The 119,046-nt window shown below is 39.5% G+C and overlaps 6 protein-coding genes across 9 annotated transcripts; 3 read left to right on the forward strand and 3 right to left on the reverse strand.

Annotated features, from left to right (window-relative positions):
• The first annotated feature begins 731 nt into the window (after window positions 1–731).
• LOC121726690 lies at window positions 732–1,734 on the forward strand. The gene is made up of 3 exons (XM_042114169.1): window positions 732–802; window positions 963–1,136; window positions 1,594–1,734. Exons 2-3 carry the CDS (start codon window positions 974–976, stop codon window positions 1,659–1,661), a joined length of 231 nt encoding a protein of 76 aa, XP_041970103.1. The 5' UTR covers window positions 732–802; window positions 963–973; the 3' UTR covers window positions 1,662–1,734.
• Window positions 1,735–4,883: 3,149 nt separating this feature from the next.
• On the reverse strand, window positions 4,884–19,695 carry LOC121726688 (bromodomain adjacent to zinc finger domain protein 1A). 2 transcript variants are annotated; one of them, XM_042114165.1, is made up of 25 exons: window positions 19,372–19,695; window positions 18,830–19,159; window positions 18,233–18,428; window positions 17,633–17,873; window positions 17,184–17,386; window positions 16,612–16,897; window positions 16,341–16,482; window positions 15,414–15,583; window positions 14,973–15,097; window positions 14,050–14,284; window positions 13,437–13,622; window positions 12,919–13,094; window positions 12,511–12,696; window positions 11,814–11,978; window positions 10,817–10,949; window positions 10,451–10,642; window positions 9,875–10,149; window positions 9,394–9,512; window positions 8,752–8,930; window positions 8,315–8,416; window positions 7,777–7,891; window positions 7,621–7,685; window positions 6,422–6,537; window positions 6,063–6,226; window positions 4,884–5,850 (listed from the first exon to the last, which is right to left on the reverse strand). In XM_042114165.1, the coding sequence occupies exons 1-25, from the start codon at window positions 19,482–19,484 to the stop codon at window positions 5,682–5,684; spliced, it is 4,383 nt and encodes a 1,460-aa protein (XP_041970099.1). In that variant the 5' UTR covers window positions 19,485–19,695; the 3' UTR covers window positions 4,884–5,681. The 2 variants fall into 2 exon arrangements, with proteins under 2 accessions (XP_041970099.1, XP_041970100.1); XM_042114166.1 differs by lacking the exon at window positions 8,315–8,416.
• Window positions 19,696–20,400: 705 nt separating this feature from the next.
• Window positions 20,401–39,719, forward strand: LOC121726689 (DNA-directed RNA polymerase III subunit RPC1). Its single transcript, XM_042114168.1, has 28 exons — window positions 20,401–20,539; window positions 20,747–20,882; window positions 21,111–21,260; window positions 21,362–21,703; window positions 21,782–21,936; window positions 22,161–22,338; window positions 22,701–22,865; window positions 23,386–23,556; window positions 24,495–24,619; window positions 24,843–24,954; window positions 30,620–30,852; window positions 31,232–31,332; window positions 31,550–31,685; window positions 32,052–32,165; window positions 32,563–32,682; window positions 32,893–32,972; window positions 33,175–33,288; window positions 33,532–33,689; window positions 34,775–34,947; window positions 35,041–35,145; window positions 35,387–35,576; window positions 36,539–36,757; window positions 37,094–37,212; window positions 37,364–37,588; window positions 37,745–37,838; window positions 38,156–38,356; window positions 39,009–39,225; window positions 39,519–39,719. Exons 1-27 carry the CDS (start codon window positions 20,496–20,498, stop codon window positions 39,222–39,224), a joined length of 4,176 nt encoding a protein of 1,391 aa, XP_041970102.1. The 5' UTR covers window positions 20,401–20,495; the 3' UTR covers window position 39,225; window positions 39,519–39,719.
• A 117-nt stretch (window positions 39,720–39,836) lies between these two features.
• On the reverse strand, window positions 39,837–54,598 carry LOC121726040 (retinol dehydrogenase 13-like). Of its 3 annotated transcripts, XM_042113257.1 has the most exons (9): window positions 48,803–48,991; window positions 48,472–48,547; window positions 44,780–44,906; window positions 43,787–43,923; window positions 43,311–43,467; window positions 41,691–41,850; window positions 40,799–41,003; window positions 40,211–40,427; window positions 39,837–40,146 (listed from the first exon to the last, which is right to left on the reverse strand). In XM_042113257.1, exons 1-8 carry the CDS (start codon window positions 48,807–48,809, stop codon window positions 40,247–40,249), a joined length of 1,050 nt encoding a protein of 349 aa, XP_041969191.1. In that variant the 5' UTR covers window positions 48,810–48,991; the 3' UTR covers window positions 39,837–40,146; window positions 40,211–40,246. The 3 variants fall into 3 exon arrangements, with proteins under 3 accessions (XP_041969191.1, XP_041969192.1, XP_041969189.1); XM_042113258.1 differs by lacking the exon at window positions 48,803–48,991 and adding an exon at window positions 54,513–54,598 and having other exon boundaries at window positions 39,837–40,427; XM_042113255.1 differs by having other exon boundaries at window positions 39,837–40,427; window positions 48,803–48,990.
• LOC121726039 (patj homolog) lies at window positions 51,968–54,498 on the reverse strand. The gene has a single exon (XM_042113254.1). The coding sequence runs from the start codon at window positions 54,335–54,337 to the stop codon at window positions 52,328–52,330; it is 2,010 nt and encodes a 669-aa protein (XP_041969188.1). The 5' UTR covers window positions 54,338–54,498; the 3' UTR covers window positions 51,968–52,327.
• Window positions 54,599–70,322: 15,724 nt separating the features above from the next.
• On the forward strand, window positions 70,323–116,298 carry LOC121726440 (homeobox protein Nkx-2.1-like). Its single transcript, XM_042113817.1, has 6 exons — window positions 70,323–70,586; window positions 81,002–81,195; window positions 93,667–93,815; window positions 99,481–99,576; window positions 111,939–112,025; window positions 113,543–116,298. The coding sequence occupies exons 1-6, from the start codon at window positions 70,360–70,362 to the stop codon at window positions 113,780–113,782; spliced, it is 993 nt and encodes a 330-aa protein (XP_041969751.1). The 5' UTR covers window positions 70,323–70,359; the 3' UTR covers window positions 113,783–116,298.
• The last annotated feature ends 2,748 nt before the right edge of the window (window positions 116,299–119,046 follow it).

Consider the following 119,046-nt stretch of genomic DNA (forward strand, 5'->3'; position numbering starts at 1 on the left):
GCCAGATACACTGTAATTACAGTAGATCTGCCGTATTTTCACGCCGTCTACTGGACACAGTATTTTTATATATACAGTGTATGGAGACACAGTATTTTTTTGGCAACAAAAAACAAAAGAACGCTTCCTATGAAAAATATGGTAAGTTTTGCTAATGCGCCCGCCACACACACAGCAAGGAGTAGGGCCATCGGCCTCTATGGTATAGAGTTAAGTATTTATCATCTAAATGTTATTGGATACGCAATAGTGTAGTTTAATGTTATTGATGTGTAGTTTAAATTGTTTAGTATTATGGTCAAAGTATTCCGTGTTAAATATTACGTTTTAGATTTATGTTATAACTTAAATTAAATTTTGAGTGTAAATCTTTAAAATATTTCTTGTGAAAAATGAAAGTGAGAGTGGACCATCATTTCCCAAAACAACGAAAAAACAACATTATAAACCAAAATTTATAATGTTGTTTTTTCTGAACTGTATGATAATGACAGTGATTAAAATTATTTGGTGGATAAAATTAAGATGTTTAGTTAGTTTGTGAGGATATTTTTTAAAAATAAATCTATATTTTACTTAATAAAATAATTATTTCCTTTTTTATATGGCATTTAATTGCACTGTAAAATACACTGTATTTTGTTCCATCAAACACTGTATTTTTCTCGTAAATACTGTATTTTAATGCAGGCAGCACGGTATTTTTGAAAATCTGATCTGGCAACACTGCCTGGCAGTCACAATTGTCAATTTGTCAGTGTCAAAATCTTTGCGTTTTCGGATTTTGGTGCACTTGATTAAGGTTAGTTTCGATAATTTAGGATGAAATAAAACAAAAATTTTATATTCATTGCCATACTACAATGCCAAATGATCATTAAAAATTATCATAATAAAACTTTATAGGTTACGTTCCAACTTCTAAGCTCTTGAAATCGACATTACATAATAAGGTTTTCCAGGTCCTGTCACAATGTCGGAGACTCCAGGGCGCCCTATGAAATTCCCTTACACATTTACCGCTAAAATAGCGCAATTTCCCTTGAAATACTACCTTCAAAACCAATGGATTTGGCGCTACTGGTTCATTGGAATCGCTGTTGCCTCCCCTGTGTTCTACAAGATTCACAAGATGGGTATGATTTTTTAAATTATATTTTACTATAAGTACTATCAATAATTAGTACATTTAGTTTTTATTTGCAGTTTATTGTTCTTTAAACACTTTGTAATTCATCTCATTTATAAATTATATTGTGTAAATGTCATTTCAAAAATGTACTTACCTACCAAAATGGACTATGGTTTAATCCTTATGGTTTTTTTATGAATAGTGTTAGTGTTCCTAGACACTAAGAGTTTGCTTCGATTATTTGACCAAATTTGATTTGCTACTGAGACGTCTAGTCCCACTGGCAAGTGTTATACTATTAAATATTTATCTGTTTATAATCCTGTGAACTATTAACACTGTGATGTAATGTTATATTATTCTCAATTATTAAAAATATTAGTCCCACATTGCTCATATATTTTGAAAAAGATTATTATTATTAATAACCTAGAAAACTTATTTATTTTCTTTTATTTCAGCTAACTCTCCCGAAAATGTTGCCAAGTGGGCTGAAATGAAGAGGAAGGAAGCTGCTGAACATCATTAAAACAAGACATTTTGTACATTAACGTCTTCAATTCTTACTTTATTTAAGGGATAATTAAATCTTGTGCTAGTTAGTACTTGTATTTATTTCTCACCCATCTATGTAACAATATCTCACTCTTTTACCATAAATACTTAACCCAAATTGGTGCCCAAACCAAAAAAAAATATTTCCATAACAACTACCTGCTACGGTACAGATAAGACACACTAGATCAGTCTTTCCCAAAGTGGGCGATAACGCCCCCTTGTGGGCGCTGAAGGTCTAAAGGTCTAAAGTGGTGTGTTCCCAAAAAATAATGGGGGTCTTGTGTAGAGGCTTGAGGGGGTGATTTCTTTTGTCTGGATGTATTTTAAATTGAAACAAGGGGGGCGCTAAACTATAATTTATTCTCAAAGGCGGTAGACAAAATAAATTTGGGATCCCCTGCACTCGATACTAACATTGTAAAGGCGAAGCTCGGAAGTTTGTAGGTAGGTTTCGAACTACTGCATATGCAGATTTTGATGAAATTTAGACTAAAAATTTCTACTCAAGGTAGTTACACTTTGGTGAATAATAAAACAATATATTATGTAACTAGTAATTTTATTTGCTACAATATAAATTAATATAAAACTTAAAAATTACGGTAAATAAATAATAATAATTACAAAAAAGACTGCATGAAGGTTATGTAGGCTATTTATGCAACTTGTAGTTGATAATAATTCTAAAGGAATGCTTTTTTTATCAAGTATTGGCTATTGTTAATATTGAAAGAATTATTGTCACATAAAATACAGACAAAAAAGTTAAAATTTTGTAAACAAAACATTTGCAAACATTACAACAAATATTGAAATCTAAAAATAATTCTAAAAACTTACAATAATACAAACTAGCAATAATAATAATCACACATCATCGATTCAAGTTCCAGATACATAATATTATCAGTTACAATTTTATTCTGAATACTAAATAATCAAAAATAGCCCTGATGAGTTTTAAAATCAGACACCGAGTAAAAACTAAATGGTTCCTAAAGTAGCAGCTTCTTCAGTAAATTATTTGAAATCCTAAGGTAATACTGGTACACAGTAAGGTTGTTCAGCAACACCATGCAATTATTATCATTAAACAATAAATCAAAGTAGCTTCTAGACACAACTTGCAAACATACATCACTTAATAAAAATTTATAAATTTTAATAGTAATATGTATCCAACAATTTTGTTTTTTATTGTATTTAACTGACTACAGCAAAGCCAAAAGGAAGGGTGATGTAGTAACATAATTTGCTTTAAGCATGCATACATTAACTTTTTTGCAAAAGGTACTTCATGAGCATCAATCAAACTTGGATCAAGCGGACCAGCCACAAAACATATAAATAAACATAATAATCTGCACACGATCTATTTGGTAATACAAAAATATTGTGGTCGCAACAAACGCGATCATCCATACTTCACTAAAAGCTAGCAATATCGAAGGCTACAAGTGTTCCAATTTTAAAGGCAGCATGTTACAATAATTTGCAAATACAGTAGATATGTCGCAGGCGAATTGTATAATCCGGCTTTACAAATTGTATTACATTACGGCTAGCTGTTTTAAAAAACCGGGCCGTTTTGTAATGCGGCGGTTTAACGATTAGCCGGATTCATTGCGATACGTTCATCAATAAGGCGGCCTACGTTTAGCCGCACTTTCGTCGTACCGATACTTTCTTTACTGTTTTACATCGAGAATAATAGAAATTCTTTAATTGCAAAATTGTTCTGAAATTTACTATTTTCTTTATTTAATTCACTCAAAACTTCGCAATTTTGCATAATAGCAACGTACATACGGTATCCAACGCCATTGTTGTTGTTATGTCACAGGCAGCGCCACGAGTATCAAGAATCGGAACTAAAAACTGTCAAAGAAGCGACTTATCTTTCGCTTTATTACATTCCGGCGATTTATCATTCAGCCGCATTCAATCTGGCTAATCGATAAATCGCCGCATTACAAAACGGCCCTGTTTTTTAAAACAGCTAGCCGTAATGTAAATCGGCGGATTATACAATCCGCCTGCGACATCTTAATATATATATTTCTTGTGTGCGTGTGTATGTGACTGAACTCCTCCTAAACGACTGGACCAATTTTGATGAAATTTTTTGTGTGTGTTCGTGGAGATTCGAGAATGGTTTAGATTTACAGTTTGGTCTACTGGAAAATGTTTTTTCAATTAATTTCTTATTTATAAGGAGTTGTTGATTTTGGAATGTTTTACATTAGATCCGGCGGACGGCGCTATCATCGCATTCAATATTATTCTATTTCAATTTTAGTTTGTCCTGACAGATGGTGCTACGATTAATTTGAAAAAAATTTTGTTATTCAATTCATGTGCTGATTAAAATATTAAATAAATAACACATAGGCTACAATTTTAACCGACTTTCAAAATGGGGGAGGTGTTATGTTCGTTTTCTTATATTCAACGATTACTCCGCCGTTTGTTAACCGATTTTCAAAATTTTTCTTTTGGTATATAGGGTATCATCCTAATTTGGTATTATATTCAGAAAAGTGGTGATCTGATGAAGGATCCATAAGTAATCGAGGGAACTCCTCAAAACTTATAGGGAAACATATGGTGACTTCGGTTTCGTGAGAAGTATTCTAAGCATATGCTACCAACAAGTAAGATTTTGCACCGAGATATACCTGGTATACCGTGGTTCGGAAGGTGCTGAGAGAATTCCTGATTCTTTATAGATACAAGTTTGGGAGTTTCGGCGTTGTTTTAAGAACAGAAAGCATATGCTACTATGCAAATTACATTCTTCATCATCATCATCATCATCATCACTACCATATTATACCATTTCATAGTCTTTTAGATCGAGACTCGAGTTTGTCAAGCGATAATTAAAAAAAATCTATATCTACCTAATATTATAAACCTGAAGAGTATGTTTGCTTGAACGCGTCAATCTCAGAAACTACAGGTCCGATTTAAAAACTTATCTCAGTGTTAGATAGATCATTTATCGAGTAAGACTCATCATTTATCGAGAAGGTTATATTATATTATTACTCTAAGACTAATATGACAGAAGAAACTCAGGAAAATGTGGGAAAAACGGGGGAAATATTTTTTATGGGAAAATGTACCTACGGATTCTGTAAAATTTCTAATTTACGCGGGCGAAGCCGCGCGGGACATCTAGTACATATATATAAGTTTAAGTAGTAACAAAATGTCGTATAAAATGCGAAAAAAAATCATTAAATGCAACAATATCAAAGTAGATTACCACTAATTTACAATTGAAGTAAACTATAAATATTAATTTAGGGCACACAGTATAAGAATGATTCTATTGAACAGAATATATTTAGTTTGTAAGTACATACATACCATCCGAAATTTTGGATGCAATTCATCAATGATTTTTATTGAGCCAAACAAAAATTTGCACTGAATCTTATGTCGTAAAAGGCACAAGCCATATCTTATCAGTTATCAGTAACTAAGCTAGCAAATTTACAATCCACATTGAGAAGTATAATATATAATACAGGACATTTCAAATATTTAAGTTATATTCAAATAAGAACAAAATTTTTTACAGCAATAATATTACACTCCACATGCAAGGTCCTAGGGATCACAGCCAGCAGAACAACATTATTTTTTCCACTGCTGCTGAGGGTGAGTGTGCAGTAGACACTTCATAAATATTATGTTTCTTCCATTATTATGTAGCTGATTCTTTGTATATTAGGGTATAATATTTTTTATCCCGTGCGGTGGGGGCTACATTTGACTATGGCAAACTACCCCACACTCACAACATTGTGATTCCTGGAGCTCGCGCGGAGTACACGTAAACAAATGTCTTTTGGCGTCACGAGTGACGTTAACCTACCTTATCACAACGCTAGAACTAGCTACGGTGAATGTTAAAGCACTAACTCACAGTCCAGTCTCCTCAGTAGAGGACGTAGTCGGTCAGGTGCGGCGGGGCCGTGCATCAGTTGTGCCTGGACCTCTTGATCAGTGGAGCATCATCATCATCGTCGTCGTCTTCGAGAGGTCTCTTAGTGCCGGTCTCCTCCTCCTCTAGAATAGTCTCCGGCATGGGCGGCAGCTTCAGCTCGGCGCAGCGTTTGATTATATACTTTTCGAGACGACATCCAGCCCTAGAAATGAACAATTGTGATTGTTTTCGATTGATAATCAAAAGAAGTAGTCTTCGAACTAGGGATATTCACATTCATTGGAAGACTAAGTTACACAATTCTTTCTCAGGTTTTCATCATCATCATTTCACCAAATTTGATAATGAAAGTCTTAATTAATAAGAGCTTTTGATTGCAACAAATTATGACTTCTCTATAAACAGTGAACTCACTTAGCAACAGGATGCGTGTCCTTGTTATACGTGTAGCAGTTGTTGAAGATGAGCGCGATGTCGGCCAGCGCCTCCTCGTCCGTGCCGTACTCGCGCGCCGCCAGCTTGCTGCGCACCGTGCTGAAGTCCATCGGCTTCTCGATCACATCCAAGTAGTCAGGTACCTGACAGCAAATTACGTTTTACTTGAGGTTTAACATTGACTTTTTAAGCAAGTAATTCTACGACACACACTGTTTAACCACTTGTATGACGTGGTTTACGACACTGTTTAAAGTGGTTCCACTTAGAGCTAATGAAGTGGCTTTGAGATAATGCTCTACTTCGGTCTCCATGCCTGATTATAGTATCGCACTCACATCTTCGACGGAGACGGGTTCACAGAAGGGCCAGCTGTCGCGATGTTTCTCAGCGTCTTGCAGCAGCTGCTGCAGCGATTCCACGTGTAACGGCTCCTCCGTGCGACGTCGCCGCTCTGTAATACAGTGTAAAATATACGCTGTTATTATGACGATACTATGATACCCAAATAATAGAAACATATTATCAAAGGAAAATAATTAAAAATGCTAGTTTATACAATAACCTAATAAAATTATTACACGCAAATAACTTACATAAGGTTGCAACTTGCAGTCTGTCTGTCAACTTACACAAGTTGATTATTATAGTGCCTCTACAAGATGGGCCAGCGTAGTGGCCCATCACGATGGCCCAGCGTGGGGAGGACGTAGTGAAACTTTATAATAATATAGCTTATACATCAGACTAACACATAGGCTACAATTATTTTACCCAACATTCAAAATAAAGGAGGTGTTATGCTAGTTTTTTTGTTTTCAACGATTACTCCGCCGTTTGTTAACCAATTTTCAAAAATTTTCTTTAGCTATATAGGGTATTTTGATACCATGTTCATAAAAATGGTGACCTGATGAAGGAATCCATAAGTAATAGAGGGAACTCCTCAACATTTATATGGAAACATGTGGTGACGTCGATGTCGTGGGAAGTATTCTAAGCATAATATTATGCTAACAACGAGTAAGTTTGTGCACCGAGGTGTGTCTGGTATACCATGGTTCGGAAGGTGCTGAGAGAATTCCTGACACTTTAAAGATACAAGTTTGGGAGTTTCGCCGTTGTTTTAAGAACTGAAAGCATATGCTATTATTACATTCATCATTATCATCATCCTCACTAGTCTCTACCATAAACCATTATTTTAATTTTAGTCTCGAAATAATTATTCGTAGAACTCAAGGGAAGGTTCACATTAGGATAGGTAGGTGATACGAAGTTCACCGGGTCATCTGGTGAAGTCATAAATTATTATAAAATGTACGTTTTGCATTGCCGCAATAGCTAATGCTTACACATCCATCTTGAACGACGTTTAAATCACAACTGAACACGGCCATCATGTAGAGGCGTTGCGACCATTGCATAACCATCGCATGCGCCATTCGATGGGCCAGCGCTGGCCACTCTTGTAAAGGCGCTATTACAAACAAGGACAAGCAGTTTGTATAAGTTATCTATTGACATTTTCACTTACCAGATGTTCCATTTGTTAGTGATTTCGATTTTCTTGTTGAGTGACCATTAATTTCTGCTTTGGGTCTAAAAGTAAAAAGTAATAAAATCATTAATGTCTATTTAGAACATCGCGAACCTCTACATAAATCTATTTAAAATAATACTTAGCACTTACTTGCGTCCCCTTTTTGTTGCACTTCCATTTGTCATTGGTGAAGATTCCTTGCTGTTTCTTGACTTTCTGCCTTTCATCTTTTGTAAAGGTGTATTCGACTCTGAATCACTTGAATCTGAAATTAAGTAGACTTGTTCTAAAAACGTTATCACAATATGAACATACGGATAGTTTAGTGATTAGTCGCCATTAAGATTTGTTGGATATTATATAAACAAAATTAAATGAATTTAAACTTTAAAAAGTTTTAAAACTTTTATTATGTCTAAACCACACACCTAAAGCATTTAGATGATACACTAAAACATTACGAAACAACAACCAACTTATTATTACAATGATGGTGTCACGGTACTCAATCGTAAAAAGTGTTAGAATGAATAAGAAAGCTGTTAGACAACCAGCAGGAGAAATGCATGACGAGAAGAACCATATTGATGTGAGGCACATAAGCTATGGACGACCACGAAGACGAAGCGATGAGGGGTTAGTGGCGGCGAGGGTTACGTGCGGGGTGCGGGGGGGGGAGAGGACAGACCGCTGTCGGTGTCGCGTCGCCGGTACGGGCGCGGCAGGAGCGCGCGCGCGTACTGCTGGATGTGCGTCGCCGCAGCTGTCGCGCAGCGCCGCCGCCCGCCCTCTGTACCACACACGTTCTAACTCATATACACATACCGGAACGATTACTGAATTCGTAGCCTGAATGTTTCACTAATCATGAGGCGTTCTCCCCTCTTTACCATACACTGTTTTTTCTTCTTTAAGTGCAATGAAAATTCGTCGCATCTCATGAAATAAGACGTCCTTGGCTCCAACAGCATACACTTATATACATTAGATTGATTATAATAACGCAGCAATTTCATCACAGATTCAGTCTTTGACACGTTTGGAAGTGTCACGACATTTTACCGAAGATATTTGCATTGTATACAAATATTTCTATCAGTTTTACAAAAAGAATTCTCTGATTACCTCTTGGCGGCGCTAGACAGGCGGCACACATCCACTTGCGTGCGGCGCGGGTGAGGCGCGGCTCGCAGCACTCGGCGTGGTATCGCGCCCCGCAGCCGCCGCACTCGCCCGCCAGACGCCCGCCACTGCCGCACGCGCCGCACACCGACACGTCGTCCGTGCTGAACGATTCAGGCTCACTAAAAAAAAACGGTCCTTGTAATTCCAACGCAGACGGCAGAACCGTCAGACGACGAAACATACTGCTAAATATAAATCATTATGGCATGTGTGGCCTGTGGGTAATGGGTATGCATTGACGGTACGACCGATGTCCATTCATCCAAAGGGCCCGGTCGATGCTTCAAAAACGTCTGTAATCTGTATGTTGTTATCGGTCACATTTCAATATTCAATATTCAATATCTTTATTTGCACAAAACATGATAAGAAGATGTTACAAGTTTGCGAAAACAGTACATGTTTTGCCGTTTTAATGGCATGCAAATATTACAATAAATAGGATCCTCTAAATTCACTAAATTAACAGCCAAAATTTGTGATTAGGCATTTCATTACGTTGGGAAGTTTTGTAAACTGCCGTTCTGTCAATTCCATAACAGTTTTTTTGACTATAACAAAGACGGTTTCATACAAACTCACCTCTCCTCCTCAGATTCCTCCTCCTCCTTCACCTCCGTGTACAGTTTCCTCCTTTGCCTCGGTGGGGTCTTCTCCTTGGGCTTACACGACTGACAGAACCAGTCGCCCTCTGGAACTTTCTGTAAAGGAAATGAGGTCAATAAGTAAACGCAAATGATTATTTATTTGCATATAGCTGTCTTTTAAAAGTAGGTTAATTAGTGTATTATATATTTACCCCTCTTACGATGGTCAACTGTTTGCATGTAAATAGAAAACGTAAGTTAGTTTACCGCTTATTAAATACAACAAAACATCCTTTTATTATCAATCGTGTAAATAAAATTTCTGCAGCATTACATGATATATTTCGGCCCATACATAATATGTGCGGCCGGTAGAGGTATAATAACTATGGAACTAACTACATACAAATATTGAATTTACTATCTACACATTTTTTAATATCTGGTTCGGTACTTCTTCTACAAGACATACTTACGTTGAGTTTGGGCTTGAGGCAGTACAGGTGATGTCCCTTGTTGCAGCCGTCACACAGCAGCATGTTGTCGGGGTCGGCCTTGCGGCGGCACACGCGGCAGCTGGCGTTGAGGATGCTGCTGGCCCAGGCGACGCTACCGTCCAGCGCCAGCAGGTGCAGTTGCAGCGCCGCCAGCCCGCGACACTCCATCAGCGACACCTCCCACCGCTCCATCGCTTCTAGCTCCATACCCTTGCCTTTCGCCTCGCGCTCCTTACGCTCTTTGTCGTCCAGACCTGGGTGATGGTTTTGAAGTCAATAACATGCTTAAACTAGATAGAAGTTCTAGCAATTTTTGCTTATAAACACTACAAATTAAGCGACACGCGTCTCCAAAAAAGACAGCAACATTACACAATGACACATCTTTATGATGGTCATATAAACTGGAAATGTTAACTCGCCATCTATGAAATAATTTAAAGTAACTACAACAGATATATTATGATCTTTGTGAAGAGTTTTCAGCAGTTGTCATTTATAATAAGTATACATTGTCAAACAATTTGTATAAAACATAATTAACTCTCTACACACCCAATGGTCTCTTGAGGTACTTGTGGTGTATGGCCTGCGCGACTTGCAGCAGCGCGCACGCCAGCCCGCGCACGACGCTCGCGGGCGGCCCCGCCTCCTGCGCCCCGCCCCCTTCCACCGCGCGCTCTAGGTACTGACCGGGGTCGCGGTACCTGTTCTCCGGGATGTCATCTACCTCCGACTCTGGTAAGTCTGTAGTAAAACGTAATATTCATAGAGTGTTTGTTACATGTCAAATACTTAATTCGCATAGCTCGATTTTCTTTCGCGAGCGAGACAGCCTTACAAAATCCATCCATCCATCCATCTATATCGGAGACCACATTTCTAACGGCGGCTACAGCTGCTCATATAGTGGGTGCATACCACTGGGCACGTTGAGGACTCCGTCGTGTAGGTGCACGTCGTCGCGGTACCGGCCGCCCGGGCCCCAGCTGAGGTACTCCGCTTGCTTGTCGTACCCGCGCACCATGATCGTGCCACGCCACGCCTCGCGGTCCTGTGAACAGATACATAAAACATATTTAAATTTTGATAGCGCGATTCAGGATTGTCTGTTCGGCTTACCGCAAATCATTTTATACAACACAAAATAAATGCAAGACTTTGTATTTTGTTTTTTACTTAAGCTACAAAGTGTTTATACATCTATATATTAATACGTGAGCCAAAAACTTTGTATCCCTTTTGACGAGAAATGGGGAAACGTAGGTGAATGAAATTTTGCACAGTTATAGTTTGTATGATGAAGGAGTGCATCAAGCTAATATTATTTTAAAAATATGCTTTTATCATACATTTTTTTACAAATAAAACATTACACATACTACAACACACACACTAGGAAAAATGACAGATTTTTGAGTGGCAAGCCTATGTAATAAGCCTACTAACATACGAATTATACTCTTATTTATGATTGAAGGCTGTTGACAACAAGGTGACAAATTGAAAATGGATTATAGTTTTTTTTATTGAATCTTAAATACTATTAGACAATGCTTACACGGCCAGTCTGAGATCAGCTGAGTCCCATAGAGAAGAGTTGAAAAAAATATGACAAAGTCAATATTTTTTTACAAAATTTAGGTAGTAGTCCTAATGTCGTTGAATCTAAGGTCGAATTTCGACCATTGGGCGATCTCTAGTATAAATAGATCGGCGACGCCCCGTAATGACGTTACTCGTCAGACATACAATATTAACTAACAACTTGTTCGATAAGCCTGTTATTCCTTATAAGGCTTATCGCATAAAATATTATAAGATGAAATACCTAAGATTCAGATTCTAGACCACAAGACGACGGCTGTACTATCCAATTACTTTCTTTGTAATTTTTTGTCATATAAAATCCTTGTACCTTGACTTTGATGGCTCCCAGGCATCCATGGAAGATCTTCTCCTCGAGCTCGAGTATGTGGTCTCGCAGCGTGAGCTCCAGCGTCTCGGCCAGCGTGGCGTCGCGCGGCACCGTCAGCGACGGCTGCCACCGCCTGCGGGTCGCGTGACTGTTCGCCGGCATAGGCTGTGACACGGCACATTATGTCATTTTATTACAGACATGCCCCGCATTCCATTTGATGTTAAAAACGATCAAAATACTAAAAATGCCTCCTATTTTGAGCGTTTTGATGGTTTTTAACATAAAATGGAACGAGGGGATGTTATCATTACCCTCAAAATGGCAGTGTATCTTGATCCATAAGGGATCAAGATTAGTAAGTAGATAGTAGTCACTAGTCGTGGTAATACCTTACAAACTTTATAAGGTGTTACAAATATAAGGTCATTTCTTAAAATTCGAAGCTTTATTATGATTACCAGCTTTGAAAAACAGTTTTTTTCTTAAGATTAACCTTCTTTGAAACCTCATGCTCTATAGACGGAGAATGAATAGAATTTGCCAACATCTTGTCTAAAACGATCCTGTCAAGCATTAAACGAAGTGATGTGAGATGGCATAAAAAATTTTAACAGTCCCTTGAACAATTTTTTAAGTAAATCGAGTGATGAAAAGCTTTTATTTGGTCCTATCAGGTCCTATTAAAGACACTCACCGCTGCCATACTGGGGTTGAGCACATGCAGCGGACACTTCTTGATGTAGTCGACGAGTTTGGCGCGGTCGAGCTCGAGCGTGTGTCGCAGGTCCGCCTCGCGCGCGCCGCGCTTGTTCAGCGCCGCTATCAGACCCTCCACCTGCTCCTCCGTGTGGTACACCCACCATTGCGGACGGTAGTCGCCCTGAGAAATGAGAGGTATATTAGAAGACCACAAAGTTATAGTCAGAGGTAACTTATTATTTATTTTTTAACTTAGGGAATTTAAATTTACACATCAGAATATGTTTAGTAAAAAGATTGCTATTATGAGGTCTGAGGATAATTTTTATTGTCATAATGTAGCGACTGGCCTTTGGTATTTTTGTAAGAGTAGGTTAAGCGTGAAATTGTAAGTATTACAAACCTTTCCATGCACATAGCAGGTATTGATATCGGCGGTACAAATGAGCAGGTCACGCATGTGCTGCAGCGAGGGCTCCACCCCGTTCACCTTGCTCAGCCCGTTCACACTCGACAGCGGCTTCTTCGGCGAGTTGCCGCGGGAGTTCGCCGCCGACTCGTTCTCTTTGTCGCTGCCCGCTGTTAATTATGCCGAATGAGAAGACATTATAAAATCAAATCATTTATTTGCAGAATAAGTAGCTAAAAAGATGTTACAGATTTATAATACACGAGGTGCAACTTATTCTAACCTGAGGCATGTTATAAAACATTTTACGCTAGTCTACAATAAACTTGATTGTAGATAAATTTTGAAAAACATTGTGTTAAAAGTCAATGTCATGAACCTAAAAGCCACTGCTTTGCACCCCACTAGTCCACAATTTAAATGATACTTATTTGTAGTGTTTTTGCTATGATTCCTTCCTAGCTACAAATACTTTATAATTTTTTATGATTAATTTGACACGGCTGACTTACCCGGCTCCTTATCAATGTCGGCGCGGTCAGCAAGATCGGCAATGTAGGACAGCAGGTCAGCGCGCGGCGCGGGCGGCGCGGGGAGGGGCTTGCGGCGGCACGGCCCGCGCGGCTCCGCCCCCGCCTCCACGAATAGTCCGGGCACGCGTCGCGACACCCAGTAGCGTTGAAACGCGCGGTCGGAGCCTGAGAAAATATTATAATGTCGGATGTCTATACAAATATATATTATATGTGTAAGTTTGTCTGATTGTTACCACTTCACACACGAGAAAATCGATTTAGAGAAACTTTTACTTCCGAGAAAGGAATACGATAGATGGCTAATGGTGCGCTCATACAGGCAACTAAAATTGCTCAACTCCAGTCGATTCTCATCAACTTTGACGTCACGACTACATCAAGCAATTTGAGGGCAACAACAGCAATATTGCGCAATATTGCGTGATGTGGCCATCGAATATTAGAGCGATATGACATTGAGTGATATGAAATAAATTGCTCCATATTGCTCCAGTAATTGCTCCAGATCGCTCCATTCGTTTCACTGAGCAATTATTGCCCGTGTAAGCGCTTCTTAACATGGCTCATATGTCACAACTTTTACACTTACCAACATAGTTTATATGATTGAATATCTGCGCTTGCAGTTCTTTGATCTTCTTTTCATTTTCCACTTTCTTAGCCTCGTTCTCCCGGTTGAGTTCCTCTAGAGCATCCTTGAGCTGAGCCTCTACGACTTTGAACTCCGCGTTACTGAGTTTCAACTCCTCTTTCTTCGCCATATGCGTCCGCTTCAACTCCATACGAGCGGTCGCCAGTTGAGGCTCACGTTTGCGTTCGTTTATCTGTAATCATAAATTGTTTAAATATTGTTATGTACTAGGGTTCGAAGGATTTGGAGAGAAAGATCTGCTGACTCTCTTGAAGACTTTATTCACTAACACTAGGTCACACAAAACACTAAGTCCAAACACTAAGCACAATCACTGTCCTAGGTCGTAGCCAAGTCGTAGGTTCCACTAGAATCACTTTTTGATCACTTGTTTCACACTTCGAAGTCACCTTGATGATAGCTCGTATCGAACAGAATTACGATCCCGTCTGCCTGTGACTATTTATACGGTCGAGACGAGTTCTGGACTGTACGTGAACATTCCTTTCCCGAATGTACTACAAAATTCGCGTAAACAAGTGTGGTATAATTCTAGAAGCCTAACGCCATCTAGTATCGTATAGCGGATTTACACTGTCTGCGTTTCTTCAATAAATTACGCTGGTTTGACGCTAGATGGCTCTACGTGTCCGTATCCGTAACAATATAATACTACAAATGATACATATAAGCTATGGATTTAATTGCAAAGTATGCCTATTTTCTTCTTTAGTAACAGTTTAAGTTATGTACAGGTGGTAAATAACTGTCTAAAATACATATTTACACAGCAAAAAAACTATTCAAGATCTGATTAAGATACCCATCATGGCTTATTGGAAAAGATACATACATGATACAAGCAAAAGTTTATAAGTCACCTGTAATGTTCTGAGTTGGTGTTTCAAGTTTTTATACTCCTCGAGTTTTTCTTCGACGAGGTCCCTGACGTTCGCGTAACTTAACACTTGGTTCATAAGGCACTGTAGTATCATGAATTTGTCATCTGGAAATAAATAATTAAGAAAATGAGTAGTTATAAATTAGTAGTAGTGGTGTAGTTAGTATTAATAGACTTGTAAGAAAGAAGTGCGAGTGGGGTATAGATAAAATAATGTAAGAGCGCTTACGGACGAATCGCACTTGTAGACTTTAAAAAATCTATGAAAAAAAATCCACCAACTGCCGTCAGCAAGTGCCGTTTTTCTGTAAGAACTAAGAAGCCCTAAAGGGCTTAGAAGAGAGTGTGAGAAACTATTAGGGCTTGAACTAACAGAAATGGAACTGAGTTTCGAGTTATAAGAATCGGGCCGTAGACTTACCCATATCTAGATCAGCGACGTGCGCTCTCCGCAGCCGAGCCAGCAGCTGCGGGTGCGTGAGTCGCAGCCGCGCGGCCGGGTCGTCGCCGCCGCCGTAACCGCCGCGCTGCTGCGCCCGCCACGCCGCCGCACGAGACCCGCCCGTGCCGCCAGACGCCAGGAGATGTAATCTGTCAGAATATAAGGATAAGAATTAGCACCCATACGTTGGGTAGTGTGCGCCAATAGCTGTGGATTTTGGCTCTGGATCAGCACTATAATAATGTAAATACTAATTACTAAACGTTCAGCTTCCGCGGTATATATGCAGGGTGCAATTAAACCTTCCTGCCAAATTTTGATATATTGATCCTTGTTAAAAATAAAAATAGACGGTATTTTTTTCTTTTACAATCAGTCAGTACTAAAATGTTGAGAAATAGCTTCCGAAAGTTATCCTAAAAAACACTACAATAAATGGACACGACGAGTCGCCCGCGCGTGATGTGACCCCACGCGCGCGCCTCCCCCCGCGTTACCCCCTCTCATTCCCCCGCGCCGCGAGTGACCGTTTTGCAACGATTTCAAATAGGATAAAACATGTCATTGAAAAAAAAAATAACACCCAATTTTTTTTGGTTAAATGGGCTCTCCTAGTGATAGCTAAGCCCTGGAAAAAATTTGGCAGGAAGGTTTAATTGCACCCTGTATGTATTAATATAAATACCTTTTAATAATTACTAAGAACACAAGTTACTCTAGAACAGCTTGACATAATATATGATAATATGTATTTTACAAACATGACACATATTTATTATGTAACATTTTTAACTTTTTTTCTTGATATTTCTTGATCAATGTAGCTTTGAATAAGTCAATAAATAGTGCAAATGGGCCACAATCTTCCAGCATATTATAAAGAGTCTGCAGAAAAATACTACTCACCTCAATACTTCTGTGACAGTTGTAGGGTCGAGAGGCAGCTTGCTGAGTGAACTACCGAGGTATGTGTGTGACCACTTGGACGCTTTGGTTGCTAGTTCTATTGACTTATATATAGTAATATTCTCGTCTATATCTTTGTCTTCTGCAGAGAAAATATTTGACATTTTTTAAACAATCTTACAAAGTGAATGAACTTATCAACATTTAGCAACTGAAATATTTGTAAAGAAGCTAAGTTGTTTTTATATTTGAAGGTTACAACAAAACATACCAACATATTCCTTTATATTTCCATGTTCATTGTACTCCTCTGCTTCATCCTCTTGCAGAGAGAATATAGCGGACAGGAACATCTGTATAAGCTCGCTGAACATCCACGCATACTCTTTAGATGTCAAAGATTTCTTAAGCGACTCCGCATCCAGGTCATTATGAAACACATCCTTTACTTTAAGGGTGTCAGAGAAATTGTAGACAAACTCCAACACAGAGAGGAAATCCCCAAAGTTTTGGTGCGGAATACCTTCAACTTGAATAGGTGTTCCCTTGGGTATTATCTGCAACAGTGTTTAGGGGTTATAAAAAATATTGCCTACTCAAGAATGTTTGAGTTGTATGTAATACAAATTCTAATAAATGTAAGGCAATGGCAGGTTATGAAGAGAAAATTAAATAAAAGTTGTATCAATTTTAATCTAGTATATGTAAAAAAAAAAATATTCTAGACTAAATTAATCTGCCCTTGTATATTATCATAATTTGAGAGATTTGTTTGCATTAGGATCAAAATAAACGAAAACAAGAGTACACAATTCCTATTCCTTTTTTAGAATGAAGCCTCACCTTATGGTCCTCTAGTTCCTGGTCATCCTTGACTTTTTGCCACTCTTTCATGAAGGCCATGAGTTGTGCGTTTTTCTCCTTTTTCTTTGCCTTCTCCTCCTCCTTACGTTGCCGCATTTGATCCTCTGCCCTTCTCATTTTGTTTGCTAGCTCCTGAGCTGACTTTCGCGCCTCTGGGTCCATTGGAGTTTTCATTTTGGAGACTTAAAAAAATTACATATTTTTTTTAAATTGTGACTTACTTCATCAGCAGATTGGATAAAAACAGATATATTCTATGCTAATATTATAAATTGGTGTATGTCTGTCATTCTGTCATATTATCTTCATGCTTAAACTGCTAAATGATTTATCAAATAAAAATTATATAAAACTGAAAAAGGTAAAAATATTACTTATTATTTATTAGATTAAAAAAATCAGAAGTTATAAGATAAAACTTCTCATACCTTCAGATTTGTCAGTCTTTTTAACAAACTTGTCCATGGACTGCTGTCCTTTCTTGTCTGGACTGGGTTTCTTAAATTTGTTGTTCTTTGTGGCCGAGTTGGGTTTGTTGGGCATCTTTGATGCATGAGGGGAGAGGCTGGGTTTTAGCAGTTTCTTTGATGATGGGAAGTCGGGTGGGTTTCCAGTAAATATTTGATCAAAATTCACTTTGGCAATGTTATACTTCTCTATTGCTGCTTGCTGTAAAGGTGATATTAAATATAAACCTTCACAATAATTATTATAAATATAATCTCTAAAAGGATTAGTCCTTGTCTATCAAACAGTTTTCAACATATAAGACAAAAACAAACATTGCATAGTGTATCCATTGTGGAAATATTTTTATTAGTAAGTGTTAAAGGAAGCCAAGAACCAATAAGGACACTATTAGGTAGACTTAGGGCCTGCTTCACCACTTCCTGATAAAGTGACAGATAAGCTATCCACAACTTATTTGACAGATTCCCCATACTCTGACAAGTAAAGTGGTATAGCCTATTCAGCACTTATCAGGAAGAGGTGAAACAGGCCCTAAATGTATCAAAAAATATTATTACCTTTATTCCTATAATGTTTGAAACTTGTGTCACGAATTGTTTAAGAAACAGCTTATTTTTTTCTCGTGAGTAAATTCCTTTGCGACGGCGTATTCTGTCAAATGGTGCAGTACCAATCTGTCCAGGTGTGGCAGGATCGGAGTCATCATACTGCTCCACCTCATAGCAGTATGCAGATGGTGGTAGCATGGATTGGCTAAAATAATTTTTTATTTTTGACAAAGAAAAATGATAATAATTAATAAACAATGCTTTTTTAACAATTTCAATAATTTGTAGGATACTTTTTACTTTAATGTTACATTCCGTTGACATTAGTATTTCAATATATTATGATGTAGTTGTTTGGCCTAAATGACTTATACACATATTCATATACAAATTGAGTTACAAAATTGTAAACAAAGATCTTTATGCCAAAGTCTTATTAGAAATAAACTTATGTTATAGAACATAGAAATATAAAATAGTTAATAAACTGAGTAATGAGGCTATTACTCAGTTTTATAATATTTTTATTGCAGTATATAGGATAGTTATAAGCATTGACATGAGCAATACACAGTGATAAGAAAAGATAGAAACAATGAGCTGTACTTGTCGGGGTGTTGTTTCTGTGCAGTAACGGACAGGATGTGGGCCTCCAGCCAGGTGTCCCCCTCCAGACAGGCCTCTACAGTCTCGCCCACGAAGTACCTCTCCCGCACATAATTAAAGATGTCCTCCGACATCTCGGCAAAAGAACTTCTTTTCGTCTTTGTCGCCAAGTACAATATTGGTATTCTCAACTCCATAGGAAAGTCTTTCAGAGACCTCCGAGCGGCCTTCTCGCTGTCGAGAGCTTCGGCGTACGTCAAATTGTTCTTGCCCGTCATCTCACATGTCCACACCATCGAATTGACGAGAATGATCCTCTCGCAGTACTCTCTGCGAAAAACGCACAAAAACACTCTTTAAACGTAGTTTTCTCCTCGAACATATCTGAGAAAAGGCGAGAGAACGTCGGTTTCGGGAACGCTGTGTCACGCTCGCGTAATTGCAAAGGAAACCGCGCGGATTTATTGTCAACGGCTACCTTTCCAGACAAAAGTTGTTCGAAACCCACAAAAAATGCGCGAAAATGTTTAAATACTACTCACTCATAGTCCTTGAATATCTCGTCGGTGATCTCGCAGTGGAAGACCTCGTCGTCGTCCCGCAAGTATTCCGACGCCGACGATTTTTCAAAAGCTTTTCTTTTCAACAGAGGCATGTTAAGAGTTGCGGCTCCGATTAGAGATTAGCAGAAACTGAGTACAAGGCGTATTAACACTGCACTGGTTTCGACACTAGAGTTCTTGAGAGGCATTGATATTCTCTATCTTTTAAGTGAACTTTATGCAATAATTGCTATTTAACAAAATTTTAAAGAAATTTGTTGCGTGGTTTCAATTGACAAGCCAAAAAACGGCGCGCGAGGCGCTTCTTTTTACGCCAGAAACATATGAACGGTGTGGCTGTCATGAAAATATAAATAAATACCTATGTACAGCTTCTGTATTTTGAAAATCAACAGACGTTGTATGACGTAAAATACCATAAAATAATAAAAATACTACAAAGTAAAACACAAATTATAAATAAGAAAATTTTATAATATTCAATTATTCATATTTCATAACAATAAATATCATGCGTGATGCGATTCATTATTGATATTTCTACAAACTTGAAAGATGAATAGTATTAAAATGATCGTACTTGTGAATAAAATGTGCTTGACGTTGGTATAATGGCTAGTGATTGGACAGCTCATTGGACAAAGCACAAAAACATTATATTTATTGAGGTTGCTTTAAAAACTGCCTGTTTTTAAAGTAATAGAATGTCTAATTTGAAAGAAAAACAGGTAGTTTTTAAAAGAACCTTAATAATATATAGGTATATTATATATTTAATTTGAATATTATATATTTTATTAAATAATTTATTTAATAGTGTTTTTGTGCTCTGTCCAATGACTAGTGTAACTGTCCAATCACTTGTCATGTTCACCCTAGGCTTTCGGGTCACCAATCTTGAGTATAAAACCGATGAAAGAAAAAAAAAACGTCAAAACTACGTCAAAATGACATCTCAATCATCAACTCATAAACTAAAGTAAAAAAATATTATAAACGTCGTTTTTCCTTCATGTTTTTAAGTAAGTTTTTGAGTAAATGATTGCTGCGGAAACAAGGAGACAAGTTAATTAATTAAAAGAGGTAGCCAAGTAAGCGGCAGGATGCCTAAAGAACAATACCGTGAATCTTATGTTGGAAGAAGAATGTAAGTGGGGTTATGTTTACATGTTTCTGGATTATTATTTTTGAAATTGTTAAGAAAACCTTATTTTATATCATTAGTAAATGTATATATAAATATTTTTTTCTTATATCTAACCATTTTATTTCAGAAGAACAATTACTTATTAGAAAATAGCACACCACAATTATGTGCTTATATAAATACAACAATATGTTTTGTATGTTTCAGTTCCCATGTGACGTTTAACGTAGACAGCCCGGCGGAGATCCAGCAGGCGGCACACATCCAGGTCATCACCAAGAACCTCTATGCACAGGATGGGCAGCGAGTGCCAGCCAGCTATGGTGTTTTGGATAGGAGAATGGTAATTAACATTTACTATTTAAATATGATGTTATTAAGTTACTTAATGGTTACTAAAAGAATATTACATGCATATTTTGGTTCATTATAATACAGCACATTTGTATAGTCTAGACACTGATTGTAAATTATATCAGATACTTGACTCTGCCTAAACAAAACTTTATTCATAATATATTATTAAACCTAATAAGACTTATAGTGATAGTTATATTTAATTTAATTTCAGGGTACAAATCAAAAAGATGCAAACTGTGAGACTTGTGGTCTGGGCCTGTCGGACTGTGTGGGTCACTATGGTTACATAGAGCTGGCCTTGCCTGTCTTCCATGTAGGCTACTTCCGCTCCATCATTACAATACTACAGACTATTTGCAAGGTAACGTATTGTAACTGTTAGGCTCCTTTATATTTATTAAAAGATTTAGTTTCACTTAGCATAAGTGTGGAAATATTTAAGATAATGTTTTGAAATTTCAGACCTGTGCAAAAGTAATGCTGCCAGATGTTATAAAAAGGTCATTTCGTCGTAGATTTTTGAACCCTGAATTAACATATTTACACAAAAAGAACCTCCGGGCTGCTGTGCTGAAAAAAGCCAAAACTTGCACCAAGTGTCCATCATGCGATGCCCTGAATGGTATTGTTAAGAAGAGTGCTGGAGGAATACTTAAAATAATTCATGACAAATACCGAGCAAAGAAACCAACTGACCCCATGGTGCAGAGGGTTCTGAGGGATTTCCACGAGGCCAAGGAGTCCAACAAGGAAATAGCCTCTATGATCAACAGTGGACTCATCATAGATTTAAATCCTCTTGAGGTATGTCTAGAGTCTAGATAATTGTTTCATCTCTGTTCTTGTGTAAATTACATAGTCTGTAATGTGTATTATGCCCAGGTACTCAACTTGTTCAGACGTATACCTGACGAGGATGTGCCACTGTTGGGCATGAATGTGGAACAGTCTAGACCTGAGGATCTGATACTGACGCGCCTGCCCGTGCCGCCGCTGTGTATCCGACCGAGTGTCGCGTCGGACATCAAAGCTGGAACGTAAGAAGCACATGAAATCAATTTTTTTTAAACTGGTCTGGTCTTTATGTAACTAACATCAAACAACACTTGAATTGTGTTTTCATTGGTGTACTACTAAATACCACTGAGCTACTTTATACAAGCAAAATTTTTATATGTTAATATTATAATTGACTGCCGATTATGTTGATAGTAATTAACCTTTAAACCTAAACTTTTCAATTTCAATTGCTTTTTATTAGTAACGAAGACGACCTGACAATGAAGCAGTCAGAGATCCTGCTGATCAATGATGTGATCGCACGGCACGCGGGCAGCGGCGGCAAGTGCGAGCTGGTGCAGGAGGACTGGGACTACCTGCAGCTGCACGCTGCGCTGTACATCAACTCCGAACTGTCTGGCATACCGCTGTCCATGCAGGTACACCACTATCACTTGTGCGCTTGAAATAACAATAATGTGAATTTATGCCGACTTCTCATGCCGCCGCAGGACAGGAATTTATCTAGTCAGTAGTGTCAGAGACCAGACATACATTACTCTGTGGTAGTGTCAATGAGTGGTTAAACTGTTTGATGAGAAAAGCATTTTTAAATACATTTTAAAACTCATTGGATATGACATACACACATACAACATCAACATAAGAATCTTCATCAACAAAATGTCACATATATGTGTATATGCTAATTTCAAATTAATAGTTTGGCGATCTTAGCTCTGGCTCACTAGTATACTTGTAACAGTGTGGACACTTACATACACTTTAACATCTTTTGCAGCCCAAGAAGCCCGGTCGCGGTCTCGTGCAGCGTCTGAAGGGCAAGCAGGGTCGGTTCCGCGGCAACCTGTCTGGCAAGCGCGTGGACTTCTCCAGCCGCACCGTCATCTCCCCGGACCCCAACCTCCAGATACAGGAGGTGGGCGTGCCCGTGCACGTCGCCAAGGTAAAGAATGACTATAATTGATTACGTTAATAAAATACAATGTTATATTGTTAATAAAATAATTTAAGCGTGCACACTAATTTTTGCATATTATATTTTTACAATCACACATTCCTATTTTCAGTCAGGTCTTCTGGAAGACATTCCATTTTGGAATAAGATGTACCTTTGTACAAACATATTTTTAGTTCTAAGCTGGTTTGTTAACTTCTATTTGTGTGTACATAAATTGTAAAATAAATAAAATAAAAATAAAATATATAATAAAATATAATATTAAAATTACACAGCTTTTAAAATCTAATACTGCTTCACGTTTATGTTATTAGATGGTATGCAGACGTACACGCAAAATACTTACTACACTCACAAATACACGAGCATACGATTTTTTACGCATACAAGATTAATTAATATAATTTGTATTACCATTACTGCAGGGAGATTGACTATAGACTCTGTGCAAAAATTATGTTTACTTTACCTGCAACTTCAAAGACTAATTTTTTTTATATCGTAGGTTCTAACATACCCCGAGCGCGCATTCCCCGCGAACCTGGCGTGGCTGCGCACGCTGGTGGTGAACGGGCCGGACGTGCACCCCGGCGCCAACTACGTGCAGCAGCGCGGCGCCGCCCACAAGCGTTACCTCAAGTACGGCAACCGGGAGAAAATCGCGCAGGAGCTCAAGGTATGTGCTAGCTCTTTTCTTTTGAATTAATGTTTATTTATCATCCATTTTCAATACAGTATCTTACTGTATAGAAAATGGAAAATTTAAAATCATCACAAAGTTACAGGCTATTTAATTATGTTTTGAAAGTAAAGTTATACGGGTGTATTTCTTAACAGTTTCGAATCTTGAATAGATGAAGAATATTCAGAGAAATGAGAATTGTATTGTGTGTATTTAAGGGCCATATTATTTAATCGGCGATCCCTAAGGGTCATACCACACATATCTACTCGGAAAGATATCGTCACCGTATCGCCTTTCGCCTCGCCGTCAACCGGCGTCAACCTAACGTATGCACGTAACCGAAGCGTATCAGTAGCGCCTGTACGTCAACTCGGCTACGGCTAGGCGACGCCTCGCTTACGGCTCGCCGACCGCTCGCCCCAGGTCAGTTTGAATCCAATCGTTAAGTGTAGCGCACGGTTATGTCACTGTTTACAATACGCGAGATGGCTATCATAGCCATAACACTTGATCAAGAGGAATAGGGGAAAGGGGCAAGGGTGGATGAAGGACGAAGGAACGTAAGCTTGAGTACGGACAGACGTAAGCATGGGGACGACGTGCCGTAAGCGCGGGGACGACGAGCCGTAAGCGGGGGGACGACGAGCCGTAAGCGCGGGGACTGCTAGTTGACCACGCGTCGCATCCCGGTTCGGAGCCTGTTCCGAAGCGAGGTGATTACGTTACGGTTCCGCTTAGTGTATGTTGCAGTAGGGAGTTTCCTACAAACAATAATTTTGAACAGCTCGAGGCGATACGGTGCCGATCCCTTTCCGAATTGATATATTGTGTGCTGTAACCTTAAGTCTACTTCGCCTTTTCATAGCCCTCCGGCTCCTATATCTCCTTAGAAAATAGACAAGATCGCCATACTTAGTGTTCCATTGCAGTGCGGCGACATAGTGGAGCGCCACCTGGTGGACGGCGACGTGGTGCTGTTCAACCGCCAGCCCTCCCTGCACAAGCTGTCCATCATGTGTCACCGCGCGCGAGTACAGCCGCAGCGCACATTCCGGTAACTAATCACGCACTCAACTTACTTGAACGCAAAGGTGTACGCATCTATGCGTGTACGTGAACGCCAAAGCGCGTATACATACACGGACACGTTATGTACATGTTATACTCGGTTTTATCAGCCTTATGTTCCCTCTTTGTCTTATTTTTAAATGTGTTTAGTGTTGATATAAATTTATATATATAGTGATAAATTGAAATTTCTGTAAAATATTGCGCAGTTTTAACGAGTGCGTGTGCACACCGTACAACGCGGACTTCGACGGCGACGAGATGAACATGCACCTGCCGCAGACCGAAGAGGCGCGTGCCGAGGCGCTCATACTTATGGGGGTATGGATTATAATAATAATTATTGATAGAATACAAGTTTTCACTAGCTAACGGCTACAGGCTACTTGACCTACTTTTTTTCTTCATGCTAATCGCTTCTTAATCATTCATTTTCACAAAAAAAAACTAATATTTTATTATTTTACACAGTAGAAACCCATAAAAATGTTGATTGAAAAATATGCCTTATAAATGGCACCGAAAACACTGTCCGCCATAGTGTGACGTCATACATTTTGTATTTTAAACTCTCTTTATTGAACATTTTTTATGCTAAATGTACGAGTCTAAAACTGCCCAAAAATTATAAAAGAATTAAATAAGAAATTAGAAATTATTTAAAATGTTGAAACTTTTGGAGAAAATTTTTGGCCATTTCATTTCCCGTCTATAATAAATGGAGATGATATATATATATATATATATATTTTACAAACCTTTCTAGGCTTATTCTTATTATTTATGTACAAATAAACTTACATATAACGAGCGCGATAAATAAAGGAATTACGAGTCTGATGACGTCACATCCAAATCGGAAGTATCGCAAAAGCGTTTTCGTCAGTACAAATTCTATTTTCATAAAATCCTATTTTTCGACTTTATTTATCAATCATAAGCTTTTTGCCCGTTGCAGACGATGCACAGTAGCTTGCGCGAGTACTTGCGCAGGTACTTGCGCCAGCGTTCAAACGTAAAAAGATCACGCGAAGTAGCTTTGTATAGTGCCAGTGCATAGTAGGCAACCATGGACAAGCGTATGGTTTTGAATAAACTTTTTAAGTGCCTAATTCAAGACCTAAATGGAGTGATAGCAGAGGAACTGATGCAGGAAATACAGAATTTAGAAAAAGGAAAACTGTATAGTTTTGTCTGAATTCCATTTATTCATTTTTAATTCTCAAACTTAAAACATTAAGACTCAATAAAACAAACAACTCCCCAACAATCTAGTGGTAGGTTTCTACATCTTTACCAAAACAACAAACAGACTGAACTGGCGCTAGTACTGGCGCTAGTACTGGTCAACGCATGTTCAAACGATGACCAGTGAAGTAGCGCGGGGGTGAAGTAGACGGAGCGGGGGCAAATGAGTCGCACTTGCGCGAGGACCAAAGCGAGTGCTACTAAGCAACTTGCACTTGCACTTTCACTAAGCAAAATGCGTTCACACGATGAAAGTATATGCTTAGTATTAGTACTTGCGCAAGCTACTGCGCATCGTCTGCAACGGGCATTTATTTGATGATAAGGATGAAATAAGGTTTCCTAGGCCAAGTTCTACTAGAAATATGCATTTGTTGAATTGAAATGAAATTGAATATATGTCAAGTAGCCTATTATTAACGATCAAACGAACTTACCTGTACGTGAAGTTGAAGAAGAAGTCGTAAGTTGGAAAAACAATATAAAGCGGGATCGCCATTATGGGCAACAAGATTCTTCTAGCTTCATTTACAGCTCTTCGCCTAGTTTTTCTGAGTCTACGATGGATGAATCACCAGTAGCATCGGATGGTATGCATTTATACGTAATAGCTAAGCATAACGTCCTTCGGGACATAAGTACATAATTTGGATATATTTTTACGAAACAACAGTTTTCTCGCGTCACAACAGTCGCTTGGCCTGTATAGACGTGGTGATTTATAACGGATTCTTGCAATGCAGCGCTTTTCAATCGCATGAAATTTAATGGAGCACGTAGTCGGTCTTCCCGACAGCAACAGCATGCAATAGCTTATACCTATAACCGGTTTCTCGCGTCAGAACAGTGGTTTTTCGCTGTATAGACGTGGTGTGTCCGTTTACGACGGTTTTCAGGTAATATTATGGCTATAACCGGTTGTCACGTCACAACAGTCGCTTGGACTAGTAAAGACGTGGTGTTTTTACCGTTTACGACGGTTTTAACTTATTTCAGATAATATGGCTTATGATCTTATCCAAAATGTGCTTCCTCAGACGTCTTACGCCTGCTTTAGCGCCTCAGTTAGAGGTGTAAATAAATGTCGATGCAAATTTGCTTCAGAGTAAAAAATTTACCTATACAGCCACGAAAGGGCTAGATATACGTGGGAGAGGCATGCTTCGGCACGAATGGGCCGGCTCGACCGGAGAAATACCACGTTCTCACAGAAAACCGGCGTGAGACAGTGTGCTGTGTTTCGCCGAGTGAGTGAGTTTACCGGAGGCCCAATTCCCTACCCTATTCCCTTTCCTACCCTCCCCATATTCCCTTCCCTTCCCATCCCTACCCTCCCCTATTACCCTATTCCCTCTTCAAAGGCCGGCAACGCACCTGCAGCTCTTCTGATGCTGCGAGTGTCCATGGGCGACGGAAGTTGCTTTCCATCAGGTGACCCGTTTGCTCGTTTGCCCCCTTATTTTATAAAAAAAAATAATAAATAAATATAAAAGCTCAAAAATGTAGTAGAAAAATTGCAAATCTATACTAATATTATAAATGCGAAAGTATCTCTGTCTGTCTGTCTGTCTGTCTGTCTGTCTGTCTGTCTGTCTCGCTTTCACGCCAAAACTACTGAACCGATTGCAATGAAATTTTGTACACAGTTATTCTAGAGTCTGAGAAAGGACATAGGCTACATTTTGATGTGGGAAAATATCTTATTTCCATGAAAATATCGATGAAAATTTATTCGCATTGCGCAGGCCAGCGCTCATCCCGGGGGTCCTGGGTTCGAGTCCCGCAGGCGGAACAAGTTTTCAATGTTCCTGGGTCTTGGATGTGTATTAAAATAATATTTCAAAAATCTTAAATATATTTTATGTATAATATTATAAAAAATCCAGAAATATATCGATGCAATTTAGTTCTAATACGATTCAACAGATGGCGTTTTATTTTTTACTTAAATATATTTTATGTATCTATACTTCTATACTAATCCATACTAATATTATAAATGCGAAAGTATCTCTGTCTGTCTGTCTGTCTCACTTTCACGCCAAAAACTAATATTATAAATGCGAAAGTATCTCTGTCTGTCTGTCTGTCTGTCTGTCTCGCTTTCACGCCAAAACTACTGAACCGATTGCAATGAAATTTTGTACACAGTTATTCTAGAGTCTGAGAAAGGACATAGGCTACATTTTGATGTGGGAAAATATCTTATTTCCATGAAAATATCGATGAAAATTACTTCGCATTGCGCGTGGCCAGCGCTCATCCCGGCGGTCCTGGGTTCGAGTCCCGCAGGCGGAACAAAAAGTTTTCAATGTTCCTGGGTCTTGGATGTGTATTAAAATAATATTTCAAAAATCTTAAATATATTTTATGTATAATATTATAAAAAATCCAGAAATATATCGACGCGATGCAATGAACATTTTAGTTCTAATACGATTCAACAGATGGCGCTTTTTTTTACTTCGTTGGAACATAGAACTAATCATACTTATTAGTTTTTGTTTATAGTTTTTAATACGTTAGAATATTATGTTTAATAATATTATCACTTGCTATAATAATAATCAATCTATCTTATCTTATAGAACTCCTACTGCATTTCTAAGGAGTTCGAGTGTGTTGTGTTGGCCTATATTCCATCCAGAAAATATATCAATGCAATCAACATTTTAATTCTAATATATGAAAACAGATGGCGCTTTATTTTTTACTTCATTATTATAACAGAACTAATCATACCTACTTTATTATATATTATTGTTTTTATTCATAACTAGCTGTTGCCCGCGACTTCGTCCGCGTGGACTTTAGTTTATAGCGCGCGGTGTCAACAAAATGTGTGTCAAATTTAAAAACTTTTTAAAACCCTGGTAAGTGGTACCCCTCTTACGTAGCGCGGCCCTTAATTAATCAAAATACCCAAAAACAGCTGTGCAGTGTGCACATAATCTGTACTAATATTATGAATGCGAAAGTATCTCTGTCTGTCTGTCTGTCTGTCAGTCTCGCTTTCACGCCAAACGCCAAAACTACCGAACCGATTGTAATGAAATTTTGTATACTGATAGTCTAAAGCCTGAGAAAGGACATAGGCTACTTTTTTACTGGAAAAAAGGGTTGTAAGGGTCGTAAATTTGTTCAAAAAATTCATAATAGATGGCGCCGTGCGTCTTCTACATCGCGCTGACGCTCGCTCAAAAGTCTTTCTATAAGAGGTGGTATCATCTTACATTTCAGTCTCGATTTTTTTCGATTGTTATATCTATTCTACGGTATTAAATAACTCAGTACTTTATCTGTGCAGGCAGTGACGTAACCTTAAGACCAAATTTCACCAACGACTGTTAAAGTTAATGCTCGAATTAGTATCACGTTAGCTGTTTTGTTTTTCATATGAATGAAAGAGAAGACAGGATATTTTAACAAGCTGTTAACACTAACAGACGTTGGTGAAATTGGGGCTAAACCTATCAATGATAAATAGTTTATGGGTAAAGTTGTGTAATTGGGGGGCTAAATAAGCTTTAAAATTTGGCATAATATATAAAGTTTAACATACAAAAATGAAGTACTTATTGTTTGCACACTGCACAGCTGTATTGATTTAAGGGGTACCAGGGTTTTTTTATAAAAGCTTTTGACACCAATTTTGTTGACATCGCGCGCTATAAACTGAAGTCCACGCGGACGAAGTCGCGGGCAACAGCTAGTGCCCAATAATAGCAAAATCATAGCCGCACAAAGCTCAAAGCTGAAGGTCATAATCGAAAGGGCAGTAAAATGTGACATGTCAATTAAATTTAGACAATGTGAAATAGCAACAGATATCTCATTGCTGGGGGCTATTATTTCAATTTTTTTTTTAAGAAATAAGGGGGCAACCGAGCAAACGGGTCACCTGATGGAAAGCAACTTCCATCGCCCATGGACACTCGCAGCATCAGAAGAGCTGCAAGTGCGTTGCCGACCTTTTAAGAGGGAATAGGGTAATACGGGAGGGTAGGGAAGGGAAGGGAATAGTTGAGGGTAGGGAAGGGAATAGGGTAGGGGTTAGGGGATTGGGCCTCCGGTAAACTCACTCACTCGGCGAAACACAGCACAAGCGCTGTTTCACGCCGGTTTTCTGTGAGAACGTGGTATTTCTCCGGTCGAGCCGGCCCATTCGTGCCGAAGCATGGCTCTCCCACGTATAAAATTCTAACAATAATGATAGCCTATACAAAGTTTATGATGGACCTGGGTCGGCTATTGTGTGATAATCAACCCAGCAGTTTATAATATTATGTAGAAGAAACCATAAAAACTGCAAACGCAGTGCCTTATTCAAGCTCCGATTTGAAACCAGAAGCATGGAGAGTTCCTTAAATTTGTTACAGCAAGTTTCTTATGAGGTAATTTTAAACTTCAAGGTGAGGCCCATTGCTCGTAAGCAGCATATTAGCAAAAAATGCCACGCCAACAACAGCCTGCTGAGGCCAGGCCAGACCCGTGCCAAAGGACTGGTCAACTATACTCGGGGACATCCAATCAGAACTGCATCCAACATTTAACATCTTAAACACTATTTGATTTGGCTTATTCATAAGTACACTCTACAAAATATAGCCACGTCACTCAATACTTTTTCCCAAACTGAGTTGTGTTAATAGAAAACATAAAATAAATTGTAATAATGTTATAAATAACACACATTGTCAAATGGTCGTCATTTCGCCGCAACGTATCCGTGTTGTAGAACAAATCGAACCTGGTAACGCCGCGCAATGGCGAGCTGCTGATCGCGGCGACGCAGGACTTCATCACGGGCGGCTACCTGCTGACTCAGCGCGACACGTTCCTCACGTGTGGCGAGGCGCAGCAGCTGGCCGCGTGCCTGCTCGCCGGACCCGACGCCGCCATGCGCGTCGACATGCCTCCGCCCGCTATACTCAAGCCGCGCATGTTGTGGACCGGCAAGCAGATATTCAGGTAAAATACTTGAATATCTTTTAGCGTTGCGGTTGTATACGCACACACGCATGTACGTAAATGCGACTGCGCACGCAGAGATCCTTAGGAGGGGCGTTGTATTGAAAATTTAACTAAAGCTTATTTGCGTGAATAGTGTGGTGGTACCCACAATTCGCCTAACATTACTGCATCGCGCTATCGAAGTTTTCTGAGCGCGTCAGTATATATACGACAGCTGAAATGTATCACGTGGGCTTCGGCCCGACCGAGCATAACACCTCGCTCGGTCGGTCTTCCTTTGTGGCCACCACGCAAATATCCCACAATAGTATAGTATGAACAAGTACGGATATTTCAATCTTCATACATTGTGAAAATAAATGCTATATTTTTGCAGTCTAATCATGAAGCCGAACAGCCGGTGTGAGGTGAAGGCGAATCTGGAGACCAAGGGCAAGAACTACACCGGCAACAAGGACATGTGCGTGCAGGACTCCTGTGAGTAACCCATTCACTTAATAAGGCAATAAAATATGTAGGTATGTTACTTAGCTATTTTTTAACAAAAAATGTGAAACAACTATTTAACTTAAAAGTACCGAAGGTAAGTTCACAATAAGAAAGTGAGCGATATTATATTATATCTGCTTGTGTCGTAACTACATAGTTGCAACCGGCATCCGGCATTATATTTGTCATTGTAATTTGTTCGCAGACGTAATAATCCGCAACTCGGAGCTGGTGTGCGGGTCGATGGACAAGAGCACGCTGGGCTCGGGCACCAAGACCAGCATCTTCTACATCCTGCTGCGGGACTGGAGCGAGGAGTACGCCGTGCGAGCTATGTGGAGGTATACTGTCTTGCCAATAAAAGTTGTGTTTATACTTCGAGTAAGTGACAAAACATGGCAATGTTGCTTGACCTCTCCTTTGCCATTGGTGCTTGACCAGGACGAAAAAAAGAGGGCGTAAAATTTTGGTTCCTTTAATAGTTTACATAATAGTATGTATTCATATTGTTCCAACATAGCACCTAAATTTCTGATACGAATTAACGTGTTGACCTGGCAATAGACTCGTAATGTGATTTGCGTAGTCGAGTTAGTAGTAGAAGTTTAGTAGTAAGTACGTTTCTTAATTAAAAGGGAGAGTGTTTAGTTAACAACTACTTACAGCACGAATGAGGATATAGAATGTGTGATTGTGCATAACGCCAGGTTGGCGCGCATGGCGTCGTACTACATGATGAACCGCGGGTTCAGCTTCGGCATCAGTGACGTCACGCCCGGCCGACGACTCATCGACGCCAAGAACAAGCTGCTCGACGCCGGGTAATCCTCACATCACATAAAATACTGCACAACAGGCCCGGATTTATATTTTTTTATGAGTATAGGCCAATTTAATTTTGCCGCCCCTATGTACGAACGTGACCATAGACCATGGCCTATACTGCCTATACAGATATCCAGAGCAGCAAAGCAGCTCACATATTATATCCCCGTGCAAATACGTACTCACATCAACCACGTCTGTAGTCGTGGTCTTTTTCTGTTGCGAAACGTCCTAGTGCAAATGAAAACTTGTATGAACTTTAGTCGAGTTAATTTTTCCAATATTGCACTATATAACACTTTTTATGTTTTCTATCCCGCTATTCCTTTTATAATAATTATCTTATTACCTATGGGTTTTTAAAGATCATGACATTTTAATGACAATACTCAGGTACTCGAAATGCGACGGCTACATCCTGGAGATGGAGAAGGGCACGCTGCAGTGCCAGCCCGGCTGCACCGTCGAGGAGACGCTCGAGGCCGTCATGCTCAGCGAGCTCAGCAGCATCAGGTAAAATGGCATGTGTCGACGGCACGCGCCGACAGCAGTCGACGGCTGCCGACTGCCGTTGACAAGTGCCGTTCATCTGTAAGAAGCTTTAGTTCACTGTTAACAACTGGGTGCTTTATTTTACTCAACTGTTACACGAATTTTAATGAATGCTTAATCTGTTTATGTGCGTAATCTAAAGACTGTGGTCTAAAGCGATATTTCTTACAGAGAGTTGGCGGCCAAGGCGTGCTTTAGGGAGCTACATCCTACCAACGCGCCGCTTATCATGGCGCAAAGCGGATCTAAAGGTAAAACCTCATGTCTATTTTAAATTTTCTAATAAGGGAGAGACTTTTTGTGCGATCGAGTCTGCGGCGTCCATACAATCGGCATGCCGATTGTATGGGCGCCGCAGACTCGATCGCACAAAAAGACTGTCGTCTGCGATCTTCCAATTTCATACGGTTTTAAAATTTAATCAATTTAAGTCTATAAAACATATTTTGGCAGGGTCGAACATCAATATATCTCAGATGATCGCGTGCGTGGGACAACAGGCGCTCAACGGCAAGCGCGTGCCCAACGGCTTCGAGGACCGCTCGCTGCCGCACTTCGAGCGCCACTGTGCGTATACGTACCTGTTACTTAAGTATATTCGCACGCCAGTGTTCGTAAACGTAAGCGTACTTATTTCTAGCGTACATCAATATGCGTATACTAGTAATAACGTTAACCTAAAAGTAATTATGTACAAAAATACTCTTCGTAACATAAAAAAAAAAAACTTCTGTCATGACACTATTATCGTAATGTGACATTGGAATTCCACTCTTAAGTGCTTACTAACGAAATTTTTCTTCAAAATAGCCAAAATCCCTGCTGCACGTGGTTTCGTAGAGAACAGCTTTTACACGGGTTTGACGCCCACGGAGTTCTTTTTCCACACGATGGGCGGGCGCGAGGGGCTCGTCGACACCGCCGTCAAGACTGCCGAGACCGGATACCTGCAGCGCCGACTTGTCAAGGTAAAGTTAGAGTTCGACAAGGCTGTTTATGAACGTGGCGAGAAAAGGAACTAACGCTTCTATCATACAAAAACGTCATTTTTGACAGTTCTCCTTTACCAGCAGCGCACATTCACTGACATTGACACATTCAATTAAAGCCTTGTCGAACTGTATATGCCTGCCTGTTTGTTTATACGTGTTCCATCAGAATATTTATTTATATAGCTAAATAGTTTCACAGACATATTTATTTAGCGCTGTAACAAGAAACACTAAACAGGGGTAAAGATATATCTATACTAATATTATAAAGCGGAAGAGTTTGTTAGGTTGTGTTAAGTACGGAAGCGGGCAATTAGGGGCACGTCTAATCAAACAAGTGGTCAATTTCGCACTGTCGTTTATTGCATTCCAAAACATAGACGCGCTGCAACGCGGAGGTGCGCGGGGGAGTGCACGCTTCCGGCGTATTAATACAGATTATAAGTACAATTATTAATCTGTGATCACATTAAAAATTTAACATACATAACAGGTTGTTTGTTTGTTTGTTTGTTTGTTTGAACGCGCTAATCTCAGGAACTACTGGTCCGATTTGAAAAATTCTTTCAATGTTAGAAAGCCCATTTATGGAGGAAAACTCTAAGCTATATTTTATCATCTTAAGACTAATAGGAGCGGATAAATAGAGGAAAATGTGCAAAAAAACGGGGCAAAATTATTTGAAAGGGCTTAATATCTCACGAATTACTGGAGCAATTTTTCTGTTATTTGGCACAGATAAGGAATAGACCACGTGAAGGATCATAGGCTATTTTTTGTTGACTTATTTGTCTGTGAAATATCGAATTTACGCGGGCAAAGCCGCGCGGAACGTCTTGTTTAGGGATAATACTCAAAACCCTCTAAGATGAAGGCGCGGACTTAACTCGCACTTAGCTGGTTTTATCTTACTTGGATTATTTGAATACATGTAGACCCTATCTTTTGCACCGACCGCCAGAAGAGTTTGTTTAATTCGAAGCCTTGAACCAAACAAACTCTTTTGGCAGACGACCAAAAACTAATTAAAGTAAATGTATGTACTTTTGTAAATCTCGCAGTCTCTGGAGGATCTGGTGCTCCACTACGACATGACGGTCCGCAACGCGACGGGCGACGTGGTGCAGTTCCGGTACGGCAGCGACGGGCTGGACCCCAGCTACATGGAGGGCCGCGACCGCCCCGTCGACCACGCCCGCGTGCTAGACGACGTGCGCGCCCGCTGCCCCGCCCGGTACGTATGCCCGTAACGTATAAGTTATATACAAGCATACTTTGGGGCGTTGCCCAAATAGCATTTTGTTAAATTTTGATATTGTTATTGCAGAGACGAGGAACCGCTAGATGGAGACGGAATCATAGTGGCCGCCGAGGAAACTCTGGCCCTGGATGACTTTAAGACCTGCACCGAAGAATTTAAAGCCGAGTTACTGTAAGATTATAATCTTTATGCACCTTTATATGTATAAAGTAAGTTGCATTATAACAAAATAGTTGGAGGTTGTGCGTGACCTGCGGCCTATTTTGTCGTCCAGAAGACAGATATTATTGTTACTCATCATTTGTCCCGCTTACAAATGAATGAAATACGTATCGTTTTCTTATTGTATCGTTAATATTTATTATACTGTAAACAGAACTACAGTGTTTATTTCATTACTCATCTTTTGCAGAATGTTCCTAAAGACAGTGGCGGCTCGCGTACGCACGGCGCGAGCGCGGTACGCAGGGTGCGGGCGCGTGGGGGCGGCGGTGGAGCGCGTGACGCTGTCGCAGTTGGTGCGGTTCGTCCGCGCGACGCACGACAAGTTCCAGCGCGCCGTCATCGAGCCCGGCACCGCTGTGGGCGCGCTCGCTGCACAGGTTAGCTTTTTTATTATTTTAGGTAACAAACAGTCATTAAATATGAATATGTTTATATTACAGTCCCTTACGCCTCTAGTACACCGACGCTGTGAAACTGTAATAAGCGAGATGCAATATAAGCCATTGTCGTGTGGCGGGTGAGATAGTAAATCGGTTCGCCGCTGTTTCGCGGTTCGCAGGGTCAATTTACTAGAGGCGTTAAGGCCTTATGGTGAGATCACGAGTGGCAGGTTGATATAAAGAATATTTTCTTAAAAACTCCACTAACGAAAATGTGCATTGTTGTTACAAACAGGTGATTTCCTCAGTTGTATTTTGTTTTTTTTTTCTCTAATAATTAAAACTAAGAACACTTTCATTTTACTAATAAAAGAAGTTATGCAACGTAAAAGCTATACAATATTTTGTCCTTGTCTATCAAAAGGCTTTTTCAACTTATCAAAAATATCAAATCGTGTAATAATAATAATTTATTATTAATATTTTGTTTATCGCTCTAACGACTTCTAAATAAATCCTTAAGTGCTCCTTAGACGGTAATTCAGTATGACATTGTGGCGGTTCCCACAATTCGCCTAACATTCCAGCATCGCGCTATCGAAGTTTTCTGAGCGCGTCGGTATATATACGACAGCTGAGATGTATCACGTGGGCTCCGGCCTGACCGAGCATAACACCTCGCTCGGTCGGAAGATCTTCCTTTGCGGCCTCCACGCATATTCCCAAATCCCACAACATGCATCTACGTGACAGTATTAATTGTTGCATGACATGTCGATCGCGAAACGATCATGCATGCATGTAATGCATTACCGGTTGTCTGGAAAAAACTGCTTAAAGCAGTAAGACCGCCTTTTTGCACAATTTTTTAATTTTTATATTTTTTGTTTTGTTGTTGTTATTTAGCACGTAACGCATGTAATGCTGAATTATCTTCTATTTTGTGCTTTACTCACCAGAGTATCGGCGAGCCGGGCACGCAGATGACGCTGAAGACGTTCCACTTCGCGGGCGTGGCGTCCATGAACATAACGCAGGGCGTGCCGCGAGTCAAGGAGATCATCAACGCCTCCCGACACATCTCCACGCCTATCATCACCGCCGAGCTCATGCGCCCCGACGACCAGGAGTTCGCCAGACGCGTCAAGGGCAGAATAGAGAAGACCACGCTCGGGGAGGTAATAATAGCTTGTTGATGATAAAGCGGCTGACACATCTTCCGTTTCACCTTTAAAGGGCAGTGTGTAATTTGCATCTCGTTCTATCGCTATTTTGTCACGTCGGTGTAGTAATAGCATGGATATATAATAATTAGAGGACGGAGCGCCCCGAATACTTCTAGTGACGCACCCAATTCAAACATGCGATTCCAATACACGGCGTGATGCGTGTGTGTGTGTCCTGTATTGACAGAAGCGATCAGCCATATTTGGGCTGGACTTGAATTCGCCACTATTTAATTCGGCGAGCTTCGTCCTCTAGTTTTTTGATAACATCGTGTATGTTGTGCGCAGATAACGACATACATCGAGGAGGTGTACCTGCCGCACGAGTGCTTCCTGCTGGTGCGGCTGGACGCCGAGCGCGTGCGCCTGCTCTGTCTAGAGGTCAACGTGCATACTATAGTCTACTCGTGAGTATATTAAAACTTTTTACGTCAAATCCACCCAACCAACCCAACAGACCACAACTAACATTATATTGACTTAACTCGATCAAATGACGAAGGTTCGTCAGCTGCCTATGAATCAATGGTATAATGCCAAATTACATGATTACTACAGGATTGTGACGTCGAAGCTGAAGGTGAAGGCGGGCGACGTGAGCGTGGTATCGGAGTGGGCGTTCAAGGTGCGTGCGGACGGCGGCGCGAGCACGGCGGCCGCGGGGGCGTGGCATAACGTCGCGCTGCAGCGGCTGGCGCGCGCGCTACCCTCGCTCGTAGTAAAGGGCTTACCAAAGGTTTCGCGGGCGGTTATCGCGTGTGATGACACCACTTCTAAACCCAGGTATGTATAAATTGTTCATGTTTCAGACAATATCATTTTTATTATAGAAATTCACGATCTATGAAAAATTATACATTTTCAAAATCATAAGAAACATAGTCGCAGTAGACTGAAGTTAAAGTGAAGGCTGTTGGGCTGTATAGGCATTCGTTTCAGGTATAAATTGTGCGTAGAAGGCGACGGGCTGAGAGACGTGATGGCGACGTACGGCGTTGACGGAAGGAAGTGCACGTCTAATAATATCTTGGAGGTAGGATCATTTTAACACTGTACAGTATGGTTATTGGTTGCTAAAGGCGATCGCATATGTACGCGCTGTACGTGCCGCATTTTAGAATTTGTTGCATGAAATGATGTGAAACCTCGCATTTCGTGTTCTATGTATACACACGAACACAAACGTAAAGCACGAAATGCGGCGCGTGCGGTGCTGATAAGCGTACGCCGTACAGCACCGTACGTATAAATGTTAGCTATCGCCTATCGGAAATAGTCTTATCTTCATATTGATTATTTTTATTTACTTCTCCCTAACTTCGCTACAAATTGAACGTTGTATGTTCGCAGGTATACCAGACTCTCGGCATCGAGGCGGCGCTGGGCACGATAATGTCGGAGGTGGAGGCGGTGATGGCGGGGCACGGCATGAGCGTGGACCGGCGGCACGTGGCGCTGCTCGCGGCGCAGATGTGCGCGCGCGGCGAGGTGCTCGGCATCACGCGATACGGCCTCGCACGCATGAAGGAGTCCGTGCTTAACTTGGCCAGCGTACGTGTTTATTGCTATCGAGTTTTAGTAACTTAATACAATAAAAGAGGCGTAACGTTACTCATATTTGTCCAAAACTGATAAGGGCCCTGATTCACGGTACGCAATTCGATTCCGATCCGGAAACATCACCGCGCGACATCTAATAAACGGACGCTGCGATTACCATTGACTAATGACCGCGCCGTTGTGTCCAAATAGGAGTCGAACGGGAATAGTGAATCAGGCTGCTTTTTTACTTATTTGATTCGATAAGTAACAAAACACACTTGTTCTAAACAGACAGGGGCTGTAGCCAAAGTCCCTTTCGTTAAAAACGATGACGAAATTCGTTATCAAAATGTATGGGATTTGACATTAGTCTTCGAAAGCGAAATGTCATTTAGCGATGACTTATGTCAAACCGCATACATCTTGATAACGAATTTCGTCATCGTTTTTAACGAAAGATACTTTGTCATGGGGGCCAGTAGTTGCGCAGCGAGACTTTTGCCTGACGAGCGGAAAATTTTGATAGAACCAATTACCTATTAGTTTACGCGCTTGCCGTAAGCCAAACGCACTCTTTAATAAATAAACTGTTAGCAAAAATTACTATTTAATAAAAACAAGCTCGCAAAATTCTAGTTAACACATTATCTGTTTTCCGCAGTTCGAGAAGACGGCGGACCACCTGTTCGACGCGGCGTACTACGGCCAGCGGGACCGCATAGAGGGCGTGTCGGAGTGCATCATCTTGGGCGTGCCCGCCAGCGTGGGCACGGGCGTGCTGCGGCTGCTGCAGCGCCCGCCCCCCGACACCGCGCCCCCACCGCCCCGCCCCCTGCTCTTCGATCGCCCACATTTACACCCGTCTGTTTGGGATTGAGGTAGGCCCGGCTCAGCTAACGTTAAATTATTTTATTACTCAGCTAACGTTAATTGACGATATAATATGAAACCAGTTGTCAATACCTATAGAAAATATACAACTATCAAATAAGCAAATTAGTTTTACTGTAGCCTTAACAGGATGTCGGCATGATAGCGTCAGTCAATTGTGGTCAATTGCCGACAATGTTAAAATTATTGTAAAATTGTTTGAAGCGTTGTATTTTTCATTTTTATTCATACATATATAAATAATATGGTGCAGCCGCTATAACGCTACTTATTGTTCCAGAAGCCGATATAAATGGGAATGGCAAATTTGGATTGTGGAGATAGGGACGTCATAGATAGATTATAGACAAACAGTTCCCAAAAACAGTTACAACTGTAAGATTAACTGTTGCTAACACTTGTATATACGACTGATTCGTTATTTACTTCTTGTTTACTTTAAATAATTGTAAGTGCTTTATTAAATATTTTTGTTAAATAATTATTAACTTTTATTTCGATTAGATAATTTAAATTTTGTGTACTTACATACATAATATTATACAAATTCTGAGTCCGCGTCATAACATAATCAGTAGCTGGAAATAATACGGAATTCTAAACACTATCATTTATTTGTCTAAATTAAAACTAAATTATTTAACAATAAATGCACCTCGCGCACCTCTTAATCCACGAACACCACACAATTTTTTCCATCATAGCAATTAAATATTGATTGTTTGGTTTCAACAGGGGGCATACATAGATAGTAAATAATAGTTGCAAAAATGTTAAAAGCTGACCAGTTACTGAAAACCCGCTCGCGCCTGTTTATTGCATCAGCACTATGAACTTTGATTGGAGACCTCTAATCTTATAGTAGTGTTGCAACAATACTGTCTTTATTCAACATGTTAAGTAACTTTTTTTTGTTCCTTGTGAGGCTTTACAGTTTACTTTACTGTCTTTATTCAACATGGTTACTTTTTTGTTCCTGATCAGGTTTTACTTGTTAATACAATAGTTTCACGCGGCGGCCACCAGGGGCGCAGCTACGGCGGGTGCGCGCGCCGGTGTGAGGGTGGGGGGCGCGGCGGGGGCGGGTGCGGCGAGGCGGCTGGTGATCCACTTGTCGCTGACCTTCCACAGCCACAGCCCCAGCTCGTAGTCCTGCGCCTCAGCCGACGGCAGCGCCAGCTCCTTGTCGCTAAAATATTATAACCAACACGTTATATCCAACTGATTGGTCGCAGGGCAGCACGTTACGAATATGTAGGCTGCCGGGCTACGACTGTTTCGTATTTCTTTTTCTGTTGTTGAAATCGTTGATGGCCAATGACCATCCATGTGCCATTTTAAAATTACCTTAGTGATCATCTCTATACCTACTGTTCTTGTAATTCTCACTCGAGTCAGTCAGAATTATTATTACCAAACGTTAAAATATCCTGCATCCTGTATGAATACAAATGTATTTTTAACCTACTTACTATTGCTTATATACTGGAGTACACTACTGTATTGTATTCGTTACTAATAGAAATGTTTAAACAATGCATACTGTATAAACACACTCACACAAAGTAGTCGCCCTTGGTATCAGCGAGCGCGGGATCTAGCGCGGCATGCAGGATAGTCTGTGCGCCGGTGCGCGCGTTCTTCATCACGGGCCAGAACAGCGGGTACACGAAGAAGCGCGTGAAGCTGCGGGACATCGGCAGGTGGCGCGTGATGTACGTGTCCGAGAAACCCGGGTCCACCGCCGAGACTGCCACGCCCGTGCCTGAGATAGTAAGATATGACGTCACATCAGTCTGTAGACTTACTACAGACTGATGTGAGGAGTTGATAAATAGCAGATAACGTCTAAGCGTGTTTACACACGGCGCCGCAGCGGCAGCGTTTTTCGCCGCCGCGCACACTGCGGCGCGATCATGGGTCCGACTAATCTCGTATGTTTGTTGAAAACTGCGGCACCGCTCGCTGCCGGCGGCGGCGTGTGATAAGCTTGGCCCATAGAAATACAAGGATGAGTATGCAGCGGCGCCGCCGCGGTGGCGGTGGCTCGTGTGTAAACACGCTAGCTAATGAGACGATGACAATTACATCAGATGCCGTCATAATTTGCCGTGATTTTTTTTTCCGGTTCATTAATTGTTTTAAATGTTAACTTTATCTTGTGTCATTTGTCAAAAGTTGTTTTTCTTAGAATCTTATAAGTGAAAACATGTAAACGGTCTATTGTTATATTCCTAGAAGTTTTTTATATGTAATTATTGTACTGTTTGTTTTCCTAAATAAATAAAATAAAAAAATATATATATATATATTTTCATATCTCTTTCTATATTTTTATAGAAATCAGTGGTCTATTTTTTTATTTTAACTAAAGACCTCCGAGTCATGAGACCTAATATTAAAGCACTGGACCAGGGACGCATTACGCTATATCATGACATATACGGTATACCGAGCATCCGGCGTCCGAGCTCCCTGGCGAAGAGCACGTTGGCGAGCTTGCTCTGGTTGTAGGCGTCGCTTGCGGTGGCGCTGTTGAGGTCGTCGCGGTGGATGCGCCCCTTGAAGTGCGACTTGCACGTCACCACAATCACGCGGCTCGGCGCCGATTTCTGAAATAGGGATAAATATGTTATCGAGGCTTTACGCTACTTGTCTCCTTCGAATTGGTTACCATTTTTTGCCGCTAGAGGCGCTGTTTCGAATAGTAGTCTTTGAAGTAAAAAGTTGCAAAAACTTTATTCAACACAGTTTTGTTAAAAATACTGTCCTGTTTCTGTACGGCGAGAAAATTTTTTTGCTGTTTATTTACACGAATCTGTGGGAACAGAATTGCTCAAAGTGAAGTGAGCCCGTAGCTAGAGACTAGGCGGCCTTACAAACAAAGTCAGTGGATGTTACTGACCTTGAGCGTGTCGGTGAGCAGCGAGGTGAGTAGGAAGTGTGCGAGGTGGTTGACGGCGAGCTGCGTCTCGAAGCCGTCGGGCGTGAGGCGCTCGGGCGGCTCCATCACCGCCGCGTTGTTCACCAGCACGTGCAGGTGCGGCTCCTCCTTTAGTCGGTGTCACTGACCTTGAGCGTGTCGGTGAGCAGCGAGGTGAGCAGGAAGTGTGCGAGGTGGTTGACGGCGAGCTGCGTCTCGAAGCCGTCGGGCGTGAGGCGCTCGGGCGGCTCCATCACCGCCGCGTTGTTCACCAGCACGTGCAGGTGCGGCTCCTCCTTTAGTGGTGTCACTGACCTTGAGCGTGTCGGTGAGCAGCGAGGTGAGCAGGAAGTGTGCGAGGTGGTTGACGGCGAGCTGCGTCTCGAAGCCGTCGGGCGTGAGGCGCTCGGGCGGCTCCATCACCGCCGCGTTGTTCACCAGCACGTGCAGGTGCGGCTCCTCCTTTAGTGGTGTCACTGACCTTGAGCGTGTCGGTGAGCAGCGAGGTGAGCAGGAAGTGTGCGAGGTGGTTGACGGCGAGCTGCGTCTCGAAGCCGTCGGGCGTGAGGCGCTCGGGCGGCTCCAGCACTGCCGCGTTGTTCACCAGCACGTGCAGGTGCGGCTCCTCCTTTAGTCGGTGTCACTGACCTTGAGCGTGTCGGTGAGCAGCGAGGTGAGCAGGAAGTGTGCGAGGTGGTTGACGGCGAGCTGCGTCTCGAAGCCGTCGGGCGTGAGGCGCTCGGGCGGCTCCATCACCGCCGCGTTGTTCACCAGCACGTGCAGGTGCGGCTCCTCCTTTAGTCGGTGTCACTGACCTTGAGCGTGTCGGTGAGCAGCGAGGTGAGCAGGAAGTGTGCGAGGTGGTTGACGGCGAGCTGCGTCTCGAAGCCGTCGGGCGTGAGGCGCTCGGGCGGCTCCAGCACTGCCGCGTTGTTCACCAGCACGTGCAGGTGCGGCTCCTCCTTTAGTCGGTGTCACTGACCTTGAGCGTGTCGGTGAGCAGCGAGGTGAGCAGGAAGTGTGCGAGGTGGTTGACGGCGAGCTGCGTCTCGAAGCCGTCGGGCGTGAGGCGCTCGGGCGGCTCCAGCACTGCCGCGTTGTTCACCAGCACGTGCAGGTGCGGCTCCTCCTTTAGTCGGTGTCACTGACCTTGAGCGTGTCGGTGAGCAGCGAGGTGAGCAGGAAGTGTGCGAGGTGGTTGACGGCGAGCTGCGTCTCGAAGCCGTCGGGCGTGAGGCGCTCGGGCGGCTCAAGCACCGCGGCGTTGTTCACCAGCACGTGCAGGTGCGGCTCTTCCTTCTTGAACCTGGGGAGAAACATTAGGTAAGGCGTTTCCACTAGAGCTGCGTTGCGGGAAAGGCAAATGAAGCAATTCTTCGTTCTCCAAAGTCCAAACCACGTTTCCAGCAACACAGCTTAGCTCAGCTCTGGTGGAAACACAGTCCACTACTAGATCATTTAAGCCTTTCGAGGGTACGCATATTACGTAATATCAAATATGCGTACCTACTACCTACTGTTTCTTCTAAATATTATAGCATAAACTGTTTAATATTATTATGTTTATCTTTAGGCGACTCTATTCTACGAATCTACTTCCCAACTTCAAGCATCTCGTAGCTCACCTGTCGACGAACTTCTTGACGGAGTGGACGCTGGCGAGGTCGCAGGGCCGGCAGTAAACGTACTTGTTGCCCGACTCCAGCACGATCTCGCGCCGCGCCGCCTCGCACTTCGCCATGTCGCGGCACGCCATGAACACCTGACACAATGAGTGCTATTTGAGATATTGACTCATTCGTTGTTACTTCTCGAACCGGTGGTAGGCATCGTTCAAAGAGCATTAATTTTTAACCTATTTACAGTAATAAATTATTTAAATTATTTTATTTCATTTCATTGGTCGAGATCAGCCAACGTTCTATATTGACTTGACACAACCTGCATTAACCAGACCAAATAATGTAGGTTCGCTACTCTCCTACCATGCAATTTCTCAGATTACATGGTAGGCGAGTACTCTGACCCAACGATACTAATTGTCTCTTTCACTTGCGAATAATGTGTTGTTTTCTCACTTCCACAGCTGGTACTATATAGAAGTGCATTAGCGATAGATATGTTATGTTATGCACAAGTTAAAATATAGTGATGCCGCGAGGGGTCAATGAACAAATTTCGACCTGCTCTGCGACCAGCCTATAGTAAAATTCATACTACTTAGCATGAATGAACTACAAGACTTGATCGCCATTTCAGATTAATTACAGAAAGCTTTCAACAGTAATTACTTTTTGTTTTCAATATCTAGGACGGCTTTTCAGTCTGTAGGACGCAGAACGCTCGGCGTAAGCCGTAAATTTGAGCTACTTTGTTCAGATCCAATTAAAGTTAGCGAAGGAAGTACTGAATACATATTAACTTTTCTATTCTATTTTCGGAAAATCATTTTACTAAGAACAGTATGAACTCCATTGGGGAGCCGGGAAGAATTGTTTATAAATAGGCCGTATAGGCCGCGTCCTGCGGGGCGCACAGATTTCGTACAGGGGCGGCGGAAATAGTGGCCTACATTCATAAAAATGTAAATCCGGCACTGGAATCAGCGGGTACTTTACCTTAGCTCCGCGCTTGGCGAACTCGGCGACGGTCTCGCGGCCGATGCCGGTGTTGGCGCCCGTCACGACCACCGTCAGGCCCTCCGCGCGGACCTTCTTGTCGAACGGCGTGCCCCCGTACATGTCCCTGGTACACACAAGCTCATGTCGAACACATCCTTATTGATATTATACAAGGTGTAACAAAAATAAGTGATAATACTTTAGGGTGAGTATGTGTTCCTTATAGAGAGTTCACTGTGAAAATAGCAGCGCTGAAAGACCAATTTTTTCACTTTTGTATGGGGAAACTCGTGACGTTCGCACGCTTGTCCATACAAAAGTGAAATAAGATTTGGTCTTTCAGCGCTGCTACTTTCACATTGTTAACTCTCTATAAGGAACACATACACACCCTAAAGTATTATCATATATTTTTGTTACACCCTGTATGTTATGTGAGAGCGTGTCTGTCTGCGTCCTGGGAGATCGCAAGACGGCACACTTTTTGGCGCCATGCAGACTGTATGTGCGCCGCAGACTCGATCACACAAAACGTGTGCCCTCTGCGATCTCCCTTAAGTTGAACCGATTCAGATAAGATTTGGTATGAAGTAGGTATACTTTGAGCTCTTGAGAGACGGGGAAGGTAATGTCATATGGTGTGTTTTCCAATAAGAGCATTATAGCGCATTGTGCGGTATAATGCTCAACGTTGAATGTTTCAACCACAACACCGCCTCGCAGAATCGAGCACTATCATTAACAAAAAATTAAAACCGACTTCCAAGGTAAAAACAATAATAACATCCTTATAATATGAACTAAAAAGTATTAAATAATTTTTCCTATCTAATAGTTATTTTTTCCGAATTCGGCTAAACCTCAACTATTTCTGTACTCAATCTTCATCATTTTGAAGTCGGTACCAGATAGCTGAATCTTTAGTTCTCTGACAGAATATTTGAAACTTTTGGAACTGGCACCGACTTTTGGACTTTCTGGATGGTGTTTGTTTTTGTTTTGGCGGGGGGCTGCGCCCCCCGAACTCCCCCTTTAGGGGAGGCTACGCCCCCCGTCCCCCCTTCGGTATCCGTGGCTGAGTAGTTAAGTAAGGCCCACTCATCACAGCCTTGAGATGCCTTAAAAATACTTCGTAAACATCAGAAAACAGATGATCTTATCTGAAGATTACGAAAATCTGAAATGCGAATTTCTTCTAAACGGAGAGTTTACTGGCGGTGGAAACGGTAAGTAGGAGTTTTTCTCACCCAAAACAATCTTCCTTAACATTTAATTGACATAGGTTCCTAAACCTTAGCCAAATTTTTCTAAGTATTTTCGCCATACTAACAAGGGTCACATTTCGGCCTGTCATGCGACAGGGGTTGATTTTTGAGAAAAGTTTATCTGAGCTTTTTTGCTTCCCTTGGCACCCCCTATCGATTGGTATAATAAAAAGGGGTGGTCTTAGGGGGTTGGATTTTTTCTAAGTATTTTCGCCATACTAACGAGGTTCGTATATCGGCCTGTATCTGGCCGGGGGTTGATTTTTGAGAAAAGTTTATTTGAGCTTTCTTACTCCCCTTGACGCCCCCTATCGATTGGTGTATTCAAAAGGGGTGGTTATAAGAGGTTTAATTTTTTCGTCCAAATTTAAATTATTTTCTCCGTACTAACGAGGTTCACATTTCGGCCTGTCTTTCGACAGAGGTTTATTTTTGAGAAAAGTTTATCTGAGCTTTTTTGCTCCCCTTGGCGCCCCCTATCGATTGGTATATTCAAAAAGGGTGGTTATTTATAAGAGGTTAAAATTTTGACGAAAAATTTTTCTAAGTCTTTTTTCCATAGTGCCCCGTTTCCTTCAGTCCAACCCAAATGTGTGCCTTACGCTCTGGAGTAAAGGTTGAATTTGTTAATTATGTTCAATTTTGTGGTACTTTTATGTATTTTGAAACAACATTAAGTATATATTTTTTTTGTATTAAAATCGCTTTGAAATGTACCAAATAAATAAGGACATAACGTGATGACTGATGATATTTTATGGTGTTGTGTGTACCTATATTGTATCCATATACAACCATGTGAGTTGTGACATTGGTGACCCTGACATGGTAGTGATGATGATGATGATGATGATGATGATGATGAATGTAATTTGCATAGTAGTTTAGAGGACCGGTTGGTCTCTCTAAGAGTCGACTAGAGGTCGGAGGAGTATAGAGTAAAACTCGATATACTGTGGTGAACTGAAGTGGTTTATTGAACAATCTGTGCGGTTTATATACAAAAATTTTACATAATTATTATTATTCTAAATCTGTACAAGAGTTAAAAGATTAATTTCTATTGGCTGTTACACATTAGAGAGAGACATAAAGAAAGGGATAAAAATATTTACAAAAATTAGAAAGAGAAAAAAATGGAATAAGGAATATTTACAAAGTTTTAAGATTGCTGCGCGGGAATCTAGCCGCACCGCGGCTCGCGGCGCTGGCATCCCCCGAGTATAAATATGGGCTCTCGCGGGCCGCGAATTCAGTTCGCCCTACAAATATATACCTACTAGTAATCTGTGAGTTCGCCCGCGCGCGCCATTCCGACGTCGTCTCGCTGTCGGTCGCCGCCGTGCCGGTAATAACAGTAGTGCCGCCATTTTGTGAAGATGTTATGAAGCTCTGCAAACACCATGAAGACCTTAGCCACGCTGCGAATATTCCTCGCTCGACGTAGCCTCGATGTGAAGACGCGTAGTGTAGTGTTGCGAAGAATTCTTATTAGAAAAACGCCCTTTTCAGGGCCGGTTCATGTCCGGTATTATTATACGGACAGCTGTTTCTCTCGTTATTGCGAACGTACGTTCTTTGCAGAACGGTTTTCTTCTATGTTTTATCTTCTATAACGAACGTATACAAAGACGGTGTGCGTTCTTCTGAACGTAGTTTTCTTTGTTTCAATCGGCGAACGAACGTAGGTACTGCTACAGTAGCATATGCTTTCAGTTCTTAAAACAACGCCTAAACCCCCAAACTTGTATCTATAAGGAATCCGGAGTTCTCTTAGTATCTTCGGAACCATAGTATACCTTGGTGCAAAATCTTGCGTTTTGGTAGCATATGCTAAGGATGCTTCTCATAAAATCAAAATCACCATATGTTTCCATATAAATTTTGAGGTGTTCCCTCGATTACTCATGGATCCCATCATCAGATCACCACTTTTGTGAAAATGGGACCAAATTGGAGTGAAATCTAATATAACAAAACAAAAATTTTGAAAATCGGTTCACAAACGGCGGAGTAGTGGTCGAACATACAAAAAAAAATCCACAGCCGAATATATAACCTCCTCGTTTTTTGGAAGTCGGTTAAAAAGTAGTGGTTTCGCTTGATGCGTGCAATGGATACCAACTCTGACAGAAATGTAGTTTCAGCATAATTCGACATTAAGCGCCACTGAGTCGCATTGTGGTCTCTAATTGGAAAACTAGGATGATAGTTTTTGTTGCGGAAAATGTACGGTTTCGGGACGATAAAATGAATAATATGGGCCTCATAGTCATCTAGTTAGTTAATTATCATTTTTGAGATTAGGTCGACGAGGTAGGTTGACATGCGCGCATTTATGATTTATGCGGCATTAAATTGTCGTTTTGTAGTCTTTACTATTTAGGCCCTCAATAGTAAATTATATAATGTAGCTGTACTTACTTGAATACACATAGCGCGCCGGCGCCGGCCGCCATGCCGGTGAGCACGGCGAGGGGCAGGTTGGGCACCCACATCGCTGTTGACAACACAACAATAATTTATATACTGAATGCAATAAGAAGGTCAATACAGGGTTGATCGTGAAATAATAGACATTCTTTGTTTTCCTTTTACGTCTATTTCATTAACATTATCTACTCTATTTTTATCCCAACGGTAAGTATAAGAGGTAATTCATGTTATGTCGCAGTACTTCATAAAAGCTTGCAAAAAATATAGGATGTTTCACTTTATAATATTATAGCATTTATTAGCACCGGTCACTACTCACTGGTCATTGCACTTCACTCAAGCGAATCTGTAAACAGGATGGTACCAAAACGTCTGTAGTTTAGTAGCCTTTGCACCTATGTTTATTGATGAAGCTATTAATAGACACGACTCAAAGTTTAAGTTGCTCTAATAATCACAGACCGCGATTAATTATTCAAAAGCACCCCTCCTGAAGAGATTCAAGGTAGTCGAGTACTCGATACATATTTTGTGTCTACTAACCTACTGTTTTCAGTAAAAACAATTAATCGAACACAAGATAGTACCTACCTACACTTCAATCAGAACAATTTTTGAACTCACCAACAAAGAATCTTGGAACTTTGTAAAATATTACGTTGGGATTTCAAGGTATAAAGGGAATGAAAATCCAAAATAATAGTTTTAGAAGTTTTAATTCTCTTTTCATAGATATATGCTTTTCGTGTAGTACAGCTAGTGGTGAAGTAGTTACAGTGCGATCTAATGCTCAAACAGGATCGGGTGATGTAATAATACTATGCGGAAAATGGGCGTCCAACCGCGGAAAACTTTTCATGATACTTTTACAGACTTCATACAAAAACATTCAACACAATATAATCTGCCTTATATTAGCCGTGCAAAATAATTGAGATTACCGATCAGACGCAAGAATTTCCAAAATTGCAATTTCGATGTTTTGTTTAATAACACAATGTTAGTAACTTAGAACTAGAAGCGTTAACTAAACGACGAGTTATAACTAGGCGACTAGAGGCTCTATTCTAGAGCTTAGAGAGATAGAAATTGAGGCAATAGAGAGCACCATTAATACTAGCTATTATAAAATGTAAGTTCAAAGTAAAATGAGCTTACGTTAGATCAAATCTAACTGAATATTTTTTTGAATAAAAGTTAGCGGAATCGTTAACATACAAACAGGAGAAAATAATATTTTGATTCAGGCGACTACCTAATGAAGACAATCGGTTTACTATTTCGTAGTAAGTATACTAAAATGAACCTATTACAAATACATATATTAAAGGCTGAAGCCGAATCTACCCAGAGACTCTATTTTACGTTCTAGTTATTTCAGTCGGAACAGGAAGATTAAGAGTTAACATAATCATATCTTTTCCTTACTAAAAAAATTTTTTTACACAACCATTAACATAAGGTGTGATGTCTTTATCTGATACATTGTAAAATTCACATATCAGACAGAGACAGAAGACCTTTTATAGTTATACGCTGTGTAAATATTTTTATTATTAAGAAGAATACGAAGTGTTGTACGTTTAGAATATTTGTTCATATGGAACAGTCAGAGTAGGTACTATTACATTAACTAGTTAAGTAATTTAAACTAGTTATTATCTGTTATACACGACGTGATCTGTGACTTATCAACTAAATAGTCTTACCATAATTCGTGAACAGAGAAAATATTCTTATAGTATGTTATGGCAGCTAGTATAGGAAAATGACTGCTATGTCTGTTTTCTACTTACTATGCTTCTATGGCCACTGTAAAATGACTACTATGTCTGTTAAGCTAACAAGGAGTTTATAAACTCCTGGTAAGCCTCAGAAGCTGGACATATTATGTACTATGGATTATTATATAGGTACTGAGGACAACCTATGTATTTCACATTGATTTACAGATCTATATCTTTACAAATATATTCTATTAACTTTATTTTCATCTTAAGATGTAAAATAATTCTTATCTGACTGTTCCTAATCACATGAGCAGATACAATCTTTTAAAATGCTCAAATAAAGTCGTTTTCAATCCCGTAAAAAGACTTAGGTTTAGGGTTGCACCAACTAACTTTAACTACAGTGCAAAATGTCAAATCATTGGTTAAAGTCCTTGGACGCCATATTTAACCTCCGCTCATATGTATATCTGAAAATTTACTATGTTTTACAGAGTTATATTTTTCCTGTCGATTTTTACAATTCAATTCAATTTTTTATACCCTCAATCCCGTAATACCGTAGCTTCAATAAAAAAAAAACACAACAGACATCTGTGAATTTCTCCGGTTAAAGTTAAAGCTAAAGGACGCCATATTTAACTGTGACCATAACTTTAACCACGCCTCTGGTGCAACCCACCCTTACGGTCGGTCGGTAATAATATTTTAAGCTTTAAAATACATAAATGAATAACAATAATGCAGAACAAACCGCGACAAAGTTGTAAACTGCCATTACAACATATTTTATATTGCCATAAAAGTTGAAATTGTACACCATAAACTTAATAATATTATGAAACTTTGAGCACCTGTATTATGTATATTTTTTTTGCTGGAAGCAACTGAGGCAATAATATGAACTAAATAACATTTGTTCAACAGTGGGTACTCATAAATACTTTCTGAGATTACTTTAAAGAATTACTTAAATGAAAAAAATGTGGCAACTGGCAGTATGATGTAGTTTTAAGTAACTTCTTATTATGTTTGTAGTGATCTAACTTTTTTTTATTAATAATATATCTTATACACAGTTCAATAAAGATGCTCAATGGGTGCCTATAATATAGATATTGACCGTGACCAATTAAAATTTATTTACATATAAAAGAAGTTACATGTATAATTGTTCCCCTTAGGTATATCTATAGCAGTTACACTACACCTACACTATATTACGATTATATTCAAGGGGACCAAAAAGATCACCCTGTAGAATATTTTTTTTAGAAATATAAATTGTGCTATAGTATATACTATTTGACTAACACATTAAAAAGTTTGAATTTTAAATATTATAATTCTACTAAAGTGATCTTTTAAAGTCACTGATTTTTGTTGATCATGAACCTTAATTCTGCCTAATTTTAGGTAAATCTAAAATAGTAAATAACTTTTTAGTTTTTACCACACAACCATAAACAAATAAGTTGTCATATTAAATCAAATGTAAATATTTTTGCATGTTTAACACACATGTAAAGTTATGAATTACTTAATAATATTGTATCAAATAATTATATCCAACAAAATAGAAAACGTAAAATTTGTATTCAAGAAAATTTCTACAAAACTGAGAAATATTTGTAGCATCCTGTATATTTAGTTAATTTCATATAAATATAAAATTGTATCTTACACATACAGGCAAATAGCAGATATACATCTTTAAAAACAATATATCAACTAACAAGAGTTTAGTAACTGAAGATATATACTTTTTATATTAGAAACAGAATTAAGGTATCAACGACTTACAGTATTTAGTAATGAGATGTTCTTGTAAAGTAGTGTGCAATACAAAACATTGAGTGACTCAAGATATGTAATCTAGCTAGTAAAGCGTTAGTTTCTATCATAATATAATATATGTATATTATATATTTCTATGAGTTTTGTAAGCAGGGAGACCTATTTTACCTAGTACAAATCTGGTGTAAAATTAGATACTATACTAATATTTCACTGAGCGCGTTCTAAACGCATTTAAAAATGCTTTAATAAGCGTATAGGAGATATGATTTCAAATATGACTAGTTATAACACAGTGAGTGAGATGGAGCCGAGAACTAACTCGGTTTGGTGTTGAGTGTAGTTGTACTCTTAGATTTACTGTTGTCGTTGCTGGGAAGCGGTCGGGCTATACCCACTCTGACCACTCCTCTTGGTGCCCCTTTTAATGCTTGTACGGCTTGGTCCAATGTCGCGTTTTTTATACTGGCCCCATTCACAGACATTACCCTGTCTCCCGGCGCTATGTCACCGCTCTTTTCCGCAACACCACCGGGTACCAAGCTCCTCACAACAATGACAGTGCCATTGGGATCAATCGGATCCTGATAATCGAGAATCGAGAACCCGAGCCCCTGGTCACCTTTTACTAGCTCCACAATATCTTCTTTGCTCTGCCACATCGCTAGACCTGACACACACTCCAGAGAACGAGACTTTTTAGAGTTTGCGGAGTGGTTTGTCAGTGTTGCCGTACTGGAAGTATTGATTGAGGTATCGGATTGAGCTTTCACAATAGTAGTTAAGTTATTAAGGCTGCCTGAGATTATTTTTCGCGCTTCGAAGCCCTCGCGGTCCTGCGACAAATTAATGACAGGTCGGGGGCCGCTCTCGGTGCTACTGCGTGCGCAGACCAACCTCACACGATTCGGTAGCTGCTTCAAAATATTCACAACTTCAGTGTGAGTGAGACCGTGTAATCTATATTCGTTAGCTTCGAGCAGCTCGTCACCAGCTATGAATGTACCCTGTTGTCCCACCGGTCCCTCGGGAAGCACAGACCTGATGTAGTGGTGAGGTCTTACTTCCTGGCCACCCTCCACGTCCACTGTTCCCTCAAGACTTATGCCTAAGCCTGACAATTTGCTCACTTCTGCTATGAGTATTTCTTTGCCAGGTCCCAGTTCTTCTTCCCACCTTCTTTTGATATCCTCCTTGTCTATAGCAAGTATTTCATTGAACCTTCTGTCTAATTCTTCTTGAGAAGGCTCAGATATTTCAGCTTCGAGGTCACCAACCTCCAAAACACTAGAGTCAATAGTAGTGTTGGACTCGGGCTCCGGTTCTATTTCAACAGTACTGTTATCGGCTTGGGAAGGCACAGGGAACCAGGTAAGAGTGGTTGCAGAAGGTGAGGGCGAAGCGGGCCTCTCCTCATTAAATATAGCGAGCTGGAGGTGTTCAAACTTGGGTCCACGCAAATATCTCTCCAGCACCAAGTGAACCGATATACCAGTGTTTCTCAATATTTCTACAGCTTGGGGATTACTTTTGTCGGCTAGAGAAATACCATCCACTTCAATAATTCTATCGTTCAATCTAATCTTTCCACTCTGATCTGCACTGCTGCCCTCTATGATACTCTTCACGAATATACCTGACAGCTCCTCCTTTTCACAGACATATCCCGCTACTGTGATACCTAATCCATAAACATTTTTGTTGAGATCAACGTGAACAATCTCTATTTCTGGTAGAGTAGGCAGTTCAACTGGTACCGAGATAGTTATAGCGGGGGACACAGTCGGTGACACTATGGGATGGTCCGGTATCTGTTGAGGGTTTTCACCAATTACACTCACAATATTTGCCGCTACTAAGTTTTCGACGTCTCCGTTCTCGGCACTAATGTATTCACCGTAACACTGGGACAAGTCGTAGACGGCGCCGTAGCCCGCCTCTATGAGATGGCGGTCGAGAAGGTCGGGATCCGCCAGCAGCTTGGTAGGCACTAGGGCAGTTCCCGGAATCGGAGCTCGCAGCGCGGCGGCCGGATCCGCGGGCCTCGCCACTAGGAGGCGCACCGTAGGCCCCGTCTGTCGCAGAACCGCCGCGACTTGCTCGGACGTGAACCCGCGCAAGTTCACCGAGCCCACTTGAAGAACGTGATCGCCGCTCTGCAGCCGCCCGTCCTTGTCGGCGATCCCGCCGGGCAGCACGTACTTGATCACCACGCCCGTGCTCCTGCCGCCGACCAAATTGAACCCCAGCCCGTTGCCGTCGTTCGTGAGCTCGACCACTTCCACCTGCGCCCACTCCGTGCTTAGCACCATCGTTTTCCTAACCATCGGAGCCTTTGAATGTTACGTGACGCTGACGAGGAGGTTATGCTCGGTCGACGAATACATCGCGGAAATATGTTTGAATTCTTATGATATCGTAGAATTATTAAAATAGAAAAGCACACAGCCTAAAACGTTATTTTTTTGTAAACTTATATTTATAAAAATGACATTTACATACTTGCTGAAACGGAGACAGCGAGAATGTGGCCAGCTTCGAGCAGGAATGTCAGTCGAATAAAAATTTATTGAGAGAATACAAAATATTAAGTATGTCAAGAATATTAAAAATTACGACCTGATAATTTATATAAATGAACAAAATATGATGTGATTATTTTATTAACAATATGGCTATATTTATGTTAACAATTTATAAAACATATTTTCAGTATGTAGCACTCGAAAAAAAATTTAAACGTTTCGGACAATTTGTAATAGATGGAGTAAGCGATTTCCGTACTCTGAATACAACATACAAAACTAGATGGCGCTAATAAAATTAGTAAATCTATTCAACACTAGATGGCACTGACTAAATGTATCGTAGTGTATCTTTTTACATTTTTTTATAATTTATTTTGTACTAATTATAGAACGTAGTAAATGAAAAATGTAGTATAATATTAAATATATGTAGTAAATGCAAACTCATGACTTGACAACGATTTTGTATACCAGTAAGTATTAATTTTTGTTAGCATATTGACATGTATTTTATTAAGTTGATTGTTGTTTTATGTTTGGGCGACGACTCACAGCCACAGCACAATCATAACACACATAGCTAGGGAACATCATTGCTGTCGCCTACTTTGCTCATTTAGACCCCGGACCGGGGTCCCCGGATAGATCTTATAAAGGTGCCTCTTTAGAAAAAGAAGTCTATAAAAGTCTAGGAAGACAAAGCTTATTAATTTATTGTTATACAGGGTGTTACAAAAATAAGTGAGAATACTTTAGGGTGTGTACGTGTTCCTTGTAGAGCATAACGCTCGGGCCCGTGCCCATACAAATATGAAAAAAAAAATTGGTCTTTTAGCGCTGCTACTTTCACAGTGAACTCTCTACAAGGAACACGTACACACCCTAAAGTATTATCACTTATTTTTGTTACACACTGTATAAGTACCTACTATTAGTTACTTACATAATATCGTTTTAATGAGTATGTTTCTTGAGTAATGTATCGGACATTGCAAATGACTGCCTAGTTTTAATGTTACTTAATTGTAACCCTCTAGAAATAAAATCTTATGGGGTTTTGAAGACGAGCTAATACTTGTTATGTAGAGGTTATCTATGGCCGGCAGCAGTAGTTAAACAGCCTAACCCGTACAATAACGAGTAGACAAGGACTTGGGTCTTCAACTTCAACTCCGTTGCGTCAAAATTCGTTTGTCACGCGGGAACCGTACATTGTTCCAGGAAGAAAAATATTCGATGTCATTTCCCGGGACTCAAATCAAGTTCAGAGGTTTGGGCGTAAAGAGGTAACATATAGACAGACACACTTTCGCATCTATAATATTGGTACATATTGGATAAAGAGATAGATCTAAAAGTCTACTGTGTCCCGTGACTGTAAGTATTATCAAAGCTGAGGTATGGAAGTAGTATTAAATTTTACGACGTTGGAATTACGACATTCTATTACTGTTAATTTCCAAAATATTAGCTTAGGTTGGGTTGCACCAACTAACTTTAACTATAACTGTAACTTTAACTTTTAACTACAGTGGAAAAAGGTCAAATCTTTGGTTAAAGTTAAATATTGCGTCCAAGGACGCCATATTTAACCTCCGCTCATACGTATATCTGAAAATTTACTATGTTTTACAGTGTTCTATTATTTTTGATTTCGATTTTTACGGATAATTAAATTTTTTATACCCTCAATCCCGTTACCTGTAGCTTCAATACCAAAAAATAAACGCAACAGACATCTGTGAATTTCTCCGGTTAAAGTTAAGGTTAAATTTTAAGCTAAAGGACGCCATATTTAACTAAAACCATAACTTTAACTTTAACCACGCCTCTGGTGCAAGCCAACCTTAATAGTTAACACTAATTTAGGACTCAAAAACTGGGATAACTTTACGAAAAAGGGGAGAGGCGAAGATCCTCACTCTTCTAACTTTTTCTTTTTAACTCTTGTGTTATTAGCCTTTGTTTTATAAAATAAATTGCTGCTTATATTTTATTTTTATTTTATAAATATGACGTTGTTTGGTGGTCTGTTTTATTGGTTGGAATTTAGGTACAAAAGAAGGATAATGAAACAACTTTTCATATGGTCGGATGTTTATTGAATCTCTTGGTTAATTCATACTTACCTATATCATTTATATTTAAGTAGGTACAAAAAATACTTAATAGTATATAGTACATTATGCACCTAGGGCAGAAAAATAAGAAATGTCTGAGATCACGTCATGTAATCTGAGGCTTTCTTATTTAACTGCCCATGGTGCGTATACTATTTTCTCCTCGACGGAGGCGAAAAACGGCAACATCGGTAAGCGCGGCGGGACGAAAGTTGGCTGTGATCTGAGACATTTCTTATTTTCCTGCCCCAGGTGCGTAATGTACTATTTATTGCCTATTTCTACAATAAAAAAAGACTGTAGTACTGTACTGTACTGCTCTGTACTGTATTATTATAAATATAAACCAAATTATAATTAATCACTGCGGGATTAGTATTACACATACTATACTATAATTACTTAGTATTAAGGCTTTATTTATTATTAGTTTGCTATATTATTATTAGTTTGCTCGGGGGACGAGCAAACGACCTTGGCCATACATTTGCCGCGTTGCCGAGATCGCACCAAAACTCTATTTTTTTACTTAACTTAGTTCAAAATTGTCCTAAAAAAAATTAAAACGGGGAATATGTAGTAAAACGGGGAAAGGAATGTTGATATACTGAAAATTATTGCTGTATTTTTATTATAACTTTGTAACAATGACATGTTACAAACCAAAGGCATTCATTGCTATGCGGATGATAGTACAGGTGATGCTGTATATACCGGCTCCCCTAATATTTCTCGGCAAAATGTCACTGAGAGTCGAAACGAACTTGTGTCTAAGGTGGAGAATTCATTGGAGAAGGTCTCTGAATGGGGTAGACGTAACTTAGTCCAATTCAACCCCGCCAAGACACAAGTCTGCGCGTTCACCACTAAAAAGTCACCAATGGTCGTTTATCCTCGTTTCGAGGGCACATCTTTAACCATCTCCCCTAGCATTGAGATACTTGGCGTCAACATATCGAGCGAAGTCCAGTTCCGATATCATCTTGAGGGTAAGGCCAAATTAGCCTCAAAGAAGCTTGGCGTTCTTAACAGAGCGAGACAGTACTTCAGTCCGGACCAACGCCTACAACTCTACAAGGCGCAGGTTCGGCCTCATATGGAATATTGTTCTCATCTCTGGGCAGGGGCGCCAAAATACCAACTGCTCCCTCTGGATCGTATCCAACGAAGGGCTGCTCGAATTGTTGACTGCCATAGTGTTTCAAACAGCTTGGACCCCCTGGAATTACGCCGAGATGTTGCTTCACTCTGCATCCTCTATCGGTTGTATCACGGGGAGTGCTCTGAGGAATTGTTCGGAATCATACCACCTGCAACTTTTCGCTATCGTCCCACGCGAAAAACATACCATCCTCATCACCTTGATGAGTGGCAGTCTTCCACAGTGCGTTTTTCGCGTAACTTTCTGCCGCGCACTGTAAAACTCTGGAATGGGCTGTCACCAGCAGTATTTCCGGACCGATACGACCTGCAAACCTTCAAGAAAAGAGCGTATACCCTCTTAAAAGGCCGGCAACGCACCTGCAGCTCTTCTGATGTTGCGAGTGTCCATGGGCGACGGTAGTTGCTTACCATCAGGTGACCCGTTTGCTCGTTTGCCCCCTTATTTAATAAAAAAAAAAAAAAAAAAAAAGCTTTCAAATTATGAGTTTATACGGTAAATTACGGAATCTCCGTAGGGAAGGCCCTTAAGAGTAAAGTTAGCCAAATGCTACGGCTAGGAGCTATGAGCTACGAGCTACGAGCCTTCGTGAAAGCGCTAGGCCAGGCTACGCCAGGCTAGGCCAGGCTTCGCCATAGATTACTAAATAGGTAAGCTACGCGTAGTAGGTCGTTTTTCTGTTCATTAAAATATTATTTCAGAAACTACAAATATATTTTAAATATTGTACCATCGGGAAATTGATTCGTAGGCAGTTGACGGAGGTCGACTTATGTCAATTCAATGTCAGCTGTGATTGGTCTGATGGGTTTGACGTAACGCGACCAAATTACTCCGTCCGTCCAAATTAGGTCCGTCATCTTCCTAGGACTCAAGTTTTCTGCTGGTACACACACAATAGAAATATTATGCATAAAATAGAACATCGAATTAATATTACTTTTATTGGAATTGAAAATCGAACCCAGTCATCAATAATAATATTATTATCTTTTCTATCTACCTTTTTACCAATAAAGTTGTTAGCAGCATAATAAGTAGGTACACCTATTCAAAAAACGCCGTTTTTTTAAATTAAGTATGTGATTTTCCGATGTGTCAAACAAAGCAGGCAGCTTGTACGGTTACCTACTTTGAAATGTAGGTAAAGCATAGTAATTTCTTATGTTAAAATATCACCACTTAATATAATATTATATTATTAGTATCGTATTTTCCGATTGTAGGTATTACGCGCTTTAAAAAAATTAATGCATAATATGCGATTAGCTTAGCTTTGGTTAGAACTTGAAAGCAAACCAATTCTATCACGGAATTTGCTTCGGTCAATACATGAAATATTAGTTAACACTACTATAATTAGTTACATATTTTATTTATTAGGTACACAATCTTCTTACACAATTTTTAACATGTTTACTAATTAATAACTACACGACTTGTTTTCATAATAAAAGCTTGTTGAAAATATTATTATCGCCTGAATAGTAGATACTCTTATTCAGTTTTATCTTAGATACTTAACACTATTTAGACTATTTATTTATATTATAAAATATCATAATCAGGCAATGATGATATATTATAGAAACAAGTCGTATATTCTGTGAAAAATCTGAAAAAGTAGTACTAAGTATATGCACCTTTGTATTGTGTATTGTTTATGATTGTGATTTTCCACCAAGAACGTATATAAGTCCACATTTAGATGCCTCGGCATATTATGATTAAATAATCAATAAAAAACTTAGAACATTTACACAAAAGAACGTCTTTAGGTTTACAAATAACCAATACGGTAATAAAACGATCTTCTCTCGTTAGTTCGCTCGTTAGTCGTTACTGTTTTGACGACATCCGCTGTGGCTCAGTGGTTGAAGCGCGTGGTGGCTTAAGCCGGGGGTCGCCGGTTCGAATTGCGCCGACGGAACCAAAAGTATTCAATGTTCCTCGGTCATGGATGTGTAATATGTACTTATGGTATAATTAAAATCTTAAATATATAATAATATGTATTATGTATAGTATAAAAGTATTAAATATATTTTATAGTTTTAGCTGGTGCCCGTAACATAATTCCTTTAGGTACTTACCACGGGGCCAGGCTGACGTGGTGTGAAGCGTCCATATACAGTGTGTTTGTAAAATGCCGTCTTCATACCCATACGGATGCCCGGATCGACAATTTGTATGGGTATGAAGACGGATTTTTTTGAGTTCCCAGCTACTTTTTCTATGAGAACAATTCTCATAGAAAAAGTTAAATAAATAAATAACTCTTTATTCAAACCATTAATGAAACAAATCAGATACTTACAAAGAGGTAAAAAGAAACAGTTTGGAATGGCGGCCTTACTGTTCATTTTGACGGTCTCATTTGATGGTTTCAAGGATAACGGTGTTTACACAAACACACTGTATATTATTATACTCCACTCGGGCTAACTTGTCGCTAGCGGTCATTGACTCCCTGTCAAAAACTTGTCATTTTCCATATAAACCGTGATTGGCAATGAAGTGTCAGATATTGTCAATTGTGGTTTTCCCACATGAAAAAGACAAGTTTTTGACAGGGAGTCAATGACCGCTAGCGACAAGTTAGCCCGAGTGGAGTATAGGTATTTATATTATTATTATAGCAGCAATAGGAATACACAATAATTTGTGAAAATTTCAACTGTCTAGCTAGCTCGGTCCTTGAAATACAGCCTGGAGACAGACAGACAAACAGACGGACAGACAGTGTCCGTCTGTCTGTTTGTCTGTCACTTGCGAGTCTTAGTAACATGGTCCCGTTTTCACTACGAGTGAGTGTAAGTCCTCTACGTTAGAGCCTAACCTAACCTAATTTTAATTTTTATCTTATTTATAAAATCTAGCGTATTTGATTATTAAAACTTTTAAGGTTTTTATATTTTTTATTGTGATCTTATACCTAATTTAAAAACAGTTTTCGGATGTAATCAATGTGGCGAAGAAAATATAACAATAAATATTTTTCTCGGTCACATCTTATACTTCTGAAAATATATGAAACAGTTTATCACAATGTAGAAAATTTTAGGTAAGTACAATATACTAAATCTATGTAGTTAACACACATTTACTACAAAATAGAAAAACTGTAATACAATAATTTTCAAAGTAGGTAATTACATACCCGCAGCAGTTTTCTGAGAATGATCACCGCTAGCTAGAGTAGTATAGAGTCTACACATCTAGTTACAAATTAGTATCCAAAAATCTAGGTACATAGGTACCTACAAGTGTAACAAATCTGTGTGTGTAGTGCTGCTGTTTTTACAGTGAATTCGATATAAGGGACTCATACAAACCCTAAGTCTGTATATATAAAACTCAAAGGTGACTGACTGATTGACATAGTGATCTATCAACGCACAGCCCAAACCACTGGACGGATCGGGCTGAAATTTGGCATACAGGTAGATGTTATAACGTAGGCATCCGCTAAGAAAGGATTTTGATCAATTCTTCCTCCAAGGGGTTAAAATAGGGGATGAAAGTTTGCATATAATAATACTTCTTAACGCGAGCGAAGCCGCGGGAAAAAGCTCGTTAAGCATATAAATATTATAAATGTGAAAGCGTGTCTGTCTATCTACCTCTCGCGCTTAAACAGCTGAACCGATTTTGATGAAATTTGGTATGGTTACTTTGAGTCCCGGGAAAGGACATAGGATATTTTTTATTTCGGAAAAATGTAAGGTTCCCAAGCGATAAACGAACTTTGGCACAACGGAGGCGAGCATAAACCAGCTTAAAAATCAGTAAAAAAATAATTCTTTCGGAATAGTTATAAGTACACTATTTATGTATTATTATGTAGATGTTATAACGTAGGCATCCGCTAAGAAAGGATTTTGATAAATTCCAACCCCAAGGGGTTCAAATAGGGGATGAAAGTTTGTACATAATAATACTCCTTAACGCGAGCGAAGCCGCGGGCAAAAGCTCGTAACTAATATTATCACTTTGATTTGATACGACTCGTATAGCTTTTAGACCGTAACTCGTAACCAAGTATAGGTCAACCAGGATCTGATGGCGAATGAAAGTTTTTCAAAAAATATCCTTGATCATTGTATTTAAATTTTTTATATTTGCATGTATCACACACATAATCAGTCACTATAAAGAAAATAAGGTCAATTTCCTTTTCACTTTTTGCCATTAGATCCTGGTAGACCTATTTAAAGTATAGTAACGTATTTTGCATGAAGAATTGAGTTATCGAAAAGTTTTTGAGCAGTTATTAAAAAATTAACACTACACTCACAAGTCCAACACGCATTTGGCTGGTTATAAAAAATGTACTCGTACTTGATTTTTTTTTGTCTAGCTATATTTTACTCACGGCTCTGTCACAGCCAAAACAGTCCTTTTTAGGGTTCCGCACCCAAAGGGAAAAAACGAGACCCTATTTCTAAGACTAGATATCTGTCCGTCTATCCGTCTGCAGTGTGTCTCCAGGCTGTAACTCAATAACCGCTATAGTAATATATAAAAACTATAGTATATACCTTTATAATAACTTCTGAAATTTTCACAGATTGTGTATATATCTGTTGCCGCTATATCAACAAATACTAAAAACAAAATAAATTAATAAGCAATTTATTAAACGGTACGGAACCCTTCGTGCGCGAGTCCAACTCGCACTTGGCCGATTTTTTATATAAAAAAGTATATAAAAAACTGTAGTTTTGCATGAAGAATAGTAATAAGTAGTCACACTCAATAATTACCTTTATTCCCACTAGGGGATAACAAAACACACTGATTATAGTTTAGATTGTGTTTGTGTCCCTTATTATATAAGTAGAGTTCACTGCGAAAGTGGCAGCACTGAAAAAGTTATTTGAAAAAGTATTATTACTTTATTTTGTTACACCCTGTACATCATCATCATCATACAAGTATTATTACTTATGTGATTATGATGTAATATGCAGCTAGTACTAGGTTGATCTGTTAGGCCTAAACCGTTATGTCATAAATTGTACAATGTACATGTATTAAGTGTATCATAGTAGACATCACAGGAAAATTAAAAACATCAGATTTTTTCAAATGTTGAAGTTATATATTTTTACTTTATGGCGGTAAAATTTAATTAGAATAATCTTAAAAAAGAGGGCAAATATTTATAGATAAAAATATAATTTTAGGTACTCGTATATTATGTTAAATAAAAACTCTTGCGGCTACACTCAGAGATATTTAATGATTACTTAATTTTAATTTAATGAAGATTTTGACAGATTTTTTTAAGTTAATTTCAAAATTTAAGTTAAATTGAGGTCAAATAATCATCACCGAGTAATTAACGAATTTTTACTAATTATTCGTTGCCAAAATTTGTAAAAACAGCTGTCACTCTTTGTTTACACCGCACGCGCATGCTGTCAACTGAGGATACTGACAACTGACAGTTGACACGTTTTGACAGTTTTTTTTTTCTCCTTCGTCTTTTTCAAAGCTGCAGCAAGAATATATTTTTGCCACAAACTCCATACTGAAAATAATGTCAAAACAGACAAATTATATCTGCGCTGGATGCAATAATTATATCGGCGATGACAAAATTAGATGTTCGAAGTGTCGACAGTATTATGATCTTGTGTGTGCGGGCATCGCTGGTGAAGCTCGTTCGCTACTGACTCTCGATTTCACTTCTAACTGGCTATGTCAGGAATGCCGTTGTAGGATTCCTAAAGGAGATAACACTGAAACCCCTGTGCGCCTGACGTCTCGTAATCCGCACCTCAGCGAGTCTTCTTCTATGGGTACCCCCGGTGCTTTCGCATCGCCAGTGAGTTCGGAGGACATTACAACTTTTCGTGGATCCCGTCGGGTACAAGCTCAGGTGGATAGCGTTCCCAATGATATGATACGCGAAATTATTAGAGAAGAACTAACCAACATTTTGGAACAAAGGTTGCCATATATGATTTCTCGAATTTTTGAGCCTATCGATAATAAGATTATGCAGACGGTAAATTCACTAAATCTGAAAATTGAAAATCTCGAGAAAAGATTGGAGCCATGCTTGCTATTAAATGCTTCATCTTCAGGTTCAAAAGTTTCAACGTACCTTTCAGTAACTGCCACGAAGAACCAGTCGTCTGATAGCACGAAACCTGGAAAGAAAATCCAATCCGATTCCGGTGATCGTGTCACTGCATCTCGTGCTAAAACAGCTACGTACAAAGGTGTGCGGCCTGAACCTACTGCCAATACAACATCTGGGCGTAAAACTGGATCGACTGCTTCTGGCGTAAATCAGTCTGAGCCAGGAAGTTTATCTGGCCAAGCTAAAGTTGTTGGAAAGAATGTTACAAACTCTTATGACACTTCCTCTCAACCTCAAACAACTGAACAACCCAATAAATCTTTGGAGAGTACCGAATGGACCGAAGTTCGGCGCAAGCGGTCTCGGTCATCATTGAACTCCGTGCTGCGTGGAACTGCTGCACCAGAAGCAACTGGTCTACGAGCTAGTGAAAAGTGGCAGTATTTACACTTATTCTACGTCCAAAAAGGTACATCTGAAGCTGAAATACGCGCACATCTTGATAATATCCTGGATGAAAAAGATGCATGCACAGTAGAAGTTCTCAACTCTCGAGGTAACTATGCGTCTTTTAAATTAGGTGTACCATCGAGATTGACTGTCAAGATAATGGCTCCTCAAAATTGGACTGAAAACATCTGCATCAAGCCATGGCGAAGAAATTTTTTAGGACCAAAGAAGTAACTACTACTACTCGCAACAAGCTTACTGTTTTTCCCAACACCAATAAAGTGAATCTGCATATCATGTACCAAAATGTTAGAGGTATCAAAACCAAACTATCAACATGGCGGTCTAATTTGTTGCTGACGGAACATGATATAGTTGCCGCAACAGAAACTTACCTGGATAAGTCAATTGACGACTCTGAGATCTGTCCTGACGGCTGGTGCGCACTTCGTAGGGATAGAATGTCGTTGGGTGGTGGAGTTCTTTTAGCGGCGCGTTCCGGAATCACACTAACAAGATGTCATCAACTTGAAACGAACCATGGTGAAGACCTGTGGGTTTCCTTCCTCTATCATGGCACCTCGGTGCATATATGTGTAGTTTACATGAAGCCATCTGCGACTGACGACGATTATATGACATGGTTTTGTAACGTTGAAGGATTTATACTGAATATAAAAGGACATGTTATAATTTTAGGTGATCTAAATTTAAATAGTGCCTCTGTCTCTATAAAAATTATTACTGTTATTTCCTAAGTTTTTGTAATTTATTTGACGTGAATGATGTGATGAACATGCGTGGGAGCAAGTTAGATGTGGTGTTGGTGCAGAGGGGTATTGATGCAGGTTGTGACTACGTCCCAGGTATGGAACTGGTTCCGATCGACCTCTACCACCCACCCCTTGATATTTTAGTTAATACTTTGTCAAGTAAATCTAGAGAGACCATAGAGCCTAGCAACATTGATGGACTTCGGGATTACAATTTTAGTAGAGCTGATTTTCTCCAGCTATATCATTCCTTGAATTCCACTCCATGGCACGAGGTCCTAGATTACACGGACGTTAGTTTGGCTACTGAAAAACTCTATAGCTTATTGTACAACTCTTTTGATGCATCAGTTCCTAAGAAAAAGAGGCGAGTCTCAGGCAATAGACGATATCCAGTTTGGTTTACCGCAGCAATAGTAAATAGTATTCGCTTGAAAAATCGTCTGCACGCTAAATGGAAACGTACACGCTGTGAGCTCACCTACTCTGACTTTAGATCCTTGCGATCACAACTAAAAATCGATATTCAAGCCGCGTATAACTCACACTGCTCTTCTATTGAGGGCAGATTGTTCAAAAATCCCAAGCAGTTCTGGCAGCACATAACTAACCTTAAATCAAAAGGAGGTTTTGAACCAACAGTGTCATTTCAGGGCGCCTACTACTCCGGAACGAAAAGTGCTGAAGCATTTGCCCAGTACTTTTCGAGTGTTTTTCTGCCTCAAGTACCAAAATTGGACCCAGATTGCTTGTGTGAAGAAGGTGTGGGTTTCGATATTCCTCTTCCTTCTTTGACTCCTTCTAATGTTGAAAGGGCGATTAATAGGCTCAAGGCACAAAGCTCTATTGGTCCTGACAGCGTACCTCCATACGTTTTGAAAGCGTGCAAAAGTCTTTTGGTCGTTCCTTTATGTCACCTTTTTAACAGATCGCTCAGCTCTGGAATATATCCGAGGCAATGGAAGCTGTCGAGAGTGATTCCAATCCCCAAGTCAAGTAACACACAATCTGTTGAAAATTACCGTCCTATAGCAGTCATGCCCACTGTTGCAAAGGTGTTTGAGCTGGCGCTTCATAGTATATTGATGGAAAGGATTCGCGAATTGCTATCGGATGCTCAGCATGGTTTTAGACCGGGTCGTTCCGTCAGCACAAATCTCTTGTTACACATTGATATAATTTCTGAGGCCATCGACTCCGGCTATCAAGTCGACGTTTTGTATTTTGATTTCTGTAAAGCATTTGACAGAGTCGATAATGATATTCTTCTTAATAAGTTGAGATCTCTTGGGTTTTCATCTGCCTTTGTCAGATTCTTCGCGAGTTATCTGCGAGACCGAATACAGTTTGTAAGATACGGCTGCTTTGAGAGCACTACTTACAGCACACGCTCTGGTGTCAGTCAGGGATCAGTATTAGGCCCTCTTTTATTCCTGATCTTCATAAATGATCTTCCAGCAATAATAAAGTATGCCAAATTCTTATTATATGCCGACGATCTGAAGATCATCATGGTAATAAAATCTTTGCACGATTGTTTACTTCTCCAAAAGGATCTGGATGCTCTCCACCGATGGAGTATTTTGAACAATCTGCTGTTCAATATGAGCAAATGTACTGTAATGACATATGGAAGGAAGTTACGACCTCTTATATTTAATTACACAATAGATGGACATCCCTTGACTCGAGTCCACAACACAAAAGACTTAGGGGTATACTTCGATAAAACCCTTACATTTAAAGACCATATTGCTGCTATTGCTAAAGATAGTTATAAACGCTTAGGATTTGTTCTCCGAAATGTTAGGGACTTTAAAAATCCCAAAGTAATTAAGTTACTGTATAACACATTAGTACGCAGTAAATTAGAAACGGATGCTTGTGTTTGGAGCCCTCATACAAGCGCATCAACACTGATGCTTGAAAAAGTACAGAAAACTTTTCTCAGATTTCTGTACAAAAGAGTTAATGGATATTATCCTTATATGTACCCCACTAACTTCCTTTTAGGTACCCTAGGATATCACTCACTAGAGGTCAGGAGGGGTGTGGACCTCGTTCTAATAATTTTAAAAGCTCTTCGTGGAATTATAGACTGTTCGGAACTTCACACCCTCGTTTGTCGTTTGTTCGTGCCCGACAATTATCGCAGGCACCGCTCTTGCCGTCGGCCCAAAGTATTTGCCTTACCTATATGTAATTCTGTCGCGAGAGCCGAGTCCCCACTGTGTCGTGGGTTAGACGTGCTAAACGCTCTCCTGTCTGCCAACCCCGAGTGTGACATTTTTGCTGATAAGTGGACGGAAATAAGGAAAGTATGTGTGAAATTCTGTGAGGGAAAGTATGAAAGAGCTCCTACCGTTGTCTATTAGTTAAGTTGTTATTATTATTATTAGTTTTTAATTACTATCAATGTATATTATTATTGTGTAAGTTTTAGGTTAATTAATGTAATTGGGGTCACCCGTTTTAATTAACTGTAAATAAATAAATAAATAAATAAATCAAATCTCTGTGAGTGCGAACGTTAATGAAATATAGTTTTATCCGTCATACAATAGACTTCAACGCTACATGGTAGATGTCATGTTAATATTATGAATAATAATTATTGTTCTGACATTTATTTATTTCACATTTATTGCACACAAGAAATTTTTAAATAAAAGTTGACATAGAAAGACGACACAAAGGAACTGCTTATTTCAAAAGAAATTTCTTACAGCAGCCCTACGGAGAGAGATGTGATATAAGACATCAGGTAGAGCGTGCACAAATACAAGATAAAATTATTAAGTTTAATCATACCTTATGAAGTGATTAAGACGTGTTTACTGGCTAGTGGTTAGGTTATGTGAATTGTGTAGGGTTCCGTACCCAAAGGGTAAAAACGGGACCCTATTACTAAGACTTCGATGTCTGTCTGTCTCCAAGCTATACCTCAAGAACGGTGATAACTAGATAGTTGAAATTTTCACAGATTAGGTATATATTTTTGTTGCCGCTGTAACAACAAGTACCTACTAAAAACAAAATAAGTCATATATTTAAGGGGGGCTCTCCTACAACAAACTTCATTTTTGACATTTTTTACTCTATAGTAATAATGGCTACGCGTAGGCACTTGAAATATTTACAAAATACTTAATAATTTTAGTACTTTAATAATTGATAGTAAAATTACAATAAAATAGATATTTAATGGGGCTCTCATACAAAAATACGTTTTTGCTTTTTTGATCTTAAATGGTACGAAACCCTTCGTGCGTGAGTCCGACTCGCACTTGGCCAATTTTTTTGTTAAAATGTGAATTGAATCGTATGTTTTAAGCCTTAAAACTAAATATGTATTAAAATCTAATATCCTAACTCCTAAGTTAGATATTTCAAACAAATAGGTAAAACAATCGCCAAACAGTAATTAGATAAGTATATTATTTTGTGAAAACATAATATATACAATAATATGTAATTACAAAACTAGAATGTGATCTTTATATTGGGAATCAATAATTATTGTTACATAGTTTTTTCCCGATGCTAATAGTTTTTGACCAAGGAGTAAAAGGGGGGACGAAACTCAAACTCTACGTAAAAACAAACAACACAAAGAAAAAACCAGGTACCTAAGTAAGTACTTAAAATATAAATTCTATTTAGGTACAATGTTTACACTATTTTAGGAGTCCATTTTTAGGCTGCTTGTCAGTCTGTTTGTCTGTAACTAGCCTGTTACTATACTTAACCGCGATACTAGCTATATTTATAGTTGCATTCTGTTGTTTTAATATCATAATAATTATTATATTGACTTTATTTGCACAATTTAATTACCGTTATAAAAATGAAATTGACACGGATGTTAAGTTTAAAATTATTAAGGCATTCGTCTAACACAATTTAAGTAATTCAGTATTTGTCACTTCACAACAATAATAATGTAGTATTTAGTTCTAAAACAGTGAGTTTAACACGAAATTATCTTACTTATTTAAATTACCAAAACACTGTTCGTTCACAACATTTAGAAATTAGAATTGAAATTCCGAAGAAATTCAACAATCTATCGGTATTTACATTTTTTCGGTGACACAAAAGAAACTTATTATAACGTAGCAACCAGCCAAATAGTAAAATAATATTATACATTGTCTATGCAATAGGGCATAGGCCAATCGAGAACCAGCCCCTTTGATCCTCCTTTCCCCTTTCCCAAACCCCTGGGACCTCCCTACCCACACCAGTTCTGTCGAACAACATAATGTTATTTTACGACGGTTTTACTAATTGAGACTGCGCTGTTTATTGAGTTAAACCAGTCCATTTTTATTTTTTACTTAAAACAGTTCTTGTAGCATATATCACAAAGGTAAGGCAAGTATTGAAAATAGGCAGAGGAAAGGAGTCTACGTGTTGACAACTTTTGTACAGTTTATTAACTTTTTAAATATTATATTCCCTCGCAGTATCAAAATAGTAGCACAGCTAATTTCAACACAATGTTGCTGTTTTCGTTAGTCCGTTACATCGCTAGACAATAATAACACTTTATAAGTTTAGTATTAGCGGTGGGCGATTATGATATAGAGATAAGAATAAAACCTGTACAGTATACATCTCCTTTATCATCATACAAAATATTTAACCCACCTAGGTAAATTTCACTCTATATTAAACATTGTATTGCTACCTTATGCATTCCTGTTTGTCATGCTTACATGAAAATTTTTCACATACGAAAATATCTACAAAAGTGACAAATTTTAGCACAGAGATAAAATCCTTTATAGAAGTTTTATTAGTCCTCGTGTCACATATTCTATTAAACAGCCTCCAACACGTTAACTATCACACGTCGACACAGTAACATGTAACATTTCCAAAACGAATAATATGTCCTGTGTAGGATCCGTCACACAATCCAACTAGAAGGTAGCAATTGTGGCAGCAGGGGCGACGGTCGCGGCGGCCCCCCACCTCGCAGCGAGGCGCACTGCCGCAGCGCGCGGCCCCGACTGGGCCCGGGGCCCCCGCCGGCCGCCCGCGCGCCGCGGCCTCCGCCAATGAGCGGCGCGCCGCCCCGCCACGAGGCAGGGCCCGGGCCGGGGGGCGGGGCCGCTCGAGTGGCCGTAACCCGCGCCGGGGGCTCGGGCGCCACTCTCGCCCCGAGAGCCACTAGAGGCTGAGCCGTCGAGTGGCGTCGAGTGTCGACCGGTCGGATGTCCGCGGAGGGCGGCGGCTACTCGCCGTGTCCGGCGGAGGCGCTGCCGGAGCTGAGCGCGGCCGAGCTGGCGATGAGCCTGTCGCCCAAGTCGGCGCTGCTGCAGCAGAACCTCTCCCAGCTGCAGCTCCAGCACTCCACGCCGTTCTCGGTGACCGACATCCTGTCGCCGATCGAGGAGTACCGCAAGTTGGAGCTGGCCAACAACCCGCCGTCGCCGTACAGGTGCGTGGATCGATCGCGGGGGGGGCCCCCGCCGCCCGCCGATTTTTCGAGGGGGCCGAAGGTCTCGAGGGCGCTCGAGCCGCGCTCGCAGTCGAAGGATGTAGTTCGGTGACGTTTGTTTGGGCAGGTATGTTGTGATCGGCGGTCAAGTGGTCTGTGATGTGCGAGCCCCGCGCCCCCCGCGACCCCGCGCGGTCGGCGCTGCGCCCGGGCCCGAGCCCGCTGGCCGGCGCGCTGCGTGTGCGATGTGCGTGCACCCCGCCCGCGCCCGCGTAGTATTGCACTTAGGCGCGACCGATGATGGACTAGACTCTAGAGTGACTACTTGAGCACACCTATTGCCGTGGGTGACGCATCACGCGATGCCTCTTCAAGCCTATATGCATATGTATGTATGCATGTATAATAATATATTTTATTAACTTTTATTATCTTTAAAAATCAAACAACATTCAACCAAATTAATTTTACGAAACTTTAATCGACTTTAGGCCTACTTATTACTATTTAATATCGACTTCGGTATGTTCTGCATTTTAGAGTTTTCGAAATATTTTTAAAACTTTATTTTTATTTTTGGTAGTACTTAAATCAATAAAATTTATCCACTACCAAATTACTTATTTATTATTTTAACTGAATGACTTTTTCACAGAATTGAGTGATTTCTATAATTTATTTGATCTTACAAAAGTAGATTGTTTTAAATACTGTTTTATTTAAATTAAAACATATAGCTTATAATTATATTATGTAGCACGTTTTGATTAGTATTAGTAAATAAGAACCTGCTTACTCAACTATACTTATAAATTAATTATAATAATTAATTACAATATTATTTAGGAACAAAAAGAACATTCCTCACAAAGATTTTAGTAAGTCTTCTACAATTTGAAGTGCATACGTATGGGGCCCCCGTAAGGGCTAATGGCGCTTGTGTGCAAAAAAGGATTTTGGCGCCCCTTAAGGCATTTTGAATCTTTTTTATGGTAGTTAGGTGAAATAATGCAAATAAAAATCAAACTAAAACTTGCCAAGTGCGAGTCGGACTCGCGTACGAAGAGTTGTGTTTCTTGTATTGACCAAAAATTCTGTTTCTTGTATGGGAGCTCCCTTTAATTATTTCATTTAAATTTTATTATTAATTATTGAAGTACACATAATTTAACACAAATAAAAGTTGAGTATATATTGTATCATACTCAAGTTTTATTTTAAAAATATATTTTTTTTTACTTTTGGCGCCCGTGTGCATTGCACACATTGCTCATATGGTAGCGGGAGCCCTACATACGTACCGTTGGGCAATAGATACTTTACAGTGATTTGTTGGTAATTAGGTAATACCTAGTTGTAGGTATGTACCTACACCAGCAAATTTAAAAAAAAAGTAAAGAACAAAAATTTTTGTTGCAATTGACTTTTCAACTTTGAAATTGTTAATTGTTATGGTAATATAACATGTAACATGTTTATTATTCTATTTATGTCCTTCTTAATAATAGTGTTTAACAAGACGGTTACAAGTTATATTTTATGTGATGTCGCCCGCAACTCCGTTGCTACAAAATTCCTCAATCGCGCAGGAAACGTACATTTTCCGGGATAGAAAAATTCGTGTCGCACTCGGGGACTGCCGCGGTAAAGTTATTGCAGTTAGCAGCCAGTATACACGAAGTCTGACGAATTGAAACAATGTTAGACGAGTGTTAGGTTTATTTTCGCTACGGAATTTCTTGATTCGGTCGCCGAGCTCAAAGCCGCGATAAAAGATATGCAATAGGTTCAAAGTATCCTTAGATGTCCTTTCTCGAGACTCAAAGTATAAATACACTAAAATTCAGCAAAATCGGTTCGGTGGTTTGGGCGTGAAGAGGTAACAGACAGACAGTTAGACACACTTTCGCATTTATAATATTAGTATGGATGAAGTAGAACTGTTCCGCGGGCGGTGTTACGTGTACCTAAATGTAAACATATTATTTTATATTCGAAATTGATTTTTTTATTAATACGAAAAAATGGAACTAATGTCATGTTAACAATTCATCATGTATTTTTTAGTAGGTAAAGAAGAATCTTAAATTTTTAGTATAATTAAAAAAAAATAGTAGAATTAAAAGTAAATTCCTACCCTACCAATATTATTTTGGTACTCTACCGATATCGATCGTACTCGTACCAACTGGAACATTGTAGCAATTCACTGTTGATAAGATATAGGAGATCAATTAAGAAATTAAGAAAGAAAATTATTACAATTTTAGACAATTGGGTACAAAGCAAAGGTAGTAGGTAGGTACGTACATAAAATATTTAAAAGAGTTAATCCTATTTATTAACATTAATTTTCTATTATATACCTATGTCGTTGTTATCAAGTTCCTTGAATATCTCCGAAGATTTTCATTTAATCTTGGAACGTTATAATAATAAAAACGTTATAAAAGGCATTATCAGAAGATAATAACTTTTTGTAATGATTTTTTCTTTATACTTACTTATACAATACTTACTGTTTGAGAAAATCGCTGACGACATACATATTACATAATACAAATATTGATAACCTCTGTCTGTCTGTCGACTCTTCACTTTGACATTTTTTACCAGCCTATTCTATCCCACTGCTGGGCAAAGGCCTCCCCTAAGATCTTCCATCTGTCTCGTTCCAACACCACCGCGGGCCAGGCTGGCCCGCGGTGGTGTTGGACTTGGATGGATTGGACCACCATCACTTTGTAGTTACTAATAAACATTTAAATTGTATGAAATATATTTATTTGCTTAAAAAAAATAAAGTGATCAAAACTCTACATGTAGAATAGAGTCGGCCTACATTGCGCATGACTTAAACTGTATGTAGTCCTTAATTTTATTCTCAGTATCGGCTAAATTTTAAATTAACCTCAATATGTTTTTAGAAATAAGTCTAATTTTAATAAAATTCAGAATAAAATGAAGAGTTACAAGATTTAGGCGATTCTTTAGAGAACATAAAAACAATAATAATTATTGTATTATTGTATCTATTATATCAATTATCATAATATTAATACGCGAACGAAAAACTTTGTAACCCTTTTTAAGAAAAATGGGGAAACGTAGGTGCATGAAATTTTGCACAGTTATAGTTTATATGGTGAAGGAGTGCAACGAACTAACATTATTTTGAAATTATGCTTTTATCATACATTTTTTTAACAAATAAAACATTACACACACTACAACACCCACACATGAGAAATTATAGATTTTTGAGTGACAAGCCTATACATACGAATTATAGTCTGTTGACAACAAGTTGACAAATTGAAAATGGATTATAGTTTTTTTTTATTGAATCTGAGATACTATTAGACAATGCTTACACGGCCAGTCTGAGATCAGCTGAGTCCCAGAGACGAGAGTTGAAAAAAATATATGATAAAGTCAATATTTTTTTACAAATTAAACGTGGTAGTCCAAATGTCGTTGAAACTAAGGTCGAATTTCGACCATTGGGCGATCTCGATAGTTGTTATAAATAGTTTATCGGCAAAATTGTAATAAGACTGATAAGCAATCCACCTGAACAGTAAACACTTAAATAATTCTATACCGTTATAGAGCAAAAACAGGCCAAAAACAGGTTTTTTGTATGGAAACCCCACTTAATTTTATTATATTACATTATTTATTATGTTTATTAATTAATAAAGAGCACATATAATAATCAAAGACTTTATAAAAATTTCAAAAGCCTACCATTATTGATGTCGAGCAAAAAAAGGCCAAAAAATTACGTTTGTTGTATGGGTGCCCCCTTTAAATATTAATTATATTTTGTTTTTAGTATTTGTTAGTATAGCGGCAAGAGATATACACAATCCGTGAAAATGTCATAAGTATAGCTATAGCAGTTCCTAAGATACAGCCTGGAGACGGACAGACGGACAGACATCGAAGTCTCAGTAATATAAAGGTCCCGTTTTTACCCCTTGGGTATGGAACCCTAAAAATAATAATCATTATTGAAGTAAATATTAATGAATCAATAATAAAGAACACGTCACCAAACAAATTTAATTGCTTTAATATTTTAAATTCCACATTTAATATTTCAGTATGTATGTGATTGATTTGATAAAAACTATTAATACTGCAAATTTTATGATAAACTTAAATAAAATAAAACTACTCTGCTGATGCTGCTACTAATAAGAAATTACAAAATATATCCATAGGTAATAAATTGTAATTGCGAAATTGTATCTGTCTGTTAACTTTTCACGCTCAAACAGCTGAACCAATTTTGCTGAAAGGAAAATAATCGGCCAAGTGCGAGTCGGACTCCCGCACGAAGGGTTCCGGTATAGAGCGAAAGTAGACAAAAAATTGTGTTTTTTGAATAAGAGCTCCCCTTAAATATTTACTTTTATTTAATTTTATTATTAATTATTAAAGTAACGATAATAACAATAAATTAAGTTTTTTGTGAAAATTTCAAGTGCCTAGCTGTTACCATTATTGATTACGAGCTAAAAAGGCCAAAAAATCACGTTTCTTGTATGGGACCCCTTCAATATTAACTTTATTTTATTTTTAGTATTCGTTATAGTGGCAACAGATAAACATAATCTGTAAAAATTTCAGAAGTCTAGCTATAGCCGTTCTTGAGTTACAGCCTGGAGACAGACAGATAGACGGACAGACAACAAAGTCTTAATAAAAAAGGTCCCGCTTTTACCCTTTGGGTACGGAACCCTAAAAAATGGAGATATTTTTAGTCACGGGAAAGTACAAAGGATACTTTTTATCCCGGAAAAAATGTACGGCTCCCGTGCGATAAACGAATTTTGGCGCAACGGAGTTGCTGGCGTCGTCTAGTTCTACAATAATTATAGTAAACAAAATTTACATTGTAAAGCTTTGAATTGAAATGATTTGAATTCAATGAAAATAAATTAAAATAAAAAATGATTTCTCATACTATGTTTGATAAGCCAGTTTATTATTATAATGATAAATATTAAATTAAATGCGCCTACAGCTTGTGATTTCGCTTCTCATGTCCAAAGGTTCGTCCAGTGTATAATTAATTAATGAAATATATTATAAGTAGGTTAGGGACACATATTTTGATATACATTTTTCGGACACCAACAATATTCTGTTCTTTTTTATCTTAACAAGTTGTACATATTATCATCATTATAAATCATTTATTGCCAGATGAAAGCTTTATAAAAGTATGTACACTAGTTACAACTCACAGAGATACAGATATTGTTAGTATTTTGTACTCTAAACATTTTTACTTGTACAAACACAATATTATGTAGAGATCTGCTTAAATAGTATTTTACGGTTAAAGACTTTATTTCTCAAAAATAATCACAATAATTCACAGTTTACGAGCAAAGAATATTGACTAAGTAATAACAGAGTAGACAGAATAATAAGCAAACTTATTCTAGTGCAAGAGTCAAGACACATCTTATATAACAATAAACATTAAACGAGTACAAAGAATTTTGTACTCGTTTAATGCCTAATTTTGAGATTTTAAATTATGACGGGAGTATATTATCTTATTAAAAGGTGTCCATTTATTCTGTTGTCAATCTGTCAGTGGCATCGTAGCATCCAAACTCCAAACGGATAGACCGATTTTGACCTAGTTTTTTTTGTTTAAAAGCTGACGCGGTAAATAGTGTTCTTAACCATAGTTCATCATCATCAGTCAGCTTAGCGCTAGAAAATTTGGGCTTATGTATTTAAAAGTTTCAAGTTACGATTTAAGATTTGAATTTAGAATGGTTCAATATTTTGTATTCTGCTCTTGACATTTATTAGAATCGGGGGATGTTTATATTATAGTTTATTGCTAAGTACTCAAATACGGTTTCGCTCGAAAGTTTTATTCGAAATCGAGCAAAAACCACCGTGTGGACCGCAAAACTCACAGCTCGATGGCTAGCATCGAGCCAGTTCGAAGGCTCGAATCGAGCCGGCCTGACAAATTTTTGACACAATTACTCTTCCTTAGTTTTTATTATTCGTAGCTAATTTCCTTCGAACGGGAGTAAAACTATCGAGCAATGCTGAATGTGTGTACGAAAGCCCGAGCCGTGGTTTTTACTCTACGTGATTGCTCGATCGAGCAAAACCGTATGTGAGTACTTACACTAATAATTTTACATTATCAACAGTGTTGTTAATGAGCAGTTTTAGGGTTCCGTAATCAACAAGGAACCATTATAGTTTTGGTCTGTCCGTCCGTCTGTCTGTCTGTTTGTCTGGCTGTCCACGGTTTTGCTTAGAGACTATAGGACATACTAAGCTATAATTTGGCATGAATGCACATATTAATGATGCCGACAAAATGGTACATAAAATCTTAAAAAAATTTTTTTTTATGGTACCTTCCCTACACATGAAGCGGGGATGAATTTTTTTTTCGCGTCCACCCCATCGTGTGGGGTGTTGTTGGATGGGTTTCATAAAAATAATATGAGTATTTATAAAATCATTTTCCGATTTAGGGATCCGTTTGTGAAATATTAAGTTTTAAAGTGGAAACAATCGTTAGAGTCCAGTGTCCCGCACGGCGCACTCCTTCTACCAGCTAAGCGGTTGCTTCTGGGAATGTGAAAAAATTCACGGGAGTAGGTAATATGCTGAATTTAAAAGGGAAACTATCACGGCTAAGAAGACATCATATTAAGTTATTGAGTAATAGTCGATCAACTAAAAAAATGTATTCGGCGAAGTATAAAGGAACTTTTCACTCAAATTCCTTTGAAAGTAGCTGAGATTATGTTGTTAATAGTGTAAAACACGTTATAAATGTACATTTATTGACTAACCGCTAGTTTTTTTTAATACAAAAATTTAAAAAAAAAACTAGCGGTACTACGGAACCCTATATTGCGCGTGGCCCGACACGCACTTGGCCGGTTTTTAACTATTATAAAAGTAGTGCTTTCGACTTGAAAAAAACTTATGTACTTAATGCAGATTTAAATTATTATAAATGACGAAAAGTTTTGTAACAACTATGTACTAAGTCCCACTTTTATAAGAATGGTAGGCTGTATTTTTGCCGTCGCATCGGCTGGGTGTACACTTGTACAGTCATCCTGCTCCTTGCGACTCCATATAAGTAAACTCCGTCAAAATTACTGCTTTATTTGTGTTCATGTAAATTTGTTTAAATAAAGAAATTGAAAGGCGCGAGTCCGTTCCCACTTGTGATGCTAGCGCGAGCGCACACTACCACATGACAGACACGTTGAATTCTTATTATGTAAAACATTGTTTACTCTACCGTCACGCTTCACACAAAAATATAACCATAAGCACTTATGCTTGCTGATGATTCACGGCACTTCTTCATAACTTTAAATTAGAAATCATTTATTTTATAAAATAGGAATTTAAGAAAGTGCCCTGCTTATAAAGTAATTTTGTTTTTTAAAAGGATTACTTTAATTAAGTACGTTTAACAACAATATAAATAGAGCCCGAAGTAAGAATGGGCATTGTCCATTTTTTTTTAATTTTGCTCATTACAAAAACATTTGGAGGAATAAGGTCAGTGATCGTTTTTCTGTATATAAACGAAAAAAATACCCATTAGTTACTTATATTTTTGATCAAATATGTTTAACCTTTGTTTGACCTTCAATGGCGTTAAATTAGCAATAAATTCGACCAACATTACGTTTCGAACTTTTGGTAAGCTTCTCGTATCAGCTTTCACATAATGAGAACTTGCATTTGACGAACCAGCCATTATAAATAAGATTGAAAGGAAATTTAAAACATACTCAGAGGTCAATTGTCTGCCGATGATGACGTCAGAGCGAAACTTTAAAAAATTATTGAGAAAAAACTAGCCAATGAATTTCAAAATTATTTAATTTATATTCTTAAAATACCCTATTTTAACGAAAAAAAATATAAAAAGTACAAGTGATTTTTTTTGGACAATGCCCATTGAAAAACTGACGCCTGCTTTGGTAACATCGACGATCTTCCCAATTTTTTTAATAATAATAATAATAATAAATAATTATAGTCTTATGGTCTTGTCTCACCTCTATATGCTTATTGTTTATTTCTAAAGGTACCCAACGTTTTTAGGGCTACCCAAGGGGTAAAAACGAGGCCCTATTACATTAGACTTCATTTTGCTCTATAACGGTACGGAACCCTTTGTGCGCAAGTCTGACTCGCAATTTGCCGATTTTATTTGAGTTTGCTACTTTTGTAACGTCATAATAATTTAAAGCTAGGAAAATACATTGATTTTTACCATTTCTTTGTATAATTATTGGTTCAATTATTTTCAAATATCATTTTTATACGTGAATAATAATATAATATTACATATTATCATATGAGTCATTTAAAGTCCATTATTGTCTATTAGTTTTGCATCCAGCGATGGCGTAGAGCTTGCTTGCTCTACCATCCTATTCGTTGTGCACACAGACAATATCAATGAAATATAAATATATTACACCGTTTCTAGAAAAATAACGTTTACCGGATCATCTAGTAGTGTTTTTGCTGATTTTCAGTTAATTGGTAACGAGATAAATTTAGTTGCCTACAAATCCAGTAGTTATATAATACACTAGCTGTTGCCCGCGACTTCGTCCGCATCAGCAAAATGTGATAACAAAGATAATAAAAAAGAAAAAAAATCCCCTTTTAAAGGTTCCTTTATAGAAAAAGTGAAATATATCCTCCTCCTTTTCGGAAGTCGGTTAAAAAGTAGCCTAAGTTATTCGGAATAACTTATTCCTTACTACATCAGCTATGTGCCTAAAAAGTCCCGTCAAAATAGCTCCAGCCATTTCAGAGATAAGCCGGTACAAACAGACAGACAGACATACAGACAAAAATTGTAAAAAATGTTGTTTTGGTGTCTGTACCCTATATACATTCATATGCATTTAGTAAAAAACGGTTCTTTTAATATTACAAACAGACACTCCAATTTTATTTATATGTATAGATGATAAATTTTATATAGGCCTACTCATCACTTAATATTGTAATGTAGTGTTTTGTCTCTAAACCATATTATATATTCCGATTTCCATACTAGCAGCTAAATTCGTATGTCTGTCTGTTAACACGTTTGAATTGCTGTTTTAAAAACAATTTTGATGAAATTAAGCATGGAGAGACTTTAATGGAAATGGACATACAATGTATTTTCTCACAAAATAGTAAATACATACATACCTGCGTATGTAGAATTATTACGTGCAGCGTGCCGCGTGACAAATAGAATTCAGCGGAAAAAAGCTGCAAACAACATCAACAGTGTACATTTAATAAATATTGTTGTTTAGGTTATCTAAAATACACGGATATCGTCTTTCGCTCGTTTTCCTCGTGTATATTTACTTAGTACATTCGCCGAGCACTAGAACCTAGTATTTGCGGTGAAATTATTTGAACACACGACCGCCGAGTCACCGTGACCGCTAAATTATTAATAATAATCGGCCGCCCACAACGAAACAACCTTTCAAATTAAAAGAAAATATACCTCAATGAAATGTAATTAACATCAATTAGAGGCGGGGGCTTCGGCCCAGTTTTGTCAAAACTCAATTTTGCAAGTCAAATACGGCGCGTTATAATATTATACGCTTTTTGGCGTGGTGCTAGGGTCTAGAGTACTTTGCGCGGGCGTGGTAGTGGATTAGGCTGTTTGAGCAGGGATTAACAGATAAGCGGGGCTTAACTGGCGCCGCTGCGTGTGGCTGGGTCGCGTCTTCTGGTCTAATTGTCGTGTTGCCCGTTTTGTGCCGATGTGTCATAGAACGTGCCACTCGTACCTACTTCGTTTTTTAAGCTTGACTTTTTAGAGTTATCTCTGACGCTGAAAATGTAAACCTCCTCTTTAAATATTTCGCAGACAGGCCAAATTTTTACACGAAATTTGATGTTTTACTCTTTCGTTTTGAAGTTGAATTTTAAGGCGAAAGAGTACAAATATTAATTGACCGTGTAAATAAAGTACATGTACTGTTATGCGCTACTACCTCTACCTCTACCTCTATCGCATTTTATGCCAAATACATATAAAATATGGTAAAAGTGACCGATGACGCAATGCACCAATCACAAATGTGTGTAAAACAGAAGAGACTAGAGCGACACCGTTGCGGCGTCGCTCTACAAAGGAGCAACGTAACTTCTCTTTTATACTGGGCCAGTGTGATTGCGCAACACGAATGTACTCAAATGTTACATCGCTCCGAGGCCATTGTTCAAATAGTAATCAAAATAACTTTACACTAAACAGTGGGCACAGAATTTCAAATTTTGAAATTCCTAAGTGTGGAGCCTCGGGTCGTCGTTTAGACTTTAGTACCAGCATTGTAACTTACCTTTTCTTGCAGGTCAAACTCATCAGGCAGCAGCATCAACTCCCCGCTCGGCGGGGGCTCGTGCGGCATGGCGGGCAACCCGTACGCGGTGCCGCTGTACGGCGGGGCGCCGCAGGGCTACGGCTGCGCGCCCGCCGACCTGCCGCACTACGGCGACATGCGCGGCGCGCCCTGGTACCCCGCCTCCAACGACCCCAGGTTTGCCAGTGAGTTCACTTACTTTATACGGAGATGGGTTTTTCATAGGTTTCCCAATAGGCAGGCCCTAGTGGAAAAATACTAATTATGTTACTTTGGACCCTTATTTCCAGCAATAATTACTCTGCTTTGTATCGTCTACGGTACTTTTTGTATTACATCTACCTGTGACTGTACGTTCATCTCCTTAGCCAATAACTGATTCTACACCTAGTACTACGGTCTGCCAAACAGAGATCTCCATTTAAATTTCATGTTTTCTGGAAATGCAAGTGGATTTATTGGGTAAAACCAAAGAATGTGGGTGAGACAAAATCTTTTATTTTTCGCTTCGTTAGAGAATCGCCGGTGAAAATGTATGGAATTGACGTAAGCGTTCGTTAACATGACGTTGACATTCGACTCGTCTTATGTCAATTCCATTCATTTTGATACATTGATCGGCGATTCTATAACGAAGCAAAAACGAAAAAGTTTCGGCTAAATGGCCAGGCGTGAAATCTAATACGTAGTTTCAATATTTAGTGGCGACACATTATAGGATATTATTAATATTATGTCACGATGAAAGCAACGCAAACTAATGTAAAGATACATTCCGAAAAAGGCAAAATGAGTAAAGATAATCAAAGTTCCTGGGGTTTACTGTACATATTTTATAGTTAGTCATATTTAAAAACTTCTTTTACGCTTGAATACGTATATCGGTACATTTTACCACAACAAAGACTATACTGTCGTATCTCTGGACTCAATTAATCTGCATACCCATATTCTTAAAGTGGAGACAGACAGGCACAAATTGGCATTAGTAATAATATTAGTAGGGACGACGTCACACAGTATTTGCCCACGATGTCGTCGCGTGCAGTCTGCGCTATTTATAGACGTGACTGAGCTTACCAGCGGCGGCTTAGGTAGAGATGTGACTTACTATAAACTCTACTTTTTTCCGTCGGTTCTTCTCGCCAGGTTTGTTCCCGAACCGGTAGTAGGCACCATGGAGACTTTCTGAAAATATTTGTTTCAAATTTATTCAGAAATAATAATAATAATAAGCCCGTAGGGCAGCTTGTGGCGAGCTGTTGGGGAGTAGCGACTCCACGAACCCGAGTTCTCCCAGGGAAGCCCCTGTTCTCCATCTCCGGCTTGCCTTCACCGGCCGGCCGGAGTGAACACTGACGGAGAATCAGGCCCTACCTCTGCCTTGCCTTAACCGGCCGGTCAGAGTGGAGTCGCAAGAGCTTCGGCTCGGAGGGAGGATGTGAAGCGTAAGTGGCGAGTGGGCGACGTGATGGAACCCTCTGAGGGTGCAAATGATCGGCGTTTAAAGTCCAGCGACATCTCTCCTGCCTCAAGCCGCTCTGTTAATGTTGCCGCCTCGGTGCACCGTGCGTGCGACCATTTTGAGGGGCCCATTCAAAGAGTTAGCGAGTCACCGTCTGCCAATTTTATGATACATGTTTCCACGTTGTATCGGCAGACGCCATAGTCCTTCCATAGTCCCAGTTACCCAGTCCACTAACACCTCACCCCCATAGCCCGGTATCATTTCTAATATCCATTCCCTGTAATAGTCCTACACTGGCCGCTGGCTCTCCTTGGTCGTACTCCCATAGTGCGGACAGAGAGAGTCGCCGGCCAGTGTCACATAACATTTAGATTAAACTGTGTAACGGGCCTCTACGTGTTGGCTTCAGCCCCACGCATGCCTTCCAAAGGTCCGGGATTTAATTGCCCGTGAGCAAGGAATACCTTACACAAACATAATAATAATAATATCTATGGACGCTTCACACCACGTCAGTCTGGCCCCATGCTAAGTACCTAAAGGACTTGTGTTACAGGTACCAGACAACGGAAATATATTTAATACTTTTATACTATACATATATTTAAGATTTTTATTATATCACACACATATTTAATACACATCCAGACCCAAGAACATTGAAAACTTTTTGTTCCGTCGGCGGGATACGAACCCGCGACCCCCGGCTTGAGCTACCAACGCGCTCACCACAGAGGTCATCGGTCAGAAATAAAACAATTTTCATTTTATTTATTTAGTACGTTATTTTTTGAGATGGATAAAAATCTCAAACTCACCGCCGGGGCAGCGTAGTAGAGAAAGTACCCCTCACTTTCTGCCGCACAAAGACAAAGTATGCTCCTGCTACTGTTTCGTTTTCATTTCATATTTTTATAGAAATTGGCTTCAGCTTCTATGAATAGGCAAGCCTCGTATCTTTACAGTCCCTTATTATATTGTGTTATCTAGCTAAAACTAATAAGAATCCTTGAAGCAAATAAAAACAACGTTCCCGACTGTTAACTATATAATAATAATCTGTTTCTATTCTTCTCTTTTCTATCGTCTGTATATATCCAGAACGCTCAAAACTTACCAGTCACCTTGGAATGACTCGATTTTTAAGCATCAACCAAAAAACACTTAAGTGCAAGTAGCTGTATAAAGTAGAGTAAAATAAACTTGGAAAGTAATAAATATTGACACGATGACATTGTGGTGTGAGCTTCATTACAGTTACTTCGGATATGTAACCCTTATGACGTCGACATAGAGGTGGTGTTAGAGGCAAAGTAAGTTTGAACCATATAGGTCCAGCAAAAGATTTATCAAGACGTTTTGACCCTTATGTGGGTGAGATAGAGGTGGTGTTAGAGGTAATGTAAGTGTGAACGGTATGGGTCCATTAGCGGGCGTGCGCGGCGCGCGAGCGAGCGGCTCAGTAACCCTGTACGCGGTAAACAAGTGCATTTAAAGCAGGTAGTGATGATGCATCCATACTAATATAAAATACTAGACGTTCCGCGTGGCTTCGCCCGCGTAAATTAGATATTTCACAGACAAATTAGTCCACAAAAATAGCCTATGATCCTTGACGTGGTCTACTTCTTATCTGTGCCAAATAACAGAAAAATTGCTCCAGTAAGTAAAGATAAGCCCTTTCAAATAATTTCTTCCGTTTTTTCCACATTTCCCTCTATTTCTTTACTCCTATTAGTCGTAGCGTGATAAAATATAGCTTATAGCCTTTCTCGATGAATGGACTATCTGACACTGAAACAATTTTTCAAATCGGACCAGTAGTTTCTGAGATTAGCGCGTTCAAACAAACTAACAAACTCTTCCGCTTTATAATATTAGTATAGATTAATATGAAAGTGTGTCTGTTCCATTCCATCTTTCAATATTGAAAACAGTCTAGTATTTTAGGATTCAGTAGTAAAAACAGCTAGTTACTTTCATATAGGCCTACTTTTAATTTCTTTTAACTATCTTCCACTTGAAGTTTAAAATTATACTATCCATACTATTATATTATTACAATAGATATCAGTACAAAAACGTGTCGCTCTTCACACTGAAACCGTTTAATCGATTCGGATGCAATCTGGTATGAACGATACTTTGAACGCAAAAGCCCAAATTGGATGGTGTTTACTGTAAAAACGCGGTTCCCGCGCAATAAACAAATTTGTTCGCAAAGGATAACGCTTAGTGTTCAAGTTTCAACAATTGCTAATAATACGTTATTATTGCATAATTTTAAAGATTTTAGCTTTTTTTTCCCAAAAGTATTTTCGCATCATTTAAATTAATGTAACAACTGGACCGTAGCGGCCTTGTAGCACCCGCTACGGTGTAGCGACATGCTACACTAAACTCTTTCGTAGACCTGTTTGTAAGCAAATGTTTTGATTATATTATTATTACTTCTACATTATAATAGGTCAGCTTTATAAAATATAATGCGTAAAATAGTAGTATTTTTTTAACTTTTTACTTATATTTAATATTGGAACTAAAATAAAATTTATCCTAATTTTAAATTTCACTAAAAGAGAGGTTTAATTTACTTTAACAAAATGGACAATATAATAATATATCGTATAGAGTATGAACATGGTTGGCTCGGTTGTGTGAACGGTAACCGGAGCCGGCAGTTGTCTCAGGTGGTGTTTGTACAGAGACACTACTGACCTATAGCTACCGAACATTCATAATTAATATATCATTGATAAAAGCATTAAGTAATTTTATGTTTTATATGTCTGGTACTTTTATTATCTAATTGTCACAATGGTTTCCAAGCCTCTTAATTACAAACGAACAAACAAAATTACTAACGATTGATGAGCTGTAGAAAACTATAAGAATGTTACATACAGTAACTTTCCTTATAAATCGGTATACCTTCCCAGACTTCTATACTTACTGATGTTCTTTTGAAGATAGTTTTTCGTTTGATTCGTTTTATGTAAAAATTGCCGAAAAAATTGCTGCTAAATTATCTCCCAAAATTTTGTATTCGCTTAGTTAATTTAATATAACTATCAGCATATTTTCTAAATATGTAGTTCAAGTGATATCGCAACAACGACTTATATTCAGTCCCCGAGTTTAATGAAGTAGCGAGTTTATTAAAGAATAATATTTACAATTGTACAGCGGAGTATCGACGACAAACACTTACACTATTTACACAGTAATTAGCCGGTTTAATTTACAATCCCTACTGATATTATTATTATTAAAGAAATTAGAATAAAAAAAGAAACAAAACCTAATTTAAGGCGACTCATGTTTGGAAGATTTTGTGCATATCAGTACTAAATTTATATGGCACTGATATTAAAAATATTGGATTTTACTAGTGGTTTCCATTGATTTATTTATAACTACTCATAGTATGTATTGCTGTTAGTAGCAATAGTAAATTCAACTCCAAAAAAAATAAAGCCTGTGGCAGATAGACAGATGAATAGAAGAAAAATGGACATAAAGAGCAAAGGTTCAGTAATGATCATGTTTTGACGCGTTTATCAAATAAACGGATTCAAAAACATGCCCTTAACTTGCTTTTATCAAAAGTTCCAGGTGTATTAAAATTAAAACTTATCTAAAAATGAATTGCTAAATGTGTACGTAATAGTAAATCTCGTGAACAGCTGAACCAATTTCGTAATTTTTTTTGTTGTGTTTTCTAATATCGGAAGAAGATTGGTACGGAGGGAAAAGCTTTGACATTTTAAGCTTCGTAGATATGACGGGACGACGTCCGTTGGCACGGATGGTGGTTTTGATAAGGGTAGAAGTTAGAACTAACAACACTTTACAACAACTATGTAAATTTAAACTTTCTTATCGCCAGCACACAGCAGTATCTTGCGCATTGTCATTCTAATGAGCGATTGTCTCCCGAATCAATTATTCCCGCGATCCCGTCTGCTGGCCGACTTCAGACCACTCCACGCTGACCCCCGTCCACTGCAGATGAACCCGGGTGAAGTTAGTTTTATAAGTTTATACCATAGACGTAGGAAATTGACTAAGGGATCTATCGTTTATTCAGTACAAATAATGTCCCATAATTAAACCTTTTGCTTAATGCATATGGCTCTCAACAGTCTTTACTTATTTCTATGTGATTTATCATATTGATAATGTCCCTTTTTTATTTGAAAAGTACTGGCCATGAGGGACAAACTTAGATTTTAGTCACTTAGAAGTTAAGTTGGAAAAATATTTTGTTTTTCGTTTTCTTACATAATAGTTATGTAAGAAAAAGAAAAACAAAATATTTTTCCAAAAGCTTGCTAATGAGAGTTTGTTTTGTTTCCTTTTGGCTACTATGTATTTTTAATAATTATTGAAAACATGCGTAGTAAAGAAATATCGTCTGGATTGTAGTTTATTAAAACATTGCCAAGTCTAGTCTCTATGGTAGAGAGCAAACTCAACAAGATGGCGCACATTATCTGGCGGGAAACGCGCCGTGATGGGCGTGACGGATCACGGGGTCGTCACGCGACTACAGGTGCTCTCGTCTAATTACATGGATAAGTGTTTCATTACAAAGTTTGAAGGGATAGGTGCAAAATAATCCTTTGAATATTTGAAAATCGAATGTCTAATATATAATTATAACTCTCTAGTTAACAGACGCGTACGTAAATTGAATTCAATTTGCTAACGCATCAGCTGTGGTCATGTTTTAGAATGTATTGACGTCATAAAATTTATGACGTCATATAATATTCATAGTTAGCAAAACATTTAATGTTTTGCTAACTATGAATATTCATCATAGTCTCAAGCATTAAAACGTTACGCTGACGTTTCCAAAAGTAGTTTTCCGTGTCGAAGTGAATTTGTAAAGCGTCTTCGATTTCGCTTGTAAATAAAAAGCGCGAGCCGGCCATTCAGATGTAATGACCCGACGCATCAAATACTCGGAGCGGCCGAGTAATTAAAAACATAATACATGCATGTTTGTAGGTATTGGCACTCGGGAGCTAAGATGTTATTGTTTGTTCTTTAATGAGTCGAGGCCGCCGCCGCCCGCCGCCCGAGCCGCCACCGCCCGTCGTCCGCCGCCCGTCGCCCGCCGCTCGCGTTCGTTAGCCCAGTCAGCGTGTTTGACTAAACTTTACCGTTCCCCGCTCCACACACGTGTGTGTCACCGTAACTGGCTCGCCAGGTCCTGTTTGGACAGAATCCGAATGCTGAGGATCTTGTGATCTTGTGTAATCTTGTTGTCTGATGTTTTATAGCAACACTGGGCTCAAATCTTTTCTTTTAATTTTTTGTGATCAAAAAACATGTTGGCAATCGTCTCTGTTACATATAGAATGCCAGCAAGATCGATACTTTTCTATCGATTAAAAAAAATACGTATTATGTAGTACGTAAACAGAATCACCATTCCCGAGTAACCTATTAACATAATAACAGTCACCAATATTTGCTTTCTCGCCTATTTTAAAGTGGAATCGAGTCGCACTCGAGTCAAAGTATCTAGTTAGCGTCCTGCAGTAGCGGCTCAAGCGGCGGGCGACGACACTCGTCACGAGTGTCACGCTGGATTATATTTGAACCGAACTCGACACGCACTCGACGACCGAGCACCGAATTATTAGACAAAAAACCTGCAGCCTCAGTACCTGTAAAAGGGAGTCGTGTAGAGACAAAATAAGCAATTCCGACCGATCGGTCCTCTGTTTGCCGACCACTAGAGCCTTGGCTGGGCAAACAGCGCGCCTCACGTCCGCAAATACCGCCCGCGCGCCCGCACCGCGCCCGCGCCGCTGCGGCCCGGCCAAGGTGAAACGTGTACACGCGTCGCGACTCGCGATATCGAATTTCGATACGCGAGTATCTATGACATACATTGTAATATTGTAATATTGACCCGATTCAAAGCTTAAGCTTAAGTAAATGTTAATTATTGGGATAAGTCATAAGACTGAACTTGTTAATAAAATCATATTATGAAATATAGACTTTGAATCAAAGCGATCAAATTGCAGAAACAGCAAATAGCGAAGGCAAAACTAATTCCAATTAACGAAATAAACCGTGACATTTTCAAAGGATATTTTAATTGCGGAACACCTCAGCTGAACGTTTCAGTGGTACCCGATACCTGCAGGGTGTAATAAATCAAAGCGTCGTGGCCACTAGCGCACGGTCAGTTGGCGGGAATTAAAACTGCCGCGGGGTGACACCCCCCTGACCCCGCCTCCCCTCGCCGAGTGGACGCGTCAGCCGCAGACGCCCGTTTATCTTTCTTTAATGTAGCAACACTGAGGGAAATAGCCGCTGCGAAACTGTTTGCCGTACCATTTCCCGTGTTTTCGAATTTGCATTCTGTTTCAACGTCCTCCCGGCGAAAAGACTGGACATAACGCTCCTCAAGGCGTCGCTCTTAAGACTCTGTGCTTCTCTGAAAAGTGTACTAAGGTTTGAGTAGACTTTTCAGAGAAGTGTTTACATTTTATAATAAGTTTGAATAGCGATTACCCACTCCCTCGATATGTAGCAGGTTTTTCCGAGCAGACGTACGTCTCCTGCTTTGATTAATCCCTTTCCCTACTTCCTTTCGTAACTTTATCGCGAGTGTCGGTTAATTGCCGGCTAATGTACCCATATTAAAATACGCGTAAGCAGCGCGGGTGTTTGCGAGCGCGGCCGATATCGCGTATCGGCTGGGGGAGTAACATAATACTGCTATTATTGCCGATGTTTATTCACGCACAATTTGCCCGGCGCGGTCGTTTGTTCCGCGCTGGCAACACCGAGCGGCGCGGCGGGGCGGCGGCCATCGATTTTAATGCGATTAATGCTGTTGTTATGATAATTGTTAATATTTGAGCGGCTGTTTATTTAGCGAATATAAAATGTGTCAACGCCGAATATTTTTTCAATCGTGGGAATGAATGTGCACTAAATAAATAGAAGCGCACGTTTTGCTTTTATGACTGCAACGTCCGAAATCGAATTTTTATATTTTAAACTTAATATTTTTTCTAAAAGTATGTCACAGTCTATGCATTATTATTGATGTATTTTCTGAATAACTGTTATGGTATGTTAGATACACTGAATTTGTTTAAAGTTAGATGTAGCTGCTTTTTGTAAATTGTATATCTAATATAAAGTAGAATTGAAAGGAAAGATGTACGCGACAATAACAGTTATGAACTAAAATGAGACCTTATAAAAACTTATCACTGTAACTACAACTATTAGGGTCAATTGTTTTATAAACCGTTTAAAGCGATGGAAGGAAAGCCCAGCCTACGTGTGTGAGCTTGTATGTGTGATTGTGTGTATGTTCATACATGTACCTACAGTGTACACTCCACTTGCGAGCTCCAAGGAATCAAAAACTTATTAGTAGGCAGATGGACTCTATGAAAACACGTATTTCAACCCGCAACAGAGGTGCCATAAAGTTTTAAAGTTACGGAGCTCGTGCGTTATGTCTTTTAATCTTTGTATGTGATTATACGTGTATGTGTGTTTGTGTGTGTGTATGTGTGGTGTGGTAATAGTCGCGGTCAGGCCGTCCGCGTCAGGCACACGCGCGCCCTCACGCCCTGCCCAATTTCACGCCAATTGCCCACTTATCAAACGCACTCCGTCGTCGTTATAAACTTACTCCGACGCCAAATTACGATGGGAAAACGTGACTGGCAACACTAAGCTTCTAACCGTAAATAAAGCCACTCACTCACATCCAATACCAACTTGTCCCAAGTATTCGGTACTTATTGGATTTCGTGTCTGGCATTGCATTCGATACACGTTGTATATTATCTTACTTATCAGTAAATAGAAGTAGCTGCCATCTAAAACCATTAATGATTTGTATAACATCTCCATGCTTCTCAAATGGCTGGCAATAGTTTTTGGTTTTGTCGAAAATAGCAGTCTTATTGAATGCATTTGGTCCGTATCACCGCTAGTTTATCATCACATCATAATGTTATCAGTGAGAGATATTCACACATCAGATGTTCAGGAGCCGACTGTCGACCCTCCGGGCGCCCTCAATTACCGAACTATTTGCTGTCAAAACATCCAGCCCCGGGCTGCCCCTCGTATAATTTTGGGGCAAGTTTCATTCGGCGTCTGATGGGATCGCCCGTGAAATTGCAAAAAATTTGAAAGGATTAACTTTGGAACGCATATTATTGAATTTGAAATTAACAGTAGAATCACAGGAAGGTTTAGGGCTTAAGCTGAGGTACGATTTCCTTGTTACATGAAAAAACTTTAGTTTCATAAAGTTAAAAGAAGATAGTTAAATATTTATGAGCATTTCAACACTTTAGCCTCAGCAAATGCTAATAGGAGTCTCGGCTGCCGGGAACAATGAGGTCATTACACTAATATTTTATCGAGCAGCTTCCATCTGCGATTTAATCGATGGCTTCCATTCTCAATGCGCGGCGATCTCCCCCATCTGAGGCACGTTGTTGCACAACATTTCAATTAAAAACCATTTAAAAATCTATTGAGAAGATGCCCTTCGAGATAAGGCTGCACCGTCGCGTTTGAAAAGCGTCTATAGACTAGGTTATAGTTTTTTGTCTGCGACATAATGCAGCCGAAACGGAGTCGGACAATGGACGGGACGGGGAGTATCGAGAGACCCTTTTCGCTGTTGGAGTGTTGTGTCAACAGCGGGCGAGTAATGTGTGGACGGAGCCGGGTTACCGGGTACGCCACTGTCGCTGCAATAACACTGGATCCAACGGATACGGTTTGTCATTGTTTCTTGAAAATAGCTGCGAATGAACTGTCACGAGTCACGACTCACGAGACTTGGTACTTTACCTAGAGGGATCACCATAGTGATGGGTCGGGTCAGACAAAGTTATTATGTGTATAAGGTGTAGGAGTTTTTTTTTATGAAATAAGGGGGCAAACGAGCAAACGAGTCACCTGATGGAAAGCAACTTCCGTCGCCCATGGACACTCGCAGCATCAGAAGAGCTGCAGGTGCGTTGCCGGCCTTCTAAGGGGTAATAGGGGAGGGTAGGGAAGGGAATAGGGGAGGGTACGGAAGGAAATAGGGGAGGGTAGGGAAAGGAAAAGGGTAAGGGATTGGGCCTCCGGTAAACTCACTTACTCGGCGAAACACAGCGGAAGCGCTGTTTCACGCCGGTTTCCTACATCCTATGTAACTGTTTTGTAAAGTTTTTATTTGCTAATTAGTAATTACACTTGTAGCTATGCTACATTGTTTAAGAATACTCATAATATAATGCCCCGTGCCCTATTTTCTATTAGCGCATAGATAGAGGGAAGGTATATAACTATATACTTATACCAAGGGCAAAACAAAGCAAAATTTAATCTTAAAAAGCAACTAAAATAAAACCCGAAGCCACTAGGTAGGCAGATTGTCTAGTGTCATTAGGGAGAATGGCGGCGCACTTCATGTTGCCAGCGTGAAACTTTAATTCTCCCCGCTATTAATTTTTTACCAATGATGGCAGGCTTGTGACAATGTAATTAAAAAATTAAAAATCTCCCGCTTTCGGGGTTTCATCCGGCTTAATGCGGTACTACCGAGGGGATTACTCTCTCAATATTCCATGTTAAATGTTTCAGGGAATTATAAAAATTACGGTAACGAAAATAATTACAGTGTTTATTATAAATGCTACAGTTGAGGGATTATAATGTGATTTTAGATGTAAGATGTATATTGTGACTATATTATGTAGATTCTATATTCTAAATTTGTGTTAGTACTTACATAGTTTTGAATACATTGGTTACTTAAGAGTCAAGTTGATAGCTTAAGAGATGTTTTTGCCTCAGTTTAAAAACACTTTGTTTCTCTACATAATAATATTACGATAGTCAATACTTAATTTAAGAGGAATTGTTCGGAATCATACCTGCTGCAACTTTTCACCATCGCCCCACGCGAAAAATATACCATCCTCATCACCTTGATGAGTGGCAATCTTCCACCGTGCATTTTTCGCGTAAATTTCTGCCATCCACTGTAAAACTCTGAAACGAACAGTCACCGTATGTATTTCCGGACATATACGACCCGCAAACCTTCAAGAAGAGAGCGTATTCTCTCTTAAAAGGCCGGCAACGCACCTGCAGCTCTTCTGATGTTGCGAGTGTCCATGGGCGACGGTAGTTGCTTTCCATCAGGTGACCCGTTTGCTCGTTTGCCCCCTTATTTCTTTAAAAAACTGGAATTTAATAGAGGAAGAGTTTGTTTATTTGTTGGCATCAAATAGGCTTCAAAACTATATAACTAATTTCGATGAAATTTAAGATACAGATATAGAGTAAAGCACGAAGAACAACATAGACTTCTTTTCGTCGTCGTAAATGCACGGTATCGTGGGTAACATCTAATGAAGTATTTAATTTAATTAATAATTATTATTAGTATTTAGTAAGTACTGAATCGTTCCCAATTGTAACTGGAAGTTATAATACTCATAATAGTTATGGACACAATAGAATGTGGACATTCTGTTGTGTCCATGACTTAAAAATACACTATGTTTATTTTCGGACTTCAGTGACTTTATTTGAGATGTCAACTTAGAAGCTAAAGGCTTCCGGTAGTTAAACTCATTGCATTCGATAAAGTAAAGTGCCGATCCAATTCCCGCGTTGGAAACATGTTATTTCCAAGTTTGGTTAGGACGATGCAGTCTGATCACCTGATTGTTTGACAAGTAAGATGAGTCAGATGAGCATGTAAAAAGTCGGTCCTGCGGCTGATCTCTCACCAATCGTCTCAGTCTTCCGTCCACCTAAAGGGACCCATTGATTGCATTCGATAGTTTAAAACACGAATTAAGGTATAATAAATGTTGGTAGCGTAACCCGCGTAGGTATCGCAAGCGTTATTTCGTCTAGCAGTATGTTATGTCAAATCTTATGAACTAAGTCATAACTGAAACAATATTATTAAGTTGCGGATTAGCGACGTCAGTTTACAGGTTCGTCTTGCGCACGTCCCCGTAAGGTTATATAAGGTTAGGTTAGCACGTTTAAGTTTGATGTCTAACTTCGCTGCCCAAACTTTTGAATACAATTTGACTTAGTCAATAACACCTTACGTAGTCAAGTTGACTACGTAAGGTCTGTAATACCTGTACCTGAGCGGCTGCTTCAGTTTCCAGGCTGATGACGTCGACGTCGGGCGGCATGGGGCACGTCAACAACATGGGCGGACTGGCGGCGTGCGCGGGGCCCGACGCCAAGCCCATGCAGTTCCCGCTCGCCCAGCGCCGCAAGCGCAGGGTGCTCTTCACGCAGGCGCAAGTGAGTACTTCCATTATTTATTATTGTCGTTACCACACGTTGCAATCCTCGATAACCGGAGAAAAAGCGGTGAAATACAACGCATTTCTGTCTGAAGTGAGTAGGTAATTTCAATCCAACTATTTGCGAGATCCAGCATTGTCGACTTAAGCTTTTAAAATAAATCGTTATAATGACTTGATATATCTTGATAGACCCCGATCTATTTTAAACTCAAAAAATAAATTAATACTTTTAGGCTTTAGATATAAAAATAAAAGGAAAACTAAGCACTATTTTGATAACGCCTACGTATAATAGTTAAAGTATTAATTTATTTAATTATACTCGTATCATCACTCGTCTGCCAAATGGCTCTATTCGACAGTAGATTCGACACAAGGTACCCAGCCAGCGGCTGAAAAAGCTCGCTCATTCCACGCTGGTTAATAGTGTAAAATAGGCGTGGCAGCGTAGCGTAACCAGTATAACAATAGTGTCATAATGTGAATTGTAGGTCACTCAAAATAGTTCATTCCCTACTTTATCAAAGTCTCAAGGTAACTCCCATTGCCAGAGCCCAGACCTAGAAATGTTGCGGTTGGCAGCCTAATAAAGTACGTCTTAATAAAGTTTCTCACTATTACTAATCAGTAGTTATAATATTACAATTCTATGTAATCGAATCATCAGGGTAACGTTAAAGTAAAACATTTTGGCATTTACTTTGTATGCAAACATAGAGACATGACACAAGTTCTTAATGGTAATCTCTGCTTTACATAAGTATATTGTAGAGTGTAGACTGTACCGACTGAAGTTTACTTCATTTATGCATATTATTATTAATGTTATCTGCAGTGTAAATAATGACATTAAGGGCTTGTTTCACCACTTTCTGATAAAATGCCGAATAGGCTATTCAGAACTTTTTGACAGATTCTCCATACTTGATCTGTCAAGTTAATTGGTGTATCTGTCGTAGGATGATTTGATAAATCGAATTATTGCGAAAATTCTAGGGATGGATAATTAGACAATGGTGATTACATTTTTCAACCTTACTGACAAAGGTAGTGTTTTCGCGAAAACGCGAGTCGCCTTAGTAAGATTGGAAAACGAATCGTTAGTTATTATCCAAAATAATCACGGATTGGTCGTTTTAAGCGCCCCACAACAACATCTTCTCTGATTGGTTGAAGACTTGACGTTTTAAATGTCAATTCATTGTCACGCGTTGTTTTGTTTGTCATTATTTTTGTAAGCGAGCTAGCATTTTTTGATATTTAATGTGTTTAAAATTGCAGTTGGACTTGAAAAATAATGCGAAAAGTTATCTGAAAGTGTGTCTGTAAACACAAAATGACTGATACAAGTGAAATTAGTACCTACTGAAAGTTTAACAGAACCAGAACCTAATTCTGAGGTTATAGTTGAGATGAAAAAGGTTAAATAAAAAGTAAAGTTCCTATGAAGAGGCATTGTCATTTCTTATCCTTTATAATTTTATGATGTATTACCTTAAAGATACATAGGAAAAGATAGTAACCAATCAGAATAAGAGTTGGCATGTAAGCAAAAATCAAGCCAATTAGCGTTAAGAATGTGCAATGTTACTAAGGCAACTCGCGTTTTCCCAAAAAAACTTTTTTTAGAAAAATTGAAAAATATAAACAGCATTATCTAATTATCCGTGTTTTCGCGAAATCCCTAGAATTTTCGCGATAATTCGATTTATCAAATAATCCTACGACATATCCACCATTAACTTGTTTGTCACTTATGAGGAAATGGTGCAACAGGCCCTTATCATATTTATCTACTAAGTAGATAGCCAGATAGGCCATATAATATTATTAAAATTTCCAATTAGAAGCTATTATTGCCAGAGCAATATAATACCAACCACGCAATTCAAAATGAATAACAATAATAACACCTGGATAGTGAACCGTGATAACATCGAATCATACACAATCACAGCGATCTACATCAGTTTAGATAGCATCAGTTGTGTGTAATTGTTTAGAATATGGTATTAACATTAATATTCGCGTCACGTTTGGGAGTTTTGTTCATTTGGCACATTCCCCTCGCTGGGGAAGCTGTTTGTCGACCGTGCAGGGGGAGCTACCTGCTGTCTACTGCCTACTCGAAAATAATGACTGCTACTGAAGATACAATTGGTAGAAGTGAAGTTTTGGATGATTGGGCTTCGAATATTGGGGGGTATTGGTAATTGCCGTATTTTAATAATATAATCAAAGCTCGAGAAAAACGTTTATTCTAAATTCAATACATTTGTTTTTTTTTTAACTAACAATAGTCTTTATCTTAATTTATTTGTAGCAAGCTATCTATGACGGAAAATTTATTAAGTCGTTTATATAGGCCACGGATGTTTACTATCACTATAGATGTGTGAAATAATATATGTGCAATACAATATACAATTAACTATCTATCTTCTTCTATATATATAAAACTCAAAGGTGACTGACTGACATGGTGATCTATCAACGCACAGCCCAAACCACTGGACGGATCGGGCTGAAATTTGGCATGCAGGTAGATATTATGACATAGGCATTCGCTAAGAAAGGATTTTGATCAATTCTTCTTCCAAGGGGTTAAAATAGGGGATGAAAGTTTGTATATGTCGTAGGATGATTTGATAAATCCGTGTTTTCGCGAAATCCCTAGAATTTTCGCAAAAATTCGATTTATCAAATCATCCTACGACATCGTAGGATGATTTGATAAATCGAATTTTCGCGAAAATTCTAGGGATTTCGCGAAAACACGGATTTATCAAATCATCCTACGACATATATAATAATACTTCTTAACGCGAGCGAAGCCGCGGGAAAAAGCTCGTTAAGCATATAAATATTATAAATGTGAAAGCGTGTCTGTCTGTCTACCTCTCGCGCTTAAACAGCTGAACCGATTTTGATGAAATTTGGTATGGTTACTTTGAGTCCCGGGAAAGGACATAGGATATTTTTTATTTCGGAAAAATGTAAGGTTCCCAAGCGATAAACGAACTCTGGCACAACGGAGGCGAGCATAAACCAGCTTAAAAATCAGTAAAAAAATAATTCTTTTGGAATAGTTATACACTATTTTGTTATAGTTGTCAGATTTCCAGGCGGCCGTAAAGTCGGTCGTGCAGTTTATGGGGGCGACGAGGGGTCTCTCCGGTTCAGGTTTATTGAAGGATCTGGTTTAATTATCCTTGTAATTCGCTTTACGATCTTCCACTTTTCGGGGATTTTTAAGGTTTTCTAAGGTAAGTATATACATAACCAAAATAACGAGGCGTAGAACTCAGTTTAAGGAATATAATATATGTACTTAATTAAATATTTAACATAATATTATGTTATACCACAAACACAGGTTGAAATAGTGATACAATTAACAAAAACACTCAGTATTTAATAAAAAAATTGAAAGTGGTTGAAAAAAGGCGAAAATAAGGACAGTTACAAGATTTTCGTAGCAGTGCTACGAGTTTCGTAGACCCCGTGCTGATGCTAGTTGGTCACAATTGTAGCTATTTCAAATGAACTACGGTCTACGAGTATGCTGCTAAGTGGAAGGGTGTGTTTAAGCGTGTACAGTGGGTAGTCTTCTTTCTCTAATTTATATTCTAACAATCATGTACTGTTTCTACTGTAAAACGATGTCATGTTCGATAACGAGCTTCGTCGTGTTTATGTCTGTGTTCTTCATTTGAATTTAGAAAAACCTTGCACAGTTTGCAAAAACGCAGCACAATTTCCACTGAATCGGTTAAAATATAACAATGGCTGGGTAAAACAATAGCGGCGTCTGTGTGTCACGGTGCGACGGGCGAGCGCGGGGGGCGGGCGCGGGGCGCGGGGAGGAGCAGGACTCGCGAAATAGAATTAATTACTGCCGCCCCCTCCCCGCGGTGGGCGGGGCCGGCGGGCGGGGCGGGGCGCGACCGCGGGGGCGGGGGTGGAAGGGAGAAATTAAATAGCCCCACGTAATATAGCGTCAGGTAACGCGGAATGTTTAATTACGTATATTCCGCGAGCGCCCCGCCGCCCGCCCCCGCCCCGGGTAAATTATATGGGAAGATCGAGTCAAAAATGCAACTATGCTAATGCCTTTACCTGGAGGGCCATCGTGCCTCGCGGGTCAAGAACTCGAGAGGGAGACGACACTGCCACAATGAGAGGCTTATTCAATTTACTCGTTCGCGTCTCGCTCGGCCTACTCGGTGTCGATGTTTTCGTCTGTCAATAGAAAACAGGAATTGAATTATAAATAGACTCAACGGACGGGCATAAACACAATATACTACTCAGTGCCCTCCGAGGCCTAAAGAGATTCGCGTCGCGTCGGCTCAGCTCGGCTCAGCCCGGCCGGCGGCCGACCGTCGCTCGAGTGTTGGCTGTTCAATGTTCATACTTCATAACAATGATCTATGTTACTAACGTAACTAGATTGGAAGTTTACGGTAGCAACGCGTTGCCACTTCGAAGATGCCTGCAGGCATATCTCCCATACATAATGACATAACGAATATATGACTTGACATTGTCTTTTGAACAAAAAAGTGGTTACGCATTTCTGAGAATCTTTTGTAAGACATTGCTACTCTAGTATTTTAGAAACTCATTGCTTCATAAGGGATGCTGGGTTGTATGTCTAAATTTAGATACAGTTTACAAGAACTTTTATTTTTTATTCTATGAAATTATGGTCTACTACATCACTAAAATATTTGTTGTAACAATATTATTCGTTGAAACTTGTAGAAGGTGATACAACAAGTTTATTCGATTATTCTTAAGTAGACTCTAACTTTTAGTAAAAGTAAAGCCGCACTCTAGCTATTGCAGCTACGATATGTTATATAGCTATGTTATGTTTATATTATATGTATTTTTTTAACTCTTTAAATTTTAGGTTGTAAGTTTACTTCTAACGCATCGATCAACTCCCTAATTTTACGCCCTAGCCGATCTTTCTATAAATAATAATTGACAATATACCTTCTAGCCCACGGTCTACAGATTTTAAAAATATTACAAAAATAATTAATCTGAAATTAGAATGTTGGGAATCATAAAAATTAGAAAATCAAAAGTGCAACCACAAAAAATACATAATATTATGTTTTTTCAGCTTTGATTACATGATTTATTTATTTATTTATTGAATTCTTGTTTCCTGTGGAAGGGGCAAATTACAATTGACCGATTTATATAGGTAACATGGGTTGTAACTTGTAAGTGACGAAGGCCCGAATTCCCAGTTCGATATTAATTGGTTATATTATTACAACTAATTAAGTATTGTAGGTATTATTAATAATTGTTTTGGTTTACAGCATAATAGACATGATATTTTATATATGAGAAATATTAACATATTTTAAAATAAGGCCTTATTCCACCTTCCTAATTAAGACGTCCTAATTAAGATCCTAAAAAGAAGACTAATTAGAAGCTTCTAATTCCACCAATCAGAATCCACAATTCTTCCGATTTAGTACGGGTAGTATTAGGATCCTAACTTTCAAAATGCTATTTCACGTGACAAAATTTTCTTACTGAATCGATTTAGACGTCTAAATTGGGAAAGGTGGAATAAGGCCTATAGGCAGATTAGAGAAATTCAAACAATCTAAATAATATAATTGTTTCAGGTATACGAGTTAGAACGAAGGTTTAAGCAGCAGAAGTACCTGTCGGCGCCGGAGCGGGAGCACCTCGCCTCGCTCATACACCTCACACCTACGCAGGTATGTACATTCATCTATATTATAAATATAGTAGCAACTAGCAGACCAAACAGATTTGCTAAATCCTAAAATGTGGTCGATACATCTAAATGTCACCAGCAGGCTTCGATCTAACCGAGCAATAAAAATCTTTCGTTCTAGCGGGATATCCCTAAAAGTAAACAAAAATAATGATAATATAATAATATAATGCTACCAATTTATATGTGTCATTTACATCAAAGGCAAACATTAAAGGTAGACTCTAGTACATGTTAAAAATGTCGAGTTTTTGATTATTTTTTCTGCCCATCTACTCCTTAAATTCCAATTCTTTGATAAGTGGTAATTTGGATTATCTATTTAATGGTATATCTTTGAATAACTATACCCCGCCCTGCGATCGCTTTGTCCCCCAACACCAAAACAACAGCAACCGCATGGTGATCATTAGATCAGTGTTCACAAGCACTGGAACCAATCGCCGGCGGCTGCGGGCGTGCGGCCGACGTACATAAATCAGGATCGCTAGCCCGCCTCCCGCAGTTGGGGAAAATTTCGCCGCTGGCAACACTTTATTGTTTTTTTACTGTCGTAGGGCTCTCATGTCAGGGATGTACGCCGTAGGCGTTGTTATTGTTGAGGTGTAAAGATCACTTGTTAAAATAAGTGATTATTTTTGTAATACCCCCAATTTGAGCCTAAATTAATGGTATCTCCAATCTTGTAACTTGAACAGGAAATATCAGTTAAGGTTACAGGTCGATGAACTAAAATTATCTACTATTTTGTACTAGGCTCACGTTATGTCGCGTCCTAACAAATCTTTACATAGCTATATTTTTCACAAACACAAAAAATGAATACGCTTTTCCTGTTTTATAGAAATCATAAATTCATTACTTTTCTTTTGCGAACCGGGAAAGTTTGTGCAAAGAGATTTTCGATCAGCGCTCGAGTGGCGGCGGCGGCGGCGCGACGCGGGCGGGAAGCGGGCAGGGAGCCGGCGGCTACATGTCGCGCGAGTTATTTTTACCTCTGGCAACACGTAAGATGCGTTCAGGTTGGCTCGTTAGAGTCGGCGTCTTGTTTTCCGCTCCGCTAGCGACACCGCTTCGAGGGTCGCTTTGATTTTGAAGAATATCGCTTGTCTGATGTTTCGAGTGTCTTTAAATTAGTGTACACGGGCTTTGAGGAGTGTGCACGCTTCGAAATTAATATTTGATTTCCACAAACGAGGACGTGCGCCCTCGTAAGAGCAAAATCTTAGGAAATATCTTATTATTCGGAAGGAAATATCTTCAATACTTACAACATCACAAGGGATAAACCTACCTACTAGGATATCCTACTTGAGATGTAACGTTACCTACCGGAAAACAATTAGTACCTCACGAAAAGTAACCACCGAGAAAGGAGCTCGGTAATTAGTGATCGCAATTAAAAAATGAGTAATTGGCAAGTATAAGCGGGCGAGCAGTGAGCACGACACACGGCAGCAGTTTACGTCCCATTATTAATATCTGTCAGCGGCACGCGACCTATTTTCCCACATCGCGCGGGCGAAATTCAAATCCTTCATAACAAAGACTCAATAATCTCGCTCGTGTCAATATAAATTTCATAAACTCGGCGTAACCCCAACAAAGGCCGCAAACATCCATGAATAATCTCCATTTTGAGGGTGTCAACACCATTTACGGCGTCCCGTTTGAATTCCCGCCGAAACAAACGTCAAAGTGACGTTTGGCCGAGACAATGGAGGGCGCGAGGGTGCGCTAATGCGGTGATTATAAAGGCGCATTGTCGTCGCGGTAATTGGTTCGCACGGCAGGTCATTGTTCGTGCCGGTCCATTGGGACATCGATTTGGCAATTAACCTGTTGACCTGCTCGGAGTGCATAATGTTATAGAGCACAGTCATAGACTATAGAGTCTGAACAAGCCTAGTGTTCTTATTGCTTAGCTCGTAAGTGGATGAGTATTTACAGTACAAGTAACAAACACAAGAATTAATATTTGACAAGCTTTTGTCATTTTTCGGCTCGACCGTATAAATACCACGTTCTCACAGAAAACCGGCGTGAAACAGCGCTTGCGCTGTGTTTCACCGAGTGAGTGAGTTTACCGGAGGCCTAATCCCCTGACCCCTACCCTATTCCCTTCCCTACCCTCAACTATTCCCTTCCCTTCTCTACCCTCCCCTATTACCCTATTCCCTCTTAAAAGGCCGGCAACGCACTTGCAGCTCTTCTGATGCTGCGAGTGTCCATGGGCGACGGAAGTTGCTTTCCATCAGGTGACCCGTTTGTCGTTTGCCCCCTTATTTCATAAAAAAAAAAGCTTTTAAAGACTCGTATTATTTGAGGTAGAGTATGAAATATGATATGAAATGTTCTCTAGCTAGCCGCATAATTCTCATAAAGTCCAGCCTAAATTTGACCTAACCCCAATCAAAACATGTAGATATTTCAGTAGGCCAGGCGCGACTGTGGGGTCCCCTCCCGCATGTCATTGTCAGGCTGACACCGTTGTCCCAGTTGTACATTCAACAATGGTAAAAAAACTCAATCTTATGAAAAAAATAATTAATTGATTTCCACCATCTTTACCACGCTATATCCAACTATATATTTGACTTGAAAAGGAATCTATAAAAAAGAAAATCATATGCGAAAGCTAAAGGAGAAATTATTAGAAAACAAAATCACTAAAAAGCCGGGACTTTTGACTTGTCTCCGGCAAACTGCGAGCGACGGTGCAGACTCCGGCTAAGCTTGCTGACTTGCCAGCCCGGGGAACTTTGTATACTCAGACACAGATTTTATTCTGGAATTATTTTTTTATTTAAGGCATAGAGTAATAAATATATTTTATGTCATACGTATATACGAATTTTAATGAGAGATAGAAAACTCTTTGATCTGCATTTACAAAATAAAATAACCCATAACGATCATTATTATGTAACTATTAAAAAAATAAAGACAGTTTAATCAATAAATCGGAAAATGAGTAATGAATAATGATTTAATGAAAGTATGTACCAGTCTACCAACTGTAACTTTTGAAGAGACGTTTGAAAACGTAAGAAGGCGCAGAGAAAATAATAAGTACTAAAATACGTCACGACTCACGCATTAAAATTAAATATTAAGTTTAGTTTGTGATTATTTTTAGCAATATTCCGCGAAAACAACTTCCACCTTTAAGTAAATGAGTGAGTGTACGCATAGGCATGCGTACAGCACTTAAATATTAAATCAAACCATTTTTTCTTAATGCAGAAATAACAAGTCTACCTTGACTCTATCATCTCGTTATTAGACTATATAGTTTCATTTTAGGCTCAAACTACTAGCTTATAATAAATCTGATACTAAGAAAGATTAAACTTACAATTTGAAAAAAAAAACAAAGTATTATGACAATTCGCGTGGAGTGTACCCGATATTGCAGCGTATTGACGGAGCCGGCAAACACAGCGCTCGCGTTTCGTTATTAAACTTAAGTAAATTTCGATGTACCCGCGACCCTCCGCCCCCTCGCTCCCCCCTCGCTCGCCCCTCGCGCTACCGGCCGACTCACTCCCTCTCCTATTTGATTGCAATTTAAAATTGACATTGTGACTGCAATGTAGAGAAATGAGTGTTATAAAAGATTTACGAGGTCGATGAGTTTAAACTTCTTTAGTAGCTTAATGAGGGATGCGTTTTTAGAGAATATTATTCGTAGTTGTTAAGATCAAAATGTTATGTAGAGCTACTTGTACTATTATCTATTCTGTGGTAGAGCTGAGAACTATTTCAACTATGCAGCTTGATCCTCATCAAGCACCGACTGCCTCTAAACTCAGTTTCCCAAAGTTGAGTGAACTCTATCGTATTACAATGTTGTGGTATCGATAGCTTCCGTATCCCTCTCGACAATAGTTTATCACGCGGCTCATCGCCCGCTCGGTGCTCGCTAGGATCACGCACAAAAACACAAAGACCTCCTGCGCGCCTTTGTCTCCGGCCACGTCGCCGGATGTCGCATGCGGGCGCTCCGCCGGGCCCAATGAAATAATGATGACCGAGTTTAAACAATGACGAGCTGTCAGTCGCCGCTGGAAGACGTCGCTCTCCGCTGCTACCATTTACAATCAAGACGCGGATTGACATGCTAAGGACCTTTCGACTCTCTCGAATGGACTTTTATTTGCTCCGTCGTGTCGGACGTTTTCGCAAAAGAACTACGAATGCGCTGGCCAGATTTTATGATTAATAAAATATGTAGTTTCCGCGGTGCAACTATTTTTTAATACGTTTCTAATTATTTTGTATTTTATAACATAAAATCCGAGGGTGTAATTATGCCACTACATTAACTCCGCTGCCAACAATACCGCCACTCAAAATGACCGTGTAATTTGCTCCTATTCAGTAGTCAGTACGCTTATCATTTGTAAAAAAATGAGGAGGCAATAATTCAATGCGCTTCCTCTAAAAGGCTGGCCGCAAAGGAACCACCTGCCGAAAAAAACAGCGGGATCATAGACAAAGTTCACTCGGGGCTGCCGACCTGTCAAAACAAATTTTAAAATGGAACTCGAGTCCAAAGAGTATTTCCCACCGACTGGAATCTAATAACCGCGGATGGAGGGCGTTCGCCTAATTTCGCTAATGCCGATCTATTAGGAGATTATATTTGTTGAATGGGCCTAGGTTTTTGCGTCTCATTGTGGTCGGTATAATCCCGGGGATAATGCACCTGACTCTTTGTGCCCGCAGGTATCGCCCGTTGTCTCCGCCTGAATGGATTCGCAAATTACTGTTGCGATGTTTGCGTAGGCGAGCCATTCTTTTCATTAAATATCAGAATAGCCGGCTTTGTCAGCCCGAATAATATCTCGTCAAATTATATCTATTAGACGTCGTCTGCAATTTAATTGCACTTAAATTTATTTATCACTTGGGAATTGTACATTTCTCCGGAACTAAAAATATCCTATGTCCTCTCTCTAATGTGTCTAGAATACTAAGCATCAAAATAGGTTCAGCGGTTAAGGGGGGGAGATACATCTTCACTATATAAAGTATAAACACAACTTTTACATAATTATTATATTCGTATTGAACCAAGAGCCCGCGAGGGCCAGACCTTCCTTCGCTTTTCCTAAAGCTGAAAGTTTATCTGTTTGTTACCTTTACAGAGGTAAGAACGACCAGCAACTATGGAGTTTCGGTTGCAGTAACTTGAGGAGGTATGCAGTTCTGAAGGTCTACCTGACCTTTAAGAAGGAGTAAGGCTCAATTTCATAGCTTATATTCTTCGCGGTAAGTGGGGGAATCTCGTATTCCAGTGCGGGACATTTTTGACTTTGAGGGTGTCTAGCAGAGGGAAACAACTGTCAAAAATGTCTGGCACTGGAAGACGAGATTCCTCCACATATAGCGAAGAATATAAGCTATGAAATTGAGCTTTACTCTTTCTCGAAGGTCAGGTAGAACTTCAGAACTGGATACCTCCTAAGGTAACTGCAACCGAAACTCCATAGTTGCTGGTCGTTCTTACCTCTGCAAAGGTCACATCATTGATCACAAACAAGTAAATTTTCAGCTTTACGAACCTAAGGAAGCTGGTCTGGCCCTCGTGGGCTCTTACTCTATATAAGCTTGTAGAGACAAATATTTTTCTGTCATAGAGTTTAGAAAAGAACTTCTACGATCGTAACCACAGTGTTAAATGCACTTTGACATTTACTACATTTGTACAAGACATCAGTTAACAGTTTGGATGTCAAGAGCCAGCGCGTCGACATTAGCCGGCAGTGGAGTGCCAAGTGCATGTCCGGAGGCTGTTTGTACAATCAATTCAAATATACACGCTATTTATATACGGTTATGCAAATTTATATTCTTACTAATTCTTGCTTCAGTAAATATTTCAAAAGCAACAAACATTAAGCTTCTGCTGCCAAACCTACGCGACCAAAGCGACTGCGAAGCGGGAGCGTCTGCAACGCGGGACGTTCGCGTCGGCAGAGCGGGAATAATCTACGGTTTCGCACCGTAGTCGCGCAGGTGTTCACCTTTCGCATTGCATACGTTCCCGTCCCGCGTCCGAAGTTACAGTACAGAGTTAAGCCGAAGCCTTACACTTAAAAAGAGTCAATTTTGTATATTAATATTGCATATAGTATAGTATATTAACATTGTATTTTTATAAAAAAAAATTGTAGAGATAATTTTGAAAATGAAAAAACCATCTTATCTCTGAGGAACTGCATTATTTTTTGTTTCTATGAACTCTTTAATTTAAGTAAATTTTTCATTATAAAAAAGAAGACGATATATTCCTGCCTAGTTTTAAAACATTGACTACCAGCCACCACCTTTATTAACTTCACTCATATTGATACTGAATTAGTACTAATACTGATATTATATACTATACTATACCTACTGTAGCAGTACCTACACCGTGTAGGGGCTATAGCACGGCTATAGGGCCGCCCTCCGCCCACATCGCCCCACGGCCGTGAACCGTGGCCGACCAAACATTTGCCGAGCAATTCACTAAATTAATATTTATCTAATAAACAATGATTAAAGCGCTTCTGACAGGATTTTAGTGACGTCACCTCAAACATTGTGTAATACATGACCGATGTAGCTTAGAACAGTTTGTCCACAATAATGTTTGGCTCCTGGCTTTTATGTTTAAGTTTAGTTATTTTAGACAGCTGCTTATTCTGCTATTAATATTTAAATTTATTATGCTACGAACATTTTGCATCAAAGTACAACAAACTTACAAACGAATTTACGAAGAAATACGCAGTCACTGCTGTTTGAACACTGCTGTCTGATAAGAAAATAATTAGGCATATTTTTTCATATATATTTGTTTTTTTTTTTTTAAATAAGGGGGCAAACGAGCAAACGGGTCACCTGATGGAAAGTAACTTCCGTCGCCCATGGACACTCGCAGCATCAGAAGAGCTGCAAGTGCATTGCCGGCCTTTTAAGAGGGCATAGGGATTACCCTATGCCCTATTAAGGGGAGGGTAGGTAAGGGAATGGGGTAGGGGATTGGGCCTCCGGTAAACTCACTCACTCGGCGAAACACAGCGCAAGCGCTGTTTCACGCCGGTTTTCTGTGAGAACGTGGTATTTCTCCGATCGAGCCGGCCCATTCGTGCCGAAGCATGGCTCTCCCACGTATAACAATATATAATATTTTTTTAATAAAATAAGGGGACAAACGAGTAAACGGGTCACCTGATGGAAAGTAACTACCGTCGCCCACCCTTAAAAAAAAAAAAAAAGGTCTAGATAATATAATTGTATAGAAGTCAACAATCTAAGCGGCCGTACGTTGGATACGATTTAAGCCCGGCCGCATATTGTCCGAATTCTGATCCGAAACAGTTGAATTTCGCCGGACCGCCCGCGCCACCCCGCACACTATCCGAAATATCCTTTCGGCGAGTTCGAGCTCACTCGGCTCAGTACAAAATGTAAGAGACAGCGCGGACGTTCAACTGTTTCTGATCAGAAATTTCGGACAATGTGCGGCCGGGCTTAGAGAGAGTAGTTGGTATTTTGGCACCCCTGGCCCTATAGCCAAGACTTTTTCTTTATCGCTTCTTTATATAATAGCCCAGTGATTCCCAAACTTATTTGTACTATGAGTTGTGACGCCGCGTCATTGGAACTTTGCGATTTCTGTACGACGCCCAGCCTCCAAAAATACTTATACCAACCAGCCAGCCTACATAGGTTATCATATAAACACTATTTGGATATTTATATTTCCCGGAAACCCGGGATGTATGATTGACATAATGCGCGCGGCGCTCACTCGATTTAGGGTTGATTCAGACCGCAACGCGACGCGTAGATGCATTTCTAAATTAGTATGGATTTGACAGATTCGCAAGACGTCTGACGCAATTGAAATCTGTCAAATCCATACAAATTTAGAAATGCATCTACGCGTCACGTTGCGGTCTGAATTGACCCTTAGTTCTGTTGACACGCGACGCCCCTGGGACAGCGCGCGACGCACAGTTTGGCAACTAAGTTACGTCTACGTCCCCATTCAGACTTTCTCTGTTTTTTAGACACATGTTTGTTTCGGCTCTCAATAATCATCATTAATATTAGTCGACAAATATAGGAATGATTTACGACAGAACATTCATGTAGATCTGTAACAGTGCAGTGGTCTTATTCCCCGCAACTCGCAAGCAACGCACGAGATTGCTACGTCTAACAAAAGAAGTAGAGGTACCTATTTATTTAATGAAATTATTGAATATTCTTTGCGAATTCGCATCACTGCGGCCATACGTCTCACACCTGTGAAAATACCGCGACCCGAGCAGATTAAATGACAACGTGAGATCCCAAATATCGTCACATCGTCACCACTGCCACGTATTAATCACCAATTTGTATTGATATTCCACAGTAGAACATTGACTTCTATTACATCACTATAAAGTTGAATTTACCCTGGCAGCGCTGTAACGAGTATTTTGATAAGTCACAAAAGGCATGACGGGCATTCATGGGACGTCAGGCTGATGTTTGTTTTGCCGCCCGCGCGCCCGTTACAATGTCCGCGGAGCACAGGCATAGCGGAGGCATAAATAAATTTTATAATATGCCCTACGAAAATATGCCTTAGGTTAGCAGTCATCGCTAACAATAACAGCTAAAATTCCAAGTCTATTATTTTGTACGTCGCGTCGAACCGCACCAAAATTCGTGTAGTACTTATATCTCAGTGGCTCAAAAATGAGATACTTCTTTTTCTACAACAAATGGTCACAATATGTTATGTGCTTTTATTTTTCGATATGGAACGGGAGCGCAGGGCTCTATGTATTAGAGCTAATATGTTGTCCCGTAGGTTCGCCCGATGTTCCAGACGAGTGAAAATAACTCTTTTTAAAGCATATTGTCACTCTCTGTACACGGGCAGCCTGTGGGTCAATTATAGTCAAACTACATATAGAGCCCTGCGCACCCAGTATAATAATGCCTTCAGGGCGCTGCTGGGGCTGCCCCGACACTGCAGTGCTTCAGGGATGCTAGCTTCAGCTGAAGTGGATAGCTTCTCAGCTATCATAAGGAAATTTGTGGCATCCCTGATACATCGGGTTCGGGGCAGCACCAACAGCCTCCTAAGAACAGTTGCGGAGAGACTGGATGTGGACAGTGCTATGATGCAGCACAGGACTCGCGTCCACCTAGTTAAGGACACTAATATCACATATAATAGTTATATTATACGTGATATTGTGCTTGTCCCATAATATATTATTATAATTCGCAATGCTGTACTCTTGCTAACATAGTTTTTAAGTTAAATGTTTACTAACACTACATGGTCCACAGACCGAAATAAAAACGTTTTATTTATTTTCACGTTAGTTAAATAGTTACTATAAAAAAAGCAAGGAATATTCCCTTTTTTGTGCACAGGCATGCGGGAAGCATTTGCCCTTTCCCAGTCATTATTTAATCGAGGTCGGGCGGGCCCGCGATAACGGTGCGCGGTCGATGATATTACAAATGGAACAAAATAAAATTCAAATTATCTCGTATTGTCCGCTTGACATCTGTCAATAGCAACAAGATGGCGGACAATGACGGACAGATCGCCGCGTCACTCTCAAATCACTGCACCAAATGAAGAGCTAAACAAACATAAGAGCGTCTTTATTTATATTAATTGCAGCCTATTTTCTGCTCGTCATTCTTCTCGGGAACGGAACACCTACGCGGTTGTGAAACCTCGGCCCGCGGCATTCTCGACCTTACGGCTTATGGGAACGAGGCCTCGAGTCGAGAGTGTTAACTCTAGTATAAGTTTTTATACCTTTAAATTATACATGTCCGTCCTAGTTTGTTTTTATACTAAGTGGATGATTTTTCTTCTGACATAAACACCTATTTAAGTATGATTTCACTAGCAATTTCTCGCAAAAAATTTTGTGATTGTGTTGTGTAAAAAAACTCTTAAATACGACTCCGAAATGATATAAAATAAAAAGTCCTCACAAAGGACGTTCGGAGACAGTGCTCATACCGTACATCCGAAACGTCGCTCGAGAAGCGAGTCATTTACGTGCAAAACAAATAATTGAATGGCTCTCGGAGGCGGAGTGCGTGCGAGGTAACACGGAGCATTATGCACAAGGAGATTGAAAGAAAGTGCTCGACACGAGAGCGTCCAGGCCTCGGCGGAGTGCAATAAGCGACGCCCGTCAACAGCCGTTCATTAACTGGTGCACGGAGCACGGGTAGAGCCTGCGCCGCGCCGGCCAGCGGACGCCGCGTCCGCCCGCCGCCGCCCGCCGCCGTCCGCCGCCGTCCCTTTCCCGCGCCCGCGGAGATGAATCGGCGAGGCGAGAGGCCGCTCTCTGCTCCTGCATTTTTAACGTCGAGAGCCCTCGCCCGTCGACGTCGATATGCCTCCTCGAAACACGTCATAAAACTGTTCATTTATTAACGCGCCTGATAACCTATTAGACTTTCCGCGTTCCGCGCCTACTGGTAGTTGTGTAGAGCTACTCCCTTGTAATTATTTTGACTATCTCAGAGGATTACGGCGGCCGTGTTATTAAGATGAAGTGTTCGTTACATACACGCGGGTCCCGGCGCACTCGTAACAATTCCCAACGACAAACAAAGAAAAATAACAAACAGAGGCGAGTGGATCGTGTTTATATTGGGTGCCGGCACTGCTGGGGTGGATAAACACTTGCATTCGGCAGGTCCCACACTACGTACCGTTCTTAGATGTACGACCTCGGAGTGTCTGGGATATGGATCTTTAAAATATTGGCATAAAGGTCCGGTGAGAGGTTAAATAATCCTGAACGCTCTGTACGGCCAGCAGATGTAGTTTAAGTGTCTTAACACACTAGGCCGAAAATACGCGGCCGAAGTTCGCATACAATATAAGGCGACGTAATTTCGGTATGGTGTGTTATCACTTATCACTCAGCAATTTAAAATACATTGCAGGCGTAATTATGCCGAACTTCGGCCGCGTTTTTTCGGCCTAGTGTGTTTATACATCTTAGGAAGTTTTAATTTTTAAGACTACGTTAGACTGGCTTCGTGTAGTGCAGTTGTCTTAACTACATTGCTGAAAGCAACAATACTAGCTTATCATTTTTCTCTATTCATGTAATGTCGTTTTACCTCCGTATGTGAAGACTTTTGTCATACATGCGATACGGCAAAAAATGTTTTTAAATACAAAAACAGCAAACACATAATTTTAAATTTGATTTTATAATATTTTGCCGTAGTCAAAAGTAGCCTTGGCCTCCCTCCGGTCTGCAGGTGCCAAACATCAAAATCGGTTTAGTGGTTAATAGTTTCTATTTTTCTAAGCTAAACGTTTCCTCTTAATAAAAAATTATATCAGTACTAATATAATATAATCGAGTGGAACAAAACATTCGATCCCAGGACCGTTTCTACTGAGCCACGGCCTCGACATTCGACGGCCCCACACTCGTCGTTGTTGTAAGACAATGGCTGCCCCCTGTTTGTGCGCAAGTCATTAAACGCGACGACTCTTTGCGCTAATTCTGTGCTAGCGTTAATGAATCCTTTTATTATGTGTTCCGTCTAATTAATATGAAATGTAGAGTTCAATAGTCTTAACTCTTAAAACAAACTCTCAAAAAAAGGGTAATGATTTAGAACTTAATATTTCCTTCGTTCAATCAAGACATACTAATAAAATAAAAGCGAAGCTTTGTCTATCTGTCTGTTACCTCTTCATGCCTAAGCGGCTGAACCGATTTTGATGGAATTTGGTATGGAGATGTTTTGAGTCCCGGGAAAGGACATAGGATAGTCTTTTTATCCGGTAAAAATACGGTTCCCGTGCGATAAACGAGTTTTGGCACAACGGGCTAGCTAGTTTTAAATACTGAGTAAATTGTAATCTTGTTACCGTTGTTTAGTCCACAGTAGGCTCCTAAAATACTGAATACTGATCCTATATCTTCAATGAATATGGCCTTGGTAACATATTATAAGCTACTAGCTGTTACCCGCGACTTCGTACGCGTCCACGTCAACATTTTATTTTCGTAAAAATATTTTTTTAATAAAAAGTATCCTATGTTACTTCTGATACCTCCAACAGTATGTGTACAAAGTTTCATGATATCACAACTCATATGCAATAAACATCCACACTTTCACATTTATTATATTGATTAAGGATGTTCAGTGCCCTAATACATTATATTGATTTTTGTATTCCGGTTAAGTTTTTAATAACTTTCGACCTTTAATTACAAAGTTTTTAGGTTTGAGGATAGTTTAATATTTGGCAATAACACTTATCGTTTGTTCCAGGTGAAAATCTGGTTCCAGAACCATCGCTACAAGTGCAAACGACAGGCCAAGGAGAAGGCAATGGCGGAGCAGAATCAACACAATCAGGTAACACACATTATTTTGATGCACAAAGATATCTAGTAAATCTGATGAAGGATAAATTATACACAGTTACTTACTGTGTATAATCCAGATCAGTGCAACATCCTGATACCTGACTCTAATTTATCAATATTCACGAGTGCGCTGCGCGCCGTAAAAAAAGATGTATCTAGTCGTGGCACAAAGTAGGTATACGAATTAGGAAAAATGGTAGCAATAAAAGGAAAAAAATGTCATCTAAGATTAAAAATCAAGGTCTGCACATAAAAATATTTGCGTACTCAGCGTAATATAATTCGAATATGGGGTCGTGCGGGGCCCGCACTTCCCGGCGCGGCGCGCGGCGGGAGCCGCCGGCGAGCGGGGGTCTGCGCCTCTGCGCCGTCGACGATTTTATCACTCACCTTTTTAAATATTCATTAAGCGAGGCCGAGATGGAATTCGTATAAAAGCTCTTTGTGCCTTATCTGATGTGCGGAATATGGGAGTTTTATTGCGTTCAGTATTCGCTCGTGAACGGCGGAATGTACTTCCTGATTGTTTGATGTTTTAGTACTTAGGACGTGTTCACAAGGACTTTAGCAGCGAATCGCATCCTAAATTGTGATGACTAGATATTGTTAGGACGTTCTTATCTATCTACGTTATTATTATTACTAGTAAATTAGTTGAGCAAACCTATAGGCGAGGGGAGAAGGGATTTTCATATAATTTCAGGTCTACAGACTGTCTTATTTATCTTTATATACAACCTAAATATGCTGTCCCAAATAGAGACACACTTTTCGAAAATCTTAATTTAATGCTAATGTTATATTTTGAGTTTAATCCTCATTAAAACGTGTAATAAGACATTAATTAATTGGCGCGGCCCCGTGCTAACAATCAGCACGTACCGCGCGCTCTGGCACTCGCTCAAATTGAGGCAATCCACGGTCCACCGGCAGCACGCCGCCGCCCCGCGCCCGCCCTCGACCGCCCCCCGACTGTCAAATTAAATTAAAAACATTGTTTTGTCACGTGCAAGATGGAGAGCGATACAAATACTTAATATATTTGTTCCGGGACTCGGAAGTCGTGAGAAGAATTATGCAGATGTAGATTTGGATAAATATGCAAAACCCTTAACTCTTTAGTAGGAGGAGTGTTTTTGGTGACAACCAAGTAGGTAATTATCAAGATCAAACCATTAACTTTACTGAAATTGTGATCTACTTACCGTTTTGTTGCTGTGCGCTGACGTTTAACTTATCTGTTTGTTTGTAAACAGGTAACCAACTGAACGAATTTAGGATGTTAGAAATGATTGCACCATCGAGGAAATTGATTCCTAGGCAGTTGACGGACCAGCGTCACGTGGTCGGATCATGTGAATATAATGTATATATATAACGCGACCAAACTACGTAGGACCCCCATCTGCCTAGGAATAAAACTCTCTGATAGAGTTTGCAACAGTACTTACCAACTAGTAACTACCCAATGTGTTTTCCATGATCTGACTTCAGTTCTGTCCGCAGTCGTCGTCGTCACCGCGGCGGGTGGCGGTGCCGGTGCTGGTGAAGGACGGCAAGCCGTGCGGCGGCGGGGGCGGGGGCGAGGGGGCGTCGCCGGCGCACAGCCACTGCGCCACGCCCACCTCGTACGGGGCGCCGGCGCAGGCCGCCTGCAGCAACCCGCTCGTGTCCTCGTACCGCCAGCCCGCCGCCTACCAGCAGCAGTGCTCCGGCTACCTCCCGCTGCAGGGCCGGGCCTGGTAGAAGTTCCCGCAGCTTTACCACGAGACAATGTTCAAGGAGGAGATGTACTTCGACTAGACGCGCTCGCGTCCACGTAGTTTCGGCTTAGCGGCGTAGCCCTTCTCCCTTCCGTTTCCGTATTGTTCTTAATACTGGTATCGTTCAGTTTCCGACTCGTCTGTGGACATTGTCAGTGGTAAAGCGGCGGGCGACCCCCCGGCGGACAGTGCAGTACTATTGTGGTGACAGTGGAGTGAAGTGAGGCGCGGACGCTCGCGGCGCCGCGCTACGTGTAAATAGCGCTCTTCGTAAGCACAAGCATTGAGGATTTGACCCCGTATGTTTTGAGAACCCCAGTTTTCCGTAGGTACTCTAATCGAAATATATCGTTAAGTGTTTTCTAAACCTTAGTCATCAAACTGTCGCGAGTGCTCGTTTTCCAAATGAAAACGAGAAAGTGAGGGGAAGGCCCGCTCGCTGCTGAGTATTTCAAAAGCAAAAAACTGAAACAGTCTGTTCCACATACACCTCGGTGTACAGTCTCAGTAGTAGTACAGTATTGAAGTAATATCAGTAGCATAGGTACTGACTGATTTTTTATTAGATAATATCATCCAGTGAATTTAATTACATAACCATTGTTTTAAATCAACCTACTGAAACTTTGAAAACTGAATAAGTAAATCTAGAGATGTACATACAATCACAATTTTCTCATTTTCATTTGGAAGGCGACTCCTCATCATACAATTTGTGCTACTGTAAATAAACCGATACGATGGGTAGTAAATTGTTGTGTGTATAGTATAATTTATGTTAGGGTGTTTGTGCGTGTGTAGATAGTAACTTGTACATAACATAGACTAGTATACGAGCCGACATTCCAATACTACATTCCTCGAATACAAGTTTTGTACCAGCTCAAATTTAAAGTTTATCATAATATAACGTTTGTGTTTGGTTTCATATAACAAATTAGCAGTAACTGTTTATGTTTACAAAAGTATGAAAGTCTCCGACCCTGTATTTGAAACTGCCAGAAAATGTAAAACTTTGGACGATATTGCTTTTATCATATACCATCTCAAAAACTCATAAAAATGTGAAACTCACAAATGTACGTCTTAAAATTTAATAACATCCAAATCTTTACAGTTTCAGCGACAATATAGAACTATAATATACATTATACATAATATATTTTCTGAATATAATTTGGAAGTAACCCAAAGTGAGGCGCGACTTGGAAGGTCCTCTTGACGTCGGCAATCGATAGCCTCTTACGAGTGCTCTGAGCTCTCCTCTCTGTGGGTCGCTACTCGCTCGCACTCGCAAAAATCCGACACAATTATGTAATGAGTGCCCGAACCTTCTATACTGAGTTATGGAATCGTGTTCATTGTACAAATTACATGCCTGTTTTAATACATATATCAGAAGTAGATAGTCACTTTGCCTGCTCTCATGTCTAGTGTTGAATATATAGGTAACGTGAGTTTTTTCTCTGAAATTTATTTTAGTACAAGTCGCATTTATTTGTCTTATCTGCTGTAAGTTGTAAGATGAAACACACAACACTGAAACTGTTAAAACAGATTTGTATTGATCAGAAGGAATAGTCATTAAATATCAAAACTGTAACAAATTTTGTAACAAATGAACAATGTATAATTAAACTGCTCGTTTACAAAATATACTTTCTGAATATTCGAAAAATGTTCAGCCAGATTTATTTTATCATAAAAATTGTTTAATATACTTGAAATATTAATTTTAGATGTTATATGTTGTTGGCTTAGGTTTGAATGAGAACGCAAACAAATCGATAAAATCGATACTGACCGAGCGGTTGAGTCCGCTACTATATTGTTATCGCAATGCATTGTTACATAATAATTACATGTAGAACATTGGATTAGTATCACCAGTATACGACGAAATTTGTGATCGATGACATGGTTTAAGCCGGAGGCGCTGTGGCAACATCGGCCGGCCGGGGCGGCGTGGGGTGCGGGTTCGAGTCAGTCGGAGTCAAGCGATGAGCTCGTGCGGCTCACGGCTAATTGACTGCGGCCCCTAATTGGACGCCGATCGCCGCCCTCGCCCCCGCCCGCCCTCGCCCCCGCCCGCCCCCGCGCCGCCCGCCCTCCGCCACGCGCCGACCCCGATACCAAATTAAACAAAAATGCTCCTAGATTTGTTTTGTACTTAAAACAGGGTGACTTTAATATACATTTAATTGTAGAAATGCAATGTAAATATAATATGTAGAAATTCGGCGGCCGACGGCCGAGCGCGACTCGAGCGAATACGATGAAACGTAGCAATAAGTGAGATGTCGGACACCAAACAGAGGTTAACGTTTTTGTATCTTAATTTATAAATGATATTATATATTATGTTTTCATAACTAGACCGGTGTAATTACGTAGGTAGGTTTAGAGACGGTTACGATTAAATATAAATAAATAATAGTACTACTAATTAAAAGGAATTTGTAATTATAACGAGATGAGGTGTAAGAATTTCGATTTATAAAATAAAAATTAACGAGTTTTAAGTTTTGTTTCAATATCCCACCGGTTTCCTCCTACTTCTGAGAGCGACGGAAAATAAAATATCCGCTCGAGTTTGCCGCCCGAGCGTTGGGAGAATGCGGTACACAGCGTCATTATTATATTCCCCGCTTGCTTTTCTTAGACACAATGGTAACAATTTACGATGCGAAAACAATATCATGATCGATTCCCTTTGTTTACCGCGCGCCGGCACACCGGGAGCGGCTCACCTCCGGCCCCTCCGACTGAACTCATTTTATTGTCTTCAATATTCCCAGATTACTTTATAATCTCTCATAACATATAACAGTTTATTCCGCGTGGCAACATCGCCTTTGTTCGAGTTCGCCGGGGCCCCGCGCCGAGCGACAAGGCTACGGCCGCCGAAACGTATCTCTCCCTCGGGCGGAGATACAAATTTCCGCCCTGCTCCTCTCACAATAGGGTTACGTTTCACGTGCGTGACTCTGTTATTGTATCCTTTCGGTTTACGCGAGGCCCCGGCCGAGGTAGAACAAAGAGGGAAGGTGCACGTGCGTCGTATTACTGGGGCTAATAAAACGGCGGATTAGGCCGGAGGGACAGGTGAGGGCTGATTGACCTCTCGGCGATATTGCATGCCGGCGTCGAGTTCCCGGGGATTTGTGTCAGTTACCTCATGTAATTGCTCCTCTCAGCGAGTCTAATTCGATACAGAAATCAAATTTCGGCTCAACTGATGCAGTAGGAGTATCGCCAGGAGCAACCGTCAGATAATCCTTCCGAGTAGGTTGTAGGTTGTAATACCACCTGGCACCTACCCGATTTAATACTGGACGGAGCAAAATAGCTTATTTTGATTCTATGATGTATAATTTAACGGTATGTAGAATCTCGTATTATATATTATAATAATATGTAATGAACAGAATCTTATATTTTACACAAAATTCAGACGACGACATAATTATTTTGACATCTTCATGCAAGATCTTTCTTTCATTAAATACAGGTACTACATTAATTTCAAAATATGTGTCTAAAATATTGAAATGTAGTAATTTATACTAAATAGCCCCAAAGTGAGGTTTTATACGATATTGTGTCATACCGTGCCATATTATGTGCAAGTAATAGTTTACACTCAATCAATAATGCTGAAGAAAGCTGCATCTCTAATAAATCGCGTAAGGGGAAGTGACAACAGCATCCTGAAGATTGTGCCAGACGATTCATGATCCGCATGCACCTATATTAAGGAACTATGTGCGGATAATGAACGAATTCGAAAGCAGACCTCCAGGATATATTCGCTCATAGTTCTAAATGAGGTGCATGATTTTTGTTTAGTTTTAATTATTTACTTTAAGTTATGTTTTGTTCTTTTTAAATAACCCTAATAATTTTTAATTTATGTAATACTAACCAATGGACCACACTGTAGTCTGAAATAAAGATATTTGAATTGAATTGAATAATACCCTAGACCAGCGGTAGGCAACTGTAGGCGGACCGCGAAAGGTCGAATCTCGGACCGCAAAATTTATACCAAGTATCAATTAATATATAGATAAGGTATACGTACACCTTTATTAATTAAAATAATATTTTTAAGCTACATAGGACAAGTGTTTTTTTTCTGGACGTCGTTAAACATTTTCCACAGTCTCCGGACCCCACCTAAAATTACTTGCCGACCCCTGCCCTAGACTCTAAAGTCTTGTCCCCAAGTATTCAGAAAAAGAAGTGGCAATATTTGAGAGAAAAATTAAGTAAAAATGTATTAAAATATTTTTTGTAACAAAAAACGATACAGGACTATAATTATGCTTCTCTTTACAATTGCAACCTACATTTCAAAATTTACATTTTTACGTTTTATTATTTTAGATTTAGCAAAGGCATAGTCAGGCCAGGGTTCCCTAGAACATTTTTTTTTATTACTATCGAAAGCTAATTTTTTGTGAGTAGCTTCATTTTAATAAGACGAACAACATTTTTATCTGCGAAAAATCTCGAAAGTGATAGCTAACAGAGATAGAAAGGATTTCATACTTTAATTCCTACCATGGTGGCTAGTGCAAAAGTATGTTTGTAAAAGTATGCTTTAAGAGTGTCCTAATTCCTACCACCTCTAAAATGAAGCGCATACGTGTAAACACAGACATTTATTGTACACGTATAATGAAGTACCAATCTGATGGCATAGCCAATACCAATACTGGTACGCCTAACTTAGGTAGAACTTACCCAAGTTAGGTGTACCTTCACCTCGCCTCTACGTACAGTCTCTTGGTGTATCAAAATGTTGTACCTACAATATTTGCCTATGTTGTTCCTGTCAGCGTTCAGGCTAATTACGAGGACAATGTGGTGCGTGGGTCGACGTACTGTACTGTACTGTACGTGCCCAACAGCCGCCCGCGTCTTCGTCTAATTGCCCGCACTCCAGCGCTTCCGCTGTATTGTTACAATTATGAGCTACTTCCACAATGCCTGCAGCCCCCGCTCAGTTGAATAAAATTTGAATCTACGTAGATTTTGCGTTGCTTAGAATATTTAGCTTGACGCTACGAGCTTCGAATTCTTATATAGATCTGCCAATTTATGTTAGATAATAATTAATTAGCATTTAGCATTTAGTAAAATTAAAACTGGGATAGGTGGTAAAATTGGTACCCTCTGTCCAGTAGTGCGACAGCATACAATCTTAAAAAAGTTAAAACTCACGTAGAAGTGAAACTTAGA

Source organism: Aricia agestis, chromosome 4 (assembly GCF_905147365.1).
Source record: "Aricia agestis chromosome 4, ilAriAges1.1, whole genome shotgun sequence".
NCBI classification, from domain to species: Eukaryota; Metazoa; Arthropoda; class Insecta; order Lepidoptera; family Lycaenidae; genus Aricia; species Aricia agestis.

What these genes read in the sequence shown, in the direction of transcription:
- LOC121726688 (XM_042114165.1), bottom strand. Translation starts at nt 19,484, where the DNA reads ATGCCTCTGTTGAAAAGAAAAGCTTTTGAAAAATCGTCGGCGTCGGAA. An exon ending in AAAGACTGACAAATCTGAAG is followed by an intron (nt 17,387 to 17,632) that starts GTATGAGAAGTT and finishes AATTTTTTTAAG; the next exon opens with TCTCCAAAATGAAAACTCCA. An exon ending in CTGTCTAGCGCCGCCAAGAG is followed by an intron (nt 8,417 to 8,751) that starts GTAATCAGAGAA and finishes TGTGTGGTACAG; the next exon opens with AGGGCGGGCGGCGGCGCTGC.
- LOC121726039 (XM_042113254.1), bottom strand. Translation starts at nt 54,337, where the DNA reads ATGGTTAGGAAAACGATGGTGCTAAGCACGGAGTGGGCGCAGGTGGAA.
- LOC121726040 (XM_042113257.1), bottom strand. An exon ending in TGCTCACCGACACGCTCAAG is followed by an intron (nt 41,851 to 43,310) that starts GTCAGTGACACC and finishes TCCCTATTTCAG; the next exon opens with AAATCGGCGCCGAGCCGCGT. An exon ending in GCTCGGACGCCGGATGCTCG is followed by an intron (nt 41,004 to 41,690) that starts GTATACCGTATA and finishes TTACTATCTCAG; the next exon opens with GCACGGGCGTGGCAGTCTCG.
- LOC121726440 (XM_042113817.1), top strand. Translation starts at nt 70,360, where the DNA reads ATGTCCGCGGAGGGCGGCGGCTACTCGCCGTGTCCGGCGGAGGCGCTG. An exon ending in CAACGACCCCAGGTTTGCCA is followed by an intron (nt 81,196 to 93,666) that starts GTGAGTTCACTT and finishes CGGCTGCTTCAG; the next exon opens with TTTCCAGGCTGATGACGTCG. An exon ending in TACACCTCACACCTACGCAG is followed by an intron (nt 99,577 to 111,938) that starts GTATGTACATTC and finishes CGTTTGTTCCAG; the next exon opens with GTGAAAATCTGGTTCCAGAA.
- LOC121726689 (XM_042114168.1), top strand. Translation starts at nt 20,496, where the DNA reads ATGCCTAAAGAACAATACCGTGAATCTTATGTTGGAAGAAGAAT. An exon ending in GACACCACTTCTAAACCCAG is followed by an intron (nt 37,589 to 37,744) that starts GTATGTATAAAT and finishes CATTCGTTTCAG; the next exon opens with GTATAAATTGTGCGTAGAAG. An exon ending in CCGTGCTTAACTTGGCCAGC is followed by an intron (nt 38,357 to 39,008) that starts GTACGTGTTTAT and finishes TGTTTTCCGCAG; the next exon opens with TTCGAGAAGACGGCGGACCA.
- LOC121726690 (XM_042114169.1), top strand. Translation starts at nt 974, where the DNA reads ATGTCGGAGACTCCAGGGCGCCCTATGAAATTCCCTTACACATTTACC. An exon ending in CTACAAGATTCACAAGATGG is followed by an intron (nt 1,137 to 1,593) that starts GTATGATTTTTT and finishes CTTTTATTTCAG; the next exon opens with CTAACTCTCCCGAAAATGTT.